This window comes from Hypomesus transpacificus, chromosome 11, assembly GCF_021917145.1.
Source record: "Hypomesus transpacificus isolate Combined female chromosome 11, fHypTra1, whole genome shotgun sequence".
Taxonomy (NCBI): domain Eukaryota; kingdom Metazoa; phylum Chordata; class Actinopteri; order Osmeriformes; family Osmeridae; genus Hypomesus; species Hypomesus transpacificus.
Window position 1 is genome coordinate 1,467,119 of NC_061070.1, and position 126,903 is coordinate 1,594,021.

At 44.5% G+C, this 126,903-nt stretch overlaps 3 protein-coding genes across 7 annotated transcripts in view; 1 reads left to right on the forward strand and 2 right to left on the reverse strand.

The window, feature by feature from the left end:
- kcnk12 (potassium channel, subfamily K, member 12) overlaps positions 1–6,392 on the reverse strand; it is a 23,880-nt gene extending 17,488 nt beyond the window's left edge. The window contains exon 1 of the mRNA XM_047029881.1: positions 6,056–6,392. Coding sequence (XP_046885837.1) covers positions 6,056–6,392 — 337 coding nt within the window. The remainder of the gene's footprint in view (positions 1–6,055) is intronic.
- A 40,854-nt stretch (positions 6,393–47,246) lies between these two features.
- On the forward strand, positions 47,247–82,998 carry msh6 (mutS homolog 6 (E. coli)). Of its 2 annotated transcripts, XM_047030035.1 has the most exons (11): positions 47,247–47,637; positions 54,835–55,046; positions 58,759–58,928; positions 59,078–59,710; positions 60,733–62,602; positions 71,722–72,029; positions 75,817–75,934; positions 76,013–76,102; positions 77,774–77,928; positions 78,019–78,218; positions 82,780–82,998. In XM_047030035.1, the coding sequence occupies exons 1-11, from the start codon at positions 47,387–47,389 to the stop codon at positions 82,859–82,861; spliced, it is 4,089 nt and encodes a 1,362-aa protein (XP_046885991.1). In that variant the 5' UTR covers positions 47,247–47,386; the 3' UTR covers positions 82,862–82,998. The 2 variants fall into 2 exon arrangements, with proteins under 2 accessions (XP_046885991.1, XP_046885992.1); XM_047030036.1 differs by lacking the exons at positions 75,817–75,934; positions 76,013–76,102; positions 77,774–77,928; positions 78,019–78,218; positions 82,780–82,998 and adding an exon at positions 75,129–75,809.
- Positions 82,968–110,114, reverse strand: LOC124474136 (F-box only protein 11). Of its 4 annotated transcripts, XM_047030039.1 has the most exons (23): positions 109,816–109,887; positions 108,001–108,175; positions 107,300–107,427; positions 106,148–106,229; positions 102,936–103,080; positions 97,169–97,298; positions 96,978–97,061; positions 96,261–96,393; positions 95,971–96,077; positions 95,746–95,857; positions 95,455–95,561; positions 95,246–95,383; positions 94,930–95,147; positions 94,429–94,609; positions 94,219–94,341; positions 94,053–94,138; positions 93,876–93,952; positions 90,882–91,025; positions 88,744–88,854; positions 86,105–86,212; positions 85,817–85,925; positions 85,631–85,729; positions 82,968–84,370 (listed from the first exon to the last, which is right to left on the reverse strand). In XM_047030039.1, exons 2-23 carry the CDS (start codon positions 108,020–108,022, stop codon positions 84,241–84,243), a joined length of 2,574 nt encoding a protein of 857 aa, XP_046885995.1. In that variant the 5' UTR covers positions 108,023–108,175; positions 109,816–109,887; the 3' UTR covers positions 82,968–84,240. The 4 variants fall into 4 exon arrangements, 3 of the variants coding, with proteins under 3 accessions (XP_046885995.1, XP_046885994.1, XP_046885993.1); XM_047030038.1 differs by lacking the exon at positions 108,001–108,175 and having other exon boundaries at positions 102,936–103,077; positions 109,816–110,114; XM_047030037.1 differs by lacking the exon at positions 108,001–108,175 and having other exon boundaries at positions 109,816–110,114.
- Between the last annotated feature and the right edge of the window lie 16,789 nt (positions 110,115–126,903).

The following is a 126,903-nucleotide window of genomic DNA, read 5'->3' on the forward strand; positions in this document are numbered from 1 at the left end:
ATTTCTAGTTAATGATCTGGTTTAAGATGAACAACTTAGACTGCATCTGTTTAACAGAAACTTGTCTCAACAATGACACAGCAACAGCAACATTGATAGAAGCGTGTCTGCCCAATTACAGCATTCACCAAGTTTCTAGGAAATCAAAAAGAGGTGGAGGAGTCGAAGCTATTTGCTCATCTAAACTACTGTTCAAAGTCACTGAGCTAGACGAACCTACATCAATTGAATATCTTGCTATAGGACTCAAAACCGAATCAATACTTTTTGTTATTATATATCGGCCACCCAAGCACTCGCCAATATTCATACAAGAATTCTCTGAACTATTATCAGAGTGTGACACCAGATATGACAGAGTAGTTTTAAATATCCAAGTACTTGAAGAGACTTGAATATCCAAGTATACAAAAAAGCAGACCCAAGAACTATTGAGCTCTTAAATCTCCTCGACAGTTTCGATCTAACTCAACACATAAGACCCAACACACCGGCACAGAAACACACTAGATCTAGTAATAACATCTGGACTAAACATCAATAATATTTCAATAACTGATCTACCCCTCTCAGACCATCATTGTTTACTTTTTAATGTGGAAATCATCCTAACAAAAACCACAAAATAATTATTGGTCCAAAGAAGAGATCTAGACGATAGAGCTATGATGACATTTTCTGAGGAATTTTCTCTATATGAGCCAACTAATCATGAATGCTCTCTGAATGAAATCAATGATGCATTATTATTAGGGCTGTCAAAGTTAACACGTTAATAACGCGTTAACGCGTTATTTAACGCGCAAAAAAAAATTGTGTCGTTAACGCAGGTTTCTTTTTGACCCTGGGAATCACCTGTCGTCACATGACTTTGACTGCCGACGGTAGCTGAATGATAGAGAGAGGGCTTTTAGATGGGAAGTTGGAGACGGCTCGGTTGACAAAACTAATGGCTGTGTACTGATTGTCAGGCTGAGTTTAGTTATCACCGGAGTACTTCCAGCCTAAACTATTGCATGCAAGCAAAGCACACAGTAGTAGCAGCAGTAGCAGCAGCAGCGTTCGCTCCTGTAACAAATGGCAGACAACACTCGCAAAAGAAGCGAGCAGCTGACTGAGTTCAACAAAATAGAAACTGTCTTGTTCAATATTAAGGTCAATCTGTGGTTGCCTAAGTATCTGAAGTATGTTTGAGTGAGATTTGAATATTATGGAGCAGGAATCGTCATAGTCTAATTTTGTAGATGTTTATTATAGCTACAGCAGTATAGTTTGTGAGTGAATAAAACTTCCTCACAATTTAAGTTGTGTTCCATCTGAACTTCTTATATGGACATTATCATCCAGTTAGGCCTATTTGAAGTTGTTAAGTACACCCTTTTAATGCTTTGTTTTTTTAAATCATTTATTGGGGTAACATTTTAACAAATTAAATAATATGCGATTAATTGCGATTAATCACGATTAATCATGTGAAATTATGCGATACATTATTATCTGTGTTGACTCTGTTGCACCACTGAAAGCCAAAAAGAAGTCCACAAGCAGAACCTCCCCATGGCTGAGAAATAAAAATGTTAGTGAAACGAAAAGAAAATGCCATGCAGCAGAGAGAAAATGGAGGGAAACAAAGATTACTAACCACTACAATATCTACAAAGATACACTAACCACCTATAACAAAACCATTTGTCTAGCAAGGAAATAATATTTTTCCAACATTGTTATAGAAAATGCCAGAACTTCCAGAGTTCTCTTTTCCACCATCGACCAGCTGCTAAACACTGTCCCTGCCCCCCCTCCATCCTCAGCAGTTAAATGTGAAGAGCTTGCTTTGTTCTTCAAGAACAAAATAACTTAGATCAGAGCTAGTATCATTACTAGTGGAGGTTAAACTGACATCAGTAGATCCTGCAACGTAACAATGAGCACATTTACATGTATCACATTAAGTGAACTTTCCAAAATCGTCAGAGAATGTAACTCCACAACTTCAGATATTGATCATATACCCATAACTTTCTTTAAGCGAGTGTTTGATGGTGTCTCAGGTCCGGTGCTAAAGATTATAAACACATCCCTCAGAATTGGCGCCTTCCCAGATGCCTTCAAAACAGCTGTTGTAAAGCCCCTATTAAAGAGAACCAAATTGGATAATAGTATACTTGCAAATTACAGACCAATATCAAACCTTACGTGTATTAGTACAGTACAGGAAAAGATAGTATTTGTCCAATTAAATTATTTTCTTGAGGAAAATAACATCCTGGAAGTCTCGCAGTCAGGTTTCAGGTTATATCACAGTACTGAAACTGCTCTCACCAAAATAGTTAGCGACCTCAGACTAAACTCTGATGCAAATAAAGTCTCTATCCTTATCCTGTTAGATCTCGGTGCAGCATTTGATAGCATTGATCACAACATCCTAATCAATAGACTGGAAAAGCGTATTGGGTTCACGGATAGTGTATTGAATTGGATGAAATCATATATCAGAGGAAGGAAGTTTTATGTTAGTTTAGGAGACCATAGGTCCAAGAAATATGACAACTGCTACAGGGATGCTCAAGGAAGCTGCTTAGGTCCATTACTTTTTTCTCTTTATATGTTACAACTCGGCGACATAATCAGAGAACATAACATAGATTTCAATAGCTATGCGGATGACACACAACTATATATATCCACTGAACCCAACGATGCAACAGCCATAAATTCCATTACCAACTGCTGGTCAGCAATAAACAAATGGATGAATGATAACTTTCTTAAATTAAATGAAGACAAAACTGAAGTCCTACTATGTGGCCCCAAATCCCAAAGAGAGATGCTGACTAAGAACCTAGGAGGTTTAACCCCCTGGGTTAAACCAGAGGTGACAAGTCTCGGTGTAATCCTGGACTCAGATTTAAATTTCAACTCTCACATTAATAAAGTGACCAAAACAGCTTCTTTCACCTGAGGAATATAGCGAAGGTACGACCATTCATAAACCAAAATTATGCAGAGAAGTTAATTCAGTAGTCCAGCCGGCTGGACTACTGTACCGCACTCTCTCGCTGGTCTTTCGCTGGTCAAAACCACTGAAAGACTACAACTCATTCAAAATTCTGCAGCTAGATTATTAACCGGAACTAAAAGGAGAGAACACATTAGTCCTGTCCTTGCCACTTTACACTGGCTCCCTAGTACCTTAAGGGTTAGGGTTAGGGTTATGACCCTAAAGTCAATTACTTTAGGGTCATTTTCCTCACATACAAAGCTCTAAACAGACAAGGACCTAACTACATTGCTAACTCTCTTATAAAATACACACCAGCTAGAACAGGAGTTCTAGTCCGGGAGTACAATGGCACTTAGGAATGCTTGGCTGGACCTGATGTGAGTTTACTCCAGGATCACAATGACTCTTATTGAGTGACTTGTTGCTCTTGTAAGTTAGTTATAACGAAGTTAAGTCTTGTACTCGCTGTGAAATATTTGACTGTTCATTGTTCTTCTACAGGTACAGTCCTGCACTTTTTGTGGTTCATGTTGTTTTAATTTGTAACTTGTATAACTGCATGCTCTTATGGGTCTTCCCTTTGGCACTTGTTTAGTTTTTTCACAATGTATGCTTCATGTTTTGGCTGCTTGCAATGTTTGGGACTACCTTGTTGTTATGATCGGTGACCTATGCTCTTTTGTAAAGCTCTCTCTTGGAAGTCGCTTTGGATAAAAGCGTCTGCTAAATGCATAAATGTAAATGTAAACAGTGCGATCATCAAATGCAGGCCTATTAGAGGTCACCAGAAGCAGTCATAAGAAGATAGCTGATGCAGCCTTTGGCAATTACGCCACAAAACTATGGAACAAATTACCCATAAATATTAGGGAAACAAAAACGCTGCTGGGCTTCAACAGGAGGAAGATAATATTAGAGTTTTGGTTTAGTAAATTTGGGTCATTAATTTACTTGCTATTTATACTATGTCTAGGTCAGAGTTGGCAAACTCTGATAGCGTACAAGAACTCTGGTCGCAGAAAGTATTGAAAAAAGTATGTAAAACCATCTGTATTCTTGATCTGAGGCAAAGGATCTGTTAACAGAGAGCATGGTTTTACAGATACAGACCAGGGGTGAACCCAAGGGCGTAGGTTTGGTCTCAGACTTGGTGGGGACATCCACCCATCCTCCTCAGCCTGCTCTACATTTGGAGTGTTTTCATGCCGTCTTTCCTGCATACAAAATGGTTCATTCATTTTGTAGCCTTTCCTATGGCTAGCAAGTTTAACCCTCCTACCATATTGTATACAGTGTTATTTAGACATTAATAATCAAATAATGATTCATTATATTTGAATAACTAACAGTGTTAACTTAATCACATTGCCAACTGGTTTTTCCAGCACCTGTCTAGCAATGCAATTTAGCCTGACTTACACTCTGCTTTTTGAAAAAACTTTGTATGTCCCCTTTCTTCTTGGGTGGAGGCATATCTGATCTACAAAGCACAAAGAGGGGAAAACATGTACATGCTGAAGGGCAAAGGGAATATTAAAATGTGTTACTCTGGCCTTTTATGTATGTATTGTCGGCAGACAGCCCTGGTAAGTTAGCTGTACCGTTGTCGCCAACACACCAGCTAGCTTGTCTGCCAGTGCAAGCAAGCAAAGTAGCATGTGCTTCTTCCCGTGCGTGTCAGATAACCCCTCCCCCCCCTTTGGGTTTTCAGCCAATCAAATTATGGCGTTTCTTGTACTGTCGCGTCCTGGCCGTTGGAATCGATCCAAATAGACAAGTACCTAGCGTCCCCCCCTAAATCTACGCCCATGGGTGAACCAAACATGCATGTCTACAGCTGAAAACTTTAGTTGAACAGAGATCTTATGCTGGTTTGAATTGTAACAGTTTTTTTCTCTTTTGAACAGAGATCTATTTGGGACTTTTATTTTGGTTTGAATTATACTGCATTAAGTTTTGTTTTGGGCTTTTCTTAAGACCACATTTTTTTTTTTTATTGTCTATTGTTTTTATTGATTTTATGTAAAGCACATTGAGCTGCAATTATTGTATGAAATGTGCTAATAAATAACCCTAACCCCTAAGTCTTAATATTTAAATACCTGTTTATCTTTACTGGACAGTCAAAACTGCCAGCTAACCAACAGTTATGCCACAACAGCCATTTTTTATCTTAATTACTCCTTTTCAACAAAAAAAAACATTCAATTGAAAATGTAAGTTTCCAGACAGAGGGAAATGGAGAGAGAGAGGGAGAGAAAGAGAGGGGGAGAGGGATGAGTGAACAAATTACCTCCTCCAGCACAGACTGATGAGGGGTGTTGAGGGGTGTTGGGGGGGCGCCAGAGGGGCCTCTTGCTCTTTAATGACCTATCGCACCAGCAAATGCTAAAGGGTGTGTGTGTGGGGGGGCCTCTCATTGACATTCTCCATGTTTGGACTAAGACTGCAGCATGACCCACCCAGGGGGCCTGTCCTACACACTCCAGAGGGTTGACGTCCCTGCTCCTCCCCTCTGTCACACACACCCTCTGTCACACCCACACACACACCCTCTGTCACACACACCCTCTGTCACACCCACACACACACCGTCTGTCACACACACCCTCTGTCACACCCACACACACACCCTCTGTCACACACACCCTCTGTCACACCCACACACACACCCTCTGTCACACACACCCTCTGTCACACACACATCCACTGTCACTCACTCACACACACACACCCTCTGTCACACACACACACACACACACACACTGTCACACACACACCTGCTCTGTCACAATCATATAAACACTGACACACGTACACACACAAAAATAAATATAAACACTCACATGAGCCATACCTATCACTACCACTGACACCCTCTAGCACTGAACTATACCCTTTAGCACTGAGTTGTGCCCTCTACCACTGAACTATACCCATCACTACCACTGAACTATACCCATCACTACCACTGAGCTATATCCTTAACAAATCATTAACTATAACTATATCCAAACACTGCATACTGATCCCTGTAGCCCCAAAACTCACCTATAGTTGACACAACGGTCCCCACAAAGTAGAAAGCGCCAGTAAAATCCCATCTTGGCCTGAGAACGTCAGCCCGTATGCCGGCAGCGATCGCCGCCTCGTACTGCCGTAAGAAGGACTTCAGTTCCGCGAGACTGATGTTGAACGTGTCGCTAAAGTTGTAGAGTGCCCTGTTCCAGCGGCCGTGAGCGCGCAGCTCAGAGGGTCTCTCTATGGCGGAGAACACCGCCGCGCCGCACAGCAGGTACAGGATGATGAGGACCGCGAGGAGGAGGAAGCGCCCGTTGTCTTCGTTGATATGTAGCCCGCGGCAGCCCGGCAGCCGCTGGACAGGCATGATTCAGGTTTCAGCACCCCCAGAGAGACGAACAGCGACCCGCTCCGCGCCGGGGAAGGCATCTATGCTCACTCACTTGCGCTTCTGACCGGTCAGGACGGGCCGGTAGAGAACTCCATGGGTATGTCTCGTGGTGTCCTGACCAACGTACCGACATACGGGCGACAGAATATGGAAACTATCGTCTTTTTTGCAGATGTAGAAGACTGTAGGAGACGAGACAATGCAACAAGAACAGACACACTTGTGGATGTATCAGGTCAATAAACCATTCTCCCTCCCGGAGCGGCGGACACTCCATGCTTTTTCAGAATATCCGCGTAACAGCGCTGTAGGACTTCTATGTCGAGCGCTAGTACACTGCCACGGGGATCACCGTGGGACCGTGAAGAACATCTTCGGTGTTTCCGACCCCTGCTTCGTTCTTCCTATGTGACACCGTCCTACACACACACACAAGTCATCTCTGCCATTCTCTAATTGCCGCAGACATGTCCGCCATTTGTGTTATTTTTCTTATTTTTTCGTCTCGTCTGCGTTAAGAGTCCCGGCTCCTATCGGTTTTCAGCTGCAGGGTGCGGGGTTGAAAGCTACCGTGATAAGCACCGGACTGTCTCTGAATCATGATTCTCTCTGTCCGACAGATGACTGCCCGGCGCCGATTACAGTTCTCACGAGCCCACAGCCTCCTCTGTCCGCTATTGGCACACTTTCATTAGAGTCTTAATGTTCGGAACCTGAGCGACCGGAGACGCGTGACGTCATCGTGATTTCTCTACCGTTGCTTTAGTTCTAGTGATACCCGCGAGTTGCTTCACCGAGTTCCGATGTGCATGATTCATCATCGCGAGCACTGTGCCTAGAACAGTCCACTTTGCTAAAGTTACCAACGCTTTAATTCAATAGGCTTTTCGATACCCATTAAGTGATCAGCGAGTTTCAGAGATGTGTTACGTGACAGTCACCACACGTCCGTGTCTCATGAAAGACAGTTTTACCATCGACCCGCATCAGACTCCCTTCTGTATCGCCGTTAGGTAACAGCAGGCTACTCTTTCTACGCGCTTCTGCGCATCATCATCCAGAACCAGCTCCGAGAAATCCTCGACGGGGCTCCAGCCGCGGAGGGGCAAAAATCAGATCAGAATGCGCTCCTGCCGCACTGGTAGGCCTATATGTGTGTGGAAGGGGGGGAGGGGGGGCGTGTGCCACAGGCCTTTTCGAATGCGCAAAATGTTAAATGGATGGGAAGATCTCCCCTCAAAAGGACGGTTTGGCTTGTGGGACGTCATCATATTGGTTGCAGTTGCCTACTAAAGCCCATCTGATACCAGTGTTACGTGTTAACTGCAGAAATGTTCTGCTTTGTTGCGGAAACATTTGCAGATTTCGGGCTCTGCGGGAGAATATGTCGCACGTTGCAGGAAGGCATGACTACGAAAAGACTCGGTTTTAGACATTGCACAGTTTACAAATGTCCACAGTTTACAAAACATAAACCCTTTTCTTTGCAAAAGACTTATAGTTGCATATAGGAGAGCATCCTCGCTAAATTGAACATTTAATAGACCTTCACAAAATCAATACGACCTGCAGAAGCGCTGGTCCGTGGAGTTATCGATCCCAGCCCTGCGCCCTGTTACTGTAAGCACCACGCTCTGACTATGTCTCAGATGTCTTCTAGAAAAGCTATATGGTATGCTTGTATGTGTGTGCATGTGTGTGCCCTGTCTCACACATTCTGGGTTTGACCATTTTATCGGTGGATTCTTATTCACCAGAATTGGGAGGTTTACTCACTTCTTTCACGTGATTATATCCTGTGAACTGTTTCAATATTCAGAATGAAGTATGGAAAACATGATAACATGTCCTGGTCTCCATCAGCCTGGAACTCAGTGGCAGCGTTTCAAATTAATAGGGTATGGCATCATTTAATCTGGCCATACATCAACAACATTGCCAAGTAGCAGTGGCGGAAACAGACTTTTAAATATGGGGTGGCCAAGGGGTGGCCAGGGCTACTTCAGGGGGTCCACAGACCAAGACTGAAAATGTGTGTGTAACCTTAACCTGGCATCCAAGCAGAGTAAATTATTCATATACTAATGCTTATGAGAAATATAAATAAAATTCACTTAAGCCTGAGTTCTTAAGTGTGGCCTAGTATGATCCACTAGTGTTACTTTATACTATGAATAGACACGTTTCTCTACATCTGAACTGCAACAAATGTCTTTCTTACACACACTGTACTGTAGGATACTCACAAACTGGAGAGACTTTGGTCACTCTGTTTTCATGAATATACTGTATAATCTAGGTCTAACCAGGTTAGAGATTAGATCCTTCTTTTACATTAAAACATAACTATTAGTGTACACTCACACAAAAAATGCCACAGCCATCAAAACAAGAACATTCATGAATCAACAACCAACATTTTGAAGTGAGGCTTAATCTGAAAAAAATCTTTTGTGTAGGCTGACATGTGTGGCCTACAAACACAAGCTAAATTTGCATGTGACTGACTGTCTAGTATTGTCTGACCTGGTGCCTGTAGCCTTGGGTAGGGAGCTGCTCTGAGGTCTTGGGATGGGGCAAGGACTGGGGTCTATTTCCTCCTGATCCTGTTTGCTCAGCTTTTTGAAGAGGTCTTCTACTTCTTCCTACACATCCAATTACCCACATTTGAGTCCAATTATTATTATGCCCATTATTATCTTCAATCAACTACTAGATCATGGCTAGCCCTACTCTGAAATACGTTATTTCAAACAGGCATTATACGATAGCAAACAGGGTCTATCTGACTGCAGCGTTAAACTTTTGTAACGTTAATAGATTGATAAGGCATCTCATGAAGGAATCTTAGCAGTTAAAGAGAAAAAATAGTGTTGCGACCCACACCGAAAGACGTGTGTTATGTTAGGCTGTTAGTTGGTTGTTTACCAGTAGTGTTCGCGGGGTCCGACATGCCAATCAACCTGCTGTCTGCTAATCACGGGAAAGCCCAGAATGTTGGATGCCGGGCTTCCTGGTGGTTGGAGAAGGGGTATGGAGTGTGGTTGGGCAGGGGGGATGGAGCATTCGAAGTTAGGACCAAGTTTAGCGTCTGTTATTTCTGTTACGTCTGGGTTTCACAAGAGACAGTATTGTTAGTGCGCTAGGGCCAAACAGGGTACCGTGTAGCCTACTGTGCCTGTGTACCGTGTGGTTAATAATTGTCAATTCGGGAATTATTCTTATGCCTGGACGATGTTGCTTTCTGACCTAGTCAGGTCATTTCAATAGATTTCAAATGGCCAAGTACTGTTGTTGTTTTAAACTACACCAAGTAGGAACTGCACTGTTAGCTAGGCCTCCTATAGTGCTAAGTGCTAAACAAAAACAGGGACATATATGTCAAAAGGAACGCTTCTTTTAACAAGATAAATTAAATGTCAATCAGCATCCAATTGCCAGGGATAGCAAATTTCATTTTGGGGTGGCACCTGGGGCGGCCAGTCCGATATCAGGGGGGTCCAGTGCCACCCCGGCCACCCCTCTGGCTACGCGCCTGCCAAGTAGCCTAACGGAACCATGAAATCACATTATATCTCAACAAAATGTAGACAACTCTGTGACTACCATAAATCCACCATAAAGAATGGAAGTCCATGTACATGCACTTACATAGAAAATCAAGTGCACGGAGAGATTTTGTAGAGACGTGGAAGAAATGTTGATTTCCTGTATGCTTACATTATTCACTATACAATAGAACTAGTTATTGGATACTAGTTAGTATGTTCTCATGTAAACTTTATATTAATAAGAGTAGATTGTGTCTATGTGTCAGGGTTAATAGATGTTCGGGATAAGGAGAAAGTACTGGCTAAATGTTCCTTGTCATGACTTCAAGGAGAGCTCCAACTATGAACTCTCTAGTCTGAGTGGTCATGTGTTGGGAGCTGTGAATCTCTTTCTCTGAGACTGTTGTAACGTCATCACTGCCTGACTGTCACTATCTATGTTTACATTCTTGTGGCCTATAAAAGATGGTCCTCCGGCCTTCAGAGCTGAGAGAGACATGATTGAGACCTAAGCCTGGTGTTGTGTTGTCATTTATTGTCAGAGGTGTGGTTTTCTCTCCCAATCTGCAGATTGATAATACTTATTAAAATCCAGAACTCAACTGAACTTAGTCATTCCGTTTATGAAGAGACGGACAAAACACTCTTCATCAATTGGCGTTGTCGGCCGGATTGCAGAACCAGATCCAGGAGAGACCCACAGCAGCACCAGTATAAAGCAGAACCCGTGGTGCACACAACTAAAAGGTAAGGGGATCCTTTTCCAAAACCCTATTCACGGACTGCTTAATGCTTGGTGCGCCTGCTGTCCCTCTGCGATGCTGGTAACGTAACAATTTATGAACGTTTTATTGTGACGTTCAGCTGGGAGCCAGAGTCTGCTAGGCTTAACTGGAGGAAGATAATAGAGTTTTGGTTTAGTAAATTTGGGTCATTAATTGACTAGCTATTTTTACTTTGTCTAGGTCAGAGTTGTCAAACTCTGATAGCGTACAAGAACTCTGGTCATGTAAAGTATTGAAAAAAGTATGTAAAACAATCTCTGTTCTTGATCTGAGGCAAGGATCTGTTAAGAGAGAATAGGGCCCATACTCTTGATCTGGGGAAAAAGATCTGTTAACAGAGAGTATGGTTTTACAGATACAGACCAGGGGTGAACCAAACAAGGAAAGGTATGTGTTACTTTTAAAATGCATGTTAACAGCTGAAAACTTTAGTTTAACAGAGATCTTTTGGTTTGAATTGTATTAAGTTTAATAAAATTGCATTAAGTTTTGTTTTGGGCTTTTCTCTTTTGAACAGAGATCTTATTTGGCTCTCTTTCGCTCTCGACGAAGGCGGTCACATTTTTTCTCTCCCTCCCCTCCCCTGACCTTCCCTGGTTAGGGTTAACCCTAATGTGTGTCCTCCAGACTGTTCATCTCCAGCCAGTAAGAAGAAAGGCATCTTGCATAGTTTACCTTATCGCATGAAAAAAAAGCATGGGAGCAGACACTCAGACGACTAGAGGGGCATGGTATTGCACATCAGATTATAGGTCTTCTTTGTCCTGCCCATCTTCTCCTCTGCCCTGCCTGTCCTGTCTGTGCTTTTAATAAGCATACAGTGTCTGTCAACTAATTTTCAAATAAAATGTGGTGCACTTAGATTGTAACAGCAAAATTGATTTTGCTGTAGGTTATTTGTATACACTGACCCCACTGTACATCTTGCCATACAGAAATCCTTCTCCGGAGCAGCATTTTCACTCTTACGTGCTTTAGCTATATTTGTTGTGTTGGTGAAGTTACTGTAACACCACTGTGAAATCCAGCATTACCCAGCACAGTGGTTCCCAATCCTGGTCCTCGGGGCACCCCTGTCCTGCATGTTTAGATGTTTCCCTGCTCCAACACACCTGATTCAAATGACTGGTCATAAGCAGGCTTCTGCAGAGCTGTCAATATGTATTGATAAGTGTTACTGATGTGGTATACCTACTCCTGGCTAATTATAATTACGTATGTCATTGATTCATGTCATTATTTTATGTTTAGGCAACACACACATAAAAAACTCTACAATTATTTGAACCATGTTCTGCACATGTCATTATCACCAAACTGTTAACTTTATCACTCTGATGACTAATAGCAGCGCAATAATATAACAAATATGCTTGTTTAAGTGGAATGTTGCAATATTTCTTAAGAGAATACCTGAATTAGCCATCTGTTTTACTTTTTTCCATACATTTGAAGCCCAGTCAACCACTGACATATACCGGCTCACCAAAATGCACATGTGAATGTTTACTTCCTACTTTACTCGCCTTTAATATCGGGGTATACGATTGGTGGATTTTATGAAGGTGTCATGTACATGAGCTCTTATTGGATGCGGATTATAGTTGTCCGGAAAACATGCCTGTGTCGATAAAGATTGTTTGATAAAAAATGTTTGTTCCTTGAAAAATGTGCAAGAACTGGACATGCCAACCATTTTTTTAAAGGTTGTAGAAAAGTTTTAAAGCGATACAGAAAAATCCAGCTCCTCCATCGCCAGGGATCTTTCAAATGCACGATTTTGAGCTTCGGCCCACCACTTATTTTGACAAAATAAAGTTTAGCCATAGCTTTGGCATTGAAGGCAGCGGCCTACTACTACACACTAATGACGGTAAGTTCGGATCATTTTACTGATTTGGTTCTTTGAATCTCGTTCAGTAAAATGAACGTTTTTTTTTGTTTGTTATTCATTCATTTCAACGGGGTGGGGGGGGGGGGGCTATACGTCCACTGCAAACACTTATCCTATTCTCATGTAGGTTAGTGCATGACATGTGCACCAGCAGATACTATTTCAAAAGAAATTCCTGCATTCAAATAATGTATCATGACAGTTGTATGATTTGGTCATTTATTATCACACTAGCATTTAATTATCACGGCAAACAATTACATTGCACTAAACTGTACATGTAAAGTGAAAATAACAAAACCAGTCATGACTTGAGAGAATATCATTCAGGTCTTACTAAAACAGCGGCCAATTGAAAGGGAATGAGGAAACGGTTTCCTCTACCAAAAAATACAATGCGGGTCACGTGAAAAAATTATCCAAAGACTCGTAGAAAGACCGAGTCTGGAAATGAACGAATCGTTCGTTTCCTCTATCCACCGGTACAGAGCCTATGCAGGTCACGTGAAAAATTATCCAAAGACTCGTAGAAAGACTAAGTTAGGACATAAACGAATCGTTCGTTTTCTCTAGCTACCAGTACAGAGCCTATGCAGGTCACGTGAAAAATGATCCAAAGACTTGTAGAAAGACCGAGTCGGGAAATGAATGAATCGTTCGTTTCCTCTAGCTACCAGTACAGAGTCTACGAAGGTCATGTGAAAAATGATCCAAAGACTCGTACCCAAAGACCGAGTCTGGAAATGAACGAATAATTTTTGTTTTACTTCGACGAGCCTATGCAACAGATACGCGGCCACGAGAAAAAACAAACTCTACACCAGAACACACTCTACCCAACACTCTACATCAGAACACACTCTACACCAGAACACACTCTACCCAACACTCCACACCAGAACACACTCTACACCAGAACACATTCTACCCAACACTCTACACCAGAACACATTATACCCAACACTCTACACTAGAACACATTCTACCCAACACTCTACACCAGAACAAACTCTACACCAGAACACACTCTACCCAACACTCTACACCAGAACACATTCTGCCCAACACTTTACACCAGAACACACTCTACACCAGAACACACTCTACCCAACACTCTACACCAGAACACATTCTGCCCAACACTCTACACCAGAACACACTACACCAGAACACACTCTACACCAGAACACACTCTGCCCAACACACTACACCAGAACACACTCTACCCAACACTACACCAGAACACACTCTACACCAGAACACACTCTACCCAACACTCTACACCAGAACACACTCTACACCAGAACACACTCTACACCAGAGCACACTCTACACCAGAACACACTCTGCCCAACACTCTACACCAGAACACACTCTACACCAGAACACACTCTACACCAGAGCACACTCTACACCAGAACACACTCTGCCCAACACTCTACACCAGAACACACTCTACACCAGAGCACACTCTACACCAGAACACACTCTGCCCAACACTCTACACCAGAGCACACTCTACACCAGAACACACTCTACACCAGAGCACACTTTACACCAGAGCACACTCTACACCAGAGCACACTCTACACCAGAACACACTCTACCCAACACTCTACACCAGAACACACTCTACCCAACACTCTACACCAGAACACACTCTACCCAACACTCTACACCAGAACACATTCTGCCCAACACTGTACACCAGAACACACTCTACACCAGAACACACTCTACCCAACACTCTACACCAGAACACATTCTGCCCAACACTCTACACCAGAACACACTCTACACCAGAACACACTCTACCCAACACTCTACACCAGAACACACTCTACCCAACACTCTACACCAGAACACATTCTGCCTAACACTATACACCAGAAAACACTCTACACCAAAACAAACTCTACCCAACACTCTACACCAGAGCACACTCTGCCACACACTCAACACCAGAACACATTCTGCCCAACACTCTACACCAGAACACACTCTACACCAGAGCACACTCTACACCAGAGCACACTCTACACCAGAACACACTCTACCACACGCTACTTGTGGTTTTCTGTGGCCCGTCTTCTCTGGTGTTATGCTAAGCCACGGCCAGAAGAACTCCCTTAGTTGGTGCTGTATTTGGCCCTGCTCTCCTGTCACACCTATCAATCCAGCTCTACCTTTCACCCTCCCTTCGGAGCTAGAAACCAATGAAGCCATTTTGTTTCGGCAGCCTCAGGGATGTCTACGCTGAAAGTGTTAGTGCTTTAAGGGATTTATGGATAGCACTTATGGATAGTGGGTATAGTCGATAGAAGAGAAAATACAGTTAGTGTGTTAGTGAGTAGTGTGCTCTCATCATCGCCCGTAGCCTGTCGTTGTGTTTGCTGGTGTCGCATCTAACAGTTAAACAGGAGTCAGAAGTGGAAGCAACTGTTAGTTGTAAAATAATATGATTACCATAACCACACTCTTACATTACATTTATTCATTTTATATTTATTAATTTAGCAGACGCTCTTATCCAGAGCAACTTACAGTGTGTACAGGGACAATTCCCCTGAGGCAAGTAGGGTGAAGTGCCTTGCCCAAGGACACAACATTATTTGGCACGACCACGACCTTCTGATAAATAGCCCGACTCCCTAACCGCTCAGCCATCTGACCCCCCAGCCGGGGGAAACTGTAGGTGCTATGACACAGGCCCATTAGCTGTTAAAATGAACAAGCACTCACAACAGGGTTAATTGTGCTTGACTCTGAGGTCCCTTAAACAGATACAGAAACACAGCCTGTGCCGAGGAGGTAAAAGCAGTGTAATTGACAACAGACTAAACTGTGTTGCGCTAATTAAAGCGGGATGGATGAGTGAACAGTCCTCTATCCTCCAGGATTAACTCTCCGCTGTCAAAAGTCTTGAAGCAGCACATTTCACGGTACATTCGCTCGATTGGTAAAGTACAGTTGTTGAATTGTGAAAGCCGCCACACAAAGCCATGTCTGTTTAACTGTGCACGATGGCTTTTCTTCTTATAGCTCCACCGGCAACTTGGAATATACATAATTAAAGTGGAGAACTGTAGTTGGCCTATTTGTTGTAAGAGCTTAGTGTTGATAGGACGTCTGTGCTTGATAGACGACAGGAGCGGCTATCAGCATCAGCCACTCCCGTACTCTGGGTGAGAGACTGAAGATTTAAATGAGGTCTTAAAAATCACCCCGTATTGCTCTTATTGCATGAGTGGCCAAATTCTTCAATTCAAAGGCTTCTATAGTCTACGGGGTTAGTCAATTTTAGTCAGTTTAGTTTACGCTCAAATGCTTTGTCCATAAATGACGAGAGGATAATTATGTTTTGACAAAATCCACACCACCATGCAACCTTCAATTTATGTGAGAACCAGTCTGTTTAAACTAACAATGTGTACACTCACACTTACATACACATACTCTGAGAGCATCTTTACTGATATAGTGATACTCTGTATCTCCAGGTGATGTAGTGATATAGTGATGCTCTGTATCTCCAGGTGATGTAGTGATGCTCTGTATCTCCAGATGATGTAGTGATGCTCTGTATCTCCAGATGATGTAGTGATGCTCTGTATCTTCAGGTGATGTAGTGATGCTCTGTATCTCCAGGTGATGTAGTGATGCTCTGTATCTCCAGGTGATGTAGTGATGCTTTGTATCTCCAGGTGATGTAGTGATGCTCTGTATCTCCAGGTGATGTAGTGATGCTCTGTATCTCCAGGTGATGTAGTGATGCTCTGTATCTCCAGGTGATGTAGTGATGGGTTAGATGTGTGGAGAACAGAGGGAGTTCAGCTAGAAGAGGACCTAGATCACTCAGCACACAGGATACTTTTTTCTTGTTTGAGGTCAGGTACATGAGGTCACGTGTGTGTGTGTGCTTGTGTGTGCGTGTGTGTGTGTGGACAGACAGGGAAATATATTGTAAACAATAATTTTCTTAATATTTGTTGAACATTCTACCTCGTCCTTATTAGTTTTATCATTTTATTGTTACTCTGGCAATATTTACATATGTATTTCATGCAAATAAAGTTTTTTTTAACTGACATGGAGATAGATAGAGAGAGGGAGGGTTGGTTCGTTAGTTAGAGTCCCTCTCCCGCTTCGTCTCCCTTTCTCACTCTCCCCCCCTCCCTCTCCCTACTCCCTTTCTCCTTCTCCCTCTCACTTTCCCCATCACCCTACTCCCTTTCTCCCTCTCTCTCCTTCTCCCTCTTACTCTCCCCACCTCCCTTTCCCTCTTTCCCTCTCTCTCTCCTTCTCCCCCTTCCTCTCCCTGTCCGAGGAACCACAATATTGTCAAAGCAGTCCACAGTGGTGTCCCTTCACATGTAATTTTTAACACATCAGAGAACTGCCAAAATTGGTAGGGAGCAACTAGGTTTCTCCTAATAAAAACACTAGTTTTTCTCAATTTGTTAAAGTTTTGAGTTCTTTAAATTTGTCACAGTTTTGGAGGTGTGTCAAGCTCCCTTCTCTCTCTCCTCCCCCACCACCTGCTATCATTCTAAAGAGACCAATATCCATGGTGACCAATGCTGCTCCATGGAGAGCACTAGAGCAGCATTCTAGTTACCATGGAGACCCACAGCAGGATTCTAGTTACCATGGAGACCTACCGCAGAAGTGTTGTCTCCATGAAGACCTGGAGCAATATTCTAGTCACCATGGAGACTGTTGCTTCAACAGAGCAGCATTCTAGTCACCATGGAGATATACAGCAGCATTCTAGTCACCATGGAGATATGCAGCAGCATTCTAGTCACCATGGAGATATACAGCAGCATTCTAGTCACCATGAAGACAGTTGCTTCTACAGAGCAGCATTAAAGTCACCATGGAGACCGTTTCTCCATAGAGCAGTCACTCTGCATCAATGGGTAATCGATTCCCTGGTCTCAGAGCAGCACAGCCCTCAGAAGCTCATGTGTTCCTGTCAGTGTGCTGGAGACTCAGGAAACTCAATTATCTTACGTCGCCACACATGACAGATTACAGAGCCAATGACACAGCAAGGCCACCAGGCCTGCAGCCACATTGGCTGGGTACTTAGTACCTGTAGTCTACACAGGGTACAACACAAGCAACAATAACAACAATCATTATGAACTACAGCAGCAGGGCGAGACTGCATCTCATTATCCGAGTTGCACCATATATACACACACTCAGGAATCAACATCTACCTGCTCCCTCTCTCCCTCTCTCTCCCTATCTTACCCTCCCTCTCTTTTTCCTTCTCCCTCTCTCCCTCTCTCTCATACCCTCCCTCTCTCTTTCCTATCTCTCCCTCTCCCTCTCTTACCCTCCCTCTCTCTTTCCTTCATTTCTTTCTTTATATTAACCCTGCAGCAGAGGGTTCTACCCAGAGGAGAGCCAGGACACAGGGTTAGGGTTATGTTAGTGTTAGAGACAGTATCTAGTCCTTCTGCCTCTTGGAGGACAGTTTTCTAAGTGTAAGAGCTGTGTTTGCTGTTTTCCTCCCTGCATTCCAGGACCAGCATCTCAACATCTAAGACTCATTTCAGTTTAGAAACTAACCCAGAGAAAACAAATCAATGGACAAATTACATTTTCTCTTCATGAATTGGAATTCATTTTCTTTATGGATTGAGTGTAAAATGCTTTAATCCCAGCACCTGTCATTTATTTTACCTTATTGTACCAGCAAGGGCTCAATGAGATTCCGTCAGCAATCAGCATCACTGTCATCACTGGCATCATCTTGCCAGTGTTAGAGTTAAAGTTTGCTCGAGTTAGAGTTTCACTATCACTACATCACCTTATCTATGTGATATTCTTGTGACTTAATGGTTGGTACTTGTATGTGTATATTATCTTTATATTATCTTTGTGTTGAGTCTGCCCATATCTATGTATCTATGTACTTGTGAAGTTGTTTTTAATATGTACTATAGTAATCTGTGTAAAATCAACACAAATCAGTGGTACATGCTCGACACATTGTGCACTGCGAGTTGATTCTCAATTTTTATTTTTATTGAATTGAGACACAGAGCATCACTACATCACCTGGAGACACAGAGCACAGTAGAATAGCTCTGACCTCCTGCAGCAAGAGGAGAAAACCTGGCAGATTACTTTGTTGTTTTGAAAAGTCTGAATGCTTTACCCTGAAAGTGCTTTACCCTGAAAGTGCTGCAACAACAACAGCTTTCCACACATGTTTCAATAAGAGGGGCCTTACTAACAGAAACAAGAGTGGTGTTACATAACGAGCACAACTGATGAGTTCCCTCAGGCCCGAAGCCCTCGTGTGTACAGAGGGACTGGTCTGTCAGAAATATTAATCTATCAAACATTGTACAGTCAGTCGGTGAACAAGTTTAAGAAAGCTTTATTGCTTGTGGCCAAAGGAAGGTAGCAATACAGTACGTTCAGTTCACGTTCACCAAAATTATGAACGAGTTCATGAACTTTCGTGAATGAACGCATTCAGGCACAAGACTGTCAGGGTTAGCGCGGAACCAGGGTGGTTATAGACATGGACTCTGGTTAGACAGGTAGGATGGAAGGTTTGGGGTTAGACAGGCAGGATGGTGTGTGTATGTGCGTGGTGTTTGAGTCTGTGTGTGAGTGTGTGAGGGAAAGGTCTCTGTTGAACATGAACACTGACAACAACAGGATGTTAGGAGACAAAGGGAGAGGCAGGAACACCCAGCCTACTGCTGCTATCTGACTGTCACCCAGCTGTCACCCTGCTCACTGAGATAACCAGTGAAGAGGGAACATCCATCACTGCCTCTGTTTGCTGCTGTCACCAACCCCTCTACACCCCCTACACTGCCCTACACCCCCTACACTCCTTCTACAGCTCTCTACACCACCCTACACTCCTCTACACCGCCCTATACATCCATACACCCTCCTACACAGTGCAGGTGCTCTGCTCTATCAGAGCGACACAGGTGTGATTCCACATCCCTACAAAATGATGAGGATTCCCTGATGAGAACAAGCTCATGATACTGCAGGAGGGGTGTGTGTGTGTCTCCATCAGATAGTGAGATTATCGATGATATTATCAACCCAGAGCCAAGATGCTGCTGTCACTGTTCATCTGGGAGGGGTATGTTTGTGTGTTTGTGTATGTGTGTGTATGTGTATGTATGTGTGTGGTGGGTTCTAGAGATTGGAGAGCAAGCGATCATGACATGACAGAGAGTGTGTGTCTTGCAGGATCGTGCTGCTCCTGGGGTTCCCCTAGCCTGAGGGAGGGTGTGTACGTGAGTGTGTGTGTCTGGGTGTGTACGTGAGTGTGTGTGTACGTGAGTGTGTTTATGTGCGTGTGTTTGTGTGTGTGTCAGACTGGTAGCTGGGTCTCAGTGTGGAGACAAAGCCATAGGGCTGAAAACCATCAGCTGACCTTCAGCTGAATGTGTGTGTGAGTGTGTGTGTGTGTTAGTATAATGACCTTTAAATGGTGCTGAAAATAAAAGGGTAGTGTGTTCCATTATCTCAGTCATAAGATCATTGATAGTGTTGATGGCCAGGGTGTTCCAGTAGGAGATAGACCTGGGTTAGTGTTGGGGTGAAGATACACAAACACACACACACTTTCACACACACATAAGCAATCACACACACAGCTTAATTTACACTTTTACTCTGACTACCAGGAGGAACTGATTTAGCAACCAATTAAACATGTGTGCCGTTTATGAACTATGCTTCAAAAAACCACAACCTTGCAGAATCACACAAGGGTGCCAGGGGCTAAGAGTTATGAGCTAGTAGTGAGGAGCTAGGAGTGAGGAGTTAGGAGCTAAGAGTGAGGAGTTAGGCGCTAGGAGTGAGGAGTTAGGAGTGAGGAGCTAAGAGTGAGGAGTTAGGCGCTAGGAGTGAGGAGCTAGGGGTGAAGAGCGAGGAGTGAGGAGCTAGGAGTAAAGAGTTAGGGGCTAGGAGTGAAGAGCTAAGAGTGAGGAGCTAGGAGTGAGGAGTTAGGAGTGAGGAGCTAGGAGAGAGGAGCTAGGAGTAAAGAGTTAGGGGCTAGGAGTGAAGAGCTAGGAGTGAGGAGTTAGGGGATAAGAGCGAGGAGCTAGGAGTGAGGAGCTAAGAGAAAGGAGCTAGGAGGGAGGACTGAGGAGTTAGGAGTGAGTAACTAGGAGCTAGTAGTGAGGAGCTTGGAGTAAGGAGTGAGGAGCTTGGAGTGAGGAGCTAGGGGTTATAGGAGCTAGGAGTGAGGAGCTAGGAGTGAGGAGCTAGGCGCTAGGAGTGAGGAGCTAGGAGTAAGGAGCTAGGGGCTAGGAGTGAGGAGCTAGGAGTGAGGAGTGAGGAGTGAGGAGCTAGAAGTCAGGAGTGAAGAGCTAGGAGTGAGAAGCTAGGAGTGAGGAGCTAGGGGCTAGGAGTGAGGAGCGTGGAGTGAGGAGCTAGGAGTGAGGAGTTAGGAGTGAGGAGCTAGGAGCTGGGAGGGAGAGAGAGTTCCGGAGTTCCATTCAAGAGAAGCAGCCACAACAAGCTAGGAGTTAAGAGTGAGGAGATAGGAATGAGGACTGAAGATCTAGGAGTGAGGAGTTAGGAGTGAGAAGCTAGGAGTGAGGAGCTAGGAGTGAGGAGCTAGGAGTAAGGAGCTAGGAGTGAGGAGTTAGGGGCTAGGGGCTAGGAGCGAGGAGCTAGGAGTGAGGACTGAGGAGTTAAAAGTGAGGAGTTAGGGGCTAGGAGTGAGGAGCTAGGAGTGAGGAACTAGGAGTGAGGACTGAGGAGTTGAAAGTGAGGAGTTAGGGGCTAGGAGTGAGGAGCTAGGAGTGAGGAACTAGGAGTGAGGAGCTAGGGGCTAGGAGTGAGGAGCTAAAAGTGAGGAGCTAAGGGCTAGGAGTGAAGAGCTAGGGGCTAGGAGCTAGGAGTGAGGAGCTAGGAGCTATGAGTGAAGAGCTAGAAGTTAGGAGTGAGGAGCTTGGGGCTAGGAGTGAGGAGCTAGGAGTGAGGAGTTAGGAGCTAAGAGTGAGGAGTTAGGCGCTAGGAGTGAGGAGTTAGGAGCTAGGAGTGAGGAGTTAGGAGCTAAGAGTGAGGAGTTAGGCGCTAGGAGTGAGGAGTTAGGAGTGAGGAGCTAAGAGTGAGGAGTTAGGCGCTAGGAGTGAGGAGCTAGGGGTGAAGAGCGAGGAGTGAGGAGCTAGGAGTAAAGAGTTAGGGGCTAGGAGTGAAGAGCTAAGAGTGAGGAGCTAGGAGTGAGGAGTTAGGAGTGAGGAGCTAGGAGAGAGGAGCTAGGAGTAAAGAGTTAGGGGCTAGGAGTGAAGAGCTAGGAGTGAGGAGTTAGGGGATAAGAGCGAGGAGCTAGGAGTGAGGAGCTAAGAGAAAGGAGCTAGGAGGGAGGACTGAGGAGTTAGGAGTGAGTAACTAGGAGCTAGTAGTGAGGAGCTTGGAGTAAGGAGTGAGGAGCTTGGAGTGAGGAGCTAGGGGTTATAGGAGCTAGGAGTGAGGAGCTAGGAGTGAGGAGCTAGGCGCTAGGAGTGAGGAGCTAGGAGTAAGGAGCTAGGGGCTAGGAGTGAGGAGCTAGGAGTGAGGAGTGAGGAGTGAGGAGCTAGAAGTCAGGAGTGAAGAGCTAGGAGTGAGAAGCTAGGAGTGAGGAGCTAGGGGCTAGGAGTGAGGAGCGTGGAGTGAGGAGCTAGGAGTGAGGAGTTAGGAGTGAGGAGCTAGGAGCTGGGAGGGAGAGAGAGTTCCGGAGTTCCATTCAAGAGAAGCAGCCACAACAAATATTAGCTTCCTTACGTGTTCAAGGGTGTTTTTAAGGCAAACCTTGGAACACGTACTTTACACGTACTTGAAATAAAAACATACAAATAAACATATTGTGTCTACACAACACTGTTTTCAACAGATTGACTAGATATCATTTGAAATGATTACGTTAGTTGTTTCTAGTTCTACATTAGTTGTTTCCACTACAGCTTAGCAAACAGCGGTCCGGACAAAGGGCTGGAAAACCGGACTGTCCGGCTGAAATCCGGACGTCTGGTCACCCTAAGTACACAGCACAGCACAGGAGCTAGCTTAGAGTTAAAGTAGCCTTACATTTACATTTAGTCATTTAGCAGACGCTCTTATCCAGTGCGACTTGCAGTAAGTACAGGGACATTCCCCCCGAGGCAAGTAAGGTGAAGTGCCTTGCCTAAGGACACAGTGTCATTACAGCTTACACCACTACAGCTTAGCAAACAGCGGTCCGGACAAAGGGCTGGAAAACCGGACTGTCCGGCTGAAATCCGGACGTCTGGTCACCCTAAGTACACAGCACAGCACAGGAGCTAGCTTAGAGTTAAAGTAGCCTTACATTTACATTTAGTCATTTAGCAGACGCTCTTATCCAGTGCGACTTGCAGTAAGTACAGGGACATTCCCCCCGAGGCAAGTAAGGTGAAGTGCCTTGCCTAAGGACACAGTGTCATTTGGCACGGCCAGAAATCGATCTGGCAACCTTCAGATTACTAGTCCGATTCCCTAACCGCTCAGCCATCGGACTTCAAACTGTCCAAGTCTAAATGCTAGGAAAAAGAAAATAATTTACATGACCATCCCCACACTCTTTGCCGACTTCGTTCCGCAAAACAATAAAAGGACCAATAATATTCTACACTGGATGTTTTAAAGCCTGAAAGATAATCTTATGTAAACACTATCAATATGTACTAAAAGCTGGCATTAGAAGAGGTGGCAGACTCACAATATGTGAAAATGAGAACCTGGCCATGACAACCCAGTACTGAAAATGACGTACTACACTAAGGGTACAGTCCTCCTACTGGGAACTGAGGACAACCTGAACGATTTTGAAATAGTTTTTTCTTTTCTAAAAGCAGAGGTAGAAAATCAAGAAACTGGAACTCTCGACTCTGACTCTGACAGTGACGAGAACCCAGTGACAGAGATCACCACTAACATGATCGACCCTGCTCCACCCAGTGACAGAGATCACCACTAACATGATCGACCCTGCTCCACCCAGTGACAGAGATCACCACTAACATGATCGACCCTGCTCCACCCAGTGACAGAGATCACCACTAACATGATCGACCCTGCTCCACCCAGTGACAGGGATCACCACTAACATGATCGACCCTGCTCCACCCAGTGACAGAGATCACCACTAACATGATCGACCCTTCTCCACCCAGTGACAGAGATCACCACTAACATGATCGACCCTGCTCCACCCAGTGACAGAGATCACCACTAACATGATCAACCCTGCTCCACCCAGTGACAGAGAGCACCACTAACATGATCGACCCTGCTCCACCCAGTGACAGGGATCACCACTAACATAATCGACCCTGCTCCACCCAGTGACACCAAAAAAGTGATGTAAAGCTTAGCTCTACTCGAGACGAACTTTGCTGAATTCAAAGGCCAGGCTCATTAAACCGTAAAGCAGCTCCATCCAGCAGCTCAAAGAAGAGATCCAGCAAATCAAGACAGAGAACCAATCTCAGACCTCAGAAGAATACTGAGAGAGTTGGAGGAAGAGAACAGAGTCCTCCGTGGGCAGATGTCAAAACAGAAGATGCAGAGAAGAAAGAGGGCAAAATCATCAGTCATTTGCAATTCCTTAAAGATCAACGCCATCAGATCCAAACCACCATCTCAGACACCACATCCTGCCATCATCATGCTGCCCCACACCCTACCTCCTGCCTACAAACAGGACCCAATTAGGTTATCTCCAAACGGTCCCCTGACCCTAACCCTGACGAGAACCATGCACAAGAGGCCACAAAAGACCTTCAACTCTCCTACTCCCCCTACGCCCCCCACTCCAGAGGAGCAAGGTCCAGAGGTTGTTCTCCTGATGGACTCCAATGGAAAATACATTGAAACTCAACAAACTCTTTCCTGGACAAAGTGTACTATACAAACGCTGTAGAAACACAGGTCAGGCCTTGCAGCTGCTTAACCATCACACCCATGGGAACCCACAACACATCCTGATCCATACTTGTACAAATGACCTTAACTCCCTTAGCCGAAAAGGCCTGCAGAGAATTTCCTGACTCACGGGTTGTCATAACAACACTGCTACCCCTCACTGACACCCCCCCCACACGTGATCCATGACACCAACGCAGAGATCAGCAGAGGATGTGCAGCCCTTCCAAACATCTACCTCGCCCACCACTAGACCATCAGCACCTGGGACCTCTATGATGGACTGCATCTCCACAGAGAGGGGGTAAAGATATTCGCTAAGACCCTAAAAGACGTTGCATTGGGTCGCAGTCTAGGAACCCCCCCTCTCAGCCCTAGAGGAGGAGTCCACTATGGACCTCCCCCTCCCCAACACCACAAATACATCCCCCAGCCTACGGGAGCACGCAACAACAGAGGGACACCTACTAACCCACGCCCCACAACCTCCTCCTAAAACCTGCACCCAGCTGCCATAAAGACCAGCCAGAGAGCACCTCCCACTACCAGAACCCCCCAACAGCTGAGCCAGCAGAGCTACTCTGCTGCCCTTGCCCAACCTGCACCCACAGCAGGGGCGGCGCCAGATAATTTTTTATACAGGTGTTGAGGGGTGTTAGATCATTGATTGACTGGGTTTTTTGGGTATTTCACACTGTTCCTTATGGTGACCTCTAGAGCTTATGGTCTCCGAATAGGGTATGTAACATTGGTTGGGTTGAAAATGGCCCGGGAGCTGTTCTATGCCCTCTGACAGATCCTCTGAAATGTTCTTGGGAAAAAACACTAGCTTTTCTCTTTTTATGGTATGCTCATTAATATTTAAATAAGATGCGCGCTGATTGGTTGGTTATCAAGAGTGAAGCTGGGAGCAAAAACGCAACACGGCCAACAGCAGCACTCGCTGAAACACCGAAGTTGGAGACTTGAAATAAAAACGCGCAAATAAATCTATTGTGTCTACACAACATTGTTTTCAACAAATTGACTATATATCATTTGAAATGATAACATTAGCGTTACTTGTTTCCACTTCTGTTGTTGAAGCAAACTGGATTGACTTAGGTGGGTAGAACGTTAGGCTACATCTTAGCAACCAAACCATATTGTGATTCTACTCGGCTTCAGTTAGCTAGCTAGGCTAGCTCTAGATATCTTGCTGTAAAATAACATGACAAAGATCTTGACAAACATGCATCGTGAATTGTAGATTTTCATTACACAGGTTATTTATTTGAATGAAACACAGTCAGGAACATGAATCAACGTAAGCCCCATTGCCAATAAACTAGGCTAAATTATCACACATTCTACCTATGCTCTTGCGTTATCTAGCAAGCTAAACTTAATTACATGCCTACAGTCTAGGTGTTACTAGTAACAGTTACTAGCAATGCTAACGTATCCTGTATCTAGAACCTGCCTTTCTCCAGTTCTTTCAAATAGATTATCTACACAGGCGTTAGCAATAAGCCAGACTGCTGTTCGTTTTCTGGCTGTTTTTCGGAAGCTTCCCTTCTAATGCCGACTACAGCTAGTCTAGCTAGAGTCATTTGATGTGTGTAGAAAAGTATTTAGCATTCTACTAGTACCTGGTATTCTATATACAGGAAACGTTAGCATTGCTAATAACTGTTAGCACAACATCATACTGTCCTTATACTAGCTTGCGGTTGCAATGAGCATACGGTCGGAACAGCACCTCTTTCCAGGTTCAGCTTCCTAGCAAATCCTGCTTGAAATTGTCCAAGGTTGTCAAAACTGTCTTGGGTGAAATGTTCAGAGCAAATGAATGATTGAGTGTCGAACTTCGCCGGGATCTTCTCATAGACAACAGCAGCCATGCCTGTTGAATATTTGGCTCCTTGGGAAGACTGTGAGTGTTAGCCTTCCCTGTACAGCCTGGAACACAGCATTTACGACCGTGGTCCATTTTCAATATCCTTTTTATAATTCAAAACGTTCTTCTTTGTTATTCCTTATAAGTAGCCTACACAGAGCAGCGCGCAGCTAAACTAGTATCGGAGATAGACGCTACCTTGGGCTGGTCTGGATGTGGTCTGGGGCGTGACAAAGATACAGACCAGAGCCAATAAGAGGGCGATCACCGGTCCTACGTAGGACCGGTAGCTTTGTTGAAAAGCTAGCGTTTTACAGCCAAATTTTTTCTTTTTGAGATTTGAATGGAAAGAGGTGTCAATGGACTTTGATATTCACGGTATGTTCAGTTTACCCACCGAACTGTCGTTATTCAACTATGACAAGGTAAAATCGGTTTTGCAGTCAATTGCCCCTTTAAGGCTTTCAAGCGATTAAAGTATTTAATTGCATTATCGCAAAATTATTCAATCTATTTGATCTGTTAAAATTGTACCCCAATAAAAATGTTTTTTATGGAAATGACATTAAAAGGGTTAGGGTGAGGGTATAGGCCTAACTGGATGATAATGTCCATATAACAAGTTCAGATGGAACAAAACTTAAATTGTGAGGGAGTTTTATTCACTCACAAACTATACTGCTGTATAATAAACATCCACAAAATTAGACTTATTCTGGAATATAAAATTCATTGAAGACTTGTTGTCTCATAGCCTATTACGATATCCTGCTCCATAATATTCAAATCTCACTCAAACATACTTCATATACTTAAGCAACCAGAGATTAACCTTAATATTGAACAATACAGTTTATATCTTGTTGAACCCAGTCAGCTGCTCGCTTCTTTTGCAAGTGTTGTCTGCCGGACAGAAGTGTTGTCTGTCTATTATCGGAGCGAACGCTGCTGCTGCTGCTACCGCTAACGCTGCTAACGCTGCTGTTAGCTGTGTGCTTAGCTTGCATGTGATAGTTTAGGCTGGAAGTACTCCGAGCCTGACAATCAGTAGGCTACACACAGCCTTACGGTTTCACACTGCAGCGGAGCGGGCGGGGCGTCGGCTTCTAATTCATTTTCAATGAAACCAGGCGTTGACGCTCGCGTAGGGCATTGTGGGAAGGCAAGCGAAGCGTTGACGCTTGCATAGGGCATTGAGGGAAGGCGAGCGGAGCGTTGCAAGTTGGATTTTCTCAACTTTATGTAAATGAGGAGCGTGAAAAAGCTAGCGTTGGCCAATTGGATTGGTTTCTTGTTTCTTGTAACGTAGCAACCGTTGGTAATGGTAAAAAAAATTAGGTTTCAAGATGTAGGAGAAACTTATCGTATACCCAGATAGCACACATACGTCGGCCCGACGGTGCAAAATGCTGCTGCTAGACTATTGACTAAAACAAGAAAGTTTGGTCATATAACATCTACTCTTATCTCCTTACACTGGCTTCCTATCCAAGCCAGAGCTGATTTCAAAGTTTTACTACTAACTTACAAATCCCTGCATGGATTGGCACCACTGTGACTGTACCTCTCCGGTCTCCTTGCACCTTATTGCCCCGCTAGGACTCTAAGATCTCAAGATGCCGGCTATCTGGTAATACCCAAAGTTAAGAAAAAAACTGCTGGAGGTAAGGCGTTCTCATATAGAGCACCTCTTTTCTGGAACAAATTACCTGTCTAAATTAAGGAGGCTGATACTGTTTCGACATTTAAAATGAGATTAAAAACGTTTTTGTTTAGTCAATTCTATGATTGTTAAAAGGAAGTGGGGAGTGGGGAGTCAGATGGCTGAACGGTTAGGGAACCGGGCTAGTAATCTGAAGGTTGCCAGATTCGATTTCTGGCCGTGCCAAATGATGTTGTGTCCTTGGGCAAGGCACTTCACCCTACTTGCCTCGGGGGGAATGTCTCTGTACTTACTGTAAGTCGCTCTGGATAAGAGCGTCTGCTAAATGACTAAATGTAAATGTAAGTATGTGTGTACTTTCTATGTAAATCAGGGGTGTGTGCTTGCTTATGTGTGTATCACATGTCACTTTTAAATTGTAATTATAGCTTATTTTCACATTGCCCCTGTAGATGTTACAAATAAAGTAAACCTGTTACTGTATATTGTTACTATTATAGTTTTTATTAATAGTTGGAGACAACGGGGGACTGGTTGTTTTCATCCTTATTCGTATAAGTATAACCTATTTTAGAGTTCTTTCCCCTAGAACAGATTTCATGTTCCAACTGAGGGGGGCTGTCGCTGTTTTGGTGTGTGGGGCTGCATCAAATACTCTTTTAGCTCTGTTAAATTGCTGCACTAGTCCACACTTGACCGGTGGGGATCTCATTCTATTATGACTGTAACTGTTAGCTGCTCCTGGCATTCTCTAATCCCTGCTCTCCTCTCTCTGTCCCCCCCCACACATTCCCTGTGGTGTGGGGGGTTTGAGCTGTCAGGACCTGCTTGGTCGTCGGTCTGCCGACGCTGGACCAGGTCGTCACCCGGAATCCAGTCTCCATGACGGCCAACAACGGCCAATAACATTTTGGTGTTTCAAAACCCATTGACACTGTATGACTATGTTTAGCTTGTGTTCTGCTCCTCTCTCCTACCAACCGTCTCTGGAGGAGGGGATCCCTCTCTGAATTGCTCCTCCCAAGGTTTCTTCAATTGTTTTTCCCGTTAGGAGTTTTTCTGGGAGTTTTTCCTTGTCTTCCTTGAGGGTTTAGGTTGGTTGAGGGGCAGTTCTATGGGCGCATGTGAAGCCCTCTGTGACATGCTTGCGTGTAAAAAGGGCTATACAAATAAATTTGATCAGCTTGTGTTGATCCCAACACAAGCTGTTCTCCTGTCTGCCCCCCCAGTGGTGGAATCAACTCCCCACCTCCATCAGAGACACAGACTGTTTCTCCACCTTCAAGAGAAGGCTAAAGACGTACTTGTTCCGGGAGTACAACGGTACTTAGGAATGGTTTGCTGAACCCAATGCTAGTTTCCTCAAGGATCACAATGACTCTTGCTTGAGACTTGTTGCTCTTGTTGGTTAGTTGTAACTGATTTAAACTGTTGTATTCGCTGCATAATATTCTATTTTAATTATCTTATTATCTTTAATTATTATAATTATCTTATATTATTATTATCTTATTTTTATTTTGACTGTTGCTTGCTTTTTCTACAGGTACACTTGCACTTGAGATTCATGTTGTTTAATTGTAACTTGCTTAACTACATGCTCTTATGGTTCTTCCCGTTGGCACTTATTTTTGGGTTGTTCACAATGTGTGCTTCTTGTTTTGGCTACCCGCAATGCTTTGGGGCTATCTTGTTGTTATTATCAGTGACCTATGCACTTTGTAAAGCTCTCTCTTGGAAGTCGCTTAGGATAAAAGCGTCTGCTAAATGAATACATGTAAATGTAAATGTTATCATAGGTGTAATCTATGTTGTGAGTACTTATGTTATGCCAGGTTGTCTTGTCCTAAGAATTTCAGTGCCCAGTCAGTGAGTCAATTCTTCCACTGGCCGTAGCTCTGTCAAGTACACCTCTAGGATCTGGGAACAGTGGCATGAGTGCCTTTTTTAGCCCTTCTTTCCTTGCATATTGCTATTTAATGAATTATTTGTATGTATTGTTTGTTTTTTGTGTGTTCTTTCTACCATGTGGGCCTTGAGCCTGTAATAAAGTTTATATATACTAAATACTACACAATACTAATCCTCTTAAGATGGTGCTATATTAATAACTAGTCTCATTTAAAACATTGCTGTCTAGGCCGTACATTTAATGGGCAACTCTTACTTGATAGAGTAAGGTTAGCATTATGTGAATTTGTTTGCAATATCCATGCTGCATAAACAGTATGTAAGAGGAGAAACGTATTACTCACACAAACACACACTCTTAGAGCACAAGAGCAATGTGAAAGTTATGAATTGACAAAATAAGTTACTCAAATTAAACGTTTGACCTTATTGATGTAACCTAGACCAGACCGAAGCTTGGCTAAGAATCAGAGGTAGCTAGGACAAAGGGTCATGGACTTGATATTCCCCGCTATGGGTTATTCAATTAAATGAATGAGGAAGGAGGAAGACACTTTATTTTCTGATGTCTTGTTTAAAGGTAAAGATTGAAATTGAATTGGTAAAGATTAAAATTGATGTACATCAATCATTAGACCTACTTGTGTTAGTGTGGCAACAATTCCCATATAGTGCTCACACAAGCCACTAAGCAGCTCCAAAGCTGCGGTTCAGCTACTGTGCCTGCTACAACCGTACCACCAATACCACACCGACCGTACCACAGCTTTGTCTCCTGTCCATCCTGAACAGGTACAGTAATCTGCAAAAAGTGTGTATTTCATGGACAAGTAACACTGCGCCCTGACAGTGACTGTCTACCAACTCAGAAACTATTGTACAAAACATTAGGCTATATCACAACACAGTATCACATCGAAATAAAAAGGCAATCTTTACCTGTTGGAAAAGGATTTGTATCCGTAAAAAAAAGTGTTTGGCCAAAATTATTCGCATAATACATCACTTTTTTTACGGATGCAAAACTACTTCTGCTCCTGCAAATCGTTTTCTGCTCCTGCTAATCGTTTTCTGATCCTGTAAATTATTATTGACTCTAATTTGACTCCATACTGAGGGGGCGCCAAAAAATTGCCAACTGAAAAATCATCATAGTTATTCAGAATCTGAATCAGAAAGGGATTTATTTGCCATGAAAGTTTGCACAGACAAGGAATTTGCTTTGGCAGGAAGGTGCATACAATAAACATATAGGAATATTAAATTTAAATATGTGGTCTAACTATACTAAGGATACATAAACTAGCAATACTAAGTGGAATACGATTAACCTTTAGATGATAAACCTTTAATCTAAATATTACCGACGCTTCCACCAGAGTGAGTTATTTGTTCAAAACGAAAGCTAGCTAGCTTTAGTTAGCTTCCGTTACCTAGCAACCTAGCATAATACTCGTAGCAATGCTACTACCTGCTATTGTTACTTGTTAGCCTCCTAATTGTAAATTCTGAATCCATACTATAGCGTTTGTCATATAGTTTTTGTCTATCGGAAAATAGTCGGTTGGAATGTTCAGAATCACACATGTGTGACGGTACTCTGTGGGGCCCGCTTTCGAACTATCACATATATGTGACGCTACTAATTAACGGATTAAAATAAAATATACAATAACATAAAATATGAGTTGCCATAAAATATAAGTTGCCAATTTACAATATAAAATACAAATATTACAGGAATTGTAATGTAGTGCAAAATGCAAATTGTTATAAGACATGAAGTCATTAAAGTCAGTGTGAACTCTTGGCCTTGTTGAGGAGGCCAACATGGGAAAGGAGGAAACTGTTTTTGTGGCGTGAGGTCTTGGTCCTGATGGACCGCAGCCTTCTACCGGAGGGGAGTGACTGAAACAGGGAGTGTCCAGGGTGGGAGGAGTCAGCCACAATCTTCTTCGCTCGGCTCAGGGTCCTCGAGGTGTGCAGGTCCTCGAGGGAAGGCAGATTGCAGCCGATCACCTTCTCGGCAGTGCGGATGATACGCTGCAGCCTGCTCTTGTCCTTGGCAGTGGCAGCAGCGTACCAGATGGTCATGGAGGAGGTGAGGATTGACTCAATGATGGCTGTGTGGAAGTGCACCATCATCGTCTTTGGCAGGTTGATTTTCTTCAACTGCCGCTGGAAGTACATCCTCTGTTGTGCTTTCTTGGTGAGGGAGCTGATGTTCAGTTCCCACTTGAGGTCCTCGGAGAGGGATAGTGCCCAGGAAGCAGAAGGACACAGTGTTGACTGGGGAGTCACACAGGGTGATGGGGGTGAGTGGGGCTGTGTTCTTCCTGAAGTCCACAGCCATCTCCACTGTCTTGAGAGCATTGAGCTCTAGGTTGTTCTGGCTGCACCAGGTTGTCCGCTTCCCACCTACAGTGCCCTCCAAAAGTATTGGAACAGTGAGGCGAATTCCTTTATTTTTGCTGTAGACTGAAAACATTTGGGCTTGACATCAAATAATGAACGTGAGACCAGAGATCAACGTTTCAGCTTTTATTTCCAGGTATTTACATCAGGATCTGATGCACAACTAAGAAAATATCACATTTTGTTTGAATCCACCCATTTGTCATGTGATCAAAAGTATTGGAACAGATATACTTAAAACATATTTAAGTGAATAAGACTTAATATTTAGTTGCAAATCCTTTGCTTTCAATAACTGCAGCAAGTCTGTGACCCATTGACGTCACCAAACTTTTGCATTCTTCCTTTTTGATGCTTTCCCAGGCTTTCACTGCAGCCTCTTTCAGTTGTTGTTTGTTTTGTGGGGTTCCTCCCTTCAGTCTCCTCTTAAGCAGGTAAAATGCATGCTCTATAGGGTTTAAGTCTGGAGATTGACTTGGCCAGTCTAATACCTTCCATTTCTTGCCCCTGATGAACTCCTTTGTTGTTTTGGCAGTGTGTTTTGGGTCGTTATCTTGCTGCATGATGAAGGCTCTGCCAATCAGTTTGGTTGCATCTTTCCTTAAATTGGCAGACAAAATGTTTCTGTAGACTTCCGAGTTCATTTTGCTGCTGCCATCATGTGTTACATCCTCAATGAAGATTAATGAGCCCGTCCCAGAAGAAGCCATGCAAGCCCAAGCCATGACATTACCTCCACCGTGTTTCACAGATGAGCTTGTGTGTTTGGGATCATGAGCAGTTCCTTTCTTTCTCCAAACTTTAACCTTTCCATCACTTTGGTAAAAGTTAATCTTTGTCTCATCAGTCCATAAAACTTTGTCCCAGAATTTTTGAGGTTCATCTCTGTACTTTTTGGCAAATTCCAGCCTGGCCTTCCTATTCTTCTTGCTAATGAGTGGTTTGCATCTTCTGGTGTAGCCCTTGTACTTTTGTTCATGAAGTCTTCTGCGAACAGTAGATAGTGATACCTTCACTCCTGCCATCTGGAGGTTGTTGCTGATCTCACCAACAGTTGTTTTGTTCAGCTCTCACAATGTTTCTGTCATCAACTGCTGATGTTTTCCTTGGTCTACCTGTTCGACGTCTATTACTTAGTACACCAGTAGTTTTCTTCTTCTTCAGGACATTCCAAATGGTTGTACTGGCTATGGCCAATGTTTCTGCAATGGCTCTGATTGATTTTCCATCTTCTCTAAGACTCACAATTGCTTGTTTTTCACCCAAAGACAGCGCTCTGGTTTTCATGTTGTTTTCACCTCTGAATACAGTCTGCATAGACAAAACCTATCTTACCCAATCTGAACCTGAGTGTAGACATTCAGTGGTATTTATTGATTGAATAATGTATGTAATAGGACACACCTGGGCAACAAAACACACCTGTCAGTCACATGTTCCAATACTTTTGCTCACGTGACAAATGGGTGGGTTCGAACAAAAAGGTGATATTTTCTAATTTGTGCATCAGATCCTGATGTAAATACCTGGAAATGAAAGCTGAAACGTTGATCTCTGGTTTCACATTCATCGTTTGATGTCAAGCCCAAATGTTTTCAGTCTACAGCAAAAATAAAGGAATTGGCCTCACTGTTCCAATACTTTTGGAGGGCACTGTATAATCAGACTCGTCTCCACCAGAGATGAGCCCAATGAGGGTGGTGTCGTATGCAAACTTCAGGAGTTTGACGGACGGATGACTGAAGGTGCAGCTGTTGTTGTACAGGGAGAAGATCTGAGGAGAAAGGACGCAGCCCTAGGGAGATCCGGTGCTGATGGCCGGGAGTCAGAGACTTGTGTCTCTGACTCCCGCACTGCGTCCTGTCAGACAGGAAGTCTGTGATCCACCTGTAAGTGGAATCAGGCACGTTCAGCTGGGAGAGCTTGTCCTGAAGCAGGGCGGGGATGATGGTGTTAAAGGCAGAGCTGAAGTCCACAAACAGGATCCTGGCGTAGGATTCTGGGGAGTCCAGGTGCAGTAGGGTGAAGTGGAGGGCCATATTAACTGCATTGTCCACAGACCTGTTGGCTCTGTAGGCAAACTGCAGGGATCCAGTAGGGGGTCTGTGATGGATTTAAGGTGTACCAGCACCAGGCGCTCAAAATACTTTATTACCACAGAGGTCAGGGCGAGGGGCACAGGGATGATGGTGGCTGGTCCACTGTTTCGATGTCCTCACAGCAGGCTTACAGCGCTTTAGCTTCTGCCTGTATGCAGGAATCAGGTGGACCATGGCGTGGTCTGAGTGACCCAGTGCTGCTCGGGGAACCGCAAGGTATGCTTTACTGATAGTAGAGTATCAGTGATCCAAAGTGTTCTCTTCTCTGGTAGGGCATTTGATGAATTGTCTGTATTTGGGGAGTTCTTGAGTGAGATTGCCTTTGTCAAAGTCGCCTAGCACAATAACCAAGGAATCAGGATTTTCATGCTCCACACTCAATATCTGGCTGGCGAGAACACGTTGAGCCTCGTTGGTGCTAGCCTGAGGGGACATGTAAACGCCGACCAGTATGAATGAAGCAAACTCACGTGGCAAGTAAAAAGGTTTACAGTTAACAAAAAATGTTTCCAGATCAGGAGACCACTGCACGCAGAACCACTGCACGCAGAACCACTGCACGCAGAACCACTGCACGCAGAACCACTGCACGCAGAACCACGGCATTATAATTATAATTAATGACGATAGGCTATTATTTCAGTTGCCTATATAAATATTATGCACCTTTTAGGAATGTATATCACAAAACAGGCATAACAAGAGATATATTATATTGCTCAAAAAACTTTACGAAGGTGCCCCCCCCAAAAAAACTAATACAAACTCAACTTCCCAAGCTCGCTGTGGGTGCCCTTTCATATCTCAGTGGCCTGACGAACTTTAACAGTATAGGCTAGGTAAACTTTTCAAAAAATAGCCTAAAAAAGATAGGAGGAGTCAGGGGCAGAAAAAAGAAAGACAAAGAGCCTATGAGATGATGCCCGTGCATCACTTTCAGGTAAGGCCATGTTTAATCATTGTTAAATACGGAAAATGTGCCAATTTAATAGTTAGCCTATGCATACACCTCGAATTAGCTGACGTTATTGCTAATGTTAGCACACTCAAATATGTTAGGTGCAAGCTAAATTGAGATTTTACTGATAAACATTGTCTATGAATTTGACAAGTAACTGACGCCAGCTAGCTGTTACTTTACTTTACATTCTATGATGCTTTTATATTCGATTTATCGAATCATTTTTATATGAGTAATAAAGGTGGAGAGCTCCTTGGCTGCATGCTTTCAGTTTTAAATGTTTATAATTTGGAAAACCAGGCTAAGAAACGTAAGGGTGGGGCTGAGAAATTAAGAGACAAAATAACATCACCTTCACTAGACAAGGTTTTACCAATTGAAAACGGCGGTTTATTTTACATGAAGCTCAAAAAACTATTTTGCACTCAAATAAAGGCCCAAAAATTTCGCTCATGCACATTGCGCGCGCATTAAGTTGGGAACTCCATAACTAGCATCATATCAAACAGAATGTGGATGCATTGACAGGGCAGCTGTGGTGGCGTATACAGGGCCCGGTTCTGGTGGGCCCTTCTGGATCAAAGTCCAGGGCCTATTTTTACTCCCAGTCCGTCCCTGCTAAACCCTGATCAACCACCCTCAACCAGCTATTTAGGGACAGATACACAGCAGAGAACCACCACCTCTGAATAGGTGTTACATTGTGATGCTGCTGTTGTGTTAGGCTATTGGTATTGAGTTGAATCTTTGGTAATAAAAAGTTAAACTGGCAAAAACAATCGGGGCGGGGGGGGGGGGGGGGGGAGGGGGGGGCATCATAAAGGAATTATGCTTAAAATGGCCCGGGTGCTGTTCTATGAGCCCTGATGCATCCTGTGGAATAGTTCCAAAATAAAACTAGAGGTTTTCTCCCTTTTATGGTATGCTCATGAATATATAGATGAGCTGCGTGCTGATTGGTTGGTTTACAACAAGTGAAGCTGCAGAGCAAAGACTCAACATGGCCAACAGCACTCACTGAAACATCGAAGGTGGAGACTTGAAATAAAAACTTACAAATAAATCTATTGTGTCTACACAACACTGTTTTCAACAGATTGACAAGATATCATTTGAAATGATTACGTTTCGGTGCGTGTCCACTACTGCGTTTTTTGACACTCTGCACTGCTTGCCTTCCCACAGTACACCATGCTCAGGGGCGTGTTAGACAACTTAATACAGAGTTGTAGTTCTCTAAGTTCACTGTTGTAGTCATGGCCAAGCGTGCAGACTTTGGGTCATGTAGGCTTAGGGTTTCCACCCGTCCCTTAAAATATGGAATCGTCCCGTATTTGAGAATAAAATAGCGCGTCCCGTTTTGAATCAATGCAGGATGAGGTTTGTATTTTCAGAGTTATCTTCAACGCAATGGAAATCATCCCACCCGCATTCTGTTAAGACTCGCCCTATTCTACCCCTGATAATCTGGTAATACTCGCTGCCATCATTGGTTTGATCGGTTTGTTTCAGGTTCACGGCCAATCAGAGTCAGAGGAGGGCTGGTCTCTTGGCAGAGAGTCAATTTGAAAGAATGCTCCAGATACCCCCCCCCCCCCCCCCACGTAATAAGAAGTACACCTATAAAACGAAGTAGGCTTGACATACTTCTGAACCACTGATGTTATCATGTTCATGATGTTCATGGATCTACTTCCGGCGCGCCTACGCGATGGCTGCGTCGACAAGAGCTCCGCAAAAACCCAGCTTTTTGTTAGTCTTTTTAGTGTTCGTTACTTGTTTTGTCAATGTTATATTGTCGTTTATTCAGTACGACCGGCAGACACTTCTGGACATTAAGTTGTCACTTGGCAAGGATCATTTTACGAACTTTAATTCCACTTCTCGGAGTGCGAGCTCGGACTGCAGCTGGCCCTTTGCTGTTTCGCCGTTCTGTTTACCCGCTAGACGGAGAAAGAAGAAACGTGGCCGGCGTGCTGGAGTCCTTGTTCGAACTCGGAAACGATGCTTCAAACCTGCTCTTCCAACCATCTTACTAGCTAACGTTCAGTCCATCGACAACAAAATGGATGAACTTAACGCTCGTGTCAAATTCCAACGGGACATCAGGAACTGCTGTGTACTGGCGTTCGTTGAGACCTGGCTGTCTCCGGAGATCTCCGACGCAGCGGTTACCCCGTCGGGATTCACCATATACCGCCAGGACAGAACAGCTGACTCAGGGAAGTGCAGGGGCGGAGGGGTCTGTGTTATGGTTAACTCTCTCTGGGCTACGGATGTAGCGGTATTAGCATCTCACTGCTCTCCGGTCCTTGAGCTGCTAACTGTAAAAATCAGACCCTTCTATCTACCTCGGGAATTCACTGCGGTCGTCATGAGTGCAGTCTACATCCCCCCCAGGTAGACAAGGCCGCTGCTTTGGATGAACTGTATGGGATTATCAATGGTCTGGAAAATGTGCACCCAGAGGCAGCCTTCATTGTTGTTGGTGATTTCAACAGAGCTAACATGAAGAAAGTCCTGCCCAAATACCATCAGCACATTGACTTCTTCACACGTGGAGACCAGATCCTTGACCATTGTTATACAACATTCAAGGGCAGTTACAAACCCCTCCCCCGCCCTGCCTTTGGGAAGGCTGATCACACCTCCATTCTTCTTCTCCCCGCATATGAACAAAAGCTCAAACAGGTCAGACCGGTTGAGAGGTCAGTTCACCTATGGAGTGACGAGTGTGTGGCGACCCTCCAGGACTGCTTTGACACCACTGACTGGCTGATGTTCAGGGACGCAGCAGATGGGGACATTAACGAATACTCAGACACTGTCTCCAGCTACATCCAGCACTGCATTGATGACGTTGTCCCCAAGAAGGTTGTCCGGTCTTTCCCAAATCAGAAGCCCTGGGTTGATGCCGCGGTCCGGGCCAAGCTGAGAGCCCGTACTGTCGCCTTTAATTCTGGGGACCCTGATGAGTACAGGAAGGCCAGATACGACCTTCTGAAGGCCATCAAAGCAGCGAAAAGGGCCTACAGGACCAAGGTGGAGTCCAGCTACCATGGCTCTGACCCCAGGCGCATGTGGAGTGGACTTAAAGCCATTACAGAATACAAAGGGAGAGGCTACAATGAGACCCAGTCTTCTGTCCTACTGCCAGACGAGCTGAACTCCTTCTACGCTCGCTTTGAGAGGGACAGTGAACCCCCTGCAGTGGAGCTACCTGAAGGCCAAGCCAGTGGTGTGCCTACACTAACTGTAGCTGAGGTGAGGCTATGCTTTAAGAAGATCAACCCTCGCAAGGCACCTGGCCCAGACGGCATATCAGGTAGGGCCCTTAGGGGCTGCGCTGACCAGCTGGCAGGGGTCTTCAGTGACATCTTCAACCTCTCCCTTAACCTGTCTGTACTCCCCACCTGCTTCAAGAGGACCACCATCATCCCTGTGCCCAAGAACACCAAGGTCACATGTCTGAATGACTATCGCCCAATAGCACTGACCTCTATCATCATGAAGTGCTTCGAGCGGCTAGTCAAATCATTCATCTGCTCCTCGCTGCCCCCCACACTGGACCCTATGCAGTTTGCATACCGGTCCAATAGGTCTACAGACGATGCCATCGCTCTGACCATGCACACCGCTCTCTCCCACCTGGACAAGGGGAATACATATGTGAGGATGCTGTTCATTGACTACAGCTCTGCATTCAACACCATCATCCCCTCCAGACTGGTCTCCAAGCTTGTGGACCTGGGACTAAGCACCTCCCTCTGCAAGTGGATCTTCCACTTCCTGACGGGGAGGCCACAGGTGGTGAGAATCGGTGACCGCACTTCATCTGTACTGATCACCAACACAGGCACCCCCCAGGGCTGTGTGCTCAGCCCTCTCCTGTTCTCCTTGTTCACCCACGACTGTGCGGCTACGCACAGCTCCAACCTCCTCGTTAAGTTTGCTGACGACACAACCATCGTGGGCCTCATCTCTGACAGTGACGAGTCAGCCTACAGAGAGGAGGTTGACACCCTGACATCATGGTGTCAGGACAACAACCTCTCTCTTAACATCAGCAAGACCAAGGAGATGATTGTGGACTTTAGGAGGCGGCAGGAGGAGGAGCATGCACCCCTATTCATCAATGGATCGGAAGTGGAGAAGGTCAGCTGCTTCAAGTTCCTCGGGGTGAACATCAGCAATGACCTCACCTGGTCTGTTCACACGGACAAGGTGGTCAAAACGGCCCGTAAGCGCCTCTTCTTCCTGAGGAGACTGAAGAAGTTTGGTATGGACTCAGTCATCCTTACTAACTTTTACAGATGCACTATAGAAAGCATTCTGACTGGTTGTATCACAGTGTGGTATGGGAGCTGCACAGACCGGGACCGCAAGGCCCTACGAAGTGTGGTCCGTTCTGCTGAGTTCATCATCGGCAGGAAGCTCCCAGCCCTACAGGACACCTACCACACACGTTGCCTTAGGAAAGCCAGCAGGATTCTAAGAGACTGTTCCCACCCATCCTTCAGTCTCTTTACCCCGTTGCCTTCTGGCAGGCGTTACCGCAGCATCCGGTCGCGCACACGCAGACTGGACAACAGTTTCTACCCAAGGGTCATCAGGCTTCTCAATGGACACTGATATGGACATTTTTACTGCACACTAGTCACTTATACACTGTCACTTTCAGCTACTGGTTGCTCTTTCAGTAACATTGCACTACTGTACCTCGCCACCAGGCTCCTGTTTGGTCATTGACAAAGTCACTGATCTGTAAATTTGCACTACTGCACTGTACTCCATTTAGGTTAGATTAGTTTATAGGGTTGTAACAGGTTTTTTTTTTTTTTTTTTTTTTGTGTATTAGGGTTAGTATAGCGTACTATTTATTGTTATCTGTAATTTAGGAAGTTTTAGTGTTAGGGTTAGTATAGTCGTTTATTTATTGCTATCTGTATATTTAGGAAGTTCACTTATCTAAGCTCAGCATAGATGTAAATTTGTTCTGTGTACTTATATGTTATGTTATGCCAAGTGCTTGCGTTGTCTTGTCTTAAGAATTTCAGTGCCCAGTCTAACCTTGTGTTGCTCTGTGCACCTGACAAATAAAAGACTTGAACTTGAACTTGAATATACCTTTTTGAGTATCAAAGCATTTGTTTAATTTAAAGTTAATAAATTATGGATCTTTTAATTTAATAAGTTAATAAAAATATGGTTCACATCTCACAAGTTCCTCAAAGCTTATTTTTTGTGGCCTCACTGTCAAACTTTTTTGGACTATGTTTATTATCGTCATAGCTGTGTTCAGCCATGACAATATGACCATTTGAGTTGTGATATAGAAATAGACTGAGTGCATCTGTTCACACTGATTTTAATAGCAGATATATTTTTATAATGTCCATGTATATATCTTAATATATTTATGAAAACATGTTTTAAGTTGTGATTTACAAGCACTGGCACGTCATCGGGCCTGTGGTCATCGTGGCCCCGAGGGGTGTGGCCCCGAGGGGTGTGGCCCCCGCTGCGGCAGGCGTCCCTTATTTTTCTGTTTTGAAGGTGGCAACCCTATGTAGGATACTCACAATATCGATCAAAATACCACTTTAACACAACATTTGTGTAAAAAGACAATATTTTACTAGTGCAAGATTACAATAGAATACATGTTACGCCACCGGTCACTCAACCAGTTGTTTGTCGGCTAGGCTAGTGAGCTAGCTCTAGCAGTGGCACAAAACAGTCACGTAATGTGACAAGACTGAATTTAAAGTATAAAAACACACCAGGGACACTGACAACATTGGCAACCCTGCACCATGCTTTATTATTTTAATGTAATCTTTAGAATAGGTAATAGGTTGAATAGATTCTATGTGCATTTGGGGTTAGTATAGTGGATTATTTATTGCTATCTGTATATCTAGGAAGTTTCACTTTTTAAGGTCAGCATAGATGTTAATTGTTCTGTGTACGTTATGTTATGTCAGGTGCTTGCGTTATCTTGTCTTAAGAATTTCAGTGCCCAGTCTGACCTTGTGTTGCTCTGTGTACCTGACAAATAAAAGACTTGAGACTTTAAATTCAGGCTTGTCACATTACGTAACTTTGTTCTGAACAGAACTGGGTGTGCAAACACATACAATAAGTTTCTCCTCCATCTTGAAATTGTAAAACCTAGAAATGTTTACCATAACCAACAGTTGCTACATTACAAGAAACAAGAAACCAATCTGAGTGGCCAACGCTAGCGTTTTCACGCTCCTCATAGATTGATTGACCTCAAATGTCTTCCCTCCAATGCCACATTGAAGAAGTCTGTAATAGAGTCCCTCATGCCAAATGGTATCAAAATCAATAGTTGCCACCGGCAGTATTTTTCAGATGGAATCGCGATTCAAACAGTATCATCTGAGGCCTGTTCCATAAAGTGAGTTTACCGAATAAGCCAGACTTATGTTAGTTAGTCTGACTCATTTCTAGTTCATTCGGTTCCAAAAAGCTAGCTCAACGTAGTTCGAACTCGGTTACTATGGCAACTTAGGCTGCAAAACTAGTCTGGTCAGGGTCAGACTAACTGTCAGGCTTAGCGTGACTTGGTGCTTAACCAGACGTTCCTGTAACACTGACCCAACGGGAAAACGATGATTTACCAAGTATATTCTCATTTTGTTATTCTCTTCAGTTCAATAGGTTAAACATTGATAGAAAATCAACTTAAATAGCCTATATAGGCTACAACATTTAGCCTAATGCATTAAACAGCGATGAACAATGCTTTGATAGGCTACAAACCATAGCCGTTAATGTATGGATGTTAGCTTGTGATTTCAAATGTTTAGGCATCAGGCATAGGCCTATATATCAATCTAAATTATCCGAGTATAATTATCATAGCAATATAATTGTTAACAGTAGCCTACAACTACAAAACAAACCTAAATCCGCCCTCCATTTCCGCGACACAAAAACCATGTTAAAAAGTTAGGCAACTGGATAATGTATTGATTAATAGTAGGCTGTTTATTTTAAACAATGTCAAAAAAGCACATTTAGATGAGTTCATCGTCGTCATCTGCCGCTTATCCGGGGGTCAGGTCGTGGGGGCAGCGACCTAAGCAGGGAGGCCCAGACTTCCCTCTCCACGGCCACTTCCACCAGCTCTTTCTGGGGGATCCCGAGGCGTTCCCAGGCCAGCCGAGAGACATAGTCCCTCCAGCGTGTCCTGGGTCTTCCCCGGGGCCTCTTCCCAGTGGGACGTGCCCAGAACACCTCACCAGGGAGGCATCCAGGAGGCATCCTGATCAGATGCCCGAGCCACCTCAGCTGGCTCCTCTTGACGCGGAGGAGCAGCGGTTCTACTCTGAGCCCCTCCCGGATAACCGAGCTTCTCACCTTATCTCTAAGGGAGAGCCCGGACACCCTGCGGAGAAAGCTCATTTCGGCCGCTTGTATTCGCGATCTCATTCTTTCGGTCACTACCCATAGTTCGTGACCATAGGTGAGGGTAGGAACGTAGATCGACTAGTAAATAAAGAGTTTCGCCTTTCGATTCAGCTCCTTCTTCACCACGACGGACCGATGCAGAGCCCGCATCACTGCGGACGCCGCACCCATCCGCCTGTCGATCTCGCGCTTCATTCTTCCCTCACTCGTGAACAAGACCCCGAGATACTTGAACTTGGGTTAAGATCTCCTCCCCGACCCGGAGATTGCACTTCAACCTTTTCCGGTCGATAACCATGGCTTCAGATATGGAGGTGCTGATTCGCATCCCACCCGCTTCACATTCTGTTGCGAACCGCTCCAGTGAGAGCTGAAGGTCCCGGCCCGATGAAGCCAACAGGACCACATCATTTGCTAAAAGCAGCGACCCGATCCTGAGGTCACCAAACCGGACCCCCTCAACGCCCTGGCTGCGCCTAGAAATTCTGTCCATATAAGTAATGAACAGAATCGGTGACAAAGGGCAGCCCTGGCGGAGTCCAACCCCTACCGGGAATCGACTTACTATCGGCAATGCGGACCAAACTCTGGCACCGGTCGTACAGGGACTGAACAGCCCCGATCAGGGAATCCAGTACCCCGTACTCTCTGAGCTTTAGATGAGTTTAGAGGGTGTTTTTTAATCAACAAAGTAAAGGTCTAAAAAGGTCCTCGAACTTCGTAGCCTATCGTTCACGTCGTAAATCATGGCTTGTCATTTTATTTTGATTGAAGCGGTGGATGAGGGAGCTGTCATTGAATGAATTGAATGCGCCTGGAAATGGAAAACTTTTATTTTGACATAAAGTGTAGGCTGTGCCATTGAAGACAGTGATGTACCACACAAGCTTGCGTTTAAATACATTATGTAATTTGACATTACTTACTGTACATGCAAGTCTTGAATTGCCTAAATATATGATGCTGCTAGTACACTAGCTCGTCGTATCTATGCATCGTTGCTTATGTGTGCTGATGTTGTGACGTAGGCTAGCACAAAGTTCCCTTGTGCGACAAAAGGCACTTTTTGCCACAAAAACCTAATTCAAGCCTAAACCGTCCAATGGAACATAGATAAAAATACAAGCAACACAATCGCAAATAACACGAATCTTTTGACACTGGCGTTGTCTATATAGTGCAAATATTGAGGGATCCTTAGGGGTGGGAAAATAATTTAAAAGAGAGAACAATCGTTCTCGATTGCCAAAGGCGTGAGCACACCCAATTAGATTGCTATCGGGGCCTATACAGAAACTATGAAATGGCTGAATATCTATATATCGTCAAGGACATAAGGCGGAGACAGCTGCTCACTAAATACAAAAGAGTACAGAATCTGTGATCACTGTACATCAGGGAAATTGAAACAGAAAAACATTTCCTACTTTACATTTAGTCATTTAGCTTATCCAGAGTGACTTACAGTAAGTACAGGGACATTCCCCCCGAGGCAAGCAGGGTGAAGTGCCTTGCCCAAGGACACAACTGCATTTGACTCAGCCGGGAATCGAACTGGCAACCTTCAGATTACCAGCCCGATTCCCTCACCGTTCAGCCACCTGACTCCCTTAAATGCCACCTGACTACTTAAATGTTATATATTATAATGTAACCAGTTAATTGAAAATTACACAGAGCTTGATATAAATTAAGGATATCTCTGGGCGAAGGGCCAACTGCAAGTCTTGCCATTATATCTCAATGTCACAACCTGAGGGACAGTGAACCAATCCTGTATGACTGTTAAAACCTTTCTGTAGCTTAACATGCATTTATCTGTTACTGTTAGACTTACTATGCTACTGTTATTTTGCCGTATTATCATTGTTAGACTCCTTGTTAAATGTTATGAGATATGTGTAAAATGTACATTTAATATGGACTGCTTTGGCAATACTGCTGAACCCGGACTGTCATGCCAATAAAGCATAGTGAACTGAACTGAGAAGGAGAGGGAAATATAGTGAGGGAGAGGAGAGGGAGAGAGAGAGGGGAAGATTGAGCGTGAGAAAGACAGAAAGAGAGGGAGACAGACTGAGAGAGATACAGAGGGAGATGGGGAAGGAGGGAGAGGGACACAGGGATGGAGAAAGACAGAGGAAGCGAGAGAGGGAGAGAGAGAGAGAGAGAGAGACAGGGGGAAAGCGACGGAGAGAGGCAGAGGGAGAGAGAGGAAGAAAGAAAGGGAGACAGAGAGTCAGTGAGAAAGACATAGAAAGAGAAAGAGACAGACAGGCAGAAACTGAAGGGAACAAGGAATGGATTGGCCCTCACTTCCATCTCTCTCATCCACTCTCCAGCCCTCATCCCTCCATCTCTCTCATCCACTCTCCAGCCCTCATCCCTCCATCTCTCTCATCCACCCTCCAGCCCTCATCCCTCCATCTCTCTCATCCACTCTCCAGCCCTTATCCCTCTATCTCTCTCATCCACTCTCCAGCCCTCATCCCTCCATCTCTCTCATCCACTCTCCAGCCCTCATCCCTCCATCTCTCTCATCCACTCTCCAGCCCTCATCCCTCCATCTCTCTCATCCACTCTCCAGCCCTCATCCCTCCATCTCTCTCATCCACTTTCCAGTCCTCATCCTGAGAGCCTCCTGGTGAAAGGACGTTCGGCCAACAAATGCTTTTCATTTCAAGCATGAAAGCAGGAAAGGGCATGTTGCATAATGATGTGTATTTTTACATTGACTCATTGAGTGTCATGAATCATTGTTAGATGGAGGTGATGTAATGCTCATCCCTGTTGTGGTTTATATCTGTTGTAGTTTCAGATTATACACATGGACCAGCTGAGAGACACTCCAGACTCAACAACTAATGACTCGAGTTCAGGAGCCGTGACGTGTGGAGATGGGAGTATAGATTCATGAAAAGTTTAAAAGACTGTCAGTCTGTCTGTCTGTCTGGTCTCTCTAGTCAGTCTGTCTGTCTGTGTAGTCTATCTAGTCTGTCTGTCTGTGTGGTCTCTTTAGTCAGTCTGTCTCTGTGATCTCTATAGTCTGTCTGTCTGTTGGGTTATTGTCTCTCTAGTTAGTCTGTCTGCTTTGTGTAGTCTCTCTAGTCGGTATGTGTGGTCTCTCTAGTCAGTCTGTCTGTGGGGTTATTGTCTGTCTAGTCAGTCTGTCTGAGTGGTCTCTGTAGTCAGTCTGTCTGTGGGGTTATTGTCTGTCTAGTCAGTCTGTCTGTGTGGTCTCTCTAGTCTGTCTGTCTTTGTGGTCTCTCTAGTCTGTCTGTCTGTGTGGTCTCTTTAGTCTGTCTGTCTGTGGGGTTATTGTCTGTCTAGTCAGTCTGTCTGTGTTGTCTCTCTAGTCAGTCTGTCTGTGTGGTCTCTCTAGTCTGTCTGTGTGGTCTCTCTAGTCAGTCTGTCTGTTCTGAGTGGTCTCACTGTCTACCCTCTGCAGGATCTCTGCAGGTACGTCCTGGTAACACCCCCCCCCCCCCCCCCCCAGTCCTACTGCAGCAGGAGATAAATGCCTGGGGTCTAAAAATAGTATGTGGGGAGCTGTAAATAATCTTCAGGAAAACAAAAGGGATCTGGAGGATAACCACACGTGATAAAACAGACTTCAGGATAGGCAGACAGGTGGTTCATGTTATTATTATTCTATTAAACGTCAACTCAACAAGACCTATTTTGGATCCTTTTGTTCCACAACAGAGCTATACAAATGCGATGCTAAAACCTGTGGGCCCCTTGAAGAGATTGCAATATCGGCCCAATGACGGGAACAACATTCAATTTGTGTTGACGGGCAATGTCCCCCCTTTCAGCCCACCTGAAAATGAGCTTCAGTCAAACGTGATCATCAACTGGAGACAGGGCATGTATCTCTGCTGCCCTCCTGCGGCCTCTTTTCATACATGAAAGTCAACGTTCAAAAACTGGCACGGTTGACGGCACAGACGACATAATGGTAACGTGGGTATGGAGCCATGTGCAGAGGCAGACAACACTATGGTATCTTGTCAAAACAAAAATGCTGAATTGAGTCAAATTCAGGAGTTTGAGAACCATCATCAGCCGTGACTCCCGCGACCAGCACCCTAGATATGCATAGATCGGATTCCCTCGAGGTACAGCAGAATCCAAAAGCCGTTTCACCCAATTAACCAAGAAACTCTAACAGACACGAAGCAAAGAGAGCTTAATGAAAAACTACTTTACAGTAAGAGCTAAAAAACCAGCCGATAAAGCCAACAAAATAAATACAATAATACATATAAAAACATGATCACGTTGCTTCCGTTTCCGTCCTCTTCGACAATGCTGCGAAAAACTCCGACTGAGCATTTCGCGGGAATTGTCTGCGGGCGGTGCACGCAATTGAGGTTAGAAAGAGTCCGAACTTTCAAATCACATACTTTCTACATTTTCTAGTTTTTGCATTAGAAGCCAAATGGCCAAGCAAAGCACCATCTTTAATTTTTTCAACAAGTCACCTCCTCCGGTGTCCAAGCCGAAGCCAAGCCCGTCTCCTACTGAGGCAGATGTACCGTCCTCCGTCCTCAAGTCCAACTCCTCTCCTAGCGAGCAAGCTAAGCTTGCAGCCCCAAAGAGTAACAAGACTCCGGCCAAGACGAGCAAGAAAGCGGCCAAAGGTGGATTCAGCAAACTGTTTGGAGATAAAATAGCATCAAAGAAGGAAAGGTAATTCCAGCATCATGTTAGGCTAGTCACTCACCAGCTTCCTGGAAAAGGGCTTACTGAATAACGTTCAGCCAAATTCCGTCACAGACTTCAGCTCTGCTAAGCAAGATGAGTGATTTCAGTGAATGGACTTAACGCGTATTTAATAATACAGCGTTGTGGTTGTATTATTGCCTACCTTTCAATCTACTTTTTTATTAATAACAGCATTTGTTGCCCAGCAGTATCAACAATTTTGAGTGATTGTAGTTTAGGGAACGTTGTAGGCTACGTGAAGAATGACGGCTGACTGTTACATGCAGTGCTTCTGCAAACAGCAAAGCAGCAAGAGATCTGGGGCCTCAAGTATAAACGTTGCTACGCACAAAAAGTTGTGTTGTGATGTATAAAGATCGGCAAAATGTGCGGGCCGTCACGGAAAGTTTTGAGCAGACGTGAGAATGTGCGGACTGTACGCACATTCTTGTCTGGCTCTGTAACATGGCGAATTAACTGAAGTGCCGAAATTTATCAAACATTACCAAATAAAGTTTACAGTACTAGCTCTACGTTAATGACGTTGACTATTCAAAACACCTACAAATAAAAATATGATCATTCATTTGGATGCCCACATCAAAATGCCAAAACCCATAACGGGAAATGCGATATAGCCTTCTGTTTAATCCGCCACCACTTAACAACTTCTGTTAAACTTGAGGGTGTCAAACAAACGACAAAATCAGTCAGGAAATGCATGTCACGCTAACCCCATAGCTGCCACGCTGTTACTATGCGCCACCACTCTTTTCTTCATTTAAAGTTTTACATCGGACCGTTTCTTCCTAATTTCTGCCATGGTCCGGTTCATTGAACCCACAGCATTTATGGCCCTATAATAATAATAATAATAATATTATTTGTAATGCACTTTTCATTTAGCAAAATCTCAAAGTGATACAGGTTAAAAACAAGAAAGGGCGCAAATAGTGAGTTTTCCACTCCGCCGACTTTCTTTTGTCGCTAATATCCGATGACAGGCCGCCAAACAGGACAAATGTTCTCGCCTCCACACTTGGTTGTCAGAACCTCGATCTCACAATCATAGTATTTCGTCGAATAAACGCAGCGAAAGTTAACGTACATTTTAGGTGCAGGACCTGGCGTACGACCGGTTTTATACATGTGAATATTTCTGTGCGTAGGTTCTTTTCGAGGTTTGGCCGTATGCCATCTTCTGAAATCTGCGCAATCCTTTATACATGAGGCCCTTGGTCTAGTTAGCTGGCTAGCTAATGTTAGCCAGGAGACAATTTAGTATCAGTAATATGATGTAGCTAGTCTGGCTGAGTGGTTTTAATGCAAGCAGTTCTTGAGTAGATGTAGCTAACTATGCTGGTCTCTTCCCTGACTACTGTCGTGGTGGAGTTCAGCACCCAGTTGTTCTTAAAAAAAAGAACGAAAATTATCTGGATCAGAATTATCTGGATTTTGAAATCCCATGTTTTGCCATCCAGGATCAAGTCATCCATCTTACTTTTGTGCTTGTTTTTCAAAGCAACATTGGAGGCTAAATATCCAATAGTTTCTTCTACAATTTTCAGTTCGTTTTCGTTGGTGCAGACCAGCTTATTGAAGCTCCTTTTTTAGGAGGCGAATTTCAAGACCGGCTTTGGTTTGCTCAACTTGGGGAAGAGTGATTTGTTCCTCTGCCAGATGAATCTGTACTTCTCTTTCATATAAATTAATGAATATGTACTACATGATAGGAATATAGTTATATTTGACCAATTTCGATTTTATTACATTTTGTTCCTAAAATCCACCCTTCTGCTGGGATCACAGGGTTTTTCCTGGGTCAAAATGAGTCTTTGGTGCTGCAAAAAACAAAAAAGTCTGTATTACCGTGTCAACTTATTAGCAGACATGTATGTGTTTTTTTAAATTATTATTTCAATTTCATAAATAATGGAGGCTATGCTTGAGGAAATAATTTTGCTTCCACTTAAGATAAAAATAGATAGGCTAATAGATTGACAATAGTCCATGCAGGGCTCTAGAGTGCGACCAATTTGGTCGCATATACTACCAAAATTTGAACGGGTGCAACTAAACATTTTCCTAGGTCGCACCGGAGCACTTAACCTCCTGGAACGAAGCGTTTGTTTCTTCTTTGACGGAACTCACACTCATGGTTGGATCATAGCGTGGTCTAAACTAATCAGAGACAGAAATGGGGTGGGTCTTTGGCTTTGACCTGTTGTCCAGATATTCCTGTAGGCCTACACTGCTCCGTGCTGTGTGATAGAAATTACTACCTGAGCACCAGAGAATCAGTTACGGCAGACCTGGGCATTGTACGGCCCACGGGCCACAACCGGCCCACAGGCTGTCCCAATCCGGCCCGCGTGAGGTAAATCAAAACATTTTAAATAAATAAATGTGTTGAGCGCTAGTAAATATGTAGTCCTGAAAGACTAGTGATCAGGTGATTTTAAATGTGCGTTTGCGCAACCTCACCGACAGGAGAGTTAGCTGTTGGTTAGCCTCCTCGAAAATGAAAAACGAAGGGTTGATACAGAATGTAGAGTTTTTAACAAGACATGGATTTCTAAGTATCAGTTTGCTGAGGTCAAAGCTGTGTTCTTAGTTCGCTAAGGTCGCTGTGTTGAAGGATTATGATTTGAATCGGCTCTAAGGGACTAAAGAAAAAAAATAACGCGGACATAATAAGAACTTGACTGATTCAGTGGGCGCGGGCTGAAGGTTTGCTAGTTAAATTGCACACCCGGATCATCACCTGTCAGCTGTCCTTCGCATGTCCACCTCAGACATTCAGCCAGATTTCGATGCACTTGTTAAAGCCCACTGGATTCCTCTCACAGAACAAAATGAACTGAAAAAAAGTATAGCTTTTTATTTAAAGTTGATCAATTGCATGTCTTTAACATACTGCAAAACAACTTTTCAGTGTTGGTGAAGATAAACTATTTACAAATAAAATGAAACACTGATGTAATGATTATTTAAGTTTTTACTGTTGCTTCAATAGTCTTTTCCTAGTTGACCAACATATATACAAATATTTATATAACTATTTACAAAATATCCTTATTCTTCTAATAACCAGTAGCAACTAATCAAAATATATACTTAACTGCTTTTTACAATGGGGGAAAATGAATAGTGAGCAGAATAAAGTTCAAGTTATTGTTGATGCGGCCCTCCAACACATTTCAAGTTTCTCATGTGGCACCTTGTCAAAATTAATTGTCCACCCCTGAGTTACGGAGCTGGGCCATGGAGCTAACCCATGGAGCTAGGATTTTGATAGTAGGGAAGTGTGGCAAGCTGGTTTAGCCAAGGCCAAAGGGCAAGAAAGCCAAATTACAGGGGTTGGCCATCTGAAGGGTATGCTACAGCAAGGGGGGGACCCGCTATAAGACTTTGAGCCATGAAATGTTAGGTCAGTAGCACTTTCTATTTTGAAATGTTTATTTTGCTTGCAATATTTTTGTTTGGCAGCTCAGTGAAGCACCTAAAAGATTTTTATTTTTTGATACAGTTTAATTGTGCTTCAAATAAAACCAATATTTACCTACACCTTATTCTTGTTTAAGATCATTTACATAATATATATGAATGTATATGGAGCGTGATAAAAAGGTGACCTTGAAATTGTGGCGACGCAAGGAAAGATTTGAGTGCACCTACAGTGCCCTCCAAAAGTATTGGAACAGTGAGGCCAATTCCTTTATTTTTGCTGTAGACTGAAAACATTTGGGCTTGACATAAAACGATGAATGTGAAACCAGAGATCAACGTTTCAGCTTTTTTTTCCAGGTATTTACATCAGGATCTGATGCACAAATTAGAAAATATCGCCTTTTTGTTCGAACCCACCCATTTGTCACGTGAGCAAAAGTATTGGAACATATGACTGACAGGTGTGTTTTGTTGCCCAGGTGTGTCCTATTACATACATTATTCAATCAATAAATACCACTGAATGTCTACACTCAGGTTCAGATTGGGTAAGATAGGTTTTGTCTATGCAGACTGTATTCAGAGGTGAAAACAACATGAAAACCGGAGCGCTGTCTTTGGGTGAAAAACAAGCAATTGTGAGTCTTAGAGAAGATGGAAAATCAATCAGAGCCATTGCAGAAACATTGGCCATAGCCAGTACAACCATTTGGAATGTCCTGAAGAAGAAGAAAACTACTGCTGTACTAAGTAACAGACGTCGAACAGGTAGACCAAGGAAAACATCAGCAGTTGATGACAGAAACATTGTGAGAGCTGTAAAGAAAGACCCTAAAACAACTGTTAGTGAGATCAGCAACAACCTCCAGATGGCAGGAGTGAAGGTATCACTATCTACTGTTTGCAGAAGACTTCATGAACAAAAGTACAAGGGCTACACCAGAAGATGCAAACCACTCATTAGCAAGAAGAATAGGAAGGCCAGGCTGGAATTTGCCAAAAAGTACAGAGATGAACCTCAAAAATTCTGGGACAAAGTTTTATGGACTGATGAGACAAAGATTAACTTTTACCAAAGTGATGGAAAGGCTAAAGTTTGGAGAAAGAAAGGAACTGCTCATGATCCCAAACACACAAGCTCATCTGTGAAACACGGTGGAGGTAATGTCATGGCTTGGGCTTGCATGGCTTCTTCTAGGACGGGCTCATTAATCTTCATTGAGGATGTAACACATGATGGCAGCAGCAAAATGAACTCGGAAGTCTACAGAAACATTTTGTCTGCCAATTTAAGGAAAGATGCAACCAAACTGATTGGCAGAGCCTTCATCATGCAGCAAGATAACGACCCAAAACACACTGCCAAAACAACAAAGGAGTTCATCAGGGGCAAGAAATGGAAGGTATTAGACTGGCCAAGTCAATCTCCAGACTTAAACCCTATAGAGCATGCATTTTACCTGCTTAAGAGGAGACTGAAGGGAGGAACCCCACAAAACAAACAACAACTGAAAGAGGCTGCAGTGAAAGCCTGGGAAAGCATCAAAAAGGAAGAATGCAAAAGTTTGGTGACGTCAATGGGTCACAGACTTGCTGCAGTTATTGAAAGCAAAGGATTTGCAACTAAATATTAAGTCTTATTCACTTAAATATGTTTTAAGTATATCTGTTCCAATACTTTTGCTCACATGACAAATGGGTGGATTCAAACAAAATGTGATATTTTCTTAGTTGTGCATCAGATCCTGATGTAAATACCTGGAAATAAAAGCTGAAACGTTGATCTCTGGTCTCACGTTCATTATTTGATGTCAAGCCCAAATGTTTTCAGTCTACAGCAAAAATAAAGGAATTCGCCTCACTGTTCCAATACTTTTGGAGGGCACTGTATATTTTGTGCTGGTGCACCTAAATAAAAAAGTTAGTCGCACCAGTGCAACCAAGGTAAAAAGTTAGTCTGGAGCCCTGCCATGCCCCATGGTGCTATCATGTATGGTTAAAAGATGATCAAGGTTTACCTCTACATATATATGCAAACTACTGAAATGTATATCAATAGAATGTAGAACTAACCAGTGGTCAGAAATGGAACACACAAATTATGAAATTGAAGTTTATCTATTATTACTATTCATTTTTATTATACAAACTAAGCTAAGGGGAGGCAGTTAGTTGCACATTCAGCTTGTGAACATTTCACCCTCTGCTTTTTGTTGACCCCCTGGTAGAAGGATCTGACAAGGCCATGATAGGGTTAGGGTTAGGCCATGATAGTCTATCAACTCTATTACTATTGATCAAAACAGAACGAGGGTTCGGCTGTACTTGAAAAATACTAAAAAAAATATTTGCGGACATGCACTGCACCAGTGATTTAACTGCGATGATGGCTCCAATAGAAGTTATAGCGAGCACATAGAACTTTATATATTTTTCTAATCAATGTATTTATTCCCAGGTGTTTTGCAATTTCCTTTTATTTTCTTCGTGCCTACACTATATCTTATCATTCCAGGTTAAGAATACCAATGGAAGCTGAACTTTTGTCAGCATTTTGAGTGGAAATTTCATTTGCATTTGTACAGGTGTAGTCGTGCACGTTGGGCTGGCCCTCGCAGCGGAACGACAGTTTAGTGGCCATTCTGTCCATTCGCGCACCTCACAGTTGCGTATTGATCAGACAAGAAGACACGCTTATCAACTCAATTACTATTGATCAAAACAGAACGACATTTTGGCTGTAGCCAACTTGAAACATACTTCTTAGAACATATTCGCTGACATGCATTGCACGTGTGATGAACACAGCTTTTATTGTTTGTTTTTTCAACGCAGACTTTTTTTTTGCCTTAGGCGCTCGGGGTTTGTCATAGGCGCTCGGGAAAATGGCTTTGGCGCCCAAATGTTCTCTATGCAGGAAAAACCCTGGATCAGAATGATCTCGTTTTTAAGATCAAAGGTATCCCAATCCTACTAACAAGTTTTGAACAACACATATTGAAGGGTTGATCCAGATCAAAACCAAGTCTGGATTACGTGATCTAATCCAATTTCAGAATCCTTTTTTTATTTTGAACAACCAATTTTTAAGATTTGATCCCATCCAATAGCCGAAATCCGATCAGATCACTTCTGAACAACAAGCTGGTCAGCACAACCGAAGATTAACTCTGAAAGAAACTAGAAGAAACTATTGGATATTTAGCCTTTTCTGATTTTGAAACGCATGTTCAAAATATTCACATTGTAATTATGAGGAATGTTGGTTTGTTTTTATTTGTTTGCGGGTCAGATAATGGCTCTGACTGTTTGGATAGTTTTATTTGGCCTTTTTCTGTCTCAAAACACTTAAAAGTGACCCCCATGCTGGCTATTGAACCTGTTCTTTACGTAGCAAGAAGCCTACATTGTTATATGTTGTCCCATTTATAACACTGAGAATTCGAATTTGGTCATCTTGAAAAGTTTGTATCTGAATCAGGGTGATCCAATCCATGTTGCTTTGAAAAACCAGCTCAAAAGTAAGATTGATTACTTGATCTTGGATAGCAAAACATGTGATTTCAAAATCCAGATAATTCTGATCCGGATTAAACCTTTTGAACAACTGGGCCCAGAGGTTCAGGAAGAGAGGAGGGGGATCTGCATTAGACTGCAGATATAGAAGCCGCAGGTTTGAATCTTCTCTGTTGAGGATCAAAGCACCAGCTAAATACACTCGTGTGTTTTTAGTGTTTCCAGCCCGGCATGTCCTTTCAGCGGCGGCGCTCTTGTGTGGGCCAAACTGGAAGGGCATCCCTGGTGGCCGTGCATGGTAGTGCCACAGCCACTCAGCGGGCAGCAGATGCGCGGGCGGGGGAAGGACCAGCGCCTGCACGTGCACTTCTTCGATGAGCCCCCAACCCGTGGGTGGGTCAGCACCAAGTACCTCCGGCCATATACAGGTGTGTGTACAGCTACAGTGCCCTCCAAAAGTATTGGAACAGTGAGGCGAATTCCTTTATTTTTGCTGTAGACTGAAAACATTTGGGCTTGACATCAAATAATGAACGTGAGACCAGAGATCAACGTTTCAGCTTTTATTTCCAGGTATTTACATCAGGATCTGATGCACAACTAAGAAAATATCACATTTTGTTTGAATCCACCCATTTGTCATGTGAGCAAAAGTATTGGAACAGATATACTTAAAACATATTTAAGTGAATAAGACTTAATATTTAGTTGCAAATCCTTTGCTTTCAATAACTGCAGCAAGTCTGTGACCCATTGACGTCACCAAACTTTTGCATTCTTCCTTTTTGATGCTTTCCCAGGCTTTCACTGCAGCCTCTTTCAGTTGTTGTTTGTTTTGTGGGGTTCCTCCCTTCAGTCTCCTCTTAAGCAGGTAAAATGCATGCTCTATAGGGTTTAAGTCTGGAGATTGACTTGGCCAGTCTAATACCTTCCATTTCTTGCCCCTGATGAACTCCTTTGTTGTTTTGGCAGTGTGTTTTGGGTCGTTATCTTGCTGCATGATGAAGGCTCTGCCAATCAGTTTGGTTGCATCTTTCCTTAAATTGGCAGACAAAATGTTTCTGTAGACTTCCGAGTTCATTTTGCTGCTGCCATCATGTGTTACATCCTCAATGAAGATTAATGAGCCCGTCCCAGAAGAAGCCATGCAAGCCCAAGCCATGACATTACCTCCACCGTGTTTCACAGATGAGCTTGTGTGTTTGGGATCATGAGCAGTTCCTTTCTTTCTCCAAACTTTAGCCTTTCCATCACTTTGGTAAAAGTTAATCTTTGTCTCATCAGTCCATAAAACTTTGTCCCAGAATTTTTGAGGTTCATCTCTGTACTTTTTGGCAAATTCCAGCCTGGCCTTCCTATTCTTCTTGCTAATGAGTGGTTTGCGTCTTCTGGTGTAGCCCTTGTACTTTTGTTCATGAAGTCTTCTGCGAACAGTAGATAGTGATACCTTCACTCCTGCCATCTGGAGGTTGTTGCTGATCTCACTAACAGTTGTTTTAGGGTCTTTCTTTACAGCTCTCACAATGTTTCTGTCGTCAACTGCTGATGTTTTCCTTGGTCTACCTGTTCGAGGTCTGTTACTTAGTACACCAGTAGTTTTATTCTTCTTCAGGACATTCCAAATGGTTGTACTGGCTATGGCCAATGTTTCTGCAATGGCTCTGATTGATTTTCCATCTTCTCTAAGACTCACAATTGCTTGTTTTTCACCCAAAGACAGCGCTCCGGTTTTCATGTTGTTTTCACCTCTGAATACAGTCTGCATAGACAAAACCTATCTTACCCAATCTGAACCTGAGTGTAGACATTCAGTGGTATTTATTGATTGAATAATGTATGTAATAGGACACACCTGGGCAACAAAACACACCTGTCAGTCATATGTTCCAATACTTTTGCTCACGTGACAAATGGGTGGGTTCGAACAAAAAGGTGATATTTTCTAATTTGTGCATCAGATCCTGATGTAAATACCTGGAAATAAAAGCTGAAACTTTGATCTCTGGTTTCACATTCATCGTTTGATGTCAAGCCCAAATGTTTTCAGTCTACAGCAAAAATAAAGGAATTGGCCTCACTGTTCCAATACTTTTGGAGGGCACTGTATATCATAGGTGTGTGTGCGACTATATCATATATAGGTGTGTGTGTACAGCTATATCATACAGGTGTGTGTACAGCTATATCATACAGGTGTGTGTACAGCTATATCATAGGTGTGTGTACAGCTATATCATAGGTGTGTGTGTACAGCTATATCATACAGGTGTGTGTGTGTACAGCTATATCATATGCTAGTGTGTGTACAGCTATATCATAGGTGTGTGTGTACAGCTATATCATACACGTGTGTGTGTGTACAGCTATATCATATACAGGTGTGTGTACAGCTATATCATATACAGGTGTGTGTACAGCTATATCATACAGGTGTGTGTGCGACTATATCATACAGGTGTGTGTGTACAGCTATGTCATACAGGTGTGTGTACAGCTATATCATAGAGGTGTGTCTGCGACTATATCATATACAGGTGTGTGTACAGCTATATACAGTGTGTACAGTGATTATATTTGTGGCGGTAGGCAGGGGTGGAGCCAGACGTTGTCAGGGGCGGATCTAGAAAAATATTCATGGGGTGGCAAAAGGGCTGCAGGAGATTTAAGGGGTGGCACCCCCATGGCAGAAGTATATTTACATTTAGTCATTTAGCAGACGCTATATATGCTGATTTAATCGCAGTCATATTAATCAATGTTTATTTGGAATCAATGTTTATTTGGAATGCCCCCAAATTAAGACATTTTTACTCAAAAACATTAGGCTACATTATTATGGCACATTATTAAAGCCTTAAATCAAAGATATTGAGGAAACACTGAAACATTGTTTCAAAAGTGTTTTCATTGATTTATTGGCTATTGGTTAATCAATAACAAATCACCAAACCGAAGGTTGGACAACTTGGTCAGCTACTAGTAGAAGAATGTGCAACAAGTTTGAAGTTTGTATGGTCGATTTTGACAAAGTTTGAACATTTTGTGTATTTAAATGTCTGCTAGGTTTTTCGGCATTCAAGCTCTCTACTCTTTTACCCCAGTTCCTAAATATGACACAGAGCGCAGTGGGGAGGGTGGTTGGAGTCGTCTTATCAGGGCTCTACGCTAATGTTTTCACCAAGGAGTACATGTGCTCCTAAATGAAAACATTTAGGAGCACAGTGTTTTTTTAAAAATTGTATTCGCTTATTAAACATAAAAAAAAAAAACAGGGGCGTCGTTAGACCCTTTTTTCAGGGGCACGTGCCCAGTATAAATCTGCTGTGCCCCAGTAAAATCTAAAGTTTGAGTTTTAACAAACCGAAAACGCAAAGCTTGCATTAACTATAGATGTCCCTGCCAAGCTGATATCAAACTTGCGTCCCTGAACTGTTATATAGTGGCTTGAGCGTCAATAGCCTAATAGTTTCAATAGCCTAATAGTTTCAATAGCCTAATAGTGCACTGTGCGTAACAAGCTTGGAAGAAGGGATATGAATAGGGGCCTGTGCCCCAGTATAGTTTTATGTCTAACAACGCCACTGACTTAACAGTTAATGCTAGACAACTAGCAACTTTCACTAGAACTTTTGATAGAACTAGAACAAATAGTTTAAGAAACATGTATATAGTTATAGTTAATATTTTCTTAAAATACTGGGAAATTATAGACTATGTAAGCACGCCACAGATTAAAAGGCTTGGTAGTCAAAAGCTAGAGCTAAGCAAAAGCAATAGACCCAGAGCCAAATAAAAAGAGAGTTGGGACACTTCCATAGACTTCCATTGTAGTCTAATTGAAGAAGGCAGAAGTAAAGCGTGTCATTTGGGGGCTAGTTTGTGCGATAGATTAATGAGTTCTCGGAGAAGGGAGACTGGCGATTTGGATTGGAAGGGAGAAAACAGGACAGAGTAACACGGTGGATATCGCTATTTAAAAAAGGTGGGGAGCACTAATTACGATTCAAAATGTATCAGAATGATATAACTGCAGCTGAGCGTGTATCAAGTAATGTGGTGTAGCAACAGTCTTATCAGCGGCTGAAGGATCTTTTAATGTCTGTTGAATCTACCTCTGCCCCCCATCTCTCCTCCCCCCAGGCTCCGAGAGCAGTGACACTAAGGTCGGAGGCGTGTTCTTCAGTGGAAAGCCTGTGATCCGTAGGGCCATGGAGCTGGCCGACGCCGTCCTTGCCCACAGCCCTGAGGCCAGGCTGCAGACGCCCATGTGCAACCTCCCTTCTGACGAGGAAGAGGAGGAGGACATGGAGGTCAGGACATCTGGTTTTAACAGCAGTTTGTGACCTTAAAGGGCTACAGTGCAGTTGGAGTTGATTTATTGGACGACGGCATTACGAGTAACAAACCACACGTGATAATCCTCTGAAACGTTAATGTTCCTGTACTACTACTTCCACAGCTGGATAAGTCTACTCTGTCTGAGGAGGAGGAGGAGGAGGAGGAAGAAGAGGAGGAGACGAAGGCCAAGGCCCATCGGCGTTCTACCCGTGCTGCCGCGGAGCAGGGCAACAAGCCCAAACGCCGGCGCATCATCGTGGCCTCGGAGAGCGAGGGTTCAGAGGAGGAGTTCAGACCAGACAAGGCGACAGGGAGCAGCGAGGAGGAGGATGAGGAGGCCGTGGTGAGCAGCACTGAAGAGGAAATGGAGAGTGAACCAGACAGCCCCATCAAGCCAGTGAAGCGTAAACGCCCTGTGGAGCAGCCCTCAGCCACGCCCAAACCCCGGGCCCCCCAGGGCCCCAGCAGGGCCTCCCCTATGGCCAGCACCAAGACCCGCCTCTCTGCCTTCTCAGCCCCCGACAACGTGGAAGGCCCGGCGGGGGGGGCAGAGGGGGGCGTCTGGGACCACGAGAAGCTGGAGTGGCTGCAGGCGGGGAGGAGGAAGGACGCTTGCAAGAGAAGACAGTCGGACGAGGAGTACGACCCTACCACCCTGTACGTCCCTGAGGACTTCCTGAACAGAACCACGCCAGGCATGCGGCGCTGGTGGCAGCTGAAGGCCGAGATGTTCGACGCAGTTCTCTTCTACAAGGTGGGCGTGAGAGACCGTTACAGGGTATAGAGCCTTAGAACTCATCTGCGTTGATCACTTGCATCAGTAAGAGATTAAATATACTAGTTTAGAGTACTGTTTCATGTAGTACAAAGGTATTCATTCAATTTGAGCTTTTATTAGCTTTACACAAAGTGACCTACAGCGTAGAGGGTAGGGACTCGCACAGGCTATGGCTAAGGTTGCCTGGGCAACTGCCTGTGAATTTAAACAGCTGCAGCAGTAGACCTAGATTTTTTAAATCGCCACCCAAAACATTTTATAAAGTAGCCTTATTCACTTCCAATCGATAAGACTATGGGCAACGAGAGTGGAAGTCACAAGGGGGAGGGAGGTATGCCCCCTACTCTGTTTACTCTGCGGTACTGCACGCGACCGCCACCTGAGCCTGCATTTTCTTGCACTTAAGAGACGGTTGTTTTATTCTGTGTCGATAAAAAAACTGCTTTGACGGTGTCAGAAAAGGTGAGTTTTAAGTCGTAGAAATGTATAACAAACGAACAATCATCATCAAGTTTTATGAAATCAATTAAAATCTTCATAAATCCAGGCTCAGTTTGCCACATTTAGCCTAAATAATCAGACGGCTAGCTTGCCTACCAGACAACCAGCCCGTTAACACATGCTAATTTTTTGGTAGGAAAACTAAGCTACATGTCTGCTGATGGTTAGTTTATAACATTTTGTTTTAACAACAAAAATACATGATGGAAGTAATGCATGACATTAATTATTATCATTAGTAGACAGGCTATTCCTTTTTCTCGGGGGGGGGGGGGGGGGGGGGGGGGGGGTAACCTTTTTTCAGGCCAGAGCAACTACCCTTAAAAATTCCTGTGCACGTCCCTGGTAGAGGGAGGTGTGGAACATGAGACCTCTTGATTTGCTCCATCTGAAAAGTACTTGTTTGGACTACCATGAGTGACTTTTGCATCCTTTTGTCTCCTTCCTTCTTTCTCCTTTTACATTTTACATCCTTTTACATCCTTTTTTTTCGAAAGGTGGGAAAGTTCTACGAGATGTACCACATGGACGCTGTGATTGGCGTGAACGAGCTGAACCTCACCTTTATGAAGGGCTCCTGGGCCCACTCTGGATTCCCCGAGATCGGCTTTGGCCGTTTTTCTGATGTGTTGGTCCAGAGGGGCTACAAGGTGGCCCGCGTGGAGCAGACAGAGACTCCTGAGATGATGGAGTCCCGCTGCAAGGCCATGGCAAGGCCCACTAAGTTCGACCGCGTGGTGCGGCGTGAGGTGTGCAGGGTGATCACTCGTGGGACCCAGACCTACAGCGTGCTGGACGGGGCCCCGGCTGAGAGCCACAGCTCATTCCTGCTAAGCCTGAAGGAGAAGGCAGAGGCGTCCGGGCGCTGCTACGGGGTCAGCTTTGTGGACACGTCCGTAGGGGTGTTCCACGTGGGGCAGTTCCAGGACGACAGGCACTGCTCACGGCTCCGGACCCTGGTGGCACGCTACGCCCCGGCCCAAGTTCTGTTTGAGAAGGGGAACCCGTCGACAGAGACTCGCAAGATCCTCAAGTCCTGTCTCTGCTCCGCCATGCAAGAGCCGCTGAATGCAGGGAGCCAGTTCTGGGATGCCCAGAAGACTCTGAAGCAGCTGTCTGAAGAAGACTACTTCAGAAAAAGTACGCAGGAGGGAGTCAGCCTGCCGGCTGTGCTGAGCTCCATGACCTCCGAGGGAGACTCTCTGGGCCTAACTCCCAAAGAGGGGTACGAGCTGGCTCTGTCTGCTCTGGGAGGCTGCATCTTCTACCTCAGGAAGTGCCTGGTGGACAAGGAGCTGCTGTCCATGGCCAACTTCCAGGAGTACATTCCGGTGGACGTGGAGCTGGAGAAAGCGTCCGGGTCGAGCAGCTTCTTTGCCCAAACCCGCCAGCGTCTAGTTCTGGACGGGGTGACGCTGGCCAACCTGGAGGTCCTGCAGAATGGCTCTGGTGGCGCGGAGGGCTCGCTGCTACAGCACCTGGACTCCTGCTCCACACCCTTCGGCAAGCGGCTGTTGAAGCAATGGCTCTGCGCTCCACTTTGCAACCCGGCGGCCATCGAGGAGCGCCTGGACGCCCTGGAGGGCCTGATGGGGGCGGCTGGCCCGGCGGAGGAGGCCTCGCAGCTGCTGAAGAAGCTTCCGGACCTGGAGAGGCTCCTCAGTAAGATCCACAGCATCGGTTCGCCTCTGAAGGGCCCGGAGCACCCCGACTCCAGAGCTGTGCTCTACGAGGAGGTCACCTACAGCAAGCGCAAGATCGCAGACTTCCTGTCTGCGCTGGACGGCTTCAAGACCATGCAGGAGGTCACGTCAGTTCTGGCACCTGTCGCAGATGGCTCTCAGTCCAAACTGCTGCGCCAGCTTTTGAGCCTGAGGTCCGACAGAGGCGAAGGCCTCTTCCCAGACCTGTCCTTAGAGCTAAAACGCTGGGACACAGCGTTCGACCACCAGAAGGCACGCACCACCGGCGTGATCACGCCCAAGACAGGCTTCGACCCTGAGTACGACCAGGCGCTGAGTGGGATCCAGGCCTGCGAGGCTGAGCTGCAGGCCTACCTGGAGCGCCAGCGGAGGCGTCTCGGCTGCCGGAGCCTAGCTTACTGGGGCACCGGGCGCAACCGCTACCAGATGGAGGTCCCGGACAGTGTGGCTGAGAGGAACGTGCCGGAGGAGTATGAGGTGAAGTCCACCAAGAAGGGCTGCAAACGCTACTGGACCCGTGAGATTGAGCGTCTCTTTGGGGAGCTGCAGAGTCAGGAGGAGAAGAGGGATGCTGCACTGAAGGACTGCATGAGGAGGCTTTTCTACAACTTTGATAAGAACTACAGGGACTGGCAGACTGCAGTGGAGTGCATGGCTGTTCTGGGTAAGATGGTGTGTACGTATGTGGCTGTACTGGGTAAGATGGTGTGTATGTGTGTGGCTGTACTGGGTAAGATGGTGTGTGTGTGGCTGTACTGGGTAAGATGGTGTGTATGTGTGTGGCTGTACTGGGTAAGATGGTGTGGCTGTACTGGGTAAGATGGTGTGTATGTGTGGCTGTACTGGGTATGGTAATGGTGTGTATGTGTGGCTGTACTGGGTAAGATGGTGTGTATGTGTGGCTGCACTGGGTAAGATGGTGTGTATGTGTGTGGCTGTACTGGGTAAGATGGTGTGTATGTGTGTGGCTGTACTGGGTAAGATGGTGTGTATGTGTGGCTGTACTGGGTAAGATGGTGTGTGTGTGTGTGTGTGTGTGTGTGGCTGTACTGGGTAAGATGGTGTGTGTGTGTGGCTGTACTGGGTAAGATGGTGTGTATGTGTGGCTGTACTGGGTAAGATGGTGTGTATGTGTGGCTGTACTGGGTAAGATGGTGTGTATGTGTGGCTGTACTGGGTAAGATGGTGTGTATGTGTGGCTGTACTGGGTAAGATGGTGTGTATGTGTGGCTGCACTGGGTAAGATGGTGTGTATGTGTGGCTGTACTGGGTAAGATGGTGTGTGTGTGTGGCTGCACTGGGTAAGATGGTGTGTGTGTGTGGCTGTACTGGGTAAGATGGTGTGTATGTGTGGCTGTAATGGGTAAGATGGTATGTGTGTGTGTGGCTGTACTGGGTAAGATGGTGTGTACGTATGTGGCTGTACTGGGTAAGATGGTGTGTATGTGTGGCTGTACTGGGTATGGTAATGGTGTCTGTGTGGCTGTACTGGGTATGGTAATGGTGTGTGTGTGTGTGTGTGGCTGTACTGGGTATGGTAATGGTGTTTTCCCACCATTGTTTTGGGTGGTGGACCCTTCTTCCTGCTCCCCTAAAAGAAAGAGGAAAACATCTCATAATGCCAGAAATCTCTGTGTCTATCTGCCTGTGTATTTCTTTTATGGAATTTTAGGGCAGCAATCTTACAACGATTATCTCGAGAACTGAACACTCTGCAAAGTTCATATTTTGCAGGTGTCCTTTTTATAGAGTTTTTATGGAGTGCCGTGCTGCGATTTACTTAGTTTGGATTGCGTTTCAACATTTCCCGAAAAAATTGCCAGTTTGACGAGGGATCTTTTTCGGCCATGTTCAGCTCGCACCATATACGCTTCACTAGCGCATGGATTAGGAGGCTGTATCGGGGGCTGTATCGGGGGCTGTATCGGGGGCTGTATCGGGGGCTGTATCGGGGGCTGAATGATAACTTCAGTGAGTTTTGTTTTGTAAATGAACTAATGCACTTCACCAAGGCATTCGCAATGAAATGAAACTAAGCGCTTAATGCACTGGAGTTCCTAGTAAAGAAAATAGGAAAGATTTATTTAGAAGCGAATTCGCTTTTAAAACCGATATGGCCAGGTTAGTGCCAACTGCTGGCATAACATTGAATGTCTGCTTTCAAAGGGGTTTCTTTAACTGATGAAATGCTGGCTAGCTAACAGAACAACAATATTTAAATCAGAATTGGTTTTATTCGTAATGAAAGTTCACCCAAACAAGTAATTTACTGTGGCAGGAAGTTGCATACACTACATTTACATTTAGTCATTTAGCAGACACGCTTATTCAGAGCGACTTACAGTAAGTACGGGGACGTTCTCCCCGAGGCAAGTAGGGTGAAGTGCCTTGCCCTAGGACACAACGTCATGTGCACCTTCCGGGAATTGAACTGGCAACCTTCCGATTACTAGCCCGATGCTCTACCCGCTCAGCCTCCTGACACCCGACACTAAACATAAGAATCATAAATAAAGTAGCGTACAAAGTCTGACTAATACTAAGGGGCTGAAATATGTAAACAATGTAGATTAAAATAAAAGTGGATATACTTAAAATGTAGATCAGTAAATCTTGTCACAAAAATGTATTTGTTTTACGTAGGGCTGTCCCCACTCAGTCGACTAGTCGATTTTCTGGTCGATATGCTCTTGGTTGACTAAAATATTTTTAGTCAAGCTGCCATATGGCAGTGTGAGATCTGATTCCCGCTTGTGTCATCATTGCTGAATTAACGAAATGGTCTACAGAAATTGTAGATTATATTATTTAAGACAAATGAAGCAAAAATATATAATTTAAAAGAAAAGGTGTTACTGTTTTCCCTTTCCCCTTCTAATCTGCACTTTGTTTTGGTATTTTGCAAACGGCACAAGCACAATTGGCTGCAGAACTACAAACTCTGCCATAGCCTACTTTGTCGGTGTTATTAGTCAAAATGGCAAAGAAATGTGTGGTATGGCAGCAAGTACATGAGTACCGGGTGACTCGAAAAACGTTGAATGCAAACTCTGCCAACAACGGTTTAATTTTCATAGTTCAACGTCGAACATGATGTAGCCTTTCACCTGAAAAACGTAAGTTGGTTTAGCCCTTCTTCGCTCATGCTAATGCGCTGGGTTGAAAAATGAATATGCCTATTATAAGAATCACATCCAAATCGAATGACATTATCTTCTCCGGCCAAGACAACAAAATCTCTGTTGCAGCGTTCCCCACTCAGCTTCTACTTAAGTTCGCATGCTGCAAGTTCAGCTGCTAAAAAGGTCCTCGACCTAAGTAGCCTGTCGTTCACAACGTCAATCATGGCGTGTCATTTTATTTTGATTGAAGCGGTGGATGAGGGAGCTGTCATGGTATACGATTTAAAGGGAATGTTCTTTCTGGAAGAAGTCACATGGCCGTGTGCATTGCTTTTGCCGTGGTGGATTGTATGATCCATGTTTTACTGCTTAAGATTAGGGTGCACGCACAATAAGCTTGACTACTTAAATCTGACTTGAATTAGTAGGACTGCGTGAGCTGAAATTGGCCTTTATGGAACCGCTTAAGCCCCGTTTGACTAATTAAACTTATTCAAGTCTGGTTTAGGACTTTAAGTCTAGCTTTTTTGAGCGGCCTTTATGGAACAGGCCCCAGGATTGAACACCCCTGACTTAGGTCGTACTGAGTTCTCCGCCATGTGTTTCAGAACAACGTTACTCAACAACGTCTCTCCGATGGTCTTTCCTCTACCTCAGCTCTGCTTCGTGCTCAACTAAACTTTATTTTTTTTACTCAAACACATCCGCGACTTATTGAGTTGTGTAAGAATTGCGCGACACAACGAATCGATAATGAAATTCATTGCCAACGCTTTTCAATAATCGATTTTAATCGATTTTAATCGATTTTAATCGATTCGTTGTTGCAGCCCTAAAGTCAAGTGATACAGCCTAGTGGGCTAGTTCAAATTTGTATCTTTTAAAAAAAAAACATTTAAGCATGGATGCTGCACGCATTGTGCCAGACAATGAAAGTCAACAAATAAGCTAGCGCAACTCCAGAGGAAGCAAACATTCATTGGAGTAAACTGCTTTTGTTGGCAAGTATAAGCAAGCGTTAATGATGTATGAAAATAACGCCAGTGGGGTTGATTTGCTGGACAAAGAAGAATTGGTTAAAAAAAGGGGTCCTCTTCTGTCGTTTGGAAATGGTTTGGTTTCAAGTTATCCGACATCGACCAACAAACAGTAGCCTACTCTGTAAGTTGTGTTGTTGAATTGTGCTAGCCAAAGATGGAAACACTAGCAATCTTTTTCACCACCTGAAAGCAGGGAGGTAGACAGAAATTGTATTTTTCCTAGAAAAAAAAGACTTAAATAATAATTAGCGCAACATTTTGGATGAAATTTGTTGGACACCCTGTTTCTATTTATTCAGTTGTACGCGCACATCCAGTTACAACATGGTGTTAGAGTAGAACAAATAATAGACCAACTGCAAAAACAGTGACACCTTTACTTTGCAATATTCAGCAAAGGTAACAACAAAACACAATCTAAACATCATGTTCAACCAACAGAGCTCATTAAAGGCTGGACAAACAGCATAGTGTAGATGATACAAGCGCAGAGCGCACACTTAGGCTATTACAAGCACAAAACGGACAGGCAGAAGGCAAAAAATGAATCTAGGTAAAGTTCGGTACACGCTGAGGCAGGATGACAGGGCAAAGGTAGCACCAGACGACAGGCTAGTAGAGGAATCCAGGGCAAATACGGTCCTGGGCAGGTCACTTGTTTAGCCATTATTGTGGTGATGTAGGCACATTGGCTATAAAGCAGCTAGTCTAGCAAAGTTAACTGGCTAAAGGCTGCCCAGAGTCTTCGGAACCCCTACCAACCATAGCTACCAACCAATAACATTTAGTTATTTAGCAGACGCCCTTATCCAATTACGTTCTACAACTTGCTTCAACAGTTCCATTTTATTCGGAAAACAAATTAAACACACACCAGTCAACTATAAATCAGGTTTATATTAATATATTTTCTTAAATACATTTGAATAATAAAATACATTTAAAAAGCATTTTGATAAAACTGGCCTGGCTTAGTAATGTGGGCGGGCCGGTGCCGCCCTGGCCCAATACTGGCCACGCCCCTGCCTGAAACCCATGAATGTGCGCGAATATGAACAATCTACCAGAATGCGTTTAACAAATCAAATGCCAGGTTGGTTAGAATTGTGAAATGTTTTTTTGTAGGCCAACAGAATCGCGTATTCAGCCATGTAATAATTGTTTATAGCTAATTCACAAAAAATATTGAAGAGTTTCCTTGCGATCCCATAAACATAGGCTACTGTTGAACGCTTAAGTCGCTCTTCCATGGCAAAGCACTGCAAAAGTTGGAAAATTCAACTCATGCGATAGTTACCCAATCCAAATCCGTCCGAGTTTGGTAGATTAGCCGCTGCGGTGCGGACCGCATTGTCATGACATTTTAAGAATAACTAATATATTGTGATATATACATACCGTTACCATCAGTGCTTACGAATTATACCGTGATAAACATTTTAGGCCATACCGCCCAGCCCTAGTGGAGGTTGAACAAGTACTTGAGAGATTTTCAATTGTGATCTGAAAAATATAGGTACCAAAGCCACTGAGAAGAACTGTCTATCACCAGCTGCATCACGGGCACTGCATCTATAATTCCAGAAATCTGTGTGTGTCACCGACATCTTCCTGGACACTGCTCTATGTATAATCAAGCTATACACTCCCAAAAAACGGACCCACGAGATAAAGCTGTTTTCACACATGTGCTTCTTGCTCGTCACCTCAAAAGTTCAATTCATTTGCAACTAAAGTTTGCGGAACGTTGCCCTTGTTATTTTTAACTGATTGTCTGTCTCTGAGTGGGGCTACCAATCCACTGGCAGAGACTACATTTGCGTGAATTTTCCTACCGTATTTTGTGGGAAAATAAGCAATATTTTCCATAAGCCGCACCCCACTAGAATTGGAGCTTCGTGTTTGTAAAACTGAGTACAGGTCGCACTGGAATATAGGCCGCACTTTAAACGGGAACAACGATACTGTAGCGCCGGCAAGCGTTGAGCGGAACAATGCACACAACTGTTTATATCCCCGGAAGCACTTTTCCAAAGGACAGCTTGGACAGCGATCTACCTAGACAACATTCCCAATCAGGGTGAACACTCAAATTATCTAAACTACAGACCATAGCATTACACATATCAAAACAGAACGAATACAACAATAGAACTCCAAAGAGTGCTGGGCAATATGGGTGCAAAATTATTGATATGTATATATCCATTCGATAACGATAATTCAGACGATAGACCACAGATCCGTAGTAGGCTAGTAGCAAAATAAGTCTCTTCCTCCACTTTTTCCCTCCACTTGGCATAAAGTTTAGGCAACGCGGTGTGAGAGAAGTGTTTGTGGCCAGGGAGCACGCTCCTGGTGTCAAGTAACATAAGCTTTTTAAAAACTTGCTTTTTATCAATACCTTGGCGCAAACTCACACTTTATGCATGTTTCAACAAGTGATTTTGCTTCAGGGGGTGAAAAAGGTTTGTCGTATTTCCAGACCTGTTTGTTTATTACACAATGCGCCGAACATTGCTCTGCTCTTTGTCGGATTTCAGAAAGCCAAACGACTTCCAAATAACTGAAGAACACGAACCCTTTTTATCAATAATTTCTTCATTGGAAGTTGCTCCCTCGCCATGGCTATCGCTGCCACTGTTTTCGGCAATAAAACTAATTTTGTGTTTAACATTAGCTACTCCACTCAAGGTGCTCAGTATATTTTAGTGAGCGTAGGCTACCATTTCTATGGAACTTCCTGCTGCATCACAGAAATGTTATGGATTGTTGTCTTAATTATTCTCCATCTAAATTATCGATATTATTGAAAATGAATTGTTACGACATCTTTATCGAGGGAAGTCATTACGTCAATAAATCGATAAAGATATCGTAGCATTAGCAGCAGACTTATCCCCCCCCCCCCGGGCCGCCCCCCCCCCAAACGTTATAATCTATACCAGAGCAACAATATCAGCTACCAGAACAACAATACCAGCTACCAGAACAACAATGCTAGCTACGAGAACAACAATGCTAGCTACCAGAACAACAATACCAGCTACCAGAACAACAATACTAGCTACCAGAACAACAAAATCAGCTACCACAGCAACATCAGCTACCAGAACCACAATACCAGCTACACTGCCAGAGCTACAATGTCTATTTATAATAGGATGATGTGTCAATTCTTTTCTTAAATATAAAGATATCGCAACTGTCCTGTCAGTGGCTTGGAAACCGTGAAACTGAACTGTGCCCCCTGCTGCGCTGCAGCCCTGGAGCCGAGTGCACCAGCTGGGTGTACGCCTGGGCATAACGCTACGTCCGACGTAGAACTGAAAGTTACAACCAACTTAAAGTTATGACTAGTGCACCAGTTAGACTTAAGCCCTTTGTGTTGCACCTGGGTGTACATTTTACGTCTAGTGTGGAGCAGGCGTAAATTGGAATATCTGATTAATATCCATGGTAATTATAATGTACAAGTTCAAGTCTTTTATTTGTCAGGTGCACAGAACAACACAAGGTTAGACTGGGCACTGAAATTCTTAAGACAAGACAACGCAAGCACCTGGCATAACATATAAGTACACGGAACAAATTTACATCTATGCTGAGCTTAGATAAGTGAAACTTCCTAAATATACAGATAGCAATAAATAAACGACTATACTAACCCTAACACTAAAACTTCCTAAATTACAGATAACAATAGTACGCTATACTAACCCTAATGCACAAAAAACCTGTTTCAACCCTATAACCTATTCTAACCTAAGTGGAGTACAGTGCAATAGTGCAAATTTGCAGATCAGTGACTATGTCAATGACCAAACAGGAGCCTGGTGGCGAGGTACAGTGAGGTACAGTAGTGCAATGTTACTGAAAGAGCAACCAGTAGCTGAAAGTGACAGTGTATAAGTGACTAGTGTGCAGTAAAACAATGTCCATATCAGTGTCCATTGAGAAGCCTGATGACCCTTGGGTAGAAACTGTTGTCCAGTGTGTGCGACCGGATGCTGCGGTAACGCCTGCCAGAAGGCACCGGGGTAAAGAGACTTGCGGTCCCTGTCTGTGCAGCTCCCATACCACACTGTGATACAACCAGTCAGAATGCTCTCTATAGTGCATCTGTAAAAGTTAGTGAGGATGACTGAGTCCATACCAAACTTCTTCAGTCTCCTCAGGAAGAAGAGGCGCTTACGGGCCGCTTTTACCACCTTGTCCGTGTGAACAGACCAGGTGAGGTCATTGCTGATGTTCACCCCGAGAAACTTGAAGCAGCTGACCTTCTCCACTTCCGATCCATTGATGAGTAGGGGTGCATGCTCCTCCTCCTGCCGCCTCCTATAGTCCACAATCATCTCCTTGGTCTTGCTGATGTTAAGAGATAGGTTGTTGTCCTGACACCATGATGTCAGGGTGTCAACCTCCTCTCTGTAGGCTGACTCGTCACCGTCAGAGATGTACACAAACAGTTTGACCCAATTGATTTGCCTTTTCTTTTGTTTGTTTTTATCCATGGCCTGTTTTGAAGGGAGATGTAGGCTAGCTATAGAGTTTATTGCTTGGCAACAATCGCCGCTTTAAATTTTATACAAGAATGCGCATCTTAAGACCAGGCATAGCGACCATACGACCATGGTCTGTCAAGCTTGGTGCACTTGGTGTAAATTCAAATTACAAAGTCGGACGTAGCTAAGACCGACGTAAGAGTTAAGACCAACTTTCTTATGCTGGTGCACGCGGCCCCTGCTGGTTATTTTGTCACCAGGGCATGACATTGGCACCCGCCCACCCGCCAAATGCGGGTATAATTCGGCTGTGGCGGGTGGAATTCTACATATCTCTCGCTATAAGATTTTTTTATTGTAGTCTTCTCAAAACAAAATAATAAACTCATTGCAGGGTTCTCAAGCCTCACGCATTGACCGTGAGACGCACGCATTTCAACCAGCACGTGTCGGTTCCCCGTGTTAAAGTCTCGGCCACTGTACGTTCGTTGCTAAGCAACATAGACGCGCAAACACACGCGAAAGCTCGTCTCGTGGGGCTTTTGATCAAACTTGAGGACCCTGCTCAGTGCAAGGCAAGGATTTGGCGGTAAGCTACATAGGTGTAGGAAAACCCGGAGGGCAGACAAAAAGAGAAACTGGTGATGAAAGTGAAACCGAAAATAAAGAAAAAAATAATTGTGTTGTTTATAAATATTTAACTGGACAAAAAGAAATTCTGTTTAGTTCATATATTTTCAATACATCTTTACACCCCGTTATATGCAATGAGTTACTATTTTTGTCTTTGTCATAATCGTTTGCATATTTTCATACAAAAGGATCTTTACACACTTAAGAGCTGAAGATTTGGCGACACATACATTTGATGTTGTCTTGATTTTGGGTGTTTAAAATGGTAATTTACATTTGAAAGGATTGTAAATCTAGTCCTTCAAGAAAATTGTAGCAAACAGTAGTCAACATTAATCAAATAAAACTTAATTTCCCAACAACAAAATCGTGGCTAGTGAAATTGCTGAGTGGCTAGTAACTTTGGAAAACCACTAGCCACAGTGGCTGGTGAACAAAAATGTTAATGTCAGGCCCTGCTTGTCACCCATTTCCTCCAATCAGACGTGCTCTTGAGCCTGACCCGGTACAGCCAGGGGGGAGATGGACCAATGAGCAGGCCTCAGGTGCTGCTTCCTGGTGATGACAGCCAATCAGCTCCCTTCTTGGACCTGCGTGGGTCCCGCCACCCTTGTGTCACCAAGACGTTCTTTGGAGACGACTTCATCCCCAATGACATCGCCATTGGCTGCCCTGGCAGAGAGGAGGAGGAGGAGGAGGGGCAGGAAGCAGGAAGTGGTGTGACAGGCCAGGCCCCCTGTGTTCTGGTCACTGGACCCAACATGGGTGGAAAATCCACTCTCATGAGACAGGTTGGTATCCGCCTATATGCTGTTCTTGTCTGCACTATGTACCTAATGTCTGCACTATATACTAGGGATGAGAGTGGTTAATTGAATATCCGAATATCCAAAAGTAAGTTACTTTTCAAATACTTGTTTTATTAAAAAAGCTAGAAATACATTTTCTATGTGTCATCGTGTCATGTTCCATTGTCCAACATTACATCTAATACCTTAGTTGTAATGTTTGAAATTGGTAAAAAACAAACCAAAAGGGCGATTCTCCTTTCAGTTGGTGCTGAAAACCAGAGAAATGGCTTGCAAGCAGAGCAAGGTGTTTCCATCAGATTGGTGACCTAAATAATGTTAAATGTAAAATAGATGTCAAGTTAGTGTACCACAAATCCACCAGATCAATGCAGAATCACATGAGGTAAAATCATAAAGGAACAACTTTGTTCAGGTCAGACAAACACATCACAGGGCTCCAGACTAACTTTTTTTACTGTAGCACAGTAGCCCCTGACTGAATTTTAGGAGCGCAAGCTGAAAATTTAGGGGCACACCTTATATTGACCTGCAATGCATTTATTAATGTAACTAGAGAGGGTACAATTCTGTGGCAATTTTAGACAATTTTTTGGAGTGCTCAAGCACCCCTAAATTTAATCTCAGCACCCCTAAAAAATATATTTTTAAATATATTGTTTAACATTTGATGCTGGTAGTTCATGAAGAAAGGAACATCCTTCGTTTTTTAATTCATTCAATATTTTGCATTATAATACATAATACGGGTCAGATGGCTGAGTGGTTAGGGAGTCGGGCTATTAATCAGAAGGTTGTTGGTTCGATTCCCGGTCGTGCAAAATGATGTTGTGTCCTTGGGCAAGGCACTTCACCTTACTTGCCTCGGGGGGAATGTCTGTACATAGAAGTCTTAGCTAAATGACTTGTATGATGCACTTTTCGATCAGTCCTCTGACACCACAACACATACTTGCTGAGTATAACAGCACAACAGCTCAAACACAGGCAGGGATATAGTTGGAACGCTAGTGCTAAATAAGTAGCTGCTAGGCTCCATGACGCCGGATAAGAAGGGCTCGTGGAACTGCTCACCAAAAGAACGAAGGGGAACCCACTTGTCTGGCAGATTAAGACATGTTCGTAGGAAAAATAGCCTAGATTCGACTTTTAGCTACGGTACTAATGCTAAGGGCTTGCTGATATCGCTGTCTTATTAGAACGTATCTATGCGTCGTTGCTAACGTGTGCTGACATTGAACACCCAATGAATTCCAAATTTGTAGGTCGCACATGCGCGGGTGCTTCAAAAACTGGTTGCAAAATGCAACCATTTGGTCGCAGTCTGGAGCTCTGCCTTATCACCTCCTTTTCAACCTTGAATCATGCCAGTGCTGCAACCCTGCACCACATCGCCAGTGCTGCTAACCTTCACCCACATAGCACCCATAGAAATGCTCCTTTTTTCTTATTTTTTTTGAATGCGTAGTGCTAGTGCGGTACTGGCTTAATTTATTTAAATTAGTAGTGTTGTTGCATAATCACTGTTTCATGAATTTTTGCCTGCTTAATGTAATTTCAATCCAATGTAACTTTGAACTTTGTATTTTAAGACAGTAACAGGCTTAGGGCCCTATTTTAATGATCTGAAACGCAAGTATCAGAACGCAAAGCGCAAGTAACTTTGTGGGCGCGGTTGCCATTTTGCCGGCGGGATAAATGACTTTGCGCCTGGCGCAAATTTTAGAATGGGTTGGTCCGAAGTGGTTAAATTACTAATGGCTGTGGTTTGGGCATAACGTGCAGTAAACCAATCAGAGCGTCATCTCACATTCCCTGAGCAGGCGCGCTTGTTACATGGCGGATTGCTATTCTAACAGCGGATTTGCCAGGCGCACGCCAGGAGCGGTTCACACCCGAGGAGACCGACGTTCTCGTCAGGGCCGTAAAAGATAGAGAAGTGACATTGTATGGGAAAGGCAGAGCAGTTTTTTCATTACACTAAATTGCCCGCTTATGCTACTCATTCCAATTCTTATTTTTATATTAGTGCAGTGCGCACGGGCCAAGCATGCGCCCTTAAAATAGCATCTGAATAACGTGGCATTGACTTTAGACTACGTTTTTCCTGGTCAGTGGCGGAATTGTTTTGCTGAAACTGCAAAATAGTACCAGGGAATGTTTGTGCCGGAACACGCCTCTTTTTTTTTTGCCGAACCGCCCCCAGGGGCGCAAAGCAAAGTCAGTGTAGCGTCAGTGGAGGGAAAAGTCGTTGACAAAGTCAATTGCGCTGGGTGCAAGATAGGGCCCCTAGTGTTATTGCGCACGGTTTAAGAGCGTACGTCTGAAGACGCAGCATTTATTTTTGTATATTTTGTCTATTTTTGTATATTGTCTTTACGTCATGTTCAATACATTTATCATGCCATTGTTTTCTTTATTTAGGTGTAACTCTTATTCTAATAGTTTAGTCACAATTCTTGCCAGAATGTAGTGGTTCATGTGTTAACTATATACTTTGTGCATGTCTGGCCAATTACATAATGGACCCTCAGCATTATAAGAAAATATAGACTATCTGGATATCGGAAAAAAATTGGGGACACTATTCGAAAAGTGAAATCATGTCAAATGCCCATCCCTACTATCTATCAATATCTCTATTTTATACTTATAAACCTATATGCACTACTATATGTGTCTTTGGATAAAAACCTCTGCTGACTGACCCCTATAACCCTGACCCCTATAACTAGCTGGGCGGTATGGCCTAAAATGTTTATTACGGTATAATTCGTAAGCACTGATGGTAACAGTATATATCACGATATATCAGTTATTCTTAAAATGTCATGACAATGCAATACGCACTGCAGCGGCTAATCTACCGCACTTGGACAGATTTGGATTACAGATTTGGGTAACTCCGGTGTCGCACAAATTGAATTTTCCAACTTTTGCTTTGCCACAGAAGAGCGACTTGAGCATTCAAAAGTAGCCTACGTTTATGGGATCGCAAGAAAACTGTTAAATATTTGTAGTGAATTAGCTATAAACAATTATTACAATTACCCTATAACCCTGGGATAACTAGTCCTTCAGTGTGGGCTGGTGGTATAACTATGACCCTTCAGTGTGGGCTGGTGGTATAACTATGACCCTTCAGTGTGGGCTGGTGGTATAACTATGACCCTTCAGTGTGGGCTGGTGGTATAACTATGACCCTTCAGTGTGGGCTGGTGGTATAACTATGACCCTTCAGTGTGGGCTGGTGGTATAACTATAACCTTATGACCCTTCAGTGTGGGCTGGTGGTATAACTATGACCCTGCAGTGTGGGCTGGTGGTATAACTATGACCCTGCAGTGTGGGCTGGTGGTATAACTATAACCTTATGACCCTTCAGTGTGGGCTGGTGGTATAACTATGACCCTTCAGTGTGGGCTGGTGGTATAACTATAACCTTATGACCCTGCAGTGTGGGCTGGTGGTATAACTATGACCCTGCAGTGTGGGCTGGTGGTATAACTATGACCCTGCAGTGTGGGCTGGTGGTATAACTATAACCTTATGACCCTTCAGTGTGGGCTGGTGGTATAACTATGACCCTGCAGTGTGGGCTGGTGGTAAAACTATAACCTTATGACCCTTCAGTGTGGGCTGGTGGTATAACTATGACCCTGCAGTGTGGGCTGGTGGTATAACTATGACCCTTCAGTGTGGGCTGGTGGTATAACTATGACCCTTCAGTGTGGGCTGGTGGTATAACTATAACCTTATGACCCTTCAGTGTGGGCTGGTGGTGGTTTTGGCCCAGCTGGGCTGCTATGTCCCAGCTGAGAGCCTCAGCTTCTCCCCTGTGGACCGGATCTTCACACGCCTAGGGGCGTCGGACCGCATCATGGCTGGTGAGTCACATACACACTGCTACGTACAGTCCCTCTAACACACACACCATTCCTCTAACACCTCTGTGCTGTGTGCAGGTGAGAGCACCTTCTTTGTGGAGCTCAGTGAGACAGCCAGCATCCTGCTGCATGGAACACAGCACTCCTTGGTGCTGCTGGACGAGCTGGGTAAGAAATACTTGTACTCAGTGGCGACTGGTCATTAGGGGCAGGTGGGGCAGTGCCCCACCTGTTATCAACAGAAAGAACTGCAACAAAATTATGTTCTTTTTTATTTCTCAAACATTTTTATTTTCGTTTACTTCGAATAATTTATTATCTATGAATATAGCGTCTTCCTAAATTGTTTCGTTTCATTCGTTTGTGTTAAGATTTAATTTCATGTTCATTGGTCCCTGCCTTGCTGCTTCAGACTGCGTTCTGCCTATTCGAGTTTAGCATAGGCTAATAGTGAAAGTGGGGCTCTGGTGGGGCTAGCCCCTCTCTCACAATGCAATGTACATTGGACGTGGGAAAGTTTTAATACGCATGCTCAGAATGTAATGTAATGTAAGTAGATCACACAAATTTGATGCCAAGTGGGGCTGAGAGCCAGTTGCCCCACCACAGCGTCATTTCGTATTTCAGACCTGATTGGCTATCTGTCTTTCTGGCGCCAACATTAGTCGGCAAAAAGGAGAGCGTGGTGGGGCTAGGCCCCTCTCTCACAATGCAATGTACATTGGACGTGGGAAAGTATTAATACGCATGCTCAGAATTTAATGTAATGTAAAGTAGATCACACACATTTTATGCCAAGTGGGGCTGAGAGCCAGTTGCCCCAATACAGCGTCATTTTGTATTTCAGCCCTGATTGGCTGCTTGTCGCCAACATTAGTCGGCAAGAAGAGCGAGGATATGTAGCTAGATTGTCTTAGCTAGCTTGTTAGCTTAACAAACGCCAGATAACTTGAGAAAATGAATAAAGTGGATTTCATACTTGAGCACCGGTTATATACCCTATAAACCCTTAATTTGGAGGAGAAAGTTGAAGTAAAGCAGCTTAAGTGGTGCCCATCAGCCACGATATTGTCATCGCTCAAACTGCTGTTAAAAGTAACCGTAGGTTTAAAGTGGAGTGGTTTTTGAAGAAAAACGGTTAGTCTAGTTAGCATACAAAAGAAGGCACCTTTCTCTTCAAGTGAGCTCTCAGCCTTGGTGAGTAAAAGCATATTTTATCATCCTGCCTTTGTGATGCTGGTCTGTGCATTGGTCATATTTTGGGGCTGGATCGATAGATAAAGATGGTGACGTGTCAGTGTGTCCATGCTTATCTGGTTGTTGTCATACAATGGATCTGTATCCCTAAAAAGTTGTATTTCTGCTTCGTTGTGGCCTTCCGTTGTGTTGAGCTCATTGCTGTTTGCGCATGGCCCTGTAGGCACATTGGTTCTGAGCTTGGTTGCATTCCTAATTTAGGTTTGTAAATATGACAGTGGTAATTTTACGTGTGTGTGTGAGAGAGACAAGGAGAGCAATTACACAGGAAGGTCTCCCAGAAGCAAGCCGCTTTGTCGTTAAAAGTGTTGTGTGGAGCCACGCTGTTTGTTGACGTGTTAAATAAACACATCAGTAGCAAGAGGGACTTTTGTAGCTTACTGGTATCCTATATTTTGAAATGTTTTTTGCCCCACTATTTTTTTACATATAAAAACGCCACTGCTTGTACTAGATCTACCATACATACCCCTGGATCTACCGAGATATCCCTAGATCTACCTAGCTACTAACTAAACAGACCATATGTGTGTACATGTTGCGTGTACTGTGTGTGTGTGCTGCGTATGTGTGTGCGTGCAGGCAGGGGCACAGCCACCTATGATGGGACGGCCATCGCCAGTGCCGTGGTGAGCGAGCTGGCAGAGAGGCTGGGCTGCAGGACTCTGTTCTCCACCCACTACCACAGCCTGGTGGAGGACTACAGCCACAGCACTGCTGTCAGGCTGGGACACATGGTACTGTGACCGGCAGGCCTGCTTACACATAGTGCTCTCTCTGCTCACACTGTACCAGGTTACAATCCCAGCTACGTCTCTGTCCGCCAGGCCTGCATGGTGGAGAAGGAGAGTGACGACCCCAGCCTGGAGGCCATCACCTTCCTCTACAAGTTCACCTCGGGAGCGTGTCCTAAAAGCTACGGCTTCAATGCTGCCCGGCTCGCCAACCTACCCCCGGACGTCATCCAATCAGGAGCCAGCAAGGCCCGGGAGTTTGAGAGGAGCAGCATAAGCCTCCGAGTATTCAAGTACGATCTGAACACACGCATATGTGCGCACACACACTCGTTCACACACTTGACTGGTGTTTGATGACTTGGCCAGTTACCTTTTGAATTTCTGCCTAAAATGACATGGTCATAACTAGGGCTGAACGATTTCAGAAAACAAGCTAATTACGATTATTTTGACTAATATTGCAATTGCGAATTAAAATGCGATTATTATATGATTTAATATGAATAAATATAGATATATACTACTGATCTCCAGTCAGCAACATAACACACTAAGTTAAGAAAAATTAAAGAAAACTTACCTCTTTGAAAATATTTTGGTAAATCTAAGTTAAACGTAGGGTAATAAGTTGCGCTGTGGGCACCGTTGGAAATATTTAGGACTCGCGCATCTAAAGGTTAAATAAAAATAAACGTATTTATAAAAAAAAAAATTTTTTTAATTATCCAGTCAGTAGCCTAACAGAAACAGTATGGCACTGACAGCCATAGTGATCCTACTAAATGTGTATCACCGAGGGGTATCAAATCTTTCGTGATGAACTCTGTGACTGCTTGAGTAATTTCGTTCATGAATATGGAGTTCGACTTTGAAACAATTCGATCAGTGATCCTGTCGGATGTTATTTGGCTTATTTGACACACTGGTGTTCAGCATTTTAGCTGTGCATCGTACATGGCTTTGTGGTGTTTTTTTTAGGGCCGAATTAGGTTGGTGATGTTGCCCCATGAGGTAGCAATGTTAGACAGGCATATTTTGCACAGTGTTGCGCAGCATCTTTTTTAAAGGCAAAATTGGTAAAGTGTCAAGTTCTGTTGAGCCAGAGGCCATCTTACAGGTCAAGGTAAAGTGTAGCGTGCAAAGTTGATACTTTGTCTGCAAAAAGTGTCACGTGAGCAAAAGAAAATCGCAGCCTTTGCGATTACAAAATCTTGTTTTGTCACGTTGCGATATTATCGCAAATGCAATTAATCGTTCTGTCCTAGTCATAGCTCAGGGTCATAAGTGAGAAGATGCATATTGTTTGAAAGGAAATCGCAGTTTTTTGTGGATGTTAAATAAAAGTATTTATCACAGACAAAATAAGAAACAACAAAAAACTATATATTGACGGAAAATGTAGGGTGAAGCTTTGTTATTATACGTACCTTTTTTAACATATTCTAGATCGGGGGTACTCAATAGGTGGACTCCTGTCCGAACCCAGACGCAATACAATTTGGACCAAAGCCAAAATTCTTCCTATATGCACTTCAAATTCTAATTCAAAATTCTAATTTAGTCATGTTCCAAGTGAGTTTTCATTGGTGCATGATTTTGCACTATAGCCTATATTTATTTTCCTACTAGATGTGGTTTCTATCTGATGTGTCGAATCCAAAGGTCCAATCGGGAGCTGAAATAACTGTAATCACCATGACCTTTCACTCATTCACTCAACGTTGGCCGCAACCTCTGTGGGTCACGTAGGTGGTGTGTCATTCGCAACAACGCAGGCTAATCAATTTGGTAACGGTATTTGTTTATTCCCTTGCCAAAATCATGGCGTGACAAAACCCAACCAAAAGCAAAAAATGGATTCCAAAAATATCAAATGTAAAACAAAGTGGACTGACGAGTATGCATTTGTGTTGCCGGTGGGGAGCACATAACCAATGTGTTTAATCTGCAATGAGACTGTTGCCCTTGTCAAAAGTGGTAACGTGAAACGTCACTTGGACACAAAGCATAGACACAAAATTACCCCCAGAACTTTGAGGTAAGGGCCAGAAAAATAAACCATCACTGTTCCGGACCCTGGACTGACAGGGAATTTGGTGAGTGGACCTTTTGGGTTTCTAATTGAGTACCTCTGTTCTAGATGTTCCACCAGGCAGCCCTTTCAGTTCTCAGTTTAGGCTATACAAAACAAAAGCACATTGCAAACGTTTCCTACACAATAATGATCATACCTCAGTTTTATATTTGTGTTTTGTATTTGCAAAGTGAATTACACATTCTTAATTCCTTGTCACAACTATTCCACAAGTGCACCTGGGACTGACATGCATCTAGTAGGTGCGTTTGGCCTTACCCTGGTTTTTAAAAACCTTAGTTCATACTGGCTCTCTAATTTCAACAACCTCTGAATACATTATCAGCCATATCATATACAGTTTTACGATAAACTATCCACTGATACTAACAAATGTATCACTGCTGGTAGGATTAGATTTCCATTGTCGATTGTCCTCTAATAAAAAGACTAGTTTATTTTGGAGTACATGTATGATGGAGCCGAAACAATGTAGATGAGTCACATCGTTGTCGGCCGTGAAATGGTTTTGTCCTTGGGTGAGTTAAATATCCATCTGTCCTATTTAGGGACCGTGTGATCATCTAGCCAAAAGGATGTTTCAGTTTTTCTGTTATGTGCAAACATGCAGAGATTGACAGTCATGGACGTCATGAAACGTAGAAGTTTGGATCACCTGTGGCCAGTGTTGGGGGTAAGGCGTTATGTAATAACGCGTTACATATTATTACTTAAGTGAGTAACAAAGTAATATAACGCATAACTTTTTGACATGGAGTAATATTATTTGTTACTCATTTAACTAACTTGCGTTACTTGTCCAAGGTACTGCATGAATTCAACAAAGGACTTAAATAGCCATATAAATATAGTGAAACATTAAAAGTGAAATGCAAACTGTGCCCCAACAAAATATTATCTAGTGCCAAAAACAGCATTTCAAACTTCTCGATAGTGTCCACAGAGAAACGAGGCTGGAAGCTCCATCCACTTAAAAAAAAAAATCCACTTAAAACCATAAGAGAGATGGCGACCCGTTTCCACAACTCCCTATTCAACGTGATAGTGAAAGTAATATTACTTTGTACAGAAAGTAATAATGTAACTTAATCACACTACCCTTACTGAAAAATAATAAGAAATAACTAATATATTACTTTTGAGTAACTTCCCCCAACACTGCCTGTAGCAACAGAACTCTGTATTAGCTCAAAGCTAACGGTCGCAAACTGTCGCTAAAAAACATGCAAACAAATCGTAAAACACTCAGAACTAGAGGTCAAAATACATTCATAGGGTTGTGATCTGATGCATGCAGGGCCGTAACTACCATTGAGGACACCGAGGTCGTGTCCTCGGTATTTTTTTCGTATTTCTGTTTTTTTTTTTGCTTAAATCGTGGTATATAAACTCAAAATAAAGTACACGTGAAACTGACTGCAGGACGATGATCTTGGTCTCCCACAAACCGTAACGTGATTTTATACTTGAAGAGCCGAGTAGCTCAAGAGTTTGGACATATGTGCTGCGCGTCATCAACAAAACGTACTGTCGTTATGGTAACCACCAAACACAAGTCGGACGCTGATGTTTCCGCCATAGACATACCGCTACTGTTAGTGAATAGCCTATGTTAGTTACAGTCACTGGAAGAGGAGCGCAGCAAACTAATCATGTAGGTTAAGAGAAGTTTAAGTGGCAGATGACTGTGAGAAGAAAGATTCATTTTCATGTGGAAATATTGTATTGCAGCAGCGTACTACTCAGATAAGGAAACATCAAATCAAAGTTTGGTTAACTCCGTCAGTACTGTACTGTACCGGTTGTCAATCAATTTCCACCGGTTGAATCAACATTCATTTTGCGATTGATATGATATGTCATTGATGTGATTGATTGAAAATGAAATTCAGTGGCAATTGGGAAATATCAAACTGACTCGCTATCGCTCGGTCGATACGTTCCAGCCTCAGTTTGATATTTCCCGGCATGACCGAACGGTCGAGGTTAGTAAGTAGTTTATTATATGGCAATTTTAGATTCTTTTCATTTTGTAAACGAAAATAAATGGTACCTTTAGGCTAATTGTAGCTAGCTCTTAAGTCTTCTCACGGTGTGTTTCATGTGTTGCCAAGCAACTCATTACTTTTGATAGAAAGCGGACAGCATGGTTCTGCTAAAATGGCTTTAATTTCATCACAAAATAACGACACAAGTGATTCAAAGAGTCTGGTCTTCATCCTCACTTTCGATGACAAAGCTTTTCAGCATCATCTGGATAGTAAAACTCAGCAGCTGACTCGTCGATATCGCTCATTTTGAAGCTGACGTCAGAGGGCAATACGGATCCGTATTGACCGGCGAGGAGGGCAACACGCTGGGGTGACTACCCGTTATCCAATCAAAACGCTCGTACCGTCGTTGCCATATAATAATAATTTAAAAAAAATTGTGGTAACTTGCCCTTACTTCATGAGTCCCATAAAGGTCCTTCAAAAAGCCTCAGAATGCCCCATGTTTACCTCAAACTTTCAAAAGCTCCACACCGCCCCATATTCAAATGTCATAATGATGATGTTTTTGCTCCTTAATACTCAATAAGAGAAAATGGCCATATTTAAATAATGTAATTTAAAAAAAATCCGGGGGAGCATGCCCCCGAACCCGCCTAGAAGTTCTGACTCATGACCTCAGTATTTTTTGGGGCCTGCGTACGGCCCTGGATGCATGATACTGTATGCGTTGGAGAATTAAGTTATTCCCGTCATGTCCGACAGGAAGTTGTGCCGGTATGCAGACCAGGCCGCTGTGGACGGCCTCCTTTTCTCCTCACTGGTGGAGACTATCAGCAATCTGTAGGAGGGGCCTGACCTCCTTCGGTGCGGAGGTGACCTGTTCTAGATCAACTTTTGTATTCTTGTTTTTCCCCCACTGTGTTCTCCCAAACACTAACACAACACTGTAATGATCTAATAAAGTTTATTTTTAAAAATGTCCACTTTCCTCTAGGAAATTAAACCCTTTTTCACACTAGCATCTACATAATGGTTATTGAATACTTCACAATATATTAAGTCTAATGTTATGGTCATGCATACAATTCAGGCTGTATGAGAACGCACAGTCACCAATACATATGGATGGTCAGGGAGAAAGCAATGGAACGTACAGATACTCATCTCAGCATGGGGAGGGAACAATCTCCAGCAATATTTAACTTAACGTTAAGAGGAATCTTCAGAAGACGGGTCAGCACTGATTTCACAAGACTTCCTGTCGTGTCTCGGCGGTGTGGAGCTTCTTCTGGACAGGATGGAGCGCTCAGCACCCTCCACCTCCCCAGAGCATGTGCGCATCACCCCCCAGATTCCCTCCACCTCCCCAAAGCATGTGTATCACTCCCCAGCAACAAAACTTTGCCACAAAGTGTCCCTGTTAATGAAAAGAGAGCGCGCCTCAGGTGGACGAGGGTATCAGGCTGGGGCTAGGTTTCCGGACTGAGGCTCTGGTTTGGTGCAAAGTCTTATGAAATCACACCATCCAAAGAATTTAAATCTTAACGTATTTCCCTTATTTCAGAGTCCCACACAAAAACATCAACATTGCTGGAGAAAAGATTTAGTGTTATTCTTTTTTTCTGTTCTCTTTCATAGAAAGAACTTAGACACTGTGACATGAGTACAATTACAGCAAGTCTAGGGTGTAATAACCAAAAAAATTATAATACACATTTAATAAAATAAAAGACATTCAAGTACATTAAGATTTTTGCATGAAAATACAAAACTACATGAGCATTAAAATCAATATCAACATTTTTTTTTCCTTAAAAAAAGAAAACCCGAAGTGCTAGAGGGGAGAGAGAGGGTACATATATATATACCAGCGCAACAGTTGCCTGGAGACGGATGGAAGCATTGTGTCATGGCCATGTCTCCTGTCTGGTCACACCCCCCCCATTAACCCCCCTCCCAACAGCCTGGCTGCCCAACATCCCATAATAACCTGAGTCACCATGTCTCCATCCTCAGCCCCTGACAACATGGCCATCTTTCAGCCAAATGTGTTGCAGGTGTGAGTGGGGCAGGGGGGCGTGGTGTCCACAGCAGAACGTATTAAATAGATCCTCTCTTCCTCTGCTCGGCCTCTTGTTTTAAAAGTCATCTGTACACGTTCTGTGAAACTGAACTGTCATGTGAATGTCCGGCTGTTCCTCCTCTCCCAGGCAGGTGTGCAGCCTAGTTGTGCTGCAGCGTGTTGGACTCTATTGGGGGCGCCGAGTCATACAGCGTGTCCGTGTCGTGCGTGGGCTCTCCGGCCAGCGTGCAGGGGTTGGAGAGAGTCCCCGCTCCACAGTCACAGAAGAACCTGCAGAGGACACACAGTCATGACTACACTGTTACAGTGGAACTTAACTGTCCTGGTGGAACTTCATCCCACCCTTGATGAAACAACTTTCTGTGTGTAAGACGGACAATTATCATACACAGGGTGGGGGATCCTGGGTGAGGAATCAGGGCTCTAAATCGGCACGCGCCGGTGTCGAGAATTGGGCTGGCGACTAAATTGTGTCCGATGCTCCGCCATTTGGCAAGTGAAATTGCGGAGTACAGCTCCCAACTAGGGAGTCAAATGGCTGAGCGGTGAGGGAGTCAGGCTAGTAATCAGAAGTTTGCCGGATCGATTCCCCTCCGCGCAAAAATTACGTTGTGTCCTTGGGCAAGGCACTTCACCCTACTTGCCTCGGGGGGAATGTCCCTGTACTTACTGTAAGTCGCTCTGGATAAGAGCGTCTGCTAAATGACTATAAATGTTATGTAAATGTAAACTACCGCGCCCGTCATGGTTTAAAAAAAGCTCGTAACGCCAACACGAACAGCTGTGCGCGCATCTAGGTGACAGAAAACCGGGAAGATAGGCTTTATAACAGCTAGAGAATGGCATGGATAATGCAAATGGTTAGATTCAAAAAGACAAAAAAGGTTGGTTGAGGATGACAGCATATACAGTAAGAGAGAAAGCAATTCCCCATTGATCTGTCACATTTTTCAACATTTTTATTTGGGTCACGAAAGTCTTGAAATTTGAGTGAGTGCGTCGCCAGATAAACCACTTAATCTTACTAGGCTGCAGCCATGTCTCTTTCTTGGTCGCATCATGTCACAAAGTTCATAATTTACAGCTCGGGCAATTACTACTACTACTACAATCAAAGTTTGACACCAAAAAAGTCGAGCAGGGCATGTCAAGAGCTATGGGAATTCTGCTTTTAGCCAGCTGGTCCGATGCAAAGACCAAACCTCATGGACAAGGACAACCCATCTCACACTGAGCAAGAGGAGTAGTAGGCCCCTGGAAGCCCCTGAATTAATAAAATATTTCAAAAAGTGAAATTGGTTGACTTTGTTTAATCCATTCTGAGAGTGATTTACAATGATATTAAAATCATAGCTAAAGGTTGTTTGTCAAACTATTTCAAAGTACGTCTGAAATGCCAGGTTTCATTTTGGCCGGTAAAAAATATTATTGGCTGGTCAATTTCAAGCCCTGTGAAGGGTCCTGGGTGAGGGGGTGAGAGTGTCCTGGGTGAGAAAGTGAGGGGTCCTTGGTGAGGAGGTGAGGACTGACCTGTCGTGCCTAATGAACTCCACGTCGTGCCCTTGGTGGCACTTCTTAATGCAGTTCACACAGATGGCGTTGCGGTCTGTTGTGTTGCAGGTGTGACACCTGTAGAGAGGGCATTGGGAGCTGTCAGCAGCAGCTCAGGGGGGTTTGTACAGCAGGGTGAGGGAGGATGGACAGGGAGATTTTTACCTGTAAAAATCGTGCATTGGATAGCTGGTGTAACTGGAAATCTTGTACAGGCACTGACCTCTGCTCACAGCTTTCTCAATGGCATCTTGATTGTTCATTATTTTGTTATCTGGGGGCGACAGGAGTGGGTGGGGTCATGTACAGGATATTAATTTCTAGCTGAGCCCTTCAGGTGCAACAACATCCAACACACCTCAGATATATATGCTGCAATATGGTGTCTAAATTCACCCATGCCAAATTAATCATGTCAGTTAGGGTTAGTGTCAGGGTTCATGACCTGTCTACCTTTCATGGTAACGTTGACACCAGATGCCAGGAACAGTCCTCCGAAGCGGTTGTTGAAGATCTGATTTCCCTCCAGAGTGGCTGTGGCGTGGTTGGTGATCTCTATACCTGCAGGAGGAGCATGAGAGGATCAGCTACCAGTAACCAGGGATCTGTTCCAGTAACCAGGGATCTGTTCAAATAACCAGGCATCTGTTCAAATAACCAGGCATCTGTTTCAGTAAACAGGGATCAGCTACCGGTAGGAGTGGGCGATATGGCCAAAATCTTCTATCGCGGTATGAGTAATTTTATATCACGGTTATGGTATAAATCACGGTACAATAATTGTTTTGTATATATGTAAAACAAGACGTTACTGGCTATTATTTAAAGGCAACGACAGTACGAGCGTTGACCTACTCACAGCTCAATACGGATCCGTAATTCCCTCTGACGAAAATTTCAAAATGAGCGAAAGGGATCAGTCTGAGTTTTACTATCCATATCTAACTTGGGTTTTGGCGTATCGTTCGTTCGTTATCTACCGCTTGTCCGGGGGTCGGGTTGCGGGGGCAGCAACCTAAACAGGGAGGCCCAGACTTCCCTCTCCATGGCCACTTCCACCAGCTCTTCCTGGGGGACCCCGAGGCGTTCCCAGGCCAGCCGAGAGACATAGTCCCTCCAGCATTTCCTGGGTCTTCCCCGGGGCCTCTTCCCAGTGGGACGTGCCCAAAACACTTCACCAGGGAGGCGTCCCTGCGGAGAAAGCTCATTTTGGCCGCTTGTATTCACGATCTCATTCTTTCGGTCACCACCCATAGTTCGTGAGGTGAGGGTAGGAATGTATATCGACTGGTAAATAGAGAGCTTTGCCTTTCGACTCAGCTCCTTCACCACGACGGACCGATGCAGAGCCCGCATCACTGCAGACGCCGCACCCATCCGCCTGTCGATCTCGCGCTCCATTCTTCCCTCACTCGTGAACAAGACCCCGAGATACTTGAACTCCTCCGCTTGGGTTAAGATCTCCTCCCCGACCCGGAGATGGCACTTCAACCTTTTCCAGTCACTAACCATGGCCTCAGATGTGGAGGTGCTGATTCGTATCCCAGCCGCTTCACATTCGGTTGCAAACCGCTCCAGTGAGAGCTGAAGGTCGCGGCCCGATGAAGCCAACAGGACCACATCATCTGCAAAAAGCAGCTACCCGATCCTGAGGTCACCAAACCGGACCCCCTCAACGCCCTGGCTGCGCCTAGAAATTCTGTCCATATAAGTAATGAATAGAATCGGTGACAAAGGGCAGTCCTGGCGGAGTCCAACCCCCACCAGGAATCGACTTACTACCGGCAATGCGGACCAAACTCTGGCACCGGTCGTACAGGGACCGGACAGCCCCGATCAGGGAATCCGGTACCCCGTACTCTCAGAGCACCCCCCACACATGAGCCCCCGAGGGACACGGTCGAACGCCTTTTCCAAATCCACAATACGTGTAGACTGGTTGGGTACTCCCATGTACCCTCCAGGACTCTGCGGAGGGTATAGAGCTGGTCAACTGTTCCACGTCCAGTACCACCACATTGCTCCTCCTGAATCCGAGGTTCGACAATCCGACGGACCCTCCTCTCCAGGACCCCTGAATAGACTTTCCCAGGGAGGCTGAGGAGTGTGATCCCCCTAAAGTTGGAGCACACCCTCTGGGGAACCACCACCCCCGTCTGCCAGTCCAGAGGCACTGTCCCCGATGTCCACGCGATGTTGCAGAATCGTGTCAACCAAGACAGCCCTACAACATCCAGAGCCTTGAGGAACTCCGGGCAGACCTCATCCACCCCAGGGGCCCTGCCACCGCAGAGCTTTTCAACCACCTCAGCGACCTCAGCCCCAGAGATAGAAGGGCCCCCCCCGATGTCCCCAGACTCTGCCTCCACGTCGGAAAGCGTGTTGGTGGAATTAAGGAGGTCTTCAAAGTATTCCATACTTTCCTTCCACCGATCCAGGACGTCCCCGTCGAGGTCAGCAGCGCACCATCCCCACCGTATACAGTTTTGACAGAGCACTGTCAAAGGGGGGCTTCCCCCTCCTCAGTCGCCGGATGATGGTCCAGAACCATTTTGAAGCTGTTTGGAAGTCATTCTCCATGGTTTTTGCCACCACCAAAGCCTCGTTCCGCTTGGCCTGCCGGTAATCAGCTGCCTCTGGAGTCCTACCAGCCAATAAAGTCCGATAGGCCTCCTTCTTCAGCTTGACGGCATCCCTCACCTCCGGAGTCCACCACCGGGTTCGAGGGCTACCGCCGCAACATGCACCGATTGACTTGCGGCCGCAGCTCCGGTCAACCGCTTCAACAATGGAGGCCCGGAACATGCGCGCCCCCCCCCCCCCCCCCCGAGACGAGTTGAAGCTCCTTCTGACAGGGGGTTCTGCCAGCCGTTCCCAGCAGACCCTCACATTACGTTTGGGCTTGCCAGGCGTCCTCCCCCACCATCGAAGCCAACTCACCACCAGGTGACAGCTCCGCCCCTCTCCTCACCCGAGTGTCCAAGACATGCGGCCCAAAGTCCTGGTCCCTGTTCCAGGCAACAGGGACCTGTTCCAGGCAACAGGGAGGTGTTCCAGTAAACAGGTCCCTCCACCTTGTTTGAGGTTCTTACCTGCAGCAAAGCCGTCGAAGATGCGGTTCTTCCTCAGAGAGGGGTGGCTGTTGGTGCTGATCAGAACCCCCGCCTGCGCGTTCCTGAAGATGTCGTTCTCCTCCAGAACTCCTGAAGAGAAACACCACCGTCAACACACCTATTTTCTCCTCAGCACACACCTCTTCTCTCCCTCACCACACCTCATCTCTCCACACACCTCCTGTCCTCACCACACACCTTCTCCCCATCACATCACCACCTCTCCTTACCACACCTCTCTCCTCAGTACGCACCTCCTCTCCCTAACCACTAAGGCTGTCCCCGACTAAGATTTTCTTTGGTCGACCAAAACTCGACTAGCACTTCTGAAAATCGACTAATCGAAATATGAAACTTTTTTTTTCTTTCTATAAATGTCACAATGTTTTTCATCAAACCATTTTGTGCGATGTTTTACCTCACTGTTTTAAGAGATAATATGAAAGAAATACATAGGCAAGAAGGGAGATTGACAACTCGACAAACATGAATGTACAAACATTTTGCCGATCTGACTCAATGTAGCTGCTGGACATTCCAGATTCAGCCGCTATAAAATAAGCTATTACTAATAATGAGCCTCATGTCCCGTCTCTGGAGGAGGGGATCCCTCTCTGAATTGCTCCTCCCAAGGTTTCTTCCATTTTTTCTCCCGGTGGGAGTTTTTCTGGGAGTTTTTCCTTGTCTTCCTTGAGGGTTTAGGTTGGTTGAGGGGCAGTTCTATGGGCGCATGTGAAGCCCTCTGTGACATGCTTGCGTGTAAAAAGGGCTATACAAATAAATTTGATTTGATTTGATGTCACCAGTCCTGTTGTTACCGAGTGCCGATATAATACAAAATGCCTGATTGTAATAGATAATAAATAATAACCAATGTACTACAATTTACAAATATTGTTTGTTTAACATGCAAATCAGCGCGCTATTCACTGCCTGAAAAAGTGCAGCATGCGAACTTACGTAGAAGGCGAGTGGGGAACGGTGCAACAGAGAAAGATTGTGTTGTCTTGGCCGGAGAAGATAATGTCATTCGATTTGGATGTGATTCTTATAATAGGAATATTCATTTTTCAACCCAGCGCGTATTAGCATGAGTGAAGTAGGCCAACTTATGGTTTTCAGGTGATAGTTCAACATTGAATATGATGTAGCCTATGAAAAATAAACCGTTGGCAGAGTTTGCATTTAAGGTTTTTTGAGTCACCCTGTACTTTGCAAATGTAAATGTACTGTAAATGAAATGCTGCCATACCACAGATTTCTTTGCCATTTTGCCTAATAACACCAACAAAGTAGGCTTTGGCAGAGTTTATAGTTCGGCAGACAATTGTGCTTGTGTGCAAAAACCTAACAAAACAAAGCACAGATTAACTAAAGGGAAAACACCTTTTCTTTTAAATATATTTTTTTTTAGTAGCTTCATTTGTTTTAAATAATATAATCAACAATTTCTGTAGAACATTTATTTAATTTAACAATGGTGACACAAGCGGGAATCAGATCTCACACTGCCATACGGCAGCTTGACTGAAAATCTTAGTCGACCGAGAGCATATCGACCAGAAAATCGACTAGTCGACTGAGTGGGGACAGCCCTACTACTACTAACCACACCACAAGCCCTCTCTCCTCACCACACCTCCTCTCTCCCCTCCACACACCTTCCCATCACATCACCACCTCACCTTACCCCACCTCCTTTCCTTACCCCACCTCCTCACCTCCTCTCCCTAACCACACCACACCTCCTCATCTCTCCACACACCTCCTCTCTCCTTACCACACCTCCTCACCACACCTCTCCTTACCACACCTCCTCTCTCCTCACCACACCTCTCCTTACCACACCTCCTTTCTCCTCACTACGCACCTCCTCTCGTCTCCTTCACCACACCTCTCCTCACACCTCCCCCTCAAACTTCCTCTCTCCTCACCACACACCTCTTCTTCTGAAATATTCTCTCACCAGACCTGTTGTGGTATGGTTGTTCTTTGATTAAACCCATCTTTCACTTCTCGCATGCTGTAAAACCTCTCCGCCTCCCCATTCTCCATCTCCTCCCTGCATGCTGCCTCCCTCTCCACTTCTCTCACTGCATCCATGTGTGCTGCCTCACCTCTCCCTCCGTTGAAGATGCAGATGCCTCCGTCTCGGCCGTCGTGGATCTTGTTCCTCCTCAACGTGGGGTTACTGTCTGTCTTGATCCACACGCCCGCCATGGCGTTGTCGAAGATCTCGTTGTCCTCGATGAAGCCCAAACCTGAACGAGACCACAGACCAGGCAAGCCTGGGATTAGCCCAGAGGTGGAACTAGACCTCAGTCCGACTGGGATTGGCCCAGAGGTGGAACTAGACCTCAGTCCGACTGGGATTACCAGAGGTGGGACTAGACCTCAGACAGACTGGGATTTGACCAGAGGTGGCTCAGATAAAGCACTCTAATGTGTTCATGCTTCAGTTGCTGTGTGTCAGAAATACTAATGGGGATTTGGATATGGGATATAATTGCTCTAAGTACTACCTTTCATTAAAGGACAGAACGGGGGCAGAACGCACAGATTGTGGGAGTCACCTGGTTGGCTTTAGAAGGGTATGTACAGGATATGGAAGCTCCTATTGGGTGAAATGAGGTGTCAATCAAAAGGTCAGAGTGCAGTGGCCATTTTGAGACCAAAACTCTAGGGATATTTACATCTGAACTGAAGTTAGAACGTAGTTTACCTGAAAGGCTAGGTGCAACAGGCGACCACTTTAGAATGATGCAACATGAGTCCATGGGTATTTATGGGTGTAATACTGTGTTTTGGCCAAAATATTTTACTTGGTTGGATTGTTTGGACCATTGGGAATGTAACCAGACCATTTTAGTTGGGATGTTTTGTATCCCTGGACAACTCTAAGCCTTAGTGAGGTGAGTAGTCCCTGTTTAATTTCAGTTTGTTTACATGTTCATGGTCAGACAAAAACGTTGATTGTACCTGCTGTTGCAACTTGATCTTCAAATGGTTTACAGCAATAGAATCACAAGAATTGTAGCTTTCCAATGATATATGGCATGTGTAACAGTCAAAAAATATATTTTAGACGCATTACATTTTTGAGTCATTTATCTATGGGTAGGACATCATCCCCCAGGCTTCATAAATTTGCGCTCCATGCTTTCACCGACAACGCTAACGTGGCGTATGGATCTCATTCACGCTGTGTTGCCAGGACCCGCCCTGCTATGCTTCTGATAGGCTTGTAATGTTAGTTATTAGTTAGTTAATTCGTCATGGTGCCGGAATACTTTAAGCCCTGGTGCCAGTTGCATAAACTTAGTTTAAGACTAGTCTTAGCCTTAAGCAGCTTACACACTGCCCCGACAAACGCCAACATTCTACAACAAACACCAACAGTCGGGTCAGTGTGGGCCAGCAGTTGGTGTTTGTTGGTCATTGTCTGGTACTGTCGGGAGAGTTCATTAGACTGTCTTGAATTGTCAGTTAAGACTAGTCTAATGAAGCCTGTCTGTTGCATAAATAGTAAGACTGACTTAATTTGAGGTAGAAAAGTCTCTCCCCTCTGGCTAAACCTTGCGGTAAGGGCTGAGTTGCTATGCCAACGATCTGTTAGTAGGCTACGTCATTATCTTATACATCATTTATTACAAAATGAATTACGTTTGTTAATTGTAACTGCAGAAAATGTTGACTGGGTTCTGCTTTTCCGCTAAATGTCATTTTATTAAACGAGAGTAGATGACAACATAACTCGCTTTATTGACGCTAGCGCCATCTGCGTTGGACTGGTTGATAAATGGAAGTAGCGTGGGATTAACTGAAAAAGCTTAAAAAGGCATACACTATTTGTTAATACGACAACTTTTTCAATATTGTATTCCTCCAACAGATAGGTTTTCATCAGGTTTAAATGTATCAATCTTTCGCCGTTAGGTGTTGCTGTTTTGTCCGCCATCTTTTCTTTTTACGCGTTGTGTCTTATTTTACCCATAATGCAAAGTGCAACAGGCTATCTAAGTCAGTCTTAAGTTAGTCACTGATAGTAAAGCTTTATACAACAGGTAAATTGAAGTGTCTATGGCAAGTCGGACTTAAAGTTGCATTTAAGTCTAAGGGCCAATCCCAATACTCCCCCTTCCCCCTAGCACTTAGTTTCAAAGTCCAAGGGCTAGGGGTAAACTGAGGAGTAAGGGCTATATATGCCTAAGAAATGGGACGCCACTTGGTTACGGGTACGTCATCGAGCACGTATCGATATCTCCAAAGCAAGTATGTTATGCACTGATTTTAAACTAAATTCGCTGCTAATGGAGTTTACTTAAAATTGTAGACATGCTAGTCAGAGAAACGTGGGACTGTTGTGCAAATAAGCACTGTAACATTAGAGTAACAAACTAGCGATTTTTAGAAACGTTTCAATTAGGAAAATGGTTGGAAATATATATGTACAGGACTGTATATACCACACAACAAGACTGTCTTGTTTACTTTTTTTATCAATGAATTAAGCCGAAAATATTACATTTATCGGACTCTGGATGATCTGGCCGCCATTGTTGCCAGTCGCGCAGTATTCACATAGCCCTAGGTTTCAAGTAAGCTCCCGATCTTACTTGGTTTTAAGGGGTGTATACCCCTTCATCTTAACCCTACCCCTAGCTCAAAAGAGTATTGGGACACTACTAGCTCTCTCGGGAACGCGCAAAACTAGGGGGAAGGGGTGAGGGGGAGTATTGGGATTCGGCCTACAACTAGGTCTATTTTTATGCAACTGGCCCCTGGGTGAGACTACACCTCAGTCAGACTGGGATTAGCCCAGAGGTGGGACTACACCTCAGTCAGACTGGGATTAGCCCAGAGGTGGGACTACACCTCAGTCAGATTGGGATTAGTCCAGAGGTGGGCCTACACCTCAGTCAGACTGGGATTAGCACAGAGGCGGGACTACACCTCAGTCAGATTGGGATTAGCCCAGAGGCGGGACTTCACCTCAATCAGATTGGGATTAGCCCAGAGGTGGGACTACACTTCAGTCAGATTGGGATTAGCACAGAGGTGGGACTACACCTCAGTCAGACTGGGATTTGCCCAGAGGTGGAACTCCTCACCTGAGTTGTAGACCAGGATGCCTCCGTTCTGGCCGCCCCAGATCTTGTTCCTCCTTATTTTAGGGTTGCTGCCAGTCCTGCAACACACAGGAACACCCCAGCACATCACAAGCATGGCACACACACACACACACACACATAGGTGGTCAGGGTTGTGAGTCTGTAGTGGAGACTGACCTGATCTGAACTCCAGAGTACATGTGGTTGTAGATGTCGTTGTCCTCCAGAACACCATGGCCATTGTCATAGAAATACACTCCGACCTGGACACAGACAGGTAGGTCTAGACCAACAGCTTTTCCTGCTTTAGATCAATCAGACAGACACAAAGACAGACACAGACCTGTTTGCCGCTGTGTATCCGGTTCCTCCTCAGGACTGGAGTACTTCCTGTGGTCACCCAGACCCCTGCCAGCGTGTTGCTGTACACCTCGTTCTCCTCTATCACCCCCTGACCCTTCTCATGCTGGGGGGGTTAACATTAGAGGTGTGACTTAATGTGTTAGCTTGTGTGTGTGTTTGTGGTGTGTGTAAGGTGTGTGCGTGTCCTCACCACATAGATTCCTCCATGCTGGCCGTCGTGGATCTTGTTGTGGCGTACGATGGGGCAGCTGTTGGTTCTGATCTGGATACCGGCCAGAGCGTTCCCATAGATGTCATTTCCCTCTATCAGCCCGCGCCCGTCCCCAAAGATGTACACCCCACCCTGGTTACCATTGAAGATGGCGTTGCCCCTGGAAACACACACATAAGGACAGCAGTCATGAGGATATGTGGTCACCATGGTCACCACAACCAGCAGAGGGGCGACCTGCGTTATCAGGACTGTTGTGTCTGGCGGGGGTGAACACCTGGGCAGCTTCAGCTGGTTCTTAGTGAAGATGGAGAACCAGGCCAGTGTGCTCCAGTAACCTCGTCAGGGTCGGGTCTGGACAGAAATACACGGCCCGAGATGCACTCTGATAACAACCAACTAACCGTAACCAGGGGACACTGTAGGTCTCAGCTGACAGAGACCAACTTGATGGTGGGGTCACTGTTGGAGATGACTAACCTGATGGTGGGGTCACTGTTGGAGGTGATCCACACGCCAGCAAAGTTATTGGCATAGATCTTGTTCTCTATGAACTGGCCCCGCCCCTTTTCGTGCACGTAGATGCCCCCGGTCTGGCCGTGGTGGATCTCGCAGCGCACCACCGTGGGGTTGGCATACGCCTTCACCTCGAAGCCCGCGATGCGGTTCCTGTGGATGTTACAGCTCTCAAAGTAGCCCTGGGGGGAGGGGCAGGAAGAGCAGGCTGTAAAACACTGCTCTGTGAAGACATTCCCCCTCTGTGTGTGTGTGTGTGTGTGTGTGTGTGTATGTGTACCATGCCATGGTCGAAAGTGAAGACCCCCACATCTCGTCCGTGGTGGATGTGGTTGCGTCTGATGATGGGGTTGCCATGGTTTTTCACCCAGATTCCCGCCAGAGCATTGTTGGAGATCTCGTTGTCTTCATAGATGCCCTGGAGGAGAGAGAGCTTAGCAACCGCACACATGAGTGTGATCTATGCGTAGTCAGGTATGTGTGTGTTACCTGTGCATGATCGGTTATGTACAGCCCCACGTTCTCACAGTCGCTGATGTTGCAGTGCTTGATGGTAGGACATGCCCCCTGGCCACTTACACACACCGCTGACCCAACTGAAACATACAGGAAATAAATCATCACTGAAAGACACAACTTCCTGTCCCTTACCAACCTGGACCCCTAACTCTACATCTCAACACCACCACAGCCTTCCTCCTCCTCCACACACACACACACAGCCAGCAAAAGAAGGGTGAGGAGGTGGTGGAGGGGGGAGGAGGAGATGGAGGTGTTTACCTGTGCAGGTGGAGCGGATGATGCAGTGGTCAATGTTGGGGCTGCAGTTGACGGTGATCTCCAGGCAGTGGTGGGCATTGTGGTGCTGGGCAGACTTGTCATCAGGGTTGAACTGAGGACACACACACACACACTGAGACCAGGATCTTCATGGACACAACCTAATCCTGAACAGAGTCAAGCCCCCCACATCCCATCCCAGTACATAACTCAAGGTGATCTCACCCGTATGGTCATGTATCCCACATAGGCATCTTCGGAGCCTTCCATGAACACAAACGTAGAGTCTCTCGTGTTCTCAATCACCACCTTGTCTGCCACTTTCCCTGGCGCTGAACCACAAACACCAGTTAGAATACATGCAACCTTCATACGATGTATATACTAGTATGGAATCCATATTATACTGGATTAAAGAATATTAAAACAATTTGTGTGATAACTTGGTTTTACAATCTTGTTTAGGAGCGACAGTTTGAGGAATCTGATGGGTCTGAGGGCAACAGGGTGCGTACCAGCTCCAATCATGGTGATGGGGGACTCGATGTAGATCCACTCGTCTGTGTAGACACCAGAGTGGACGAAGATCAGGCCGTCGAAGTGAGCCTCCTGCACGCCGCCCAGCGCGTCCTCGATGGTGTCATAGTACTGCACACACACAACGTTAGTACCAGCCAGCCTACTGCAAAGAGCTAGCCCACCACTAACACAGTCCCAGACTAGAGCTAGCCCACCACTAACACAGTCCCAGACTAGAGCTAGCCCACCACTAACACAGTCCCAGATCAGAGCTAGCCCACCACTAACACAGTCCCAGACTAGAGCTAGCCCACCGCTAACAGGGTCCCAGACCAGAGCTAGCCCACCACTAACACAGTCCCAGACTAGAGCTAGCCCACCACTAACAGTTCTAGACTAGAGCTAGCCCACCACTAACACAGTCCCAGACTAGAGCTAGCCCACCACTAACACAGTCCCAGACCAGAGCTAGCCCACCACTAACACATTACCAGACCAGAGCTAGCCCACCACTAACACAGTCCCAGACCAGAGCTAGCCCACCACTAACACATTCCCAGATCAGAGCTAGCCCACCACTAACACAGTCCCAGACTAGAGCTAGCCCACCACTAACACATTCCCAGACCAGAGCTAGCCCACCACTAACACAGTCCCAGATCAGAGCTAGCCCACCACTAACACATTCCCAGACCAGCGCTAGCCCTCCTTACCAGCATGTTCTCCCTCCCCTTGTATCTGGCAGGGTTGCTGTAGAAGTGCTCCGCAAAGCCTGGCTTCACGTGGGCTCCTTTGTACTAAAACACCACACAAATTCACTTTTACTGTGTGTAGGGGTGTGTGTGTAAGTGTGTGTATAGGTGTGCGTGCGTGCGTGCGTGCAGGGGTGTGTGTGTGTACCTACCAACTGTTGAAAGCTCTCCTTCCAGGGGTTCACCTGCTCATGCTCCTCTGGATTGATCTGGTAGAACTTTCCCGCCTCAGGGTGCATCATGGGACGCGTATACTCAAACACCTCCATGTACAGCCTCTTCCTGCACTCAGGCACACATACACACATTTACATTACATTTAGTCATTTGGCAGACGCTCTTATCCAGAGCGACTTACAGTAAGTACAGGGACATTCCCCCGAGGCAAGTAGGGTGACGTGCCATGCCCAAGGACACAACATAATTTGGCACGGCCAGGATTTGAACTGGCAACCTTCAGATTACCAGGCCGATTCCTTAACAACTCAGCCACCTGACTCCCTGACGCCATCAGTACGACACACCAGGGCAACAAACCAGTTTCTGGAAAAACTTACAGATCTCATAGGATGACAGGGCATTCACACATGGATAAGTTGCAGTACATAGTCCCTAACATCCATGAAGGGGGGAGGAGCCAAGGAGGGGTGGACAGCAGTGGCGGTGCGTCAATAGTGAGCGCAAGTGCGCCGCCCCACTTAAAATTCAGATGAAAATGTCAAAAAACATGTACAAAATAATAAAAATAAGAAATGTAACGCGTTTACGCGTTAAATGTGTGTGGGAGACCAGAAGCCCCTGACAACAACCACTCAAATGTGACCAAACATAATATATTGCACCGGTAACAGCAAAGTCACCGGTAACAGCAAAGTCTATGGAAGCTAGCTCACTTTTTGCTGTCATTTCAGCAGGGACAGCTTTTCATTGGCGGATTGAAAGTTTGATTCTGGGGCACAAATCTTTCCTCACTATCTTGTTATGTTTGTAACTTGAATTTTGTATTGTATTGGAGTTGTTTAAATAAAGTAGTGGTGGTTCTTTTGCCCAGTTTTGAAGTGCTGCTTTCTGTTTATTGCCTACCGACCTCTACGACCGTGCAAGTGCGATATCGTGTTTTCCTCGAGAGACATCATGGCTTGCAAACAAACTAAGCATAACAGCTGCTCAGTGTTTGGATGTACAAATGAAGACTTTTTTAGTTCCTTCATCCGAGCCTCTGAAGAACCAGTGTCTTAATTTTATTTCTCTGGAAATGCGCCAACACAACTTTTGTGTGTCAGCGCCAAACATTTCAGCCACGACTGTTTCCTCAACCTGAGCCAATACAAAGCTGGCCCTGCTGACCGTCTGAAATTTAATTCTGGATCAGTACCAACTTTCCTTGGTCCAGCTACAAACCTCGGACAAATAAGTCAACTAATGCTAAATCATTTTGAAACTTTAGTGTATATGGTTACCTAGCTTGCTACCCTTAGAATGTGGCTGTAACATTAGCTCTGCTGCTAACAACTCAGTTACTGTCGCTAATGTAAAGGTAGATAGCATCAAGTATGTGTGTGAATACAAACGCTGTAACGCCAGTGTTGTACACTTCTTTGTTATTTGGATAACCATTCTGCTGTTGGTGTTATATCGCCCGCAATATCCGCCTTTCCCCTCATTGAAATTATTATGAGTGTGCACCTCTGCAAACCAGGGTGATCAGATGAGAATGGGCAAATTCGAGGCATCTTACAGCAACGGGGCTACGAGCCATTGCGATACATCCGCTGTAAACATCAGCTCATGGTGCCACCTCTCTCCTCCTCGTTAGTATTTAAAGCAACAGAAACAGCTCGTTTTAAGGAAAGCTCATTGTGGGACTGCTCGTAGTGGCTGTAATTCTGCACCAAGGCTGAATTTCGGGAAAGAGACTTGGATACAGTATTAGGGGACCAATAGGGCCTTAGCCTGACGTTGTCATACTCATAATTCTAGTCAGAATATGAGTCTGAAAACTCTCCGTTGGGCTGTGACTACGGGGCGTGTTTCAACCGAACTCGTAAAACAAATGCCTCTTCGCCCAATACATAAACAAATAAAAAGCATTTTCTTTTCACGTTCACGCTGTGGGGGGTCTGAGACAGCCCGACGGTTAAAAGAAAATGCTTCACTTTATTTTTGTATGAGGTAAAGTTGTCGCAACACGTGGGGGGGTCACAATGACTGAAGGGTCACAAATGACCCGGAGATAAGACAAGGGTTAAGGCAATTTGACTGCTGGTTCGAAGCTGGTGCCTAATATCAAACCAGTTCTTTGGATCTAGACGGCCAAATAATCGGCTATGAACCAGGAAAACGGGTTCCAACGTAGTCCCAAAAAATTGCTGGTCTAGATGTAAGAACCACTATTGTGGGTGGTGGGGTTACCGTGACCAACAAGACCAATGTTGAGAACCAGCTGTAGCCTAGAGTAGTGTTGTCACTAGCAGCAACAACGAATTGATTAAATCGATTATTAAAAGCGTTGGCAACAAATGTCATTATCGATTCGTTGTGTCCCGCGACTACTACGCCACTCAATAAGTCGCAGAGATGTTTGAGTATTAAAAAAAAAAAGTTTAGTTGAGCAGAGCGGAGGTAGAGGAAAGACCATCGGAGAGACGTGGCGGAGGCAGAGAAATCAGTACGACCTAAGTCATCCAAGGTGTGGGAGCATTCCACACTAAATGCATTGAAAAAGTGTGTTAATTGACCGAGGTGAAGTTAGTTTCATTTTTGACATTCGTCTCACATTCGGAGGACGCTAGTTTGCAGCGTCGCGTTGGGGACCGGGTGAAAACTACCCATACCATTTTGAAAAATGTAGACTTTTATAATATTTTAAGAATATAAAACCTCAAACAGACACCTGAGGGTCCTCACAATGTCTGGTATACATCCACAGCCTTTACTTTTTCAATTTAAGTTTTAAATAAAATGATATAAAACCACTAATCTTTGAAAATAGCTTAATCCTCGCAAATCTTAACTTTTTTTGGGCCAACAAATCGTAAATATACACCAGATTATTCTAATAAAGTCTGGCCTACTTCCACAACCTTTCAATTTTCAATAAAGTTTTTAACAAAACTCCAATAAATTGCTCATCTCTGAAAATAGCATTAAATCCACGCTAATATTAATAACTTTTCCAAAATTGTGTGCCTGTTTGTGCACATTCTGAAGATTTTTTGCCATGTCAATTTGCAGTCAGTTCTGTTTTTGAATAAAGGGTTGTAAATTATTGCTTTTTTGTTTTGTTTTTTATCCGATTCATCGGTTAATCGAAAAAAGAATAATCGATTATTCAAATAATCGTTAGTTGCAGCCCAAGTTGTCAAGGTATCAACATTTCAGTAGTCGGTACCAATAACAGTGAAATTTAACTCTACCATTTTCGATACCAAAGCAAAAAAATTACTATATATATATATATATTACTGAACAACTCATTTGTTGACAATAAGATACAATATCTAAGGCTGTAGCCTACTTATGACAACAGAACATTAATAACATCACAATGCATGTAGGCCTGAAGGCAAAAGAAAAGTGTGAAGACTGGACTGAGTGTAGACATTACGCTAACTCAGCAGATGACTTAGAGATCATATGAAGAGGTAAAAAATATATATCTGGACTTGAACATAATTTATAAGTAGAAAGAGTAGACGAAAAATGCTTCATGGGGCTCTTTTGGTCAAGCACAAAACGTTAATATACCATCCCAAACTCCAAAACACAAGTTAAGTATTTCCATACGTGGCTCTTCCACTTTTCTTGTCAACAACTTTAAGTGGAGACCCTGCAGCATTAGCTGCTTGTCCAGTGATGCCAATTTAACGACGTTGCAGATTAAGTGACTTTTCGCCTTCCCTAGTGACAAAAAATGAGCGAATCTAGCAACTTTTCAGAGGGCCACTAGCGACTTCTGTTGAGATTGTTTCGGCAACACTGTGCTTGTCAGCGTCCAACTCTGCAACCCGGTACTTCAGAAATTCTGGTATTTTACAATTTTTTTGGTTTGAGTACTGACTTGGTACCGGGTTTTGTGATAACAATAGCCTAGAGCAGTTAGACTTTTTTATACTTCTGTTGCTGTGTCATGGAATGTAGTTTTAAGATTTTAAGGTAATAAATTGGTTGTTTATATCAACGTTCCCCAACCACCGGTCCGTGGGCAATTTGGTACCGGGCCGCACAGGAAAAAATAAAATAACATTATTTCCTTTTAATTGATTATCAGAGTCCGAAAGACGTTTTATTCTGAAAAATTACCGGATTCTCTCCTTCTCTACTGGCCTTTTCCCCTGAGCAAAAAAGCTCTGCAAAGAGGTTTGTTTACTCATTTTTTTGCAAGTTTGTGGGCTTCATTGAGCAGTAACTATCACACGCGTCTCTTCCTCTTGACACAGGTGATGTTACCACTCAATGAAGCCTGTGCTGATGTTTTGGATGAAGGCTGAAAATCCTGAGATCGCAACAAAAGCACTGTAAACCCTGCTTCCATTTCCAACATCCTTTGGAAGTGGGATTTTCTGCCGTGACAGCAATCAAACAAAATCACAGAATAAACTCGATAAAAACGAAAAACGTGTATGTTTATTTAACATAAAGCTCCAAAAACTATCACATTTTTTTCAAGCGCTCGCATTAGATGTGAAAGTCGCTAACTAGGATCACATCAAACCCAGAATGTGCAAGCATTTGCAGGGCAGCTGTGGTGGCGTAGGCCTATACGGTGACCGGTTCTGGTGGGCCAGTTTGGATCTAAGTCCAGGGCCTATCTTTCCTCCCAGTCCGCCCCTGATGGTCTGTGAAAATATGTCTTGCATGAAACCGGTCCGTGGCGCAAAAAAGGTTGGGGACCGCTGGTTTATATGATAAGTCACTTGACCGAGATTCCTTCCTTTATTAGCTATAGTGTTTATGTAACGGATCTGAATACTTCCACAACAGTTTAATAGATTAGTTTAACTGAAGTGTGATCGATTCCCAGTGTAATCGATGCTAGGTGGTAGCTACACGCTTGGGCTAACATTTATATTTTACGTTCGATGTTAATAAGAATCCAAATAGGCTGTTGCGTCATTACTATTATTCTCAATTGTAATTTGGAATGTAAGGCGCCATTGTTAATGGTGTGCTTGACGCTAGTGTAACAGACGTGGCCTCACCCGTTACACTAGCATTGCAGGGAAAGATCAGATTTATACAGTCACATATGACCTGGCACTGTGGTGGCTCTCTATCCCGTGGAAAAGCCAAGGTTTTTGTAAGGTTCTTAGACGGCTCGCCAGTTGAACCAACTCCAAACTGGCATGGCCAGTGGAGGGAGAGAGGAAGAGGGGAGAGTCTCACCAGAGGATGGGGTCGTTGGCCAGTGGAGGGAGAGAGGAGTCTCACCAGAGGGTGGGGTCGTTGGCCAGTGGAGGGAGAGAGGAAGAGGGGAGAGTCTCACCAGAGGATGGGGTCGTTGGCCAGTGGAGGGAGAGAGGAAGAGGGGAGAGTCTCACCAGAGGATGGGGTCGTTGGCCAGTGGAGGGAGAGAGGAGTCTCACCAGAGGGTGGGGTCGTTGGCCAGTGGAGGGAGAGAGGAAGAGGGGAGAGTCTCACCAGAGGATGGGGTTGTTGGCCAGTGGAGGGAGAGAGGAAGAGGGGAGAGTCTCACCAGAGGATGGGGTCGTTGGCCAGTGGAGGGAGAGAGGAAGAGGGGAGAGTCTCACCAGAGGATGGGGTCGTTGGCCAGTGGAGGGAGAGAGGAAGAGGGGAGAATCTCACCACAGGATGGGGTCGTTGGCCAGTGGAGGGAGAGAGGAAGAGGTGAGAGAGTCTCACCAGAGGATGGGGTCGTTGGCCAGTGGAGGGAGAGAGGAAGAGGTGAGAGAGTCTCACCAGAGGATGGGGTCGTTGGCCAGTTCGCTGAAGCGTTTGCAGACGCAGGCGGCCCGGCACAGGTCCTGCTCCAGCAGGTACGAGAATATCTTCAGCACCACCTCATCTGGAAGCTTCTCCTGAAGGTACTGCTCTGCTGGCGCTGCTGGGGGCAACCAGGTGGAGTGGGGTTATTCAGCATCATCCATTATCATCAAAACCAAATTTAGCTGGTCGTTATAGGGTTATCATAGAGAGTAAGGGTATAACAATACAAGTAATCATTGTGAACCAGTTCAGGACAAGGTTTTCTGTATGCATGCAAATCAGATAATTAGTTGGACTAATCCTATTACCTTTGGAAAATAAAAGATATCTTAAATTGTGTGACATATTGTTGTCAGGGCCACTGCGCCCCTCCCACACCCCAAGAACCACTCTACCGCTTCATATGCTGAGGCACGCTACACTAAGCAAGCTCTTTGCAATATTGCTAGCGGTTTATGTTTTACGTACTTTTTAGTTGTATGGAAAAAGTACTAAATCGTATCGGACCGCGACACCACTGTATCGTATTATGACAGCAATGTATTGTATCTAGGGGTGGGCATTTTTGTTAAAACTGTTTTTTCGATCATTGATAGGTTTTCAAAAACAAGTTATCGAGGGGCAGGGTGTGTGCAGGGCATGTATGGGGGGCGGGGCATGTGTGCAGAGGGCGGCGTGCCTACGGTGGCCCTGAAGTGGAAAACACACCCCTAGGTACTACACTTCAGCGCTGATTTGATGCAGTAGTCTAACTAACAAGAAATAAGAAATTGATCGACAGAAGTACAAAATGTAATAGCCTGACAGAGTTACGTGCACCAGGACATTTACTTGTTAGTTAGCCTACTGCATCAGTGTAGTACATACCCTTTCCGTTCAGAGTTAATTTAATGTCGTTTTCCATTTGGGGGAGCGTGTTTTTGTATTGGGGGGAGGTGAACAAGTCATCCGATTTGGGGGGGGTTGACTCGTATTCGGGGGGAGTGTTTTCATTTGGGGGATGTACTCATATTAGGGGGTGTCATTTGCACTTCAGGGCACCTTAGTGCCCATCATGGAGATAATTATAATATTTTGAAAATTTATTTTGCCAAATCAAAATGACATGAAAACATGTCTATGAAACATGAACATATGACTTGAAAAAAGAACACTGCTTATGCTGCATCAATGTTTTAGAAGAAGAAACATCAGAAATAGAAAACCTGCAAGAGGTGAAGCTGAAGAGGAAATGAACTACAGTAAACTGAATCCCCTCCTAGGGTAACACTAACCCTCCTAGGACACGTCCTATGATGTATCCTGTCTATCATCATATATCCTTGATACACAACATAAACGTAACATTACAACTTCTGCACAAAAGGATGCAGATGCAGTTAGAAACTATTGAAAGAGTGTAACTCCCATTGTGGATGCCCTCTTCTAACAGCGCGTTGAAACACGGGCAAGGGATATCCTGCTTACTGGTCAGTATATGATATCCTGCTTACTGGTCAGTATATGATATCCTGCTTACTGGTCAGTATATGATATCCTGCCTACTGGTCAGTATAATATGATATTCTGCTTACTGGTTATTACAATTATTTGTTTGTAAACAATCGGGATGCGCGCGCACTGTGGCTGCAGAAAACCGGGAAAGGATAGCATTTTAAATGGCAAAAGGACCACACGGATAATACAAATAGTTAGATTTAAAAAGACCAAAAGCGTTGAGGAGGACATGCCTAAAGGAGAGAAAGCGATTACCCAATGATCTGTCGCATCAGAATTTTGATTTGAGTCACGAAAGTCTTGAAATTTGAGTGAGAATGTCGCCCGGTACAGACCGCATAGTCGAGCGGCAACCATGTCTTCACGTCATGTCACAAAGTTCATAATTTTACACTTTTACAGTCAATTCTACATTTAAAAAGTCGAGCAGGGAAGCTTTCAAGAGATATGGGAATTCTGCTTTAGTCAGCTGGTCCGATTATTTTTCTGATTTGTTTAAACTGGCAATCTGAGTGAGACTACATCCCAGTTACACTGTTTTGACGTTAGCCTCAGTCAGACTCGCTCACTGGCAGTGTGCACAATGTTGTATTTCACTCCATTCTACACCAGAAACGTCAGGGAGGACTGCCTAATGTAGATACGAGTTAGGTGAAGATAGCCAGAATCTCGGATTTCTTTAACCTGTCTGTTTCATTCGTCATTTGCCTGAGAAAGCGACCTCCGTTAGCCAGGCTAGTTTTGCCCTATCACTTGGACAGGCTATTTAAGGGTATCGGGGTCAAGTGACTTTTGTGCATAGACAAGTGAACGTAAATGTATTTGTCCAAAGGCCAAGAGCCTCAAAACGTTAATATCAAGCCCTGCAATCCAGTGGCCAGAGATATATGATGACCTGAACGACACTCCAAGAGTAATAGAATGGGGAGAAGTTGTCTTTTGCAACCCACATGCGCAGTTGAGCCTGCTTGACAGTTTTGTGACGTAGGGTGATAATTGGTCTATATGATATACTGCTTACTGGTCAGTATATGATATACTGCTTACTGGTGATATCCTGCTTACTAGTCGTATATGATATCCTGCTTACTGGTCAGTATATTATATCCTGCTTACTGGTCAGTAGATGATATACTGCTTACTAGTCAGTGTATGATATCCTGCTTACTAGTCAGTATATGATATACTGCTTTCTGGTGATATCCTGCTTACTGGTCGTATATGATATCCTGCTTACTGGTCAGTATATGATACCCTGCTTACTGGTCAGCATATGATATCCTGCTTACTGGTCAGCATATGATATCCTGCTTACTGGTCAGTATATGATATCCTGCTTGCTGGTCAGTATATTTTATCCTGCTTACTGGTCAGTATAGACCAATTATTTGTTTGTAAACTATATTATATATTATATATTATTATAATATTATAGTACAGGATGGGTATAGCTCCATGGTACAGAATTTACCTGCATATCAGGTTGGAGGTTAAAATCTCCCCTTGTACAATGCTTTGGATACTATAGAGAGCTGCTCTTATCTGGTAGCCACCACTGCTATGGAGATCTTACACGGCAGGGTTTAGACTAGAATTAGGACTAATCCTGATAACCAGGGTGGAACTCCACTGCTATAGAGAGTTTACCTGGTAGGGTTAGGACTGAGGACCAGGGTTAGACAGTTTACCTGGTAAGTCTTGGGACTTCCCAGAGACTCTGGCACGTTTGGCTCGGTGGCTGAAGTTCTCTGTCGTGGAAGTAGAAGCTCCCTGCAGACAGAAGAGAAGCTAAGCATCATCACCACAAACACCTCACACACATCCAGACACTACACCTCACAAACACACCTCACAGACACACACATCAACACCACAACACACTTGATAGTTACTACCACTTCTTCTTGAAGATGTGTACATGCGCACACATACGTACAACTTCTATTTAACACACACACACACACACACACACACACACACACACACACACACACACACACACACACACACACACACACACACACACACACACACACACACACACACACACACACACACACACACACGTTTTAGTTACCACCACTTGCGTGCACGCACACACTTTCCACCACCACACACACAGCCCCCCCCCCCCCCCCCCAGTAATGGGGTCCTACCTCGATGTTAACATTACCCCTCCTCCTCCAGTAATGGGGTCCTACCTCCATGTTAACATTACCCCCCCCCCCCCCCCCCAGTAATGGGATCCTACCTCCATGTAAACATTACCCCTCCTCCTCCAGTAATGGGGTCCTACCTCCATGTTAACATTACCCCCCCCCCCCCCCCCGTGATGGGGTCCTACCTCCACGTTAACATTACCCCTCCTCCTCCAGTAATGGGGTCCTACATCCATGTTAACATTACCCCCCCTCCCCCAGTAATGGGGTCCTACCTCCACGTTAACATTACCCCTCCTCCTCCAGTAATGGGGTCCTACCTCCATGTAAACATTACCCCCCCTCCCCCAGTAATGGGGTCCTACCTCCACGTTAACATTACCCCTCCTCCTCCAGTAATGGGGTCCTACATCCATGTTAACATTACCCCTCCTTCTCCAGTAATGGTGTCGTACCTCCATGTTAACATTACCCCTCCTCCTCCAGTAATGGGGTCCTACATCCATGTTAACATTACCCCTCCTCCTCCAGTAATGGGGTTGTACCTCCATGTTAACATTACCCCTCCTCCTCCAGTAATGGGGTCCTACATCCATGTTAACATTACCCCTCCTCCTCCAGTAATGGGGTCCTACATCCATGTTAACATTACCCCCTCCTCCTCCAGTAATGGGGTCCTACCTCCATGTTGCTCTTGGCTGGACACGCGGTTCTCTTGGGCAACAGAGACTTCCTTCGTAGCTGATAGGGACTGTTCTGAGCTCCAGGAACGGATTCTTCTGCAACCATATCTGCGGGGACGTCCTCATCTGGAAAGGAGAGACATGAAGACCCATTACCATGACACCACAGCACAGGAGACACACTAAGAGCCATTACCATGACACCACAGCACAGGAGACACACTAAGACCCCATGTGCATGGAGGTCAGGTACTAGCCTAGTGTGGAATGTTATGGCTAAAAAGTGAGGGTGTTGTTTTTAGCTGCTGAGATGTCAAGACGGCAGAGCGTCGGCATTCCTGTCCTGTGCAGTGAAGACAGGGGCACTGCTGTGAACTAACACAGCCTTTCATCAACATGTACTTTTTTCTGCTACACCCAACACCCTCTCCACCACCACCATCACCACCCAGGGAACTCTCAAGCACTTTGTCAACAACAAGCACAAACAACAATAACGTTTCCCTTGCGGTGTATAGAATAAGCACCGGCCATATATAAATATAAACCCATTGGCCTAGACGAGTTAGAAATCAGCTTGGATGCTGGACTAAAAGCCAAACTGACACAAAGCAACTATGACCAGGTTTCTAATCTGTTTGAAGTTCATGTTAATGCAGATTAATGCCGAATCAAAATCACCTCACCCACAATCCTTACCTTCAGGTGCATGTAGCTCCATTTTAGCCTGACATTCCGTCCAGTGTGTCTGTGCCGACCCCACAAGGGAGTTGCCTTGTTGCTCTGGGGATTCTCCCGGACTACTAGCCAGTAACCACTACAAACACTGAGCACCTAGCAGGCTACCGCCGCATCTTCTAGCAACACCAGCAGTCTTCACAGAGAGGAGATTGATTTGACTAATGACGAAAGTAGCAGCCATTCAAACACCCATGCTCATCCTTAATATTTATGGCCACGCTAGCAGGCTAGCACATACATGTAATACTTCTGAAACAGATAGTCTAGGTAGCTAATGAAAAAGATTTTCTAAATCACAGCAATGCAAGTTTTTGTTACTTCTGTGACTGTGTTTTTCTTATGCATTACTGTAGAGTAGATTAGAAAGGTATAGGCCATTATAGTCAATGTTAGTTAGCTAGCTAAGCTAGAAGTAGCCTACCTGTACTCTTCAGTACGTGGAAATAAAAGTAGTTTCCCAAATGTACTAAGCTTGGAAAGATCTCGTCTTTAAACAATGTTTATCAAAGAAAATTGTAAAACAAGTTAGAGCTACGTTTTTTCTTGCATCTATAGGTTGGTAATTATTGAATAGACGCGTTGTTTGCTTTCAAGCTTTTACAAAAAAAGTGTTTGTTTACATATGAAATTCACTTGGCATAAGGCACAACGCTTCCTAGTTGATGTATTTGATTGTAGTCACGCAACGACGTGATGATGACCTGATAACTAGGGTAAGTCGTTTTGTATAACACGGGGCCCAATAAATGAGATATTGGCATTGGCGGAACACGATCGAAGCGAATATTAATTTATGACACCGGGTTTATTTAGAAAACAAACACGTGCATTGTTGTTCTTCAGAAACACACAGCTCCCTGTTTTAAAACATTCACATGCTAATGACTTGGAACGGGAGCTTTAACCACAACAAATCTACAATTCACCCTCACTGGCAAAGGTTCCATTAGAAGTATGAAAATCACCGTGACGTTATTACATACTGGACACAAGTCACTTGAGGAGGAGGACCCAGTTTAACACAACTGGCTGTCTGGTTATAAAACCGACGTTAGCAGCAGTTGACCGGTGTACCGCCGGCCGCCCGGAAACGCCAAACGAATTGTCTCACTATGTCGCAGCTAGCTACACTACAAACGGATAGGTGACAAAGGTGCCGCACAAACAAATGCTTCCTTGCTAACAACACGCTTTGATTATACATAATACCGTATTAATATATACACCATTGGACAGGAAATGTATGTAGAAATGTCCTAGCTTGCAAGCCAGTTGATCAATTTACTAGAAGTATCGTTTTGACAAAGGCGCAGCTGCTTAGCGAGCTAGAGCTAGCTGGCTACAAAAACGTCATCATGGGATACCAATTTGCTCATTATCTAGCTAGCTGTTGACCAGCTAACTGCCCAAATACTGCCTTTTCCCAATTATAATTGTTCCTAAAGTAGCAAAGGGAGAGCAGGATTTATATTTGCCTGTATTTTTTGACCGAATCTGGTGTCACTCTGCAAGTGTGCATTAACATAAATGGATAGTTGTCCAGCCAAGGCAACCACTGAAAGCAGCCGAACAAAGCGCGGCCCTGTGAACGCTAGGGAAACACAAGCCTCGGCATTTCCTCAGTTCAAGTAATGAAAAGACGTTTCCCAAGACGAATTTACTGACACTATTTGCTACCAATCTGTACCTGTCACCATGTTAAAGGCAATTTGTTTTTGTGACACCGCTTTAAATGCACACCTTTTAGACATTTTACTTAATCAAACAACGTACCTCTGTCCTGGTTATTCCTTTCCGGTTGTACCGGGCGCGGCCTCGACACTCGCCTGGGTCGTCTGCTGCTGGCTCTGACGGAGTTCATTTGGGGTGTTGAGAATCCGAAGGAAAATTCAAACCCTTCACAGCAGTCGGAACGACGTTTAGGACGCAATTCAATATGTTTTTTTCTTTAACATTGCGCAATTCTACACCCTTCCTATAAATCGAGAAAAAAAACAGGGTTTTTTTGCGTTGCCCCTGCAGCCTCTCAGCCCCGTGTCGATGTTGCAGGAGGAGCCATGAACACAACTAGCGCCGGTGACAAGGGTATCACGTGGGAGTACCCTCCACCAGTAGCATTGAGTTTAGCTAACAATAATGTTATGGAAAGCCTAGTCCTACAGACATTCATTCAGGGTGTCTTTAGAAACGTAGCAATTTGAACATGAGTCCCCCTCGGCCCTGCGCTCTCATCGTGTTACTCAATAATGTTTAAATAAGCCATGGCTACAGATAGCTAATGATTTGGTCCAGTCAAAGCTTCTCATTCATCGACTGTCAATTACATACATTCATTTGAAGTTTTTACATTTGACATTGAGTTCAGTTTCAATCTCTGCGGAGGGTGCCCTATTGCACACATCACACACATCTCCCTCCATCACACACTCACCCTCCATCACCCTCCATCACAAACTCACCCTCCATCACCCTCCATCACACACTCACCCTCCATCTCCCTCCATCACACACTCACCCTCCATCACACACTCACCCTCCATCTCCCTCCATCACACACTCACCCTCCATCACCCTCCATCACACACTCACCCTCCATCACCCTCCAACACACACTCACCCTCCATCACCCTCCTCACACACTCACCCTCCATCTCCCTCCATCACACACTCACCCTCCATCTCCCTCCATCACACACTCACCCTCCAACACACACTCACCCTCCATCACCCTCCAACACACACTCACCCTCCATCACCCTCCATCACACACTCACCCTCCATCTCCCTCCATCACACACTCACCCTCCATCACACGCTCACCCTCCATCACCCTCCATCACACACACACCCTCCATCTCCCTCCATCACACACTCACCCTCCATCTCCCTCCATCACACACTCACCCTCCAACACACACTCACCCTCCATCACCCTCCATCACACACTCACCCTCCATCACCCTCCATCACACACTCACCCTCCATCACCCTTCATCACACACTCACCCTCCATCATCTCCCTCCAACACACACTCACCCTCCATCTCCCTCCATCACACACTCACCCTCCATCACCCTCCATCACACACTCACCATCCATCACCCTCCAACACACACTCACCCTCCATCACCCTCCATCACACACCACCCTCCATCTCCCTCCATCACACACTCACCCTCCATCACACACTCACCCTCCATTACACACTCACCCTCCATTACACACTCACCCTCCATCTCCCTCCATCACACGCTCACCCTCCATCACCCTCCATCACACACACACCCTCCATCTCCCTCCATCACACACTCACCCTCCATCTCCCTCCATCACACACTCACCCTCCAACACACACTCACCCTCCATCACCCTCCATCACACACTCACCCTCCATCACCCTCCATCACACACTCACCCTCCATCACCCTTCATCACACACTCACCCTCCATCACCCTCCAACACACACTCACCCTCCATCTCCCTCCATCACACACTCACCCTCCATCACCCTCCATCACACACTCACCATCCATCACCCTCCAACACACACTCACCCTCCATCACCCTCCATCACACACTCACCCTCCATCTCGCTCCATTACACACTCACCCTCCATCTCCCTCCATCACACACACACCCTCCATCTCCCTCCATCACACACTCACCCTCCATCACCCTTCATCACACACTCACCCTCCATCTCCCTCCATCACACACTCACCCTCCATCACCCTCCATCATACACTCACCCTCCATCACCCTCCATCACACACTCACCCTCCATCACCCTCCATCACACACTCACCCTCCATCTCGCTCCATTACACACTCACCCTCCATCTCCCTCCATCACACACACACCCTCCATCTCCCTCCATCACACACTCACCCTCCATCACCCTTCATCACACACTCACCCTCCATCTCCCTCCATCACACACTCACCCTCCATCACCCTCCATCATACACTCACCCTCCATCACCCTCCATCACACACTCACCCTCCATCTCCCTCCATCACACACTCACCCTCCATCTCCCTCCATCACACACTCACCCTCCATCACACACTCACCCTCCATTACACACTCACCCTCCATTACACACTCACCCTCCATCACACACTCACCCTCCATCACCCTCCATCATACACTCACCCTCCATCTCCCTCCATCACACACACACCCTCCATCTCCCTCCATCACACACTCACCCTCCATCACCCTCCATCATACACTCACCCTCCATCACCCTCCATCACACACTCACCCTCCATCTCCCTCCATCACACACTCACCCTCCATCTCCCTCCATCACACACTCACCCTCCATCACCCTCCATCACACACTCACCCTCCATTACACACTCACCCTCCATTACACACTCACCCTCCATCACACACTCACCCTCCATCTCGCTCCGTAACACACTCATCCTCCATCACCCTCCATCACACACTCACCCTCTAACACACACTCACCATCCATCACCCTCCATCACACAATCACCCTCCATCACCCTCCATCACACACTCACCCTCCATCTCGCTCCATTACACACTCACCCTCCATCACCCTTCATCACACACTCACCCTCCATCACCCTCCATCCCACACTCACCCTCCATCACCCTCCATCCCACACTCACCCTCCATCTCCCTCCATCACACACTCACCCTCCAACACACACTCACCCTCCATCACACACTCACCCTCCATCACCCTTCATCACACACTCACCCTCCATCTCCCTCCATCACACACTCACCCTCCATCACCCTTCATCACACACTCACCCTCCATCTCCCTCCATCACACACTCACCCTCCATCACCCTCCATCATACACTCACCCTCCATCACCCTCCATCACACACTCACCCTCCATCACCCTCCATCACACACTCACCCTCCATCTCGCTCCATTACACACTCACCCTCCATCTCCCTCCATCACACACACACCCTCCATCTCCCTCCATCACACACTCACCCTCCATCACCCTTCATCACACACTCACCCTCCATCTCCCTCCATCACACACTCACCCTCCATCACCCTCCATCATACACTCACCCTCCATCACCCTCCATCACACACTCACCCTCCATCTCCCTCCATCACACACTCACCCTCCATCTCCCTCCATCACACACTCACCCTCCATCACACACTCACCCTCCATTACACACTCACCCTCCATTACACACTCACCCTCCATCACACACTCACCCTCCATCACCCTCCATCATACACTCACCCTCCATCTCCCTCCATCACACACACACCCTCCATCTCCCTCCATCACACACTCACCCTCCATCACCCTCCATCATACACTCACCCTCCATCACCCTCCATCACACACTCACCCTCCATCTCCCTCCATCACACACTCACCCTCCATCTCCCTCCATCACACACTCACCCTCCATCACCCTCCATCACACACTCACCCTCCATTACACACTCACCCTCCATTACACACTCACCCTCCATCACACACTCACCCTCCATCTCGCTCCATTACACACTCATCCTCCATCACCCTCCATCACACACTCACCCTCTAACACACACTCACCATCCATCACCCTCCATCACACAATCACCCTCCATCACCCTCCATCACACACTCACCCTCCATCTCGCTCCATTACACACTCACCCTCCATCACCCTTCATCACACACTCACCCTCCATCCCACACTCACCCTCCATCACCCTCCATCCCACACTCACCCTCCATCTCCCTCCATCACACACTCACCCTCCAACACACACACTCACCCTCCATCACACACTCACCCTCCATCACCCTTCATCACACACTCACCCTCCATCACCCTCCATCCCACACTCACCCTCCATCACCCTCCATCCCACACTCACCCTCCATCTCCCTCCATCACACACTCACCCTCCATCTCCCTCCATCACACACTCACCCTCCATCTCGCTCCATTACACACTCACCCTCCATCACCCTTCATCACACACTCACCCTCCATCACCCTCCATCCCACACTCACCCTCCATCACCCTCCATCCCACACTCACCCTCCATCTCCCTCCATCACACACTCACCCTCCAACACACACTCACCCTCCATCACCCTTCATCACACACTCACCCTCCATCACCCTCCATCCCACACTCACCCTCCATCACCCTCCATCCCACACTCACCCTCCATCTCCCTCCATCACACACTCACCCTCCATCTCCCTCCATCACACACTCACCCTCCATCACACACTCACCCTCCATCACCCTCCATCACACACTCACCCTCCATCACCCTCCATCACACACTCACCCTCCATCTCCCTCCATCACACACTCACCCCCCATCATCCCCCCGTACTCAGGGCTGTATATAGTGTCCAGGGTCGCATATAGTGTTCAGGGCTGTATAGTGTTCAGGACTGTATATAGTGTTCAGGGTCGTATATAGTGTTCAGATCTGTATAGTGTTCAGGGCTGTATATAGTGTTCAGGGTTGTATATAGTGTTCAGATTTATATAGTGTTCAGGGCTGTATGTGTTCAGGGTCGTATATAGTGTTCAGATCTGTATAGTGTTCAGGGCTGTATATATAGTTCAGGGTCGTATATAGTGTTCAGATCTGTATAGTGTTCAGGGCTGTATATGGTGTTCAGGGTTGTATATAGCAGTGTTTCCTCTATGTTGATTTTACCGTGGCGGCCCGTGGCGGGTTAAATTTCTGCCGCCACGGTATCAGAATTAGAGCTGTACAACATTTTAGGCTGTCTGTCAGCCGTGATTGTTAGAGCGCATGTTGGAGAATAGCACAGACGCGCTTCACAGCGCAGGTGAGATTGCGCGTGTGAGTCCTTGAGAACTGAAAGTCGTATAACTTATGTTGTCAGTTCATTTAAGCCTGTTATTGTATTAGTCTACAGTTCTTGCAAATTTAAATTAAGTTAACTGGTGATTTTCGTTGTTTATATTCTTCCCCTGCTTGCGAAATTGCACGTCTGTTGATTCGATAGCGATTGCTGCCCTTGCTCACGTTTGTATTTTAGGTGCATTATTATGCTTAAGTAGCCTAGCTTTAATGAATACATAGTGTGTATATTGTTATTATTGGCTACAGAATGCTTATCCTATCAAGACCAAATGAAGCAGACAGTGTACATGCTTCCGAGTGGCCTACCTTAATGTGTAGGCTAGGCCACTGCACTTACAATAAGTTGTTAGGTCAATTATTAACTGGCAGCATTTATGCCATTTAAAACATACTGTAAGGTAGTGTTCAGATCTTTATAGTGTTCAGGGCTGTATATAGTGTTCAGGGTTGTATATAGTGTTCAGATCTATTTAGTGTTCAGGGCTGTATATAGTGTTCACAATTGAGGAGTGCCTTAAAAATACTCCATTGTAATGAACACACATTCCATGCAAGCCTGCTGAGGGATGGTGCCAGTCTCAGTCTCTCTTTCTTCCCTCTCTCTCTCTCTCTCTCTCTCTCTCTCTCTCTCTCTTTGTCGTTTTACAGTCCTGACTGGCCATGTCACAGCTGTCTCTCTCTGGAATATGGGAAACGCAGAAGAGGAGGCTCTTGGGAGTAGGGTCACTTGATGCAAAGGCAGTGTTACTGGGGCTGGTCATGGCCAGGTTATGCATTGAGTTTTCATATTGTAAGCTCTAAAGCTTTCATGTGGAAAGATGGAAGACTTCATTACTGTGTGGTGGGGTGCTTGTGCACAGTTAATGGGAGGGGGTGCTTAGTTAATGGGGAGGGGTGCTTGTGCACAGTGAATGGGGAGGGGTGCTTGTGCACATTGAATGGGGAGGGGTGCTTTTGCACAGTGAATGGGGAGGGGAGGGGTGATTGTGCACAGTGAATGGGGAGGGGAGGGGTGCTTGTGCACAGTAAATGGGGAGGGGAGGGGTGCTTGTGCACAGTAAATGGGGAGGGGACTTTAGTGTTTTTGATTTGATTTTAGTTTTTGGTGTTAATATTTTAATCTGAGTTTTTGCTTCAATATGTGTAAGTAGGATCCAAAATGTCTGTAACTGGTGGCCACCTGGCAGTTTTGACTACCCAATAAATATATTTTTATAGTAAAGTTAATCTCTCTCTCTCTCTCTCTCTCTGAGTGTGGTAGTAGGTGAATGTGTGTGTGAGTTTGTGTGCGCGTGAGTCTGCCTGTGTGCTCGTCAGTGTGTGTGCATTGTGTGCATGTGTGTGTGTAAACATTCATACATATTCATAAGGTATCTGCCAGAATTGGAAATGTCATTAACGCTGTAGGCTGCAGTCAATACAGATATTCCACCACCAGAGGGAGCTGCATGACTCAGGGCTGAGGCCCAAGAGTGAATGGCTGCAGCCTCCTGCCTCATGCCCTCCCGTCTCATGCCCTCTCGTCTCATGCCTCTACTTTTCAAAATAAAAGCTTGTCTGGTCCGCTATTTCTCCTTCCTACTTTGCTGTACGTGTTCTACAGCTGCAGCCTGGGAGGCCCGGTTGAGTTTAGGCGTCACAACGACGTTTGAGGTTAGGATTAGTTTAAGGCCAGGAGTCGTAGCAGAGGTCGAGGTTAAGGTTAGGCACAACCACGACGGTTGGGGGACAATGATGGTTGGTACAGCACACCGTGCATTTTGTCACCTGCGGTGTGTTCTTTTTTTTAAAGACACTGATGTTTACCTTAAGGAAAATCACGAAAAGAAACCATCAAAGTCTGCAACCATAAATTGCTCTAGGTAACGTTAGCTAATATTCGCTAACAAATGTCAACATAAAACGCTGATGCAGTTTTAAATGAAGGTCTTCGGAGGTTTCATCAAATATACGTTAACATCAGGGACAGAACAATAACATCCAGAAATCAGCAAATAATATATTGATAAAAAAAATCAATTTCTAGTTTTTCCATTTATTGCAACAAACGTGCTCACGAATTTACCTTTAATTCAATCCGTAAAATAATTGGTTTATTGGTAATTGGTAAAATAATTTAGTATTTTTGACCCTCTGAATTTACAGTTGGACAGCTTGGGCATGAGACGGGAGGGCATGAGACGGGAGGCTGCAGCCATACCCATCTCCTGAGGCTTGTTTCATACAACAGGTTAAGTCAGGCTTATGTCAGTTAGTCTGACTCAGGGGCGATTTTTTACAATTTAATCTCAGCACCCCTAAAAATTATAATAACAAAAAAAAAAAATGTATGCTGTAACTTTAGAGTTTGTGATGTATCTGTTAGTGACAGATTACAGGTTCAAAGGGCACAGTTTAATATCTTGTGTCTCCGTTCTCCTTAATAACTTTGGTAGTCCGCTCTGCCAGTAAAACCAAAGGAGAAGAAATAGGCTAGGTAGTTAATTTCATGGCGCAGATTATGAACACAAATTGAAACATAAGCACCAAAAGTTGGTGAATGTTTTGACGGAGAACGTTGTGTCAAATTGACTGACTGTGTTTTTGAAAGTATCTAGTTCTACATTTAGTTATTTAGCAGATGCTCTTATCCAGAGCAACTTACAGTAAGTACAGGGACATTCCAGTACAGGGTGAAGTGCCTTGACCAAGGACACAACATAATTTGGCATGGCCGGGAATCGAACCAGCAACCTTCTGATTACTAGCCCAATTCCCAAACCGCTCAGCCACCTGACTCCATAAAAATTCTAGAAGTGTTAGCTAATACTGTTAACATTAGCTGACGTTGTTCGCTAGCTACCTCAGAGATGATCTGATCATGTTAGCTTGCTCTCTTAGCTACTCTGCTTGCACACTTGGTGTTAAAGTTTTAGTTAAAGTAGTCAAAACAATTTTATGCTAAAAGAGTTGGGCTTCATGAAATATATACAGTACATTTATGGAGAGTGAATTGAATCATGGGAACAAACCCTTAATAATTGGAAATATCAGTTTTTCCAGATACACTTCCTGTTCTTCTTTTTTTTATGAAAGAAAAAGGTGCAGTGGTCTCTCAATGTTTTCCAGAGCTGTATAGCCTTCTATTTCTTTCTCTTACGGAAAGAGCCAGGTTCAGGTAAGACAGTGAGGAGAGAAAATTATGTCACTACGTTACCCACAGCAATCCAATATTTAAATAAAATAGTGTTATACATTGATATGGTTCAATTTATGCCTCTTATCAGATTATACTCTGGTTAACTTTTGGTTGACAGCACTAATACCCCTTTTCCACCAAAGTGAACCGGGAGCTAGTTCGGAGCTGGTGCTAGAGCCGGTTTGGAGCTGGTTTAATTTGTGAGCCTTCTCAGAACCGGTTTGCTTTTCCACGGGCTGGAGAGCCACCACAGAGCCACGTCATTACGTCACTGTATACGTCTCATCTTTCCCAGCAACGGTAGCGCCAAACACAAAGCAGAGCCCGTCCAAAGGCTATTTATCAATCCGAAGAACACTAAGAAAGCAAAGTTGAGATGCGTGTTTTCTTGGCTATTGTGCAATACCCTGGACTCACAGTAGTATAACAACACTGGCATTATCAGCGCATCCCAGAGACAGATAGAGCTGGATGGAGTCAGCACAGAGAGACAGATAGAGAACTGGATGGAGTGAGCACATAGAGAGAGAGAGAGAGAGAGAGATGGATGGAGTGAGCACAAAGAGAGAGGGAGAGAGCTGGATGGAGTCAGCACAGAGAGAGAGAGAGAGAGAGAGACAGAGAGAGAGAAAGAGAGAGAAAGATGGAGAGAGAGAGAGAGAGAGAGAGAGAGAGAGAGAGAGAGAGAGAGAGAGAGAGAGAGAGAGAGAAAGAGCTGGATGGAGTCTAGGCAGAGAGAGCTGGATGGAGTCAGCACAGAGAGAGAGGTAGAGAGAGAGAGCTGAATGGAATCAGCACAGAGAGAGAGGGAGAGAGAGCTGAATGGAGTCAGCACAGAGAGAGAGGGAGAAAGAGAGAGAGCTGAATGGAGTCAGCACAGAGAGAGAGAGAGCTGGATGGAGTCAGCACAGAGAGACAGAGCTGGATGGAGTCAGCACAGAGAGAGAGCTGGATGGAGTCAGCACACAGAGAGAGAGAGAGAGATAGAGAACAATTTACAATAAAAGAAAAGTATTGTTCACTCAAAGACAAGGTGTTCGCCAGGGATGCAACTTATTTCCAACGCTCTTCAATGTGTACATTGATGAGCAAGCAGTATTGTTGGAACAATCTACAGCCCCTGGCCTCAACCTAAACAACATGGAAGTAAAATTCCTACTCATGTAGATGACCTAGTGTTGTTGTCACCCACAGAGCAGGGTTTACAGCAGCATCTGGATCTGCTAGAGCAATACTGTCAGAACTGGGTCAGTAAGTAAACTTAAAAAAGTCTCAAATAATGATATTCCAGAAAAAGCCCAGATCTCAGGAAAACAGACATATGTTCACTTTAGGAACACCGCACAAGAGCACACCCTCTCCTATGATTACCTGGGGATCAAAATCAGTGCCTCTGGAAAATTTGGACTGGCAGTGAATGCGCTAAAGGAGAAGGCCTGTAAAGTATTTTTGCAATTAGAAAAAAAATCCATAAAATTGACATACCAATCCAAATCTGGACTAAAATATTTGATAGCATAATAGCACCAATAGCTATATGGAAGTAAAGTATGGGGTCCACTCAGTCAGCAAGATTACACTACATGGGACAATCATCCAATAGAGGCCCTGCATGCTGAATTCTGTAGAATTATATTGAACATACAAAGGAAAACACCCACCAATGCATGCAGAGCAGAATTAGGATGATATTGATTATAAATGTCAAGAAAACACCACAAAAATTCTGGATCTATCTCAAATCAAGTCCCCAAGATACACTGCAATTTGAAGCACTGCTAGCCCAAGAACTGAACCCCGAAAAGAGTCCTTTCAGTCATCTGGTCATGAGACTAACTAACCAACTAACACCTAACATTGTCCCATCTCAGATCAGCACTAGCCTGACGTTGTCATACTCATAATTCTAGTCAGAATATGAGTCTGAAAACTCTCCGTTGGACTGTGACTATGGGGCGTGTTTCAACCGAACTCGTAAAACAAATGCCTCTTCGCTCAATTGGATAGACCTACAACCAATCAGAGCAACGTAATATGTTGTTTGTTGAAATCGAATTCAACCCAAGGGCTCTTTCATGACGTTGTTGATTACGTTACTGTTGATCATCTGTCCATCATCGTATAAAGCCCGCCCTGGCAATTTCATTGGTCTGCCCAGATCCTGATTTTATGTAGTTGTTCCCAATACGAGACCCTCCAGACCCAACTTCCCGACCAAATTTTTTTTGTCGGCGGGGAGAAGTTGGGCTGGCAGCCAGGCTATATCAGCACTGCTTTACAATCACAAATCTGAGTAAACCAAATTGTTCAACAAACCAAAAAGGCCTATCTGGAACATTGGAACAACCAAAGCAAAACACAAAACAAACTAAGTTGCTATCGCACCCTAAACAGAAATTATGAATTGGCTAAATATCTTTATACTGTAAAAGATGTAAAACAGAGACAGATCCTGACCAAGTACAGGATCAGTGACCACAGTCTGGCCATTGAAAAAGGCAGACACAAAAAAACCTGGTTACCAAAAGAATCCAGAGTATGTGGTCACTGTACGACAGGTGAGGTAGAGACAGAGATGCACGTTCTACTTCACTGCCAACAATTCAGAAATACCAGACAGCATTTCTTTAATACATTCGAAACCCTTATACCGTTCACCACACTGTCCGATGATGAAAAGATGAAAGTACTCTTAGGGGAGGGACACACAGCCCCCCCTATCTGGACGCGTTCTTAAAGAGTGCCATGACATCAGGGAAAACCTGAGTGTAATGTGACCAGCCTTGAAATGTTGCCTTCTATTTGTAATATGTGTTGTCCATTTCATTGTAGCTATTCACTATGGTTGTTTTTGTTTTGATTTTGATTTGGGGTTTTGTCGCCATTGTGTCTTGCAAAGTGTTGTTTTCTGTTCTTGACGCTTTGTTGTTGCCACATGTTCCGGACAATACTGGCCGTCGTTCCTTGTGTTGTTGATGTATGGTGGTCTGTTGTGCCTCTTGCTTTGGCAATATGGTTGTAATGACTGTCATGCTAATAAAGCTAAATTGAATTGAATAGAGAAAGAGAGAGAGATGGATGGAGTCGAGACAGAGCGAGAGAGAGTGCTGTATGGAGTTAGCACAGAGAGGATGGAGTCAACACAGAGAGAGAGAGCTGGATGGAGTCAACACAGAGAGAGAGAGAGCTGGATGGAGTCAGCACAGAGAGAGAGAGCTGGATGGAGTCAGCACAGAGAGAGAGAACTGGATGGAGTCAGCACAGAGAGAGAGAGAGCTGGATGGAGTCAGCACAGAGAGAGAGAGCTGGATGGAGTCAGCACAGAGAGAGAGCTGGATGGAGTCAGCACAGAGAGAGCTGGATGGAGTCAACACAGAGAGAGAGAGCTGGATGGAGTCAACACAGAGAGAGAGAGAGCTGGATGGAGTCAGCACAGAGAGAGAGAGAGCTGGATGGAGTCAGCACAGAGAGAGAAAGAGCTGGATGGAGTCAACACAGAGAGAGAGAGAGCTGGATGGAGTCAGCACAGAGAGAGAGAGCTGGATGGAGTCAGCACAGAGAGAGAGCGCTGGATGGAGTCAGCACAGAGAGAGAGAGAGAGAGAGAGCTGGATGGAGTCAGCACAGAGAGAGAGCACTGGATGGAGTGCGCACAGAGAGAGAGCACTGGATGGAGACAGCACAGAAAGAGAGAGAGAGCTGGATGGAGTCAGCACAGAGAGAGAGCACTGGATGGAGTCAGCCCAGAGAGAGAGAGAGAGAGATCTGGATGGAGTCAGCACAGAGAGAGAGAGAGAGAGCTGGATGGAGTCAGCACAGAGAGAGAGCGCTGGATGGAGTCAGCACAGAGAGAGAGAGAGAGAGAGAGAGAGAGAGAGAGAGAGAGAGAGAGCTGGATGGAGTCAGCACAGAGAGAGAGAGCTGGATGGAGTCAGCACAGAGAGAGAGAACTGGATGGAGTCAGCACAGAGAGAGAGAGCTGGATGGAGTCAGCACAGAGAGAGAGAGCTGGATGGAGTCAGCACAGAGAGACAAGAGAAAGAACCAGAAGATAAAGAGAACAGGTAATCAAGACCATGTAGATGTTATGTGTTTTTTCCTACATTAAATGTTTTCCAGGAGTACATTTAGGCAACACGGCTTAATTCTCCCAGTGAAGTAGAAGGAATGTTCCGCAGAGATGTTATAAGCCAAAAGGGGAGAGAAGGGTTGAGAGAGTCAAAACAATGTTTATTTATTATTCATTGTTAAATGATTATATTAATAAATAACAAATAAATGTAATAATTATCCAGTGAAATATGTGATTTAGAAGGGGGTTTAACACTTTTGCAAGGCACTGTATCCATGTCACATTCTCATTAGGGCTTGAGCACCCCTAAAGGTGACTCATTTCCATTTGATTCAGGTCCGTAAAGCCAGTTCATTGTAGTTCAAGCTCAGTTACCGTGGCAACTTATTCTGCTAAACTAACCTGGTCCGGGGCAGGCTAACTGTCAGGCTTAGCGCGTGTTGTTGCAAAACGAGACATTCCTATAACACTGACCTGATGGGGAAGCGATGATTCCCTACGGACCTTCTGGTGTGATGCCATATTTACCTTTATTACAGTTTTTCTCAATAGCTAAAACACTAAAAACCATTGGCTGAACAAAGTTCTCAGTTGCTTGAACTCATTTTGCTAATCGTGCAGTCTGTTGTCGATACCTTAAACCATTTCACATAGTAAAACACAATTTGCAGATCTCACTTAGACTTTTCATCAAATCAAATAAAATAAAATGTATTTGTATAGCCCTTTTTACACGCAAGCATGTCACAGAGGGCTTCACATGCGCCCATAGAACTGCCCCTCAACCAACCTAAACCCTCAAGTTTTTCATCAAAACTCTACACACATTCTCATTCTCAAAACACATTCTGCACTCTAATGCACATGTCATCCATACTTGTAAACACAATTGCCAACAATCAAATACAAATAAACAAAAAGATGTCATTGATTAAACACAACCACTCAAAATGTATTTCACTTGTTTCAGATGATGTGACACAACCAATATAAGCTAGTTCAGAGAGCAAACAGGTTATTGAAGGTGGGAAAATATTGCTTGTGATGTCGACAAAGTGCTCTGGCCTGATCCAGCTCAAAGACAAGAAGAAGCACATTGATCACATGTTTACTCCTTTGATATTTGTCCCTTGTAGTATCGTATACTGTAGTACAGTGCATTGTAGGCTGTATGAACAAATTGTATGTCCCTGAACATTGTGCTTTCCATTTGTTACAGTAACAGTACTGACTGCTCAATAGATTTTGACTGGTTGCAGGTTCATACCACAAAGAACAATAACTACAGTATCACAAAGAGAAAGGACAAGTTTGTGAGATGCAGGGTACAGTACTGTAAAAATAGGGGTACAAGGAGGAGGAAGAACAAAAAAAATTGCATAGAGCAAAGCAGAGTAGTAATTTCTGATCAATTTCGAGCTACTTTGATAGAACATGTTTTCGTTCATCAAAAGACAATGACAGAAATATGAAATTTGGGTAACACTTTATAATAAGTCAACGCTTTTTGGCATTTACAAAGTGTTAACTAACAGTTAGTTAATCCTTTATAAAACATTTTGAAACATTAACAATACATTATTAAATAGTTAATAAGCGTATTATTAAACACTATGTTGATCATTAATAAACATTTTAAAAGTATGGATTTTATTCATAAAATAATTCATTAGGTGTTTGATAAAGCATTATCATACTTTAAAGACAGCTTGTTAATATAGTTGCAAACCAGTACTTTAAAAGGTGTTAGTGGTACATGAGCTGCTAAAGAAAACATTAGAAAATGGTAAACAAACCATTTACATTACCTTTACAAAGCATGAGTAAATAACTAACAACAAATGTACTTATGTCTTCAATTAATGTACGCCAAGTCGAATACATGATGTGCACTAATACTTAGCAGATAGGCTATCTTAACAACTACTAAGACTTACTAATGATGCAACTCCTGATTAGTAATGCAAGTTATAAAGCATTTACTAACTGTTAGTTAAGGATTTTGCGTGACCTAATCTAAAGTGTGAACTGACTATGCCTTATTACAGTTTCTCAGTCGCTTTGGTACATTTCTCAGATCAGAATTGAAATTCTCAAAACAATAAATGCATTTCTCAAAACAATTCGTACAAATAGCAAAACACCATGGATTACCTGCAAAAGCCAGTCTCTTGCTCAAAATCCTTAGTTCATCTCTCAAAAGTAAATATTTGTGTCAATGAACATGTCAGTGCCATCTGGGGCCTGATCCATAAAGGCCGCTCCAAAAAGCTAGAAAGTCCTAAACCAGACTTTAATAAGTTTTAATTAGTCAAGCGGGGCTTAAGCGGTTCCATAAAGGCCAATTTCAGCTCACGCAGTTTTACTAATTCAGGTCAGATTTACGTAGTCAAGCTAATTGCGCGTGCACCCAATTTTTTAACACCCCGAGAGGTAAAACGTCCCCTTCCCCTTCCTCCCCGCAGCCTCACCGCTCTTCCATGAGGCTGACCTTCCATTTCTGTGTCACAGCATTGTAGAAATGGCACACACTATGTCCTGCTTGGTTCACATGTGCTTGTAAAGTGGGGGTTTATGGGATTCAGCTCTGACAGTGATTGTAGAGAAGTGGCTTATCATTGGTTGCAACTGATGCTTAACACTAGCCTGACGTTGTCATACTCATAATTCTAGTCAGAATATGAGTCTGAGAACTCTCCGTTGGGCTTTGACTACGAGGCGTGTTTCAAATGAGCCTGGAAAACAAATGGCTCTTCGCTCAATTGGATAGATCTACAACCAATCAGAGCAACAGAGTTTAAACAGAAATTCAACTTTTACCGATTCCCGTAGGAAGGACGGCAAAAACATATTTTCCATCGACAAATGCCTTGATTGCGTCTCTCTGTTCCTCTTTCAAAATTAATGCGCTGTCGATGTCTTCTAAAACAGACTCGATGGCAGAATCATAACATCCCAGATCTCCAGCGGTAGCCATGTTTGTTCAAAACAAATTCAACTTAAGCGCTCTTTTGTGTCGTGGGTGATTACGTTACTGTTGATCATCTGTCCATTATCGTATAAAGCCCACCCTGGCAATTTAATTGGTTCGCCCAGATTCTGGTTTTCTGTAGTTGGTCCCCAATACGAGACCCTCCAGACCCAACTTCCCGACCAAATGTTTTGGGGGGCGGGGAGAAGTTGGGCTGGCAGCCAGGCTAGCTTAACACACCCCTTCTCATCAGTGAAAGCTGAGATTCACCTGAGAACATTTTTTCAATTTGGGAGACATTTTCAGGAAAAAATAGATTAACCTTTTAAAATTTGTGTAATATTTGTGGACTGCTCTTACACTAATTACTAGCTCTGCAACCGGGAATTCCTTTCCACTAAAAAGATATCCCATCCTCGTCGCCACTGTAATATTTGTGGACTGCTCTTACACTGTTAATATATTCCTAACAGCTAAAGATGACGGAGACCAATTTACCCACGTCTGCTTCTCTTTATTGCCACTCTCAGACTAACACACGCAGGCAACATACGGGGATTACCACATAACTAGATGACACTGTTTAATTACCAATAAGATAGCAGGGTCAAGGCTACACAGTTATAGTATCAATATACTACAATTTGCTTGACATATTTTGACAACTAGTTCAACATTTTTGTAAATAATGACTCAAGCAATGAAATGATGACTATTTGTTTTATATGGAATGACTATTCAGCATTCACAAGTATAGTTAATTTTGACTGACATGACATAAGCATAATGTATAAAACATTAGAGAGTTGTATGAAAGCAATTGATGCATGTCCAAGCACATTTGAAATTTGTTGGAAGGAATGAGAAACTGAACTATGATGTGCACAAATGACTAAATGTTGTGGAGGTTGAACTAACTGTTGTGCAAATGTAAATAGTGATGTGAGAAATGCACCAAAACATTTTATAAGTTATTTACTAAGGTATTCTTGTCCATTCTCGAACCTCACATTCACAAAGGCTGAACATAGCAAAAGGAAACAGGCACAACACAATATGATACACAAATTACTATTTTATTGAAGTAACGACAAGCATGTATTTATGTTTCTTAGTTTTTTGTATTCGCTTTAGTACTATTTTCACAAGTATGTGGTAAAACCTCACAACTGTTAGTACAAAACTTAAAGCAGATCATCAAAAAGTCTGTTTTTTCAAACATGTAATCACATGTTCAATTGACAAAGTACAATGCACAACATACACAATCACTCCCTGGTATTATTAGGAAACACAACACAACTATTACTGTAAAACTAAATATTAAGGATTTATAAATGAATTTAACACAATCAATTATCTTTGATAGAACGTGCCTGTTCTTATCCACTTCTTCGTTGTTTCTCCTCACGTCAATCCGGTGACCTTCGTCCAGGTGCATAGCGATTGTGTCTGCCTAGCATGGCTAGCTTGATTGTATTCTCCATGTGTGCCTTTTTACACTTGTTTTGTTTTCTCAGATAAACGTTTAATGTCCTTAACTCCTGTAACAGTCCATGCTGTATCTGTTCCGAATGTTATAAAAAGCAAGTACAGGAAGCAAAATAAGGCATTGACATGACTGATCCAGGTAGCCAGCAAAATAAGGCATTGACATGACTGAATCCAGGTAGCCAGGCCTTTCTGTTGTAGCTTACCAATCGTGGGAGAAACCTCTGTGTATGATTTACCTCTACCCTTTTCGCTCGCCTGTTGTGTAATT

Bases quoted from the DNA above. Each gene is read 5' to 3' on its own strand.
- LOC124474136 (XM_047030037.1), bottom strand. From the start codon at position 109,903: ATGAACTCCGTCAGAGCCAGCAGCAGACGACCCAGGCGAGTGTCGAGG. The intron at 96,078-96,260 runs GTACGCACCCTG...TTTGTGGTTCAG, and splicing joins CATCACCATGATTGGAGCTG to CGCCAGGGAAAGTGGCAGAC. The intron at 95,562-95,745 runs GTAAACACCTCC...TGTATGTTTCAG, and splicing joins CATCCGCTCCACCTGCACAG to TTGGGTCAGCGGTGTGTGTA.
- msh6 (XM_047030035.1), top strand. From the start codon at position 47,387: ATGGCCAAGCAAAGCACCATCTTTAATTTTTTCAACAAGTCACCTCCT. The intron at 55,047-58,758 runs GTGTGTGTACAG...TCCTCCCCCCAG, and splicing joins GTACCTCCGGCCATATACAG to GCTCCGAGAGCAGTGACACT. The intron at 76,103-77,773 runs GTAAGAAATACT...GTGTGCGTGCAG, and splicing joins GGTGCTGCTGGACGAGCTGG to GCAGGGGCACAGCCACCTAT.